Raw genomic sequence first — 144,179 nt, 5'->3', positions numbered from 1 at the left:
CTTCAAAACTAACAAAAGATTGATGTAAAAACGATCAAACTAACTTTTTTATATGTACCTAACACATTTTTGAGATATAGTTTATAAACTTCAAATTGAAATTATGGATTTAAGTGAAAACAAGTATAATCATAAATCAAAAAAAAATCATTTTTTAATAAAGTTCACCGGAAATTCATATTAACATATTTTTAAAAAAAATATTCTAATGTATGCAAGTTTATTTGCTTTGTATGAATCACTAGGAAAAGCAAGTCAATCCATGGTTTCCCGTCTAATATTCTGACTCCTTACATTTGTCGTCCTTGCAATTCTTGTCGTCGTCACACTGTATTAAGTTTCTCCTTAGAGAGTATATAATGACCATATACCCCTGACTCTGTGGTCTCCCACAACCAGTCGATAAACACGTCAATGACGACTCATGCACATTTTACGGCGTACTTTTCCTCTCGTCAATACGTATGTCCACAAGACCCTCTGTAAAGGTTTACATTTAAGATGTTTGTTTGGTCGTGCCTATTTTAGACTTCATTTTTTAAAGTATCTAGTGGATCTGTGGTTAATTTATTCGTCTTTTTACCCCGAGATACTCCAAGGATAGAAATTGAAAACTAATGATACCCAAGGGGTCTCATTAGAGTTCAAGGGCCACCTCTTGGTACCCCAAGTATAATAATAATAATAATTATAATAATAATGATAATAATTATAATAATAATAATGTCATTCATTTATACAGGGTAGCACAATTAGCTTTCAAACTAGTTTTTTTTTTCAATAAATCTTTACATAAGAAAAAAATGATAAATTCGCACTGTTAAGTTAGATATGTGTATGATCTACTATGATTATAATTATATTACTTCACTTTATTAACTTTACTTTGTAAAAATATAAATGTATAAGGTATCCTCATTTTTTTTTGCTACATAGTTACCGATCCAGGGGGCCCCTGGCACCCCAGGAAAGGTATACAAAGAGGGCCTTTGCGGAGGTATTACCTCAAGCAATTTGTATGTAATTTCTAATAAAATCATTTTAAAAAAAAAAAAAAAACTTTCAAACTAGTTAACATTGTGGTCCTGAAAACGAATTTACAGACAGCAATTGTATACAGAAACTGATAGAACATACAGCATGTATTACTGAGAAAGAAATAAATATACATTATATGTCATTTAAACAACCTGCAATTGCCTAAAATAGAGATTTAGATTATATAAACCTTCGATGAAAAAAAAATACAGGTTATCACTGCAACGCTAAATGAAAATAGTCTCGGAGGTAAGCATATTTAAAAGATTCAAAAGTTGGATGACTTGTTAAAAAAAAAAAAGATTATTCCATAAAAGCGCCACAAACTGTAAAAGATCTTCTAAAATATTGTCTTTGTCCTTGAAATGTACAATACATAACTTTGACTTAATCTGGTTGGTCTTGTATTTATTTCATTTACATATTTAAAAAGTCTAGATTATTTTGACTTAAATCATGTAAAACTCTAAAAACAAGAATAATTGTTCTCTACTCAAAGTAATCTGCCAGAGGCATCCAATTCAATTGTTGTAGCATTTCTGACGTAGATTAGTAAAAATGTTTGTTTAAAATCACAATAGTGGCTCGATTTTCAAGTATACATAGTTTGTTAAGACCATTTTTGTTCTTTATGTCTCCCCAGACAGTACAGCAGTAATTAAAACGAGGGATATAAATGTATTAAAAATTTTCAACAATAATTTAGATGACATAAATGAACGTAATCTTCTCAACACACCTATTTTACTTGCAAGTTTTTTTTCAAAAAACGTCAACATGTTTTGACGAAGTGAGTCATTTTATCAATGTAAGTGAGACATTAATCAATGTGAACTCGTAAAAGTTTTGCATTTTCAACAATAACACTCTCAACTTGTATAGACAAATTTCTACTATTTCTAAGTCTTTGTTCCGTACCAATGACCATGCATCGTGCTTTTAAGATTGATAGTAAGCTTATTTTTATTCAGTGATTCTAAAGTATTGATAAGATTTCTATGTAACTTCTTAGTAACTTGTGTAGTAGTACATGGTGATTAATCGTATCAAAAGCTTTGCTTAGATCCACAAATTAAACACTTGTTAACTTACCATTGTCAATGTTACGTAACCACTTTTCAATAATACTCTGGAGGGCAGTTTCGCATGAATGCTTAGGTCTAAACCCTGACGGTTTTTCATTGATGAGATTGCATTGTCTAAGATACTAGTATTCATAAAAAGAATTGTGAACATGCCTTTCAATAAGTTTGCTTATGATAGGTAAAACAGAAACTGGACGATAATTGTTTAGTAAAAACTTGCCTGCCTTATATAATGGAGTGACCCTTGCTTGTTTCCAATCATCAATGAACATACCTGACTTAATTTAACAATTCATAATATGCGTCTTAATGTCCCGTATCACAAGGATACTAAGTTTTAAAAGTTTAAACGAAATGTCATCTAAACTTGTAGATTTGGAATTAGACTTACCCCTAAGAGCCTTAAGAATACCCGTAAGAACCTCATTGAACGCCAATGATAAATATTAATAACCAGTGATTCCTCGGGGGCTTTAATTGGAATCCAAGGGTCACCCCAAGGTACAAATGTACCCAAAAGATAGAAAGTAACGATTGATACCCAACGGGTTTCATTGGAATCCAAAGGTCACCCCTTGCTACCCCAAGGATACTACAAGAAACACCAAGGATACCCGTAACAACCTAATGATAGAAATTCATAACCAGTGATACACCAGGAGTCACTCTGAATCAAAGGTCACAACAAGACCCTCTATGGTACCCCAAATGTTAGAAATTTATAACTATTGATACCAAAGGGGATTCATTGGAATCCAAGGGTCACCCATTGGTACCCCAAGGATACTCGTATGAACCCCAAATATACCCGTAGGAACCCCAAGGAACCTCACAGATACCACAATCATAGAAATAAATAACCAGTGATACCCCAGCCCCTGAGGGGTCATATTGAAACCCAAGGGTCAACCTTTGGTACCCCAAAGAACCCCCCCCCCCAAAACACCAAGGATACCAATAAGAACCCCAACGATACCCCCATGAATCCCATAGATACCTCAATGATGGAAGGTAAATTTGATAACCAAGGCCGTCTGGAACCAAGGCTGAAATCCTAGGGTCACCCCTGATACACCAATTATAAAAATGATTAACTTTAAATACCCCAGAATACTCATTGGAATCCAAAAGGTCAACTTTTGGTACCCCAAGTTATACCTGTAGGAACCATAGTACCCTATTGATAGAATTTGATAACCATTGGAACCCTCATTAGTTTAATAGGAATCGAAAGACCATTGTATGGAATCACTAAGTTCTCTTATTTCGATTTATCAATTAAAATAGTGTGGTTATGAACCTAAATACTAGAACTTAAAAATACCCATATGAATAAGTAAGAACAAGAAATTCTAATAATAAAAAGACAAAAAATATATTGAATTTCGATTTATTTATTTTTTTAATCTAGTGGATGCATCCAATTGATAACTTTCAATATTTTTTTATCTCATAATGACTAGAGCTTGAGTTTTACAGTACAATCATTGGGGTGAAAACCACCCAAATGGTTGTGTTGAAAAAACAGTTTACTAATCAATACCCAATGACTTAATGATATATCAAAAATATATCTGGGTACTCCAAGGAACACGTTACTACTCCAGTATATACCGATACCTGTATAATAAAAAGAATGTTTCTCTTGACTTAAAATATCTGTGTACTTTAGATGCATTTAACAAATAGTGTTGTCAAATCGTTTGAAAATCATAATCGATGATCGACAAAATCGGTTGTCTCTTACCAACTGATGATAGGCCAATAATCGAATCGTTAACAAATTATATTTAATTCATGAAAACTGGGCACTACAATTTATGCTATGGTTTAATTCAAAATATGTAAGTGCTATTTGCATTTATTTTTTAAAGCTTATAAGATGTTTGTTGTATTTTCATTAATTAAAATAGTTACACCATTGTTAAGATTGAAAAAAAAAAACAAGTTCACAACAGTTTACTTTCATTTCATTAAATACAGAATAATAAAAAAAACGATTATTCAATCTCAAATCAATTATCGCAAAATCAACAACCTTTCCAACTGATCGATTTAAAATTGTTCAATATGACAACTCTATTAACAATGCTCATGCAAGTTGCTCATACAGATCAGCCCCAAACCATCCAATACAGAGAATAAGTAAATTCATCTTCCTAAGTCAAGGATTTCCGGTCCTTTTAGTACTCGGAGCGTTCCAGAAGCACTAGACTTAGGGATATAAAAAGAACTAGAGCAAAGCTCGTTGCAAAGCAACGAGTGGGTCTTCCGTTAATGTCGGAAGTAAAGCTGGAAGTTCCTGTAAGAAGCAGAGCTCTTAAACCAATAACAAGAGTAACAAAAATAAAAAGATGAAAAATTCGAATTATTCCTGGTACGACTTAACAAAAATCGAATGATTTTAAGTACGACTTAACAAATACTTTTCTGATTTCAAGAACGACTTAACAAAAAAAATCCGAATGTGTTCAAGTAAGACTTAACAATTATTTTTGGTACGAGTTAATATTACTTTGAACATTACGCTATTTTTTAAACCAAGGACGCGGAATCAAAATTTCCGGAAAAATCAATTTTTAAACCCCGATATCTCTGTAATGCATCGTCCGATTTTAAAACGGATTTCAGTGTTTTTGAGAAACGATGCGGACAAAATGACTTTTTTAAATTTTTAAAAATGACGTCACGTCAAAACGGAAGAGACGTTCTCTTTAAAACTTTAAGATTTTTGAGGGACGCCAACTTGCAACAATCTCTGAAAATTTCATCAAAATTGGTTAAAAATCTTTTGAGTTATGAAGCAAAAAAAGGAGTCAGAAGAAAAGAAAAAGAATAATAATAATAATAATAATAAAAAGAAACCGAAGAATAACAAGAGGGTCTTTCGTTGGAAACGGAAGACCCTAATAAAAAGAAACCGAAGAATAACAAGAGCGTCTTCCGTTGAAAACGGAAGACCCTAATTAGGCAATGAAAGAAAAATACCGTGGATGATGCTAGTTTTAAGGTGGTTTTCCTATTTGGTAGAATTTACGGAAAAAGTATAGGCATTCATATAAAAAAAAATCATCAAAATAGTGTGTCTAGGATACCAATGACCCCCGAAAGGGGATACAGAGTTTCAAATTTGTATTATTAGGGTATCACTAGGGATTCTTGGGGTTCTATGGTGTATCAAAAGCTATTAATCTGTATTATTATGGTATCCTCGGAGTTCCCTGGGATATCCATGGGGTTCTTATTGGCGTGTCTGAGATACCAATGAGTCCCTAGGGGTATCAAGAGTTTAAATTTGTATTTTTAGAGTATCTCTTGGGTTCCAAGGGGTTCCTTGGGGTTCCATGTGGTTCCTTGGGATAAAAAGACGTACCGCTGGCAACTCTTTTTAAGTATTTAAGCTATTTGCCTTTGCTACTCTTATGCACGGTAAATATTATAGTATTCTTAATTGGTACATTTATACGCAGTATACAGAAACAAATAACTCCTTTAACAATTTTAAATGCATAGTTACAAAGTGACAAAAACAAAATATTCTTACCGACTAAGAAAAACGAACCTGCCACCAAAACAGCCAAACAAATCACTGCCCCACTGATTAGTTACCCGTTTTAATATATGGATATATAAACAATGTTTAAACAGGAATCCTCGGCTCACATTGTTATTAGACCAACAATATGACAACTGCTCTCAAACCGGTTACTAACTTACTCAGTACCATTATTATTAATAATCCGACACACATTTAAGCTGACACATGCATGACTGATTTCTTTTAACAAAATTATTAAATACTAATTTTTACATAACTGAATCATTTTATATTTCTCTATCTCTTTGATCAACAACTGTCTGGTTTAAAAATACAAAACATTAGTCAATTAGATGAAATCAGAAGGTTATCTTTAGCACTGATTCGAAATCTATTATTGATTTTACATGTAAACAAAAATTGATGTTATATATATAGTTTTCAATTTAGTGTATTTAGGTATATTATTTATGTTCTTAGTTTGTATGCCAATAACTTTTATATGTACAGCGCTGTAGAGTAATTTAAGGAGGTCGATTTGGGGGGGTTTTCCGGAAAAACTACAATAGGAACACTTTTTATTACCCATATGTAATTTAAACCAACTCTAGTTTATTTGCGAAGTTTCAAGAAACTCGACCGTTTGGTTCTTTTTAAGGGACCATCTCAAAGTAGAGGTACATTTACTGTAGGAATATTTAGGAAACTGTCATTTTCCGCATATCAAAGGAGATTTAAAAAATACTACAATAGCTTTTTTTCTCAAATTGTTATTTATGATTATTAAAATCATTTCCTACCTTATATATAAAAATAACTAAATTCTACCGTCTGGTTTTTAGTGGGGACAAATATTGAAATGCACCACATTTTTGCTATACATTTTGATTATTACGAATGAAGATTGGTAAAATGGATTCATTCAAAAAATAAGGAAAATGTCCTTGAGGATAGCATCATTCTGTATATAAAATTTCAATGGCGTACAATTTTTACTCCTTCTTTTATGTTATTACTTATAACGTTCTCCTATAAAGCTTCATTTTTTTCATAACGTCATAAAAGCACAATGACAACGCTCCCCTACCCCACAACGCAAAAATCGTTTAAAAAATAAAAATTTCCTTAAAGATATAAATATTTTTATCTGTGTTTTATTCATTGTGTTCAATTTTATAAATGATATCGAAAACATCCCATAAGAAGTATAAATCAACTGTATAATACTAGAATGCGCAAAAACATGCGCCTTGAAAATGAAAGTCGGCCTCCTTAATATAAATTATATATGGCACTTCATGAATTTTGTATAATAATAATAATACTTATGATAATAATTATAATCTGTAATATATAAAAAGGAAACTTTTAGATATCTATCTACGGCTGTTGTATCCTACTTTAAAGCTGTTTGGTCCGATTTTATATCAAATTTTATGCACGCTTTTAAACGATTGCTATGCATAGTATATGTATAATAATAGACATTGCAGTAGTTTTACCCGTCAATTATGCCAAATTTCAATGAAGAAAAATACGTACAAAATTTGCTAACAAAACAATCGACATTCAAAGGTACCGCGTTATTTCGCCTCATGTTAAATTTCACCCCTGACGACGAGAAGGGTATGGTTGTATTACGAATTTGACACCGCTTTAAATAAAAGTCGAAATGATCAGACAAATTACAAATACAAATAAACATGTGTACTTTTTGTTCGCTAATATTTCTAAGTCTGTTTTTTTTTTACAATCGATGCATAGCATGCGGGTTGAATACCCCAATCATTCGCGGGACGAAACCAAGCGGTTTCCTTTTCTAAACATTCCCGTGATGCATTTTGGTTTGTTTTTTCGTTTGCCCAAAGAGAAATTATTTTATTAATTTTCAATATTTCTAACTTTGAAAGGAGACTGATTCTGCTGGTGTAAACAGGAGAAAGTCAATAACTTTCCAAGATAAATGATTTGAATGAAAAAAAAAATTGATACTGTAATTACAAAAAAATCGGAACAAGCAGCTTTAATCAATGATTGCAAAATAGAAACCAAAAATAATAAAAATCGAACATCGTATTTGTAAACTCCAATTCTTAAAGAAAACATATTAAAATACTGTATTTATTTCATTTTGTTCTGCTTAATTATGACTCGGTTTATTCCAAAAAAGACAACTTTGCTTTAATATTGCGTGTATTTTATTTTTTTCGTGTGTAAGGTTATTTTATTTGATTTTGTCTGGTAAAATAATCGACATTTTGAAATATCAATGTTTTTCAATTTCAATCATAATCATTCCGACTTTTTTAAATGTAACGTGAATTTTTTTCATTGTGAATTATTTTGCACCTGGTGCAATTTACAATTAAAACTTTGAAGATGCAATATATAGGTTCATCTTTCATGTAAGAAGTCACTAAACCAAAAAGGGGTCGGGGCTGGTGAGTAGCCTCCATAATCTTTAAAATAGTCAATGCTAATGAAATAGCACCAGTAATGCATTACCCAAATGAACCAAATAAAAATTCGACGAAAAATAGCGCCAAATCTCCCACACCTTAACTTTGGCACCAGCTGTCCCTGACTTCAGAGGTAGTGTTGTGGTCAGGAGATTTGGCCCCTTTTGTCGCTGAATTAAGGGGTGGTGTTGGGGTCAAAAGATTTGGCGCCTTTTTCGCTGACCTCAGGGGAAGAGTTATGCACAATAGATTTGGTGTCTTTTCTCGCTGACTTCAGGGGAAATGTTGTGTTTAAGATATTTGACGCCATTTGTCGATGACATCGGGGAAGAGTGATGAAAAGGAGATTTGGCGCATATGGTCGCTGACTTCAGGGGTAGTGTTTTTGTGAAGAGATTTGGCGCCTTTTTTCGCTGTCCATAGGGGAAGAATTATGTACATTGGAGTTGGCGCTTTTTGTTGCTGTCTTTAGGGGTAGTGTTGTCACTGACTTTAGGGGAAGAGTTATGTACTGGAGAGTTGGCGCTTGTTGTTGCTGTCTTCAGGAAAAACGTTGTGGTCAAGAGATTTGACACCATTTGTTGCTGACATCATGGGAAGAGTTATGTCAGGGAGATTTGGCGGCTATTTTCGCTGACTTCAGGGGTAGTATAGTTGTCAAAGGATTTGGTGTTTTTTGTCACTGACTTCAGGGGTTGTGTTATTGTCAAGAGATTTGGTGCATTTTGTCGCTGACTTTAGGGAAGAGTTATGTACAGAAGATTTAGCGCCTTTAACGGCTGACTTTAGGAGTTGTGTTATGATCAAAAGATTCGGCAGTCTTTTGTCGTTGAATTCAAGGGAAAAGTGTTAGTCTTTATATTTTGTGTCCTCCAACATGAAAGATTAGCCAATATTTAAATGCGTAAGACGTCCGTCTCCTTAATCACCTTGAGGTGCAAACTTATGAAACACTAAGTCCAAAAGTAGTTTCAAAAGCAGTTTATTAAAAAGCGTGATTGTATAGGTTTGTCAAAGTTACAAAATTATATACAACAACCCAAGTTTTAAGCTGAATCAAATTCCAAAATCAAAATTGTAAGCCCAAAAATTAATAATTTGCCTTAACATCATTTTAAAGGAGATAATATAACATTTTACTTATGATTGACAGTTTCGACTAGTTCGGCCTATCTACGATGACCATGAGTGAACATTTAACGTTCAAATTCCAGAGTTATGTTATATTTCTAAATTCAGCAACAAAAATGTCAAAGCAGTCAATCAAGGAATATGAGATATAGTTTTTGAGCATCCGAGTCTCTGAGTCTCCAACATGATTATCATTCGCATAATATTAAAATCCCATAGTTATAGACATTCATTCATACATGGTTTTAAGGTTACAAAGGTTAAATAGATAGAACAAGCCTTAATGACTAGCTTGCAGCATCAGGGCTATCACGGCAGTCACAGGATCGCAAAATAGGACAATTTGTTGATAATTTGTTTGTGTATGATGTTTATTGTATATATATATAACTTTGATTTTACTGTTCCGGGATTCCGTATCTGATTAATTAACGTCATTTAGGACTAAGCTTATTGGGATGCATGTTTTTTTAAAAGTCTCCCGCCTGAGTATGATCCATCACTTTCGTACAATTTTAAAAGGGCCATGTATAAAAGTTTTCAAGACTTACTGGTTTAAAGGTTACAAAGGTTATATAAAACATGCAATATATGACTCAGTATAGAGTACAAGAGCTATCGATGCGGACACAGATTCGCCAATATGACAACTTATTTTTAAACTCCCAATTTGGATATCATTGTGCCCGCATCCTGCACCTGGTTGCATAACATCATTTAGGAATACTGCAAAGTGCTACAAGAAACACAAAGTTTATTCTGTTAGTTATCATTACAACTATTAATTGGACAGTTTCAAGATAAACATAAATATAACATTAACCAATATGAAATACTAACACTTCGAGGTCATGGCATGGCTATCTGGTTACCAATGTTTATCCATTATAAATTGTTTGTGTTAAAGGTATTAAGTTTTAAAAATACATTTATACTTTTTTTAATGAAACAGCTGACGACATTTTGCTTTTTAGCTCACCTGAGCTGAAAGCTCAAGTAGGCTTTTCTGATCACTTTTTGTCTGGTGTCCGTCTTTCTGTCCGTCTTTCTGTCCGTCTGTCTCTCTGTCTGTCAATAAACTTTAAACATTTTCGACTTTTTTTCCAGAACCACAGGGCCGATTTCAACTTTACACAAAGCATACATGTGTAAAGGGAATTCAAGTTTGTTAAAATAAAGGTCTACAATGAATGGGAGATAATAAAAAATCGTTGAAAATTTTTCAAAAATCCTCCTCTCAAAAAAAATTTTGCCAGAAAAACTAAAAATTGTGAGGAAGCATCCTCAGGTAGTGTAGATTCAAGTTTGTTTAAATCATAATCCCCGGGTGTAGGGTGGGACCACAATGAGGGTCGAATTTTACAAAGGAATAAAATTATAGAGTACATCTTGAAAAATCTTCTCAGAAACCGATTGGGCAGAAAACTTGTATTGAAGCATTCTCAGATAATGTAGATTTAATTTTGTTCAAATTATGATCCCCAGGTGTAGGATGGGGCCACAATGGGGTGTCAAATTTTTAATCATTAGTAATATATAAGGTAAATCTTCTTCTCCAAAACTTTTTGGTCAGAAACACTGACACTTATGTTGATGCATCCTCAGATAGTGTAGATTCAAATTTATTCAAAACATGATCCCCAGGGTAGAGTGGAACTGCAATGGGGAGGGGGTCGAATTTTAAATAGGAATATATAGAGAAAAATCTTTAAAGGTCTTTTTCCCAGAATTTGATTGAGCAGAAAAGCTGCAACTTGTGTGGTAGCATTCTCATACGGTGTAGATTCAAATTTGTTCAACTCATGATTTCCAAGGGTAGGGTGGGGCCACATTGGGGGATCAAATTTTTAAAATTAAGGAATATATAGTGTAAACCTTTAAAGATCTTCGTCTCTGAAACTGATCAGCCAGAAAAGCTGCAACTTGTGTGGAAGCATCTTCATGTAGGGAAGATTCAAGTATGCAAATCATGAGTCCCAGTGGTAGGGTGCGGCCAAAATTTGGGGAGGGGGTGTAAAATTTTTACATAGAAATATATAGGTAAACTTTTTCAATCACCTTCTAAAACATAATTTGTCTAGAAAAGCTGTAACTTAAGTCTGTTCTGATAGTGTAGATTCAAATTTGTCAAAATTATAAACTTCAGAAGTAGGATTGGGCCACCGAGAGGGGGCTCTATTTTTACAAAGGAAAAAAATTAATTATTCACTCAATACAAAAACTTCAATGTTTCATACTGTGTATGTATATGCTTTTTTTGGTAGAGGCATTTTGACATATTGTTTATTCTTTAAAATTGTTTAGACGTCGGCCTATTGACAATTCTTCAGCCTCATAAGGGATTCACAGTTTAATATAGGTTTATTATCCATTTATAAACAATTGTTTATGTTTGATTATTTTCTCGATAACTGCAATGCTCAATATGTGATATGACTGTAAAATCATTCTGTAATAAAGGCTAAATGATAAACATAAGAATATGCAGGGAATTTTTTTTATACAGGATCTATTATACGACATTGTTCAGATATTTTGTATATGACTCCGTAAAGTGATTTTATTATGTCTAAGGTTGCTCAGGTGATCGATGTGGCCCATGGGCTTCTTGTTTTATATATTGTATGTGTTGCTCGCAATATTTGATATTTAAACATATTAAGTATTGTAGATTATACAAGGCGATTAAACCAACAAAACACTTAGGTTTTGATTTAAAATATTACAACCTAATACAAAACATAGGTAATGACAGATTACAAAACTCACCGAAACAAAGCATCACCTTTATGAGGCATCACCGTTATAAGACCACCTTCATTATACTGAACGAAAATCATAGTTAATAATCTTGGATTTTCATTGATACTGTTTTAACACAATATCGTATATCATATGTTAAAAATTACATAATTACCATATGATCATTTCATTTGTGGTATTATCGGAAACAATATTTATTAATATAATAATACAAAATACAGTATTGCATTATATGTTATTTAAAATAATTCCCATATAATACAATATAATATTGTAATAATTAAGGATGAAATATGATATTGTAACATATGATATGACATCGTATCATGTAATACATTATTGTATATGATCACATAATACAACATCATGATAAAGTAAATATGATACAAAGTAGTATTATATGATACAATATCATATGACATAATAAATCACAATATTGTAATATATGATATTATATTGTATAATATATTATGAATTCTCATGTTGAATTCTCGTGTAGAATTCTTAAGAAAAATGTTTAATCGATTTGTTCGAAAATTTATCAAAACTTTAAATTATAACATTACCGTCGATAATGAGGTGTATTTGGAAAAAATCAGTAATTTCAATTGCTTGATGTCAATCGTATGTTTCTACTATATATATATAATCCAAAATGAGTGAAAGGTGATATAACACAGTATAAATAATCAAAAAAGAAAAGAAAATGAACGGTTTCAAAGTTTCTATTTACTAGCGCTTTCTGGATTTACATCCTTCTTCAGGTGAATGTACATAAGTTATGTACATTCTTATGTACATTCACCTGAAGAAGGATGTAAATCCAGAAAGCGCTAGTGAATAGAAACTTTGAAACTGTTCATTTTCTTTTCTTTTTTGATTATATATATATATATTTTTTGAGATGGTTAAAAGTTTGTTATTGTTATTTTTTAGCTTGGTATTTCCTATTCAGCATTTAAAATGTTAACAAAGAAAAACAAGAATGGCCTCAGCTCTGTGTACAAACATAGAATTGTTATCAAAGCCCTGTATCTTGCTTATAATTCGAAGCTTGGCACTCAAATATAGTTAATTAATAAAAATGAATTGTAAAACAAAATTAAACAGAAGAAACATGCATTAAAACAAACAAAGAGCACAATTTTTATCAAAATGAATCATATATATACCTACATATATTTGTCAGCGATATTATACTCTGTTTAAACTGAATAAATTCGAGAAAGAGCTGAGCATCTTAGCATTGCATTAATCAACCATTACGTAAAAGATCATACCAATTTACCAACAGAATGAATTAAATTTTAGTACTTTTTAATAAATCAGATTTTGCTTATTTTGCGCAGTTAAACAGTTAACTGTCTGGTCTATCAAAATCTATGTTTGATTTAATTATTAAAAACCACAAAATACAGGCGATAGTTCCCCACTCTTGTTACAAAGCATAAGTAATGAAAATGAAACGAAAATGAAAACAAGCTACCACCAATTAGGCGTTTTCATGAGTAATGTAAATATGCTTCATATTGCCTTAAAATCAATCAACAACTAACAGCATTAAATTTACCAATTATGGGAAAATTTCAAAAACTAAAAGGTTATTATATCTTACAATCTATTCAAAACTAGGATATTTTACACAGGTTAGTTTTCATTCAACTTATATGTATATTTGGTAATCTGTAATAAATATACATGCAAGCAAAAGTGTCAATGGTTATATCACTTACCGTATAAAATAATCTATAACCATAATATTACATTCAGTGTATATTCCCCTTATGTTTGCATTGGAAATCTGCGATGTTCAATTTCCTGCATTCACTTAGCCTTTTCATGCGCTATCATCTTGATGCGCTATTGGCACAAATATAGAAGTCATCACGCGTTTGACGGTAGTTATTGTTGCAAGATTAAATGAAACGTTCAACCCTACATAACCAATTTGATATATACTCATAAAAATAATCAAATCATATCTACTCGTGAATTTTTTTTTTCTCTACGAAGTTCTGGTACTATATTTTTAGTCGCGGAAACGAACTAAATATCATAAAAATATGACTGTTCCATGTATGTTTCATATCCCTGACTAAGAGCGTATATACAGGCTATGAAGAGACGATACACAATTACTTTATACAAACTAGACCTTGACCTGTGCGTGCACGAGTTGACATTGCAAATGATATCGGACATTTACGAAATAGATACATCGACACACCGCATTGTTGACATTTAAATAACCAAGCTTTAAGCCTGCAATAATGCTATTAATATTACTACACTCTGCTCATAGTTAGAATAATCTGTGACTCGGGACAGACCTTCACCACAGCTAAAATGCCTCCCATATCACCCCTGCGAATGTGTTCGGAATGTTTTTTTTATCGTTGCCAAGTATATAAAAAATCCAGAGGTGCTCGAATGAAAGTTCACGAGACTTCACCGAGATTTGTTCAGTTTCTGTGAAATTTCGAGCGGAAGCATATGTGTTCGGATAATATTCTCAAAATACGTAAGAACTGGTATCCTACTTTGATTTATGTTAAAACATTAAGATGTATGTTTTATTTCACCATCTAGCGGTTATTTAAATTCAACGATGACATTCAGAAAAGAGTTATCGTTCGTGTTTAACCACGTGTAGAGTGGTTGAAAATATAAACATTGGGTGGCTTAATACAATCAGAGCTATGTTTGATGCTTGTTGTGTGCAATACCATGTTTTTAAGAAAAATAATGGGTGGCTGTTTTGCATAAAGACTTAGTTTATCGAGCCATTTTCAAGGAACATTCTGCATAAAATAGTATAGACTGTTTCACTATTGATGCTATTACTAGGTCAGGCACGGATCGAAAATAAACGCTTAAGGGGATCAGTACTAAGCATGTTAATTGTTGCAACAGCAGGAAAAAAAATATTTTTTGTATCGTCACATTTATTTCTAGAACACATTTTATCCACTAATTAATGAAGAGAACGTTTAAAATCAATAAACCTCTAGATTTTACATTTGACTACAAGTACCTAGATTCTATGAAATAGACTATAAACACGAGGCACGACTTTTACTGCGAAACTGAAAGGGTCAAATAAAAACACGTGGTCTAAAATTTAAATGACAATAACATTCGCAGGGGTGCATGTAGCAAAAAATTGCAGAATCGCTCCGAAACGATTTTGGAGAAAATTAATGAAGCTGCATTGAAAATAACAGTCAAAATGTTCAAAACAAACCATTTTGAGACTGTAAATACTTAAATTTTCATCTCAAAAATAAAATTCATGTTAATGAAGAATTCAACACTTTTTCACCAACGTTTTTTACCATGTGTACTCGCTTCAAATTTACATATACCATATTGACAATCGGAACTCTCGGGATTTTTTATATTAAATGCAGTGAGTAAGAGTTACAGTACCGATCAGACCCAACCTAACAAAAAGTAAACCCCAACTAAACCCTGGGTTTACTTTCTGGGTTTACTAGAGAGGACCCAGAGTAAACCCAGAGTAAACCCCAAGTAAACCCAGAGTGGACACAGAGAGTAAACCCCGATCAGAAGTATACCCTGAAAGCAGACGCTACATTTGTATTCAGAATATACAAGGGGCGTGAATCACAGGCAGTAGGATGATAAGATAAAATACAGGTCTGCTTTACACTTCCGTTTGTATAGTTGACTCCAAAAGCAATTCTCGAGTAAACCCAAAGTAAACCCCGAGTTAACCCAAAGTAAACCCCGAATGGACCCACATTTTCAAAAAGTAATCCCAAAGTAAACCCAGAAAGTAAACCCTGGGTTTGGTTGGGGTTTACTCTGGTGTTAGGTTGGGTCTGATCGGTACTGTATCTCCCGTATTTCCTTTGATGAACAGAATATATAGCAAATTATCAATGAAAATTTACATGTACTTATACTATCATTTCTGAGTTACCGGTAATCCATGCAAATGTGATATTGTGGAAAAATAAAGAGCCTCTCGTGATCTAGCGTGAATGTAATGCGCATGCGCAAGATTGTAAAATCCAAAAATTCCAGATGATTTCCGGATTTTTTTAAAAACAATTCGTTGATTATTAATTAGCAAGGCTTGATTTTGGAAAAAAATATGGTAATCTTCAAGTACCAATGATGTTTAAAATATATAAAACTAAAGACAGTACTTTACTCTTCCCATTCCTCGGTATTAAATCCCAAAATATCGAGTCTATTATTTTAAAATAGTAGTATAGACGAACATCAATACGAATATAAATATAAACATTAAATGATTATGTTTGAATGTTGTAGATGTTGGATTTTCATCCCTTTGACAAACCAGGGCGATGTAAACAAATTATCATACCGCAATAACGCGCGGTATATTCAATTTGTTTGCATCGTCCTGGTGTGTTGTAGCACCGACGACACCCAAAATAGCATTCAATGAGTAAATAGACCATACTGCATATAATGCCATAATAATAACGATAAACAAAATACAATACACGTCTTACTCATATACATGTTTAAATATTTTGGGTGGTATAAATGCAATTGTCATAGAAAAATTCCTTCGACGACAACTTCTTCCAGAACGAGGGAGTTTTTCCCGCCCCGGGCTGCCGGGTCGTCTTTTATATAGTTGGGTTTGACTATTTTCGCTGTCACGACTGTACCAGCCAGGAGTGTCCCGCACTCAATGGTGTGCATCTGACCCGTTTTACTGGGGCCCACAAATGTCCCGCAGGTTGACATTTTTGACCAATCCGAGGAGTTTCCTACTCTTGTTTCAACGTCATGAAGCCAACGACCTATTGTAGTGCACGTATACATGTTACATATATATCATATTTTTCAAAAAATGAAAATGACGAATCAAATTTGAATATGGATTTCTAAGATTATACATATCAATTATTCAATAAATGAACTTTGATAAGCATAAATATTAATAATTATGTGTCTGAATTTATTTTGACATTGTGCATGTGAATCAAATTGATAAGCCTAATTCTTACGACATGGCTCAGCGAGTTTTCTTTTGACGTCTATTGTACAATAACTACGATACAGAACACTTTTGGTGTGTGTTTTGTAGCTAGCTACAATAATGTAGCCCCTTCCCGGGTTTGGTTTTTGTTTTTGTTTTGTTTTTTTTTTTGGGTTTTTTTTTTTTGGGGGGGGGGGGGGGGGGAGGGCTACAACTCCATAGGAGATCCGTAATTGTGCAAATGCGAGAGTAAATCACTCCCGCACCGATTACGGCTCTAATCGTGTATAAATGACAACAACTTTTGCATTTCTTACTTGAATTAAAACATTGTAACTGTGTATGGCATAAATTAATAAAAAAAAATATCAAGTATAGTCCATATATCAGTTAATTTTCGTGTATGTCAAAAACGAAGGCTCAATTTGTCCGTCATGTTTATTGACCTTGATCGGTTTTATTTGGGACAGCCAATGAGAATTCAGGAGCGGATCTGAATATAAAAGATCTCCTATTTTAAACATAATTAACGCGGTAAATATGAATTTTCCCATTATATACCATTTCCCTAAATGATGTTTCAGTGATAGAACGAGGTAAGATCTCTTATTTACACTGACATTTACGTTATCAATCCCATCAAAATTTCAAGCGTAAATCCCATAACATTACTCGAGAACTGTCATGGCTGCTGAAAAAGACGACTGGTTAAGTTTTAACATGCTGATATATTTTATTTGGTTCTGAATTACATCCGGTTAGTTTGTTCAACCTGAATTAAAAAAGTATTTTACCTAAAAGAAATCAAATATAAAAACGATCTTTTCAGACCGAATTCAGGCACATTAAAAAATCAATTTTGCATCATTACGGGGATCCTATGGAATTGTAGTCCTCTCCAATAAATATCAGATATATAAAAAAAAAACCGGAGAGGGCTACACTATTGCAGTTAGGTGTTTTGATGTGAGTGATGAAAAACTCTATTGTGCATTGATAGAAGATTTAGCGATATTGGATTAGTGTTTCAGTACCTTAATTAAAGAGACACTACGTGCACAAATTCCATGAAATTACAATTTTTGCGTAATTTAAAACAATAATACAATGTAACTAATAATTTTAGAGGGCCGTACAGTAAAAATTGCTAGTCCAGCCTTTTGTTCAACCAGCGCATGCTCACAAATTGTAAACATTACAGCGAGGCTTTCCGCAGGCGGTTGAAAGGAGCACCGACGTCAACAGATAAAGCTACAAAAGGATCATCAGAATTGTTTTGTCGTATGCACGGTCTTGTGCATGATTTGTTTTTTCTACAATTCCTTTGACAGCTGTTGTCATTCAAAATTATGTGATGTAAATAAAATTTCTATGTTCGAGTCGATATGATATAAATTTTGAATTCCGGGCAGTTTTAAACACGAAAACGCGACCTTAGTATTGCCTTGAAAAGATTCAAACTTTGAGTGCATGCACAATTTAACTTATATTCCTTTTATTAAAGTGTTTTTTGTTAAAAAGAGATAACCAAAATGAGGAAAGTTAGCTGTAGTGTCTCTTTAAATTAAGTGATGATATTACAACGTACATGTATTTCTATAAATAGCAATTACTGTACAATGAACGATTTTAGAAATTTTAGAATTTTTTCGGACCTCCAACCTTAACCAAATTTATTGCACATTTGTCTTGTTTGTTTTTAAATAACAAAGAAATTAGAGCTTTTATCTTGCTTTTAAGTTCACAACTGACATTGAAACTAACTCGGTTGAGCAGTGGATGTAACCTAGTGCAGCAATACATGCATTGCTATTTAAAAAAATAAAAAAAATTCAAATAAAATTGTAGCCATGCCGCTTTAACTTAGTTCTTGTCAGTCTGTTAAATGAAGATCCTTTATACTTAGCGTTTCGGCTACAATGAATAAAACTTGGTCAAAATTTCAACTTGCAGTACGATCTGATTGGTTGAGAAGAAATAATATGTATAATATGTACAACAGTTTAAGAAAGGTTATGTCACAAGTCATTATAATTTCTTATCAAGTTGTATTTGAAATACAGGGTTAGACTCGGCTCGAGCTATTGCTATTGCGTTTAAAGTCCCATCTTTTATCTCTCACTCTGTAGGAAACCCGTACTCAAAAAATGTAACGTATATGCACACATTTGCAATACTGCAACTATTAATGGAAAAACTGATTTCACAAAAGGAATAACGTTTGAAAAACAAAGAAATTGAGAAAATAGAAGAGAGTTACCGTAATTATCAATTCGATTATACAGGGTGATGTTCTTGACTAGACCCACTCCTCCCAAAGCAATGGATAACCAGGGGTAGAGCTCGAAACCTGTGTGGAAGATAAGATTGAAGTCTCGAACTCTGGTGCGTCCGTCCACCGCGTTTTCCCAGCCTTCGGTTGCCTTACGACCTGGCATGGTTGAGCTCCCAAACACTGCCTTTCCGAGGGCCAAGTTTAAAACTGTTAGGAGAAGACTGACAACATCTGTACACGCATTGTATTATTAGCGTACGTTGTACATAGATAATGATATTAAATGCAAATACAGAAGGTGAGACGTAACAATTTTATTTTTCCACTGTAATAATTAAACGAATATGTCAATTCTAATATGCGGAAATAATCTGAAAAACTAGAGATGACACGTTTTTCTAATGTATTCCTTTTTTAACAAATTTATGCAATTCCACAAACCTTTGTAGCATTTCCCACTGTGTGCAATGTACGTCAGATTACAGGAGCATTGTCCTGATTCACAAACCGAGTTCTCGGGGCAACTATCGTCTCCAGAACACGAGTCGCCCAACAAGGTCTCTGAAAATTACAATAACCTTAAATCTACACATATTTACCATAAGAGCAACATTTACTTTCATCCTGATTATAATTTTTAATCAAAGTACTGAAGAACTAACGGGAGTTGATTTTGTCGAAGTTTTTTTTTTTTTTAAATCAATGATATGTTATCTTGCATCACAACTACATGTAGTTTCTAATTTGAACTACGCACATTTTTATAATATGAATTTTTGGACTTTTTCGACAAGAATGTCGAGAAACCCACATATTAATAATGTTAAATAGTATTGAAAGATAAAATTAATTCAATCAAACTATGTATCAGTGATAGAAATATTTCTCGAAAATTTTATGGATCCAAGCAATATTGAACTCTTGTTTCGTTCAACCAAACGCTCGGCTGACACCGTAAATCTCCGACAAGGATTTACGGAGACAGCCAAACGTCGAGTTGAACGAGACATTGAACTTTGGCGTAGGAATACATACGACTACAAAAAATATTTAAATTGTTCGTACCATTTAAAATCTGACTATTTTCAAGGTATTTATAAATAAGTTTCCTTGAAAAACAATGCTTTTGCAAACATTACATCGAATTCATCAATTATTTTCAAGAACTAAGTCTTGTCAGCAGCAATGATTTGTGCTGAGGTCCAAACACTGTTTCACTTTCGGTTTGTCTGAGTAACTGCATAGGAGAGTTGATTAAAATCAACTCCCAAAAAATCAAATTAAGATTTTGCTGCTTTTGGTTTAATCGATCACTAAGCTAAACAGCTTTCTCCAATCTTTGTAATGAGGGTAGACGTCCTAGTTAACTGCGAATGTTACAAGCAACGGCACGATAAATAAGATTATTTTTAGAATGTGAGGTCTCAGCTAGTGTTTAACTAGTTCTTATACGTATAATCTAAAGACGTCAGGACTTACCGACATAGGCGGATGTCGTTGGGTTAGTCTCTAACTCTCCTTGGCTTGATTCTTGTAAGCTTTGTTTCCATGGACCGGCACATCTGTCGGGCAGGTCATTGTTCGGAGCATGGAGAAAAGTCACAGAAGATATCAATATCGCCAACCCTAACACCAGAAGTAGTCCGATCGTAACAATAAACACCCACTGCCTCCAAGATACCTGACTGTACAGTCTGTTTTCTAAAACTCCATGAAAGGACTCCATTACAAACAGTAGTGAGTGTTTTTGTAGTACTAGTCAAATGACACGACACGAAAAGCGGATGGCAATTAAAGACATTTGTAGATCAGCGTTTAAGGACACTTAACGTTCTTAAAAGTACATTAATTCATTCTTTGTGAAAAGTGAAAGTTGAAACATGGAATTAAACGACCTGATGCTATATTTTCCAAATCAATATATTCAAAACATCATTGAGTACCTTAACCAGTTGGTACAAAGTACTAAGTCTTGTAAACAAACTCCGTCTGCTTATAAAGATTATGTATACATGTATGTAGACCAGTTCAAATATAACGAATTCACAGATTTTTTTACTGGTATATTGAACCTGTGTAAACAAAACAAGGGCACAAACCTTGTTTACATGACAAGGAATCGTAAGTCCTGTATTTTGCTTATAAATCAACGACTGACTCCAAGATTCCAATGATCATCAGAAATGTATTCCTAAAGCATTGTAAATAATAACAGCAGAAAAACAGACTTTGACCAAAATTGTGACCATGCCCCTATAAGCTCTTCTTTAATAACCTTGCTCTGAATTAGGACTCTCGTATTTACTAATTCTGAGATTCGAGTGAACTTAAATTTAAGGATGATTGCAGTCAAAGACATTTTAGAATTGCGACAAAATTTTTTTTTAAAATGGCATATAGATTTACTGTCAATTGTAGTTATTGCCAATGTCTTACTGCAACGCTATGTATTGTATTAACATTATTTAAAAGTTCACATTTACAAAGTACGAAGTCGTTTTCAAAGGCAGGGATCATTACATTGTCCTGAATCTCCATGAATAATAAGAATGCCCATTTTTATAGTCTTAATACTTATCAGCGCCTGTTTTCCATTGCTCTTCATTGGATCGTAGTTGTATATTTATAAATATAAGCTTGTGTTAAAAGGAGATCAATAGGCAAACATGGTTAAACAGAGAAAAAAACTGTTTCTTCTTGCGTTTGCATTCTCAGTTGTAAACGACCTGTTGAATATTATAATTCTCCACGTTATTTCTTTCCCAAGGTAACTTTGTGAATACTAGACTTCCGTCAAATGGAAGTGATGTGTAAAGTAACACGCATCGGTAGGCGATAATGAGCATTACTTGTGATACATTTATTTGATCAATGTGTTTTTAAAGGTGAAGGAAACTTTAAATATGTTGTACAATAAATCAATTACTTATCATCTACTATAATTGTAAATTAGGGTCTTCCGTTTTCAACGGAAGACCCTCTTGTTATTCTTCGGTTTCTTTCTATTATTATTATTATTAGGGTCTTCCGTTTCCAACGGAAGACCCTCTTGTTATTCTATTGTTTCTTTTTAGGGTCTTCCGTTTTCAACGGAAGACCTTCTTGTTATTCTTCGGTTTCTTTCTATTATTATTAGGGTCTTCCGTTTTCAACGGAAGACCCTCTTGTTATTCTTCGGTTTCTTTTTATTATTATTATTATTATTCTTTTTCTTTTCTTCTGACTCCTTTTTTGCTTCATAACTCAAAAGGTTTTTAACCGATTTTGATGAAATTTTCAGAGATTGTTGCAAGTTGGCGTCCCTCAAAAATGTTAAAGTTTTAAAGAGAACGTCACTTCCGTTTTGACGTGACGTCATTTTTAAAAATTTTAAAAAGTAATTTTGTCCCGGACTTTACTCAAAAACGCTTTAAGATAGAGGCTTGAAATTTTCAATGGTTATGATTTAATCGATTTACCTCTGTAATAAGGCTCGAAATGAAAATCTGTCACTTCCGGTCGAAACCGGAAGTGAAACAAATTTTTCGAAAAAATGAATTTTCTGATCAAATCAAAAATGAATATGTGTTTTTCAGAGCTTATTAAGCTGAATCTAACACTGAAAGCCGTTTTAAAATCGGACGATGCATTACAGAGATATCGGGGTTTAAAAATTGATTTTTCCGGAAATTTTTATTCCGCGTCCTTGGTTTAAAAAATAGTTTAATGTTCAAAGTAAAATTAACTCGTACCAAAAATAATTGTTAAGTCGTACTTGAACACATTCGGATTTTTTTTGTTAAGTCGTTCTTGAAATCGGAAAGGTTTTTGTTAAGTCGTACTTAAAATCATTCGGATTTTGTTAAGTCGTACTAGGAATATTCGATTTTTCATTTTCTATTTTAGTTACTCTTGTTATTGGTTTAAGAGCTCTGCTTCTTACAGGAACTTCCAGCTTTACTTCCAACATTAACGGAAGACCCACTCGTTGCTTTGCAACGAGCTTTGCTCTAGTTATTATTCTTTTTATTTTTTTTTCTGACTCCTTTTCATCTTTATAACTCAAAAAGTTTACAACCGATTTTAATGAAACTTTCAGAGATTATGTGCAATTATAATACCTCAAAGTTTATGAAGTTTCTTTGAAAATGTCACTTCCGTTTTAACGTTACGTCATTTTTAAAATTTTAAAAAAGTAATTTTGTCCGCGGCGTTTCTCAAAAACGCTTTAAGATAGAGGCTTGAATTTTTCAATGCTTATGATTTGGTCGATTTACTTCTGTAATAAGGCTCGAAATGAAAATCGGTTACTTCCGGTCGAAACCGGAAGTGAAACAAATTTTTCGAAAAAATGAATTTTCTGATCAAATCAAAAATGAATATGTGTTTTATAGAGCTTATTTAGCTGAATCTAACACTGAAAGCCGTTTTAAAATCAGACGATGCATTACAGAGATATACGAGTTCAAAAAATGATTTTTCCGGAAATTTTGATTCCGCGTTTTTGGTTAAGAAATTAGTATCAAGTTCTTGGTTAAATTAGCTTGTACCTAAAAATTAATTGTTAAGTCGTACTGTAACACATTCGGATTTTTTTTTGTTAAGTCGTTCTTGAAATCGGAAAGGTTTTTGTTAAGTCGTACGTAAATTCATTCGGATTTTGTTAAGTCGTACCAGGAATAATTCGATTTTTTAATCTTTTTATTTAAGGTACTCTTGTTATTGGTTTAAGAGCTTTGCTTCTTACAGGAACTTCCAGCTTTACTTCCGACATTAACGGAAGACCCACTCGTTGCTTTGCAACGAGCTTTGCTCTAGTTATTATTCTTTTTCTTTTCTTCTGACTCCTTTTTTGCCTCATAACTCAAAAGATTTTTAACCGATTTTGATGAAATTTTCAGAGATTGTTGCAAATTGGCGTCCCTCAAAAATGTAAAAGTTTTAAAGAGAACGTCACCCCCGTTTTGACGTGACGTTATTTTTAAAAATTTCAAAAAGTCATATTGTCCCGGACTTTTCTCAAAAACGCTTTATGATAGAGGCTTGAAATTTTCAATGGTTATGATTTGATCGATTTACCTCTGTAATAAGGCTCGAAATGAAAATCTGTCACTTCCGGTCGAAACCGGAAGTGAAACAAATTTTTCGAAAAAATGAATTTTCTGATCAAATCAAAAATGAATATGTGTTTTATAGAGCTTATCAAGCTGAATCTAACACTGAAAGCCGTTTTAAAATCGGACGATGCATTACAGAGATATCGGGGTTTAAAAATTGATTTTTCCGGAAATTTTGATTCCGCGTCCTTGGTTTAAAAAATAGCGAAATGTTAAAAGTAAAATTAACTCGTACCAAAAATAATTGTTAAGTCGTACTTGAACAATTCGGATTTTTTTTGTTAAGTCGTTCTAGAAATCGGAAAGGTGTTTGTTAAGTCGTACTTAAAATCATTTGGATTTTGTTAAGTCGTACCAGGAATAATTCGATTTTTTCATCTTTTTATTTTAGTTACTCTTGTTAATGGTTTAAGAGCTCTGCTTCTTACAGAAACTTCCAGCTTTACTTCCGACATTAACGGAAGACCCATTCGTTGCTTTGCAACGAGCTTTGCTCTAGTTATTATTATTAGGGTCTTCCGTTTCCAACGGAAGACCCTCTTGTTATTCTATTGTTTCTTTTTATTATTATTATTATTATTCTTTTTCTTTTCTTCTGACTCCTTTTTTGCTTCATAACTCAAAAGGTTTTAAACCGATTTTGATGAAATTTTCAGAGATTTTTGCAAGTTGGCGTCCCTCAAAAATGTAAAAGTTTTAAAGAGAACATCACATCCGTTTTGACGTGACGTCATTTTTAAAAATTTCAAAAAGTCATTTTGTCCCGGACTTTTCTCAAAAACGCTTTAAGAATCAGGCTTGAAATTTTCAATGGTTATGATTTGGTCGATTTACCTCTGTAATAAGGCTCGAAATGAAAATCTGTCACTTCCGGTCGAAACCGGAAGTGAAACAAATTTTTCGAAAAAATGAATTTTCTGATCAAATCAAAAATGAATATGTGTTTTGTAGAACTTATTAAGCTGAATGTAACACTGAAAGCCGTTTTAAAATCGGACGATGCATTACAGAGATATCGGGGTTTAAAAATTGATTTTTCCGGAAATTTTGATTCCGCGTCCTTGGTTTAAAAAATAGCATAATGTTTATCGGAAAGTTAACTCGTACCAAAAATAATTGTTAAGTCGTACTTAAACACATTCGGATTTTTTTGTTAAGTCGTTCCTAAAATCGAAAAGGTTTTTGTTAAGTCGTACTTAAAATCATTCGGATTTTGTTAAGTCGTACCAGGAATAATTCGATTTTTTTCATCTTTTTATTTCTATTACTCTTGTTATTGGTTTAAGAGCTCTGCTTCTTACAGGAACTTCCAGCTTTACTTCTGACATTAACGGAAGACCCACTCGTTGCTTTGCAACGAGCTTTGCTCTAGTTATTATTCTTTTTCTTTTCTTCTGACTCCTTTTTTGCTTCATAACTCAAAAGGTTTTAAACCGATTTTGATGAAATTTTCAGAGATTTTTGCAAGTTGGCGTCCCTCAAAAATGTAAAAGTTTTAAAGAGAACGTCACCTCCGTTTTGACGTGACGTCATTTTTAAAAATTTCAAAAAGTCATTTTGTCCCGGACTTTTCTCAAAAACGCTTTAAGATAGAGGCTTGAAATTTTCAATGGTTATGATTTGGTCGATTTACCTCTGTAATAAGGCTCGAAATGAAAATCTGTCACTTCCGGTCGAAACCGGAAGTGAAACAAATTTTTCGAAAAAATGAATTTTCTGATCAAATCAAAAATGAATATGTGTTTTGTAGAGCTTATAAAGCTGAATCCAACACTGAAAGCCGTTTTAAAATCGGACGATGCATTACAGAAATATCGGGGTTTAAAAATTGATTTTTCCGGAAATTTTGATTCCGCGTCCTTGGTTTAAAAAATAGCATAATGTTAATCGTAGAGTTAACTCGTACCAAAAATAATTGTTAAGTCGTACTTAAACACATTCGGATTTTTTTTGTTAAGTCGTTCTTAAAATCAAAAAGGTTTTTGTTAATTCGTACTTAAAATCATTCGGATTTTGTTAAGTCGTACCAGGAATAATTCGATTTTTTTCATCTTTTTCTTTTTATTACTCTTGTTATTGGTTTAAGAGCTCTGCTTCTTACAGGAACTTCCAGCTTTACTTCTGACATTAACGGAAGACCCACTCGTTGCTTTGCAACGAGCTTTGCTCTAGTTCTTTTTATTTTTTTTTCTGACTCCTTTTCGGCTTTATAACTCAAAAAATTTACAACCGATTTTAATGAAACTTTCAGAGATTATGTGCAATTATAATACCTCGTGGTTTATAAAGTTTCATTGAAAATCTCACTTCCGTTTTAACGTTACGTCATTTTTAAAATTTTAAAAAAGTAATTTTGTCCGCGGCGTTTCTCAAAAACGCTTTAAGATAGAGGCTTGAATTCTTCAATGCTTATGATTTGGTCGATTTACTTCTGTAATAAGGCTCGAAATGAAAATCGGTTACTTCCGGTCGAAACCGGAAGTGAAACAAATTTTTCGAAAAAATGAATTTTCTGATCAAATCAAAAATGAATATGTGTTTTATAGAGCTTATTTAGCTGAATCTAACACTGAAAGCCGTTTTAAAATCAGACGATGCATTACAGAGATATACGAGTTCAAAAAATGATTTTTCCGGAAATTTTGATTCCGCGTTTTTGGTTAAGAAATTAGTATCAAGTTCTTGGTTAAATTAGCTTGTACCTAAAAATTAATTGTTAAGTCGTACTGTAACACATTCGGATTTTTTTTTGTTAAGTCGTTCTTGAAATCGGAAAGGTTTTTGTTAAGTCGTACGTAAATTCATTCGGATTTTGTTAAGTCGTACCAGGAATAATTCGATTTTTTAATCTTTTTATTTAAGGTACTCTTGTTATTGGTTTAAGAGCTTTGCTTCTTACAGGAACTTCCAGCTTTACTTCCGACATTAACGGAAGACCCACTCGTTGCTTTGCAACGAGCTTTGCTCTAGTTATTATTCTTTTTCTTTTCTTCTGACTCCTTTTTTGCCTCATAACTCAAAAGATTTTTAACCGATTTTGATGAAATTTTCAGAGATTGTTGCAAATTGGCGTCCCTCAAAAATGTAAAAGTTTTAAAGAGAACGTCACCCCCGTTTTGACGTGACGTTATTTTTAAAAATTTCAAAAAGTCATATTGTCCCGGACTTTTCTCAAAAACGCTTTATGATAGAGGCTTGAAATTTTCAATGGTTATGATTTGATCGATTTACCTCTGTAATAAGGCTCGAAATGAAAATCTGTCACTTCCGGTCGAAACCGGAAGTGAAACAAATTTTTCGAAAAAATGAATTTTCTGATCAAATCAAAAATGAATATGTGTTTTATAGAGCTTATCAAGCTGAATCTAACACTGAAAGCCGTTTTAAAATCGGACGATGCATTACAGAGATATCGGGGTTTAAAAATTGATTTTTCCGGAAATTTTGATTCCGCGTCCTTGGTTTAAAAAATAGCGAAATGTTAAAAGTAAAATTAACTCGTACCAAAAATAATTGTTAAGTCGTACTTGAACAATTCGGATTTTTTTTGTTAAGTCGTTCTAGAAATCGGAAAGGTGTTTGTTAAGTCGTACTTAAAATCATTTGGATTTTGTTAAGTCGTACCAGGAATAATTCGATTTTTTCATCTTTTTATTTTAGTTACTCTTGTTAATGGTTTAAGAGCTCTGCTTCTTACAGAAACTTCCAGCTTTACTTCCGACATTAACGGAAGACCCATTCGTTGCTTTGCAACGAGCTTTGCTCTAGTTATTATTATTAGGGTCTTCCGTTTCCAACGGAAGACCCTCTTGTTATTCTATTGTTTCTTTTTATTATTATTATTATTATTCTTTTTCTTTTCTTCTGACTCCTTTTTTGCTTCATAACTCAAAAGGTTTTAAACCGATTTTGATGAAATTTTCAGAGATTTTTGCAAGTTGGCGTCCCTCAAAAATGTAAAAGTTTTAAAGAGAACATCACATCCGTTTTGACGTGACGTCATTTTTAAAAATTTCAAAAAGTCATTTTGTCCCGGACTTTTCTCAAAAACGCTTTAAGAATCAGGCTTGAAATTTTCAATGGTTATGATTTGGTCGATTTACCTCTGTAATAAGGCTCGAAATGAAAATCTGTCACTTCCGGTCGAAACCGGAAGTGAAACAAATTTTTCGAAAAAATGAATTTTCTGATCAAATCAAAAATGAATATGTGTTTTGTAGAACTTATTAAGCTGAATGTAACACTGAAAGCCGTTTTAAAATCGGACGATGCATTACAGAGATATCGGGGTTTAAAAATTGATTTTTCCGGAAATTTTGATTCCGCGTCCTTGGTTTAAAAAATAGCATAATGTTTATCGGAAAGTTAACTCGTACCAAAAATAATTGTTAAGTCGTACTTAAACACATTCGGATTTTTTTGTTAAGTCGTTCCTAAAATCGAAAAGGTTTTTGTTAAGTCGTACTTAAAATCATTCGGATTTTGTTAAGTCGTACCAGGAATAATTCGATTTTTTTCATCTTTTTATTTCTATTACTCTTGTTATTGGTTTAAGAGCTCTGCTTCTTACAGGAACTTCCAGCTTTACTTCTGACATTAACGGAAGACCCACTCGTTGCTTTGCAACGAGCTTTGCTCTAGTTATTATTCTTTTTCTTTTCTTCTGACTCCTTTTTTGCTTCATAACTCAAAAGGTTTTAAACCGATTTTGATGAAATTTTCAGAGATTTTTGCAAGTTGGCGTCCCTCAAAAATGTAAAAGTTTTAAAGAGAACGTCACCTCCGTTTTGACGTGACGTCATTTTTAAAAATTTCAAAAAGTCATTTTGTCCCGGACTTTTCTCAAAAACGCTTTAAGATAGAGGCTTGAAATTTTCAATGGTTATGATTTGGTCGATTTACCTCTGTAATAAGGCTCGAAATGAAAATCTGTCACTTCCGGTCGAAACCGGAAGTGAAACAAATTTTTCGAAAAAATGAATTTTCTGATCAAATCAAAAATGAATATGTGTTTTGTAGAGCTTATAAAGCTGAATCCAACACTGAAAGCCGTTTTAAAATCGGACGATGCATTACAGAAATATCGGGGTTTAAAAATTGATTTTTCCGGAAATTTTGATTCCGCGTCCTTGGTTTAAAAAATAGCATAATGTTAATCGTAGAGTTAACTCGTACCAAAAATAATTGTTAAGTCGTACTTAAACACATTCGGATTTTTTTTGTTAAGTCGTTCTTAAAATCAAAAAGGTTTTTGTTAATTCGTACTTAAAATCATTCGGATTTTGTTAAGTCGTACCAGGAATAATTCGATTTTTTTCATCTTTTTCTTTTTATTACTCTTGTTATTGGTTTAAGAGCTCTGCTTCTTACAGGAACTTCCAGCTTTACTTCTGACATTAACGGAAGACCCACTCGTTGCTTTGCAACGAGCTTTGCTCTAGTTCTTTTTATTTTTTTTTCTGACTCCTTTTCGGCTTTATAACTCAAAAAATTTACAACCGATTTTAATGAAACTTTCAGAGATTATGTGCAATTATAATACCTCGTGGTTTATAAAGTTTCATTGAAAATCTCACTTCCGTTTTAACGTTACGTCATTTTTAAAATTTTCAAAAAGTCATTTTGTCCGCGGCGTTTCTCAAAAACGCTTTAAGATAGAGGCTTGAAATTTTCAATGCTTATGATTTGGTCGATTTACCTCTGTAATAAGGCTCGAAATGAAAATCTGTTACTTCCGGTCGAAACCGGAAGTGAAACAAATTTTTCGACAAAATGAATTTTCTGATCAAATCAAAAATGAATAAGTGTTTTGTAGAGCTTATTAAGCTGAATCTAACACTGAAAGCCGTTTTACAATCGGACGATGCATTAAAGAGATATCGGGGTTTAAAAATTGATTTTTCCGGAAATTTTGATTCCGCGTCCTTGGTTTAAAAAATAGCGTAATGTTAAAAGTAAAATTAACTTGTACCAAAAATAATTGTTAAGTCGTACTTGAACACATTCGGATTTTTTTTGTTAAGTCGTTCTTGAAATCGGAAAGGTTTTTGTTAAGTCGTACTTAAAATCATTCGTATTTTGTTAAGTCGTACCAGGAATATTCGATTTTTTTCATCTTTTTTTATTTTAGTTACTCTTGTTATTGGTTTAAGAGCTCTGCTTCTTACAGGAACTTCCAGCTTTACTTCCAACATTAACGGAAGACCCACTCGTTGCTTTGCAACGAGCTTTGCTCTAGTTGTATTTATTTTTATTTAAACTCTTTGAACAATGAATAAATCAAGAAAATCAATAGCTTAATTTAAATTTCCAGCCGCTATAGAAGCTGTCATTGAATTTTAATCTATGACATCACACCATCTATTCCGGTTTGTTTTATCAACATAGCATCACTTATTAGCAAAAAACGATATTCGCTCTAAAAGAAAATTTCTATAGAATTTGAAACAATATCTTTTTTTTACCTTGACTTTCTCCTTAATTACAAACGAACGTAAAACGGAGCATGTTCGTTGAAATCTAAAAATCTGGGGTTATAGTCTCTGTTTATACATATAGTTGTGAAAATTGTTAACAGATAACAAGTATCGTAAAAGATGTCTACCGTCGTTATTTCGACATGGTAATTCCGACTTTAGAGAATGTATTTTAAACATCTCGATTGCAATTATAACATACTTATTTATGTAGCGAAGAGCTTGACTTGGAATAAAAATTTAATCGACGTCATTTTCAACTTTGAAGTAACAGCTGTATTTTATTTAAAAAAAAAAATCATATATTTATGCATAAATGTATTTATTCTTTAGATTGACCTTAACATCATCAATTTTGTTCAGTCGACTACTTGAGTAACAGAAAGGAAGAATCCAGCGTTTTATTCAGAGCACGGTGTACATTGTATATGTAAACTAAACCGAAATAGATGGTGTGACGTCAAAATATTTTTTTAAATACAAAAGAGTTCTACATCATGTCAGCCTCCAGGAAATATGATTTCTCTAACTTCAAACGTGCATTAAAGCTTGATTATGTAGATTATTTTCAAAACAACATGACAACATGTGATAATTCAAACCACTTTTTTGATAAAAAAATGTTTTGACTTTCCTTCCCCTTTAATAAAATTTAAACACCGCTAACTCGAAAAAAAAGTTCCTACGTAATCGTTTGCTGGTATCACAATAACACCATTTTGTATATATAATTAACGAACAAAGCATGCGTTTTCATTCAAACAAGGAAATCAAAAGAAATTGTCATCATAAATCATTTTACATCTCCAAGCATATTTATATATTTATTTGTTTTATGTTTAGATGAAAAAATGACAATAACAAACCGTCAACCACCTCAAAACCATGTCATTATGATTTAATGCTCAAACAATCAATGTGACGTTTTATGTGAAAACATTCAAGAAGGAAACAGCTGATACTTATATAATAGTGTTGTGTTGTGCATGTCCTATGCCTAAATAGTAGTCAGGGTTTGATACATGGTGCACGAGCCGGAGGCGAGTGCACTATGTATCAAACCCTGACTACTATTTAGGCATAGTACATGCACAACACAACACTATTGTTATTATTATGCCGACTGTTAAATATACTGACGTGCTTTGCTATAAGTAGCTCTGACGTTCGAGTGTTGACAAGTCCCTTAAAATAATCACCGGAAAAGCAAGCGTTTGTTGTTGTTTTTCAAATTACGTGTAATCAATTGATTTGATTGTTTATTTAATCAACAAGTTGTTGTACAATAAAAAGTCAACAAAGGTTTATGATCTTTTCAAGAAATAGAGAGACGTTTGGTCTTACCGAGAAAACTCGAAATGTTTAGCAGACGAAATCTCAGTGAATTTTTTTTTTCTTGAACATTCTTTATCAAGCGTCATTTAAAAAAGCGTTTTTGTGATTCTCATGTAGAATTTCTTTGAAAAATGTTCAATCAATTTGTTCAAAAGTTTATAGGAAACTTTAACTTTAAAATTACCATCAATAATGAAGTTTTTTTTTTTTTGGGGAAAAATGAATAATTTTAATTGCTTGATGTCAGTCGTATATATCTACGTTTTATGTACCTAAATACCGGATGCATAATAACGGATACTTTAGAGTAGCGGTAACGAGTTGGGCTTTATGCTAGAAACAATGATTTTAGCGTCGTGAGTTCGAATCCCGCTGTCGGCGCTTGACAGATTTTCGTTGAAAATATTCGCCGTGCTCTATTTCGGCATAAAGCATACGTGTGATATTCGATGCTATTGCAGTTAACCTCTATTTGGTTGATGTTTTAAATATTTTTCACAGAGTCTCAAGTTTGATCGCAATCAACATGTTTGCCTTTTATAAAATTGAAACAACATGTAGATCTTTGTACAAACATGTACAAACCAGACACACATAAACAAAATAAAATACTTTTATCTGAAACACAGCACAGTAACATTTATTTTCATGTGTATTTCGATATACACTTCCATTTGAATCTGCGATGCTTTGTATCGCTTTATTTAAACAAATTTATAGATATTCATTCTAATTAACATTATGTCGAATATCTTTTTTTAATTTGTGTTTATTTCATCCAATGAAATTTAATATTTCAAATTTGCAAAATTAATGAGCATTCCAGTTGGTGACAATTGCACACTTTCAAATTTGAACACAAGACAACGCCCTTGGTATTTTTGATTCATTTAATACAGATTGGATTCCTCTTTGTAAACCATTCGACGTTTGACAGTTAAATGATCAGGAATTAGTATTTTCTGCCCCCTTCCCCTTCCCAAAAAATAAACCCAAATACATTGATGTCTCATTTAATATTAAAATATGAAACGTCATCAATTTGATACTGGCCAAAATAGCAACAGGCATTCTTACATCTTTTTTAAAGCAGACAGGTTGCTTTAATTTTTCGTGATGCGTTATGTTATTAGATTATTGCATTGAAACAACTTCTCTGGTGATTAAAGGGATAGTTGATAGAAGTATTATTAAATTTACCTTGAAATTGTCCCAAATTTGAACTAAAATAAATTAGAATTAAGGCGAGTCAAGGGATGCAATTATTATACATCGGAAAAGACAGTGGACAATTGACAACAAACATATTTAGAGTTGTGTTTCTTATTTCGAAATTTTATGCAGCACTTGCCTTCTATAACCAGCTTTTTGTTGTATACTTACATTACCGAAACAATACATGCAGTTATGGTAAGAATTGTTGCTTCTTGTTTAAACTCACAACAATATGTAAGTAAAACAGCGTTGTACAGGGTATGGCAAAGAAAACAACTTAAGAAAACAAATGATCTTCATTTTAGAGCGAGTAATGCAAACGCAATATAAAAATCCGAATAAGCAGATGTTTTAATACAGCTATCGAAAGTAGCAATAAACCGCGCCTTACTAATTATTTGAAAACCCCATTCGATATGTTTTAAGAAATTCCCATTCGATATGTTTTAAGAAATTCAAATGTGTAATATTCTTTAAATTATGATTATATACCCCGTGTTTTGTTCTGTTTTAGAATACTTACAGAAGATGTAAAATAAGTATGATGTTCTTTTATACTTTCTAATTAGAGTATAAAAGATAATAATTTGCATTTATTTCTCTGATTATAATTGAATCTCTTGTATAACAATGTCGAGATCAAAGGGATTCGTGTTTTGACAAATGTAGATCTTGAATAGTCAAAAAGCATCTTTAAAATTTTAGTATTATCACAGGTCATAATTATATCATTTCTTGTTAGAAGATTTTCAAAATCACTTTACCATATTTTCGTATTTGTTTTCATTTCCCACCTCTTGAATGGTTCAAACTTTAAATATGTTCCATGTAAAGAATCGTTTGCCGCTAAATTTCGACACAATCAGTTATAACGTACATTATAGCATTCATGAAGGTAGTTTTCAATTTGATATTGCAAACAGTCTCAGATCAATTATTGATTAAAAACACATATTTACCACAAAAGTTAACAAGTGAAAAGCTGTCAATGCGACAGCAAACCGGGTTTCCTTTTATGTAAACTGTAACATAATTCAAATATCAACCCCGAATTGATAAACAATATCTATCCAGAGAAATGGGATACCCTATATGCAATATTCCTCTGAGATAATGACTAAGTTCAACAGCTGGTATTTTTTTTTCATAAATTATCAAAAATCAAACTCCAAGTAATATCCACATTTCTGACGTGCGTCCAATTGATCTGCATAACATCCACTTCCTACCTTGAAAACTGTAGGTGGAGTTATCAGTTTAATAGTGGTACCCTTTTGGCAGATGCCCGCCCGACCGCACGCCATTTTCACCATTTCAATAACCGGATTTTTCTTTTGGAAAAATCGGTTAAAAATAATATAAAATTCTAGGATAAATTTTTGCAACACATTGATGATTTTGTTTATTTTATTTTCAGTTTAACGCTCGTACCTACGTCATTAATAATTATAATGAAAATGAAAAATGGCAATTACAAATTGTCATCTATACTCTAATCTAATCTAATCTAAACTATAATCTAACAACATTCAAATTACATTATAAGATTGAGTTAAAACAATATGAGTTGCATTTTTCATGTTTAATTTTTTTTTTTACTAAAATGTTCTTTTCTACTAAAATGACAAAAATATCATGGTTTTTAAATTTCTGTTAGCCATATTTTCATGGAAAAGGCCGTTAAAAGCCTTATTTGGAGCAAAATTGAATTATTGTCGTCCTGTACAAAAAATGATTTGCTATATACATGTATTCCTTAAAAGAGTAATATTTCCTTTGACAAAAATTAATGATTTTTTCAAATATGCAGACTTATCATACTAGCAGGTTTTTGCAGCAAAATAAAAGTCTAAAAAATACAGCTCATATTGCTTTAAAGCTGCATAAAAGTTCACAAAACGTTTTCGAAACTCATTTTGACTGAAATCATTCCAGACTGGCGTAATCTTTTACAGCATTCTGAAACATGTAATCATATATTGTTGTGCGGTCCTTAATGAAGCAGCTGAAAAACATCATAATATAGATTATGAAACTTTTTTCTAATTTTCCTACATGAGTAAGAGATCGATTTAAATAGTAGTCACTCAAAAAGAATTTAAATTCTTTTTTGAGACGAGAGAATTATAATACAGTATATAGTCCTTTTTTACATAAGCCAAAAAATTAAGAAATAAAATATAATCTTATATTCATTTAGGAATTCTTATTCGATATAAAGGCTCGAATAAAGAAAGGTACAATTGCTGTCTAAAGATCTAAGACTAACTAACATTCTATATCTTTAGAATATTTGACATTAATGCCATTATTATTACTAGGACTAACTACCATTCTATATTTTTAGAATATTTGACATTAATGCCATTATTATTACTAAAACATGTTTCAAATTCCTATTAATTATTTTAATTACATGGATTCTTAAAAAAAGGTAAAACATGCCATACTCACACAGTTACAAATATTAAAATATGCAGAGTTTCAATGATTTTGAATTTATGCATCAACATACTGCATTTAAGTGACATACAGCGCATCAGAATACGTTATTGTCAATAACTATTGATAAAACTAAAATACAAATCTCCGCTACATGTAATGGTGTTATTTTTTTTTAACAAATTGTTGTTGTAACGTTAAAATATATCAAACGTCAAAGACGCTGATCTTATATCTTCCGCATACTCTGTAATAAAAAAAGAATGAATTTTTTTTAGATAATTGTTGTTAAATTGCTTTTCAATTAAAATTTTCTAAGAATGTATTACTATACCTGTTTCCTTGAAGAACTAAATTTCATTTGTGACAAATAACAGCTTGTGCTTCAGAAGCTGAAACTAAAAGTTGCCAAACCCATTAAGATGTTTATTTTTCTAAATACTTCAGTAAAGGACAAATAACGTTGCCGCAAACTTACTGAAATCCATAGAATGCTTGAATTTGATTGGTCCAGAGATCGGTCCACAAATGCCGCACCATCCAGCACAAGTAAATGAAATCTGTCCATAAACGGAACGATGGAAATTTTTCATAGCCGCCTTATAACCATGTTTTAATCCAAAATCAACCTGAAATTATGATTAAGTAACAGATTAACATGGCTAAGAAATACGTATTCCATACATTATGTTTTGTGGTGTTGTGTAAATTATACTATGGTTTGGAGTACAGAACTCTTTGTTTAAGGAGGCTTGATGGTCAATATACCATCAGATATATAAAAAAATCTCTCAGATACAATTTGTTTACTTATACACTACTATTTAGTAAAGAAAAACCCATTAATTTTACATTTTTAAATTTTATTTTCCTATATTTTTATATACAGTAAAACACAGTGATAGAGAACACGCTTATTATGAACTGACGCCTACAGCGAAGTGATTTTCATTTTCTGTTACTTTATTACACGTTTTACTCTTGAAGGATATCTCGAATTACGCTTATAAATAAGTAATATCGCCCGTCCCCAGCACTTCGATATAAGCGTGTTTTACTGTAGAGCTCCTTTTCTAAAGGAGATCAATACAGTCTAAAAATGGCCACGACCATCGAGTCCTCTTAATGTCATGAGACGAACCAGTTAAGTTATGAATGGAATATCTGTTTTAACTTATGATTTAGCTGAAAATTGTTCGTTTAATGTGATGGTAATTTCAATTGATCTTGCGAAAAAATTGTTTAGATGCACAAAATAAATATCCTATCAAAGGCTCCAGTTTTGACGTAACCACCCAAGCATCATTTTCAGACAACACAGCAAAGTTTGTCTCGTGTACCGTCCACTCCTAATCATTAGATCATCTTAAGACATGCGGTCAGAGTAAGAGGATGGAATATCTAATGCTTGGAGATTTAGATTTACTGTAGGATATTGCGCCTTTAAAAGTGTTAGGCAATAAATAAAATAACATACAGCTTATTCAGATTGCAGACAAGATCAAAAAGATTACATTAAACAACGGTGGTTTTTTATTCTAGCGAACACAATTTTAGTTTTGATTTCGAACATTCAACTCTGCACTTGAATATATATGTTGGACAAACCTTAGCTTAATAACGTAAAACTGAATTGGTCAAAACCACTCTCAATTTGGAAAAACCGTTGATGACGGTATGAAGAACACTACATGCGACGAATGGCAGAAATCACAGAACACAAGCCACTAAGTTATCCTTAAGCTTGCAGTGTTCATTGTAGAAGTTGTGAACCATTGACTTTCACGATTCATCGTGGAATTCGGGAAGTTAAACGGGGGTTTACCTTCGAAATGTTTGTATTATTATAAGTATTCTACGTACGAGGCATGCGTGAGCAGGGAAACACTTTTATGAATGAGAAGGTCGACCATTTCCTTAGAGTCAGAAAGACGCTATGTACTCAGATGAAACAGATGCCATCAAAGGTTAGTGTTTGTTTTAGTCGATTTCATTATGCACGTGCAATGAATGAGGGGGAAAAACCTCTGTAAGAACAAATATATGTTTTGGCTTCCTCTTTTTAGATTTAGAAATGCATGAATCCAGCTTTTCTTTTTTGAATACCTTGTTCGACAGCTGTTTATTCCCCTATCATATTTTGAGAAAACCTATTCTTGTTGACTGTTTTTAAAGTTAATGACTGACTATGTAAAAAATCATCCATGTAAATATATTTGTACTATTATAATGCACACTCAATATTTTCCTTTCCTTCTAGACTACAGATCAGAATTCGTCAAGCAGATCACAATAATAAGAAAGAAATGTGCAGTTATACCATATTGGATAAATACACAATTCCATATAAGATAACAGCTCTTTGTCTGTTTAATGATTTGTCAACACATGCCTTTAACGTAACGGTAATGGAGGCATCATAGGTTAAACTAACAATACTGACTACAACAGTGAACATGTGTTTAAGAAATAATTCAATGAAGCAGAAAATAGCAATATTTCACCTCATCCCAATTCAAAATATAACAGAACCGAATCAATTGAATATTTTTTATTCGTTTTATCTACATTTTTATCAACTGTTTTTGGATTTTGATTTTAGTCAACTCTTCTATGCAGTTACTCTGGAAAAACGGAAGTGAAACAGTATATGGACCTAAGCACAAATCTTCATCGCAGGCAAGACTTAGTACGTGAAAATAATGGATACTCTCGATGTAATGTATTCAGAAGCATTGTTTTACAAGGTCATTTATTTTAAATACCTTGACAATGGTCAGATTTTAAATAGTACGAATAGTTTAGAATAGACATTTGTTTGTAGTCGTATGTATTCCTACGCCATAGTTCAATAAGACTGGTTAGCTGACATTGATTACCAAAGCGACATACGGTATTTGCAGCAGTAGCGTTTTGAATCAAGGCCAGACTAATAGTATCCAATCTAAATATAGAACCAGTACTTCCGTAGACTATACTTATTATTAGTCTGTTAAAAATGCATGGAAAAAAGTTTCCGTAAATATTTCGCTTACTGATACATAATGAGTTTGATGGCGTTAATTTTATCTTTATCGGAAACCTCGCTTGAAAGTATACATTTCGGCCAATATAGCGATGCGTTGAGTGACGACACTATTTGATGTAGCTGTAAAACAAGTCGAATCACGAGTCGAGTTTATGAAAGAAGCGTTTTATTTGGCTGATCTGGTACCCGCCCACTTTTACGAGGTATAGATATCTTATTCATCAACTGACGGCTGTGCCGTTTAACTCTGTCTGTATCAGGACTGCAAAAACTAAATTAAGTTAACCAGGAATTCTCTCAATTATCGCCTCTTGTTTTTTATGGTGTAAACAAAAACAAACTGTTGTCTGTAGATATTTGAAACAGGTTCCCAATTTCACTTTTCAGTATAGTACTTCATCGATAAATGCAAGCATTTTTAACGCATCATTCTAATTCGAGGTAGTATTTATTTCGTTTAGCTTACTCAATAGAATTCAGCACAGATATTGACAATAAATATTACAGATAATGCATTTAGTTGAACTTCAATCGATCAATGGCACACTTACTGTAGATTGACAAATAATCACGATGGTTTTAATTTCACTATGCTCGCGATTTATCATTTCCCCACGAAATTAAACCCATCAAGAATACTATCATTGGTTTTCAAAAATGTTTCAATGCTTATACTTTATTCATTGCGCCATTTCTTGCAGCGTGAAATTAAAACTATCGCGATTGGTACTTTTTAAAAAACGTGAAATTTTACATCGTGGAATTAAAACAACTTACAGAGCTTTTACAAGTGTGAATGTGCCTTTAAACGTACACAAAACTTGCAATTTACGGCGCAAACTTGTTCAATTTTGAGCTGCTCTGTGATATACTTTCTTTTTTAACTCATTCTGCCTGTAAGAACATTAATTTACCTCAATATTCACCAAACAATATTTACTACTGATGTTGACGCTTTACTTGCCGCTGACTTTCAAACACCCTAACCGACCTCGGATTGTAAAATTCTCGTGCAGATCGAATCGCAAATTTACACAGTTATACATGTACATGTATATATAACAAAGCACATTTTTTTATTTACGGTGGTGACGATATTTCAGAGATTTTCTTTTCAGATTTCTTGTAAGTAAATAAGTTAAAACATATGCTAAGAAACGTTTGATGGATTTCACGGCGTCTCAACCCTAATTTTACCGTTGATCGACATTTTGCAGTAAGTTTTTTGTGAGGAAAACATTAGCACTATTACAGTCTGCTCAACTAACGCGTTATTCCACATACCGTACATTGTGAACGGTAACGTAAAATATATTTGTTCACCAAACAGTTTCTGACGAATCTCTTTCACAATAAACTTAATAACGTTATTCGATAAGTGAATAACAATTAGAGTGATTTGAAACTATATGCACCCGTCCCTGCTTTTAGAGAATTTGTTCTTTCTTTGGAAAAAATACTCTCCAACTTACATACATTATTTCACCTCGTTTGGTAAAGCAAGTATAAAATAACACCATACAGATACCATCAATATAAGAACACATGACTGATATTCACCAATGGCCCAGAAAGTAATATCGTTTGAGATTGCAAAAGTTCAAATCGTCAATTTTAACACTCACAGCACAGTTTAAAAAAATCAATTATTACAACCTTTTTTTAGCATGTGTAAGCTATGCTAGCTTAATAGGCTTTAACGCATGGAAAACATATAGCCATAGCTAACGAAACTATACATTTGTCAAGAACTGTTTGACAACGTTACATGTAAAATAGTTTGTGTGGTATAGTCTTTTTGAAAATTTATATATTGATGCAGCTAAGAAAATATTACAAAAAGTATTTTTAACATTCAATCATACTGTAGGATCAACGATCAGTCCAGTCCCTCTGGTATCAATGGTTGCGGTCCCAAAGTGAGGACAAGGTTTCCTAAAGTGTTCCCCATTACAGTCACGAGCATGTCCATACTGGATTGGATTTGATCCGGTCAACAATGTGAACGTATAATCAGATCCATTTACCACCATGCTCTGTAAACAGAAATATTGCTTTTGTGAAGTACTTTCAGACAATACGAACTTATAATTTACAACCATAATTCAATCTGTGGTTATACATAAACTAAAGCATGTTATACACAACTATCACCTCTATATCTATTTTCACTTTTAAAAACTCGGTCGTTTTCAATGGAGGTTTAATAGATGATTGGCATTGTCGTCGATGTTTTATCCAATTTGATCCGTCATGGAAAATAAAGCTGTTAGGGTATTTTAAAGTTATAAAAGGTGAAGGTTCAGTCGCTAGGTTGTGACAGTAGATTTTCGTTCTCCTTCGATTTGTTACAGTTGGATAGACCCAGTATTCTCCGTCTGTTCTAATACCCGAACACGTTGAGAGGTTGAGGCACGACTCTGGAACTGCAAGGAAAAGAAATTGAATCCTTGAAGTTGAACTTTGTTTTTCAAAAACTTTATTTTAAAAAGAAATCATAATTGAACACCTTTTACATGTGAAACTGTACAAGAACAATGACATTTTTGTCAATGTGTTTTATACTTTGATTTATCATTATTACATAGCAATTTTGAACTTAATTTTAGTCGCCAAAACGATTTATAATGTTAACTTTTCCTTAGTTAGCTTACCCCATCGATTTCCTCTGTCCTCCAGTACCCAGTAATAGTCTATGTCACCCCTGGCATCACTGTCATAGATCACGTTGAAGAGGTCACATGACTCGTCAGCCATGTTGTACAATAATGACACACAGTCCGGTTCCTGGGTACACTTGGAGGTACAGTCACTACGACGGGGAAAATGCCCCGACCATATCACCAAAGACGGCTCTATAAGGTCTATTCGCGTTGTAGTCTGTCTCAAAAATATTTCATCTAGAAAAAAATGATAGTTTATTACTTGTTAATAAGCATTTCTAAGAACAATCCCTAAAAAACAATGTGACGAAGATTGACTTCTCTGTTGATACATATAACATTTATGTTTATCTTACTTTCATGTTAAAGACTGAAATCTGATTGGTTGAGACGCAGTTTTTAATTCGTTCTAATACATGTTTGTACCCTTAGCGTTGGCAAAACACTTGGCAACGTGTAACACAACGAATTGTTAAATGCGCGTCAATTGTGCGCGTACGGTTCGCCGTAGAAATCAAGTTTATTTGTTGATCAATTATTAAATAAATTTAAAAACAGAAAATAATATTTAAAAGTCAAAATGAAAAATACTAAACAGGAGCAGAGCAAACACGGGCCTCTACAAAAGTTAGAGGTAAAAATCAGACGCCATGAAGGAGTATCCATTGCAGATCGGTCACACCCGCCGTGTGCTCTTTGTCTTAATCGGAAAAATGTAATCGTTTTATCGACCATAGAACTTACGAAATGATGACTTTAATCGAGACTGTTGATAATCTTGATTTATCAACTTGTTTGTCAGTTGCTTGCCTCGTTTTATAAATCGTTCATGCGTGTACATAGCATGCACTTGCGTATCGATACAACAGAGAGACAAAAATTCCATATGCAGGGTATGAAGGTATATTGCTACATAAGGAAAGTTGCCGATCGAAAATTGAATTCATCACGTTTATCATAAAGTTTTGTAGTTATGTTACCATTAATTTCTTTTCTGGTAATATATCCAAATATAAAAAGAGATGACTCAGACTATGTGGTATCTTTTATTTCAAGTTCACTGGAATATATCGAGTTGAAGAAGGGAACTAAAAATTGTCAATTGATAATACGTCGTCGATATACATAAATGCCGAGTTGATGGCCCAGCTAGTAATATCTTCTGTTTTTATGTACAAGTTTTTTTTAACAAATTCTGCTTCCTCTGAATATAGAAATATGTCTGCTAACGATGGAGCGCAATTGGTACCAATAGGAACACCAACTAATTATTTGAAGACCTGTTTTTAAAAAAAACTTCATAGATGTTGTAAATCAGAAACGCAAGAATCTATTTAATACCATCTTCAGAGTACTGATGTACGCAATCCGAGTGTTATTTTAACAAAACAGTTTTGTAAATGACCGATGACAAAGTAAGTTTATTCACGAGAACCATTTTTATTGTAAAAGCAGCTACCAATTGTGTAAAAAAAAAAAAGCCTGGGGAATGGGTTGTAGATAGTTTAAAAACGTCGTAAAATGTTGCCACATATGTTAAAGAGCTATAATTCAAATTAATGTATTGGCGGGCATGTCGCTCTATTGTACCAAGGTCCATCCATTATTTTCATCTTTATTAAAAAAACAACAAATGTGTACAAATAAAGATGATTTTCCGTTGCAATAATTTTTTAAGAACAGCGATAATGCTTTTATCCTTTTAATAATAATGTGTCAGGGCTATGGAAACAGTTTAAAAGGCGTCATTTTCATTTACTTGTGTTCGACAAACTATCAAAATTTTGTGTAGATTTTATGCAATTCATCGTTGAAGAAGGGGCATCAGAAAGTAGTTACGGCATATCATCATTTTAGCAAGACATTTCTATTGATCAGCCAACATTGATTTCTAAGCAGAATGATCTATCATTTAGGAAGAATAACCATCCTTTAAACCAAATGTCACAAAATAAAGATTTTGATGATCAGATATACCAAAACACTGACAAATTATGTTACCCGGAGAGCGAATCAAGAATGATAACTCTGTAGTGAATTTCGAGCGCGATCTGAATAGGGTACATAATTATTTGAAAATTTAAAAAAAAATCAATATTCCGTGTTTGGAACAATTTATACAGAAAGAATTAAATAAATATGAGTTAATATTGCAAATTTCATAAGATCTATCTTAATTTCTCAGCAGTAAATAATGCTCTCTATATATTTAGAAAAATACAAAGATGTCTCCGATCCCGACCAAGACGAAATTTTGTAAAACTCCGCGCACGTTTCCGCAACTCAATTGGAACTCAACTTATGCTTGGAAAAATCATTAATAGTATTATTAACTACCAGGAAGTACCAACTTTTTCCAACTACTTATATATCAAAGAGAATCTATAAAAAATCGAGTTTACCATTCTTCCTACATTAAGTTCATTTTCATCAATATACTCTTATTTATCGAATTATTACTTATCTCACGGATGAAAATAAGTAACGGGAGTGTAATGTTACTTACTCATTTATAGACTTCTGGCTGTCATCACAAGGAATAAGGTCAATTAAAGTTTTTACCATTGTTTACATAACAGAAGAAATTCGAATCACAATGGCTGTCAGGTAACAAACACGAGTTATCTTTCTTGCCATAAAATGGCGTTAGCTGGACTAGCTATGACATACGTTCAAAATGGCCGCTTCAAAGAGGTTTTTGAGATATGGATTACCAAACCCGAAGTTATAAACTGATCCAAGCCCACCCCTTCCAGTTATTTTTTCGTAATAACTCAAATTCGGAAAAAGATTGGCCCTTAATTTTTGCAATTTATATTTTCCTTTCCATAAGGATTATTTATCTTATATTGCGTTGAATTTGATTCAGTGGTTCTTTAGAAGAAGATTTTTAAAAATGCACCCCCCTTTTTCTACAGTTTCGAGGCTTTTTCCGCTTTGAAAAAGATTGGTTTTTCATTTCTGCAATTTATATTTGCTTTACCATAAGGATGCTTTGTGTCAAATTTGGTTGAAATCGGCCAAGCGGTTTTAAAGAAGAAGTTCAAAATATAAAAAGTTTACAGACGGACAGACGGTCGGACGGACAGACGGACAACGGACAAAATGCGATCAGAATAGCTCACTTGAGCTTTCAGCTCTAAATGGGCCAAAATGAGTAAAATTTTGACATTGCATGGGGGGATTAGACATTTTATTTGACCAGAAAAAGACATTGGTGTCATTTTTGGGTAAATTTTTAACCTTTATGTCCTTCCTTAAGTCTAACAGGTAGTCACAAGTCATTTTGATCTAGGTGCAAGTTATATTTTTCTCGCAACACAGTGATAAATGGAGGTGCCCCAACCCACAATTTCATGAATCAAAAAAACTGTCCCCTGCTACCTAAAGAAGGAAAGTTTTATACAACTCGCTATGCAAAATAGACACGTGCTCTATTCGATCGTGTGAAATACATGTTTATGATTCTGAAAAGGTTTTAATTTCATGTAAAAGCGTCGTACACACGGCCACAATATGCTGTATACGACAAGGTTTATACAGCTTGCTTTACCTTGTAAACTGGCCATAACTTTACAGTGTAGAATTCAGTTTGTAAACTAATTTATTCCTTTCCTTGTTAATTAAATTCCACAAACCTTTGTAGCATTTCCCACTGTGTGCAAAATACGTCAGATTACAGGAGCATTGCCCTGATTCACACACCGAGTTTGCGGGGCAACTATCGACTCCAGAACACGAGACGCCCAACAATGATCCTGAAATGACAATAACTTAAAATCTTAACTGCATTTACCAATATAGCGATATTTACTCATGGGTTTCATCCTAATAAAACTTTTAAAAAAAAAAGGAATTACAAGTGCTTTTAATGAAATTGATGATAAAAGCTAAACATCTTCACCAAATTTTTGTTATGTAAGAAGCCCTAGTTACAACTGCAAATGTTACAAGCACAGGTCAACAATAAACTTAGGTGTTCTTAGAATGTGGGAGGATCCTAGACAGTCATTAAGACAAATGCGCGTGTTTAACTCCTAACTTTAAGTATACGTAAAGAAATGAAGACTTACTGCCGTTTATAGCGGGTTTTATGCGGTTGGCCTCTAAGCAAGGTAGTTTTGAGTTTGATTGCTATAACATATGTTTCCATGGACCGGCGCCTCTGTCAGACTCGCCATTCTTATAGAGAATTTTGTAAAAAGATAAGTACATGTATATCATTTCTTATAGATTTTTTTCACGAGAATATCTCAAAGGAGTTTTGCAAACAGTTTAAAGTTATGTTTAAAACGAGTGCTATTTTGAAACAATTAAATTGTCAGAGAGTTCCGAATGAAATCTGATGAACGTTTCACACGTTTCTCGCACGCTTTGCCCAATACGATTTACACGCTTTGCCCGAAACGCTGCACACTTTACCCGAAACGCTAAACGGTTTACACGAAACGCTTCACGATTCACACGAAACGCTAAACGGTTTACACGAAACGCTAAACGGTTTACACGAAACGTTTCTCGCACGAAAGTCGCACGCTTTTTTGGTGTAGTAGTATGTTTCAGGGTCTGTAACAATAAAAACCAATTGCCTTCCAGACATCTGACGGTAAAGTCTGTTCTCTAGAACTCAATGAAAGGACTCCATAACGAGCAGTAGAGATTGTTTTTGAAGTACTTATGGCACGGCACGTAAACCGGAAGACAATTAAAGACAATGGCAAATCAATGTTTTAGGACACTTAAAACTACCTTTATTTACATTTAGTGAAAAGTGAAAACATGCATTTAGTCGACCTGATTTTCACTCCAAATAGATCCAAGACCAGGCTCCTAGCCCCCACCCCACCCCCACCCCAAAGTTTTATTCCATTTAGTTAGTCAGCGCGATGGCATAATTTAGAACCGTACGAATTCAGTATCACAATTTACAAATTATAAACTAAAACAAAGATTGTTTTTGACCTGAGGATGTGTCATAAACTTGACCAAAGATTATTTGGGCAAAATCAAGGTCATTGGCAGGAAAAGTGCAAAAATCGTGTCCGGTCCACATCATTTTATTAAAAAAAAATTGATAAATCTTACTTCACACAAGATTGCTTATGTCCTAAATGTGTGTGATGATTTTGTTCCAAGGTTATTTTGTCAAGTTCAAGGTCATTGAAAGAAAAAGTTCATAATTTGTGTCTGCTTTATACTGCTTTTACGGAGAAACATTGGAAGTTGCTTTTTCATATAAAGAATGCTGATGACCCAAGGATATGTCATGAACTTGACCCAGGGTCAGTTGTGCAAGTTCACGATCATTTGAAAAAAAAATGCTTATTTCCTGTCTGTGTCATATCTTGTTTACATGAAAATGACTAGAAGCTAAACTTTGACACAAATATTGCTTGTGACATGTACGTAATTTCTTGATATATCTTTCTGATAAAACAGAGGAAAGCCAAAAAAAAAAAAAACAAATAAAACAAAAACATGGAACGTGCATCGAATTTACTTCATGTACATGTTACCCATAAAAATCCGACCAAATAACCCCCTTAGTCTCATTTAATTAAATTAACTGAAAATAAAAACCCTAACACCATGATTTTCCGCCTTATTTTACAGAAGTTTCTTTCCTGTTTTTTTTTTTCAAAATACATACGTAAACTTTCTCCGAGGGAATTACTTTTGATCTGACAAAGGAGAAAAAACTGACCTAAAGATAGGGATTTTCCATATTATTGTATCGTCGAGAGAAGTAATATATATTTTGTAAATAAGGTTATATATTTACATTTTCCAGTGTCTTTGCCTGTGATAACACTGCGTATCGATTTTGTACTATATAACCCATAATACAAATGACGCCAAATTGAGGCGCCAGCGGGGTTTGCTTTTTTATTTTTAAATATTTAATCGTATGATGGCTTAAAATTATATAAATATAAGTAATAAGGAATCATTCTTTGAATATTATGAGGTGATAATTTCGGTCGGGGCGTGATCAAATCTATCATAAAACCCTTCGGGCTTTATTGGATTTGATCACGCCCCGACCAAAACTATCACCTCATAATACTCTCAGAATTATTCCTTATTCCTTATTCCTGGACTCTCGTTATTACCAGCTCCGAGATTCCAGTATATGACTTTTATTTGTACATGTAGAAAACACATACCCTTCGGGCTTTATTGGATTTGATCACGCCCGACCAAAATTATCACCTCATAATACTCAAAGAATGATTCCTTATTCCTTATTTAATTTCACGTTACATATAGGTGTCTCTACGAAACAGCACCATCTGGTGTAAAATTTAGATGCTCACTTTTGCATAAATTCTCCTGCTGATTTTTGATAGCCGATTATCATTTTGAATGTCCAAGTCTACTCGTATCACTAAACAATATCAGACGACACACTTTCCTATAGAAATGTTCAGAGATGCCATCAATTTTGACTATTTTGTAAATTTTGGCAGCACGCAACAATTTCAAACTTGCACATAGTCTTCGAAAATATAGAAAGATTTAAATAAAGAAGTTATCTTAGAGAAAAGTTTACGTGTTTTGTAGGCAGATTCGTTTTTTTAAATACAATTCCTTATATGACATATGAAAACATGTATATAACAATGCTTGCTACCCTTCCAAAAATTTAACTCCCCATTAAACTTCTCATTGTTTAAAGAATTTTTGAAACGATTCTCAAACTGTGTTCGACAAATCGTTTTCCTAGAACATTTTTCCTTTCCTTTTTTAAACACATTTTTTATACAGACTTTCAATCAGAGCACGTTTTATAATAAAAGCAGAACTGAACGTTTAGTCATTATAATCGTTTGACACCAAATCATTTATATTTTTAACTTACAGCAACAACGGAAGACCTACTCGTGGCTTTGCCACGAGCTCTGCTCTTCTTAAGAGAACCTTTTGTTTCACCAACATGAATAAGGGTACGTTCTATTACGTAAACAACATAAGAAGACTTGCAGTTAAGATTTTCACAATTCAAGGTCCGATACAATTTATCATAGATTATAGAGAGTCAATTTCTTTAAAGCCGGTTTTTACGGTAATACTTGGTGTATACAATTTGTCGTATACAACTTTTGCAATCTGTTCCTTATATGTCCACACGATATAAACAGATTCAAATTCTCATTAATTGTTCATCAAACAAAACGAAACGCTCCTTAGAATAAATACAGTTTTTGTCGACATTGACGCACCAAAAGAGAAGAATGATGTATAATGTATATTTCAGGTACATTTTGATGACTTACAGAAACTTACAGAAAGGAATACGTCTAAATGTAGATAATTTAGATAAATAAATATAGATACTAAGACGTTTTTACTGACGTTACTTATAAACTTACAAAAGTACTAAGAAACTTAGAAAGTACTGATAAACTTGCTGGGGAAAAGTATGTACGTCCTTGACATTAGTTAATGAAGCACAAATCCCAGGCCTCTCATCAGCTAAAGAAGATAAGTTTCACTGGCTGCACAGAATAGACACATACTCTATTCGAACGCATGAAAGATACGATTCCAGAAAGGTTTTAATTTCATTCAAAGCGTTGTACAAACGGCAGCAGTTTGCTGTATACAACAAGGTTTATACAGCTTGCTTTACCTTGTAAACTGGCCATAACTTTTACAGTGTAGAATTCAGTTCGTAAACTAATTTATTCCTTTCACAAGTTAATAAAATTCCACAAACCTTTGTGGCATTTCCCACTGTTTGCAAAATACATGTACGTCAGATTACAGGAGCATTGTCCTGATTCACACACCGAGTTCTCGGGGCAACTATCATCTCCAGAACACGAGTCGCCCAACCATGATCCTGAAATGACAATAACTTAAAATCTTAACGCATTTACCAATACAGCAACATTTACTCTTGGGTTTTATCCTAATAAGACTTTTTAAAAAAGGAAATCCAGGTGCTTTTAATCAAATTGATGATAAAAGCCAAACATCTTCTCCAAAAGAAGCCCTAGTTACAACTGCAAATGTTACAAGCACAGGTCAACAATAATCTTAAGGATTTATAGAATGTGGGAGGATCTCAGCTAGTCATTAGACAAATGCGCGTGTTTAACTCATAACTTTTAAATACGTATACGTAAAGAAATGAAGACTTACTACCGTTTATAGCGGGTGTTATGTGGTTGGCCTCTAAGCAAGGTCGTTCTTGGTTTGATTGCTGTAACATATGTTTCCATGGACCGGCACCTCTGTCAGACTCGCCATTGTTAGAAGCATGGAGAAAAGTCACAGAAGATATCAATATCGCCAACCCTAACACCAGAAGGAGACCGATCGTAACAATAAACACCCATTGCCTCCCAGACATCTGACGATAAAGTCTGTTCTCTAGAACTCCATGAAAGGACTCCATTACGAACAGTAGAAAGTGTTTTTGAAGTACTAATTTACTGACACGGCACGTAAACCGGAAGGCAATTAAAGACAGTGGCAGATCAATGTTTAAGTACACTAAATGACTTGTCTTTCTAAAAACTACATTTATTTACATTTAGTGAAAAGTGAAAAATGCATTAAGTCCACCTGATTTTTACTCCAAATACATCCAAAACTAGGCATGTAGCACGTAGCCCCCTCCCCCTTCCCAACTTTTTCGGAGCATGTACCACGAATGAGAATTTTCAAGATTTTGGAAATATGGTGTTTTTGGGGGGTTTTTTGTTTGTCTTGTTTTGTTGCTTTTGGGGTTTTTTTTTTTTGGAACATGGTTATTTTTTAATGTGGTCTGTTTCTGCCTCCCATTCTCCCCCGGATTAGGATTTTCACGATTTTTGAAGATGATTTTTTTTTGTAATGCTTGTCAAGATGTTTTTTGTTTTTGGATGAGTAGCCCCCCCCCCTCCCCCCACTTTTCCAAAACGATGCTACATGCCTGAAAACATCATTAGAATACATACATGTAACTGAATTAGAAGGAACATAAACGAACTTCGTTTGGAAATAAAGAAATACCGCAAATTATACAATTAAAAAGCAAAGATATTTTCATTTTTTAGCAATATAATGTGCAATCTTGATGTGTAATTTATCTTTCAGGGATCAATGTTGGTGATATACTGCGCCGTATATTGATGAGACGCAACACTCGTGCACTGCGCATGCGGTCCACTTTATTTTGTCATAAGCCCTACTACTGTAACCTAACTCCGAATACAAAGTAAGAGGGCATTGTATAATATAAAATATATTTACATTGTCCAGTGTCTTTGGTTGTGATAACACTACATATCGATTTGGCACTATATAACCCATAACTTCAATGAAGCCAAATTGAGGCGCCAGCGGGATTTGCTTATTTATATTTAACTATAACTGTCCGTCCTAATGTGACTAATATCCCTCGCAAGGCTAATTTCAAATGGGACAAATAATTGAATTGAATAATAAAGGTTTGGAACACATACAAAAAAATATTCTAGAATTGTAAAAAAAAAAAAAACATTAGTTAACAAACAAAAATTAAAATCAAAATTGTCATAATTTACCTGTAAATACATATCTATAACAGTAATACATTCACAAATGTATGTATCTGATGATATATTTTTTTTTAATTTAATTGATTTAAAGAAAAACCATCAAAATGACAATAACCCCTCCCTTTGCAGTAAATGGAAATACCGGTAGCCAAGCAATGCTCTTCTGTTGATAAAACTTTCAATATCTTTCTAATAAGAGTCTTGACAGATGCAATTAGTTGTTTCAAATTTTCCTCACTTTCTCCTATGGCACAATGGAACTCCATATCAGAAAATTGATCCCATAGGACTATGATTTTCTTTGATGAGCTTGTTAAATTTAATAAACTCCCAAAACATTACCATAATTACCATACTATGTAATATGTAAAAAAGAAAATTTAATATTACAAACAATTTTAAATTTTCCAAAACACTACAATCATATCAGTAATTTTGAATTTCATTTAAATTAATGCCCAATAGGGTCACTTCATCAATTTACTTGACAAATAAATTTAATTCTACTACAGTTATTGCCGAGATCAAAGAGATGCCGCGGACATTATTCTCCAATATACCACGAACGTCATCAGTAAATTATCAGATCAGAAATACCTATTTGTCTCGCACTGATCATGAAAGTACAACTTCAAACCGTAATTTTTTTTTTAAATCATGTCAATTTCACGTGTTAGTTCCAGTCAAAACGATGTGTATTGCTTCAAATGTTTATTTTTAAGAGATCAATGCGGCTGTTCCTAGGACCTCCCTACCACATTTTCACTGCGTGTTTTTACATAAAATATATCACGTGTAGTAGTAATAATCGTATTAAATTGCCCTTAAAATATTAGGAACATGAGTCAAAGATATTTTATAAATAAATGAAGAGTATTAAAAATCCAAAGAAAAATTCTGTCGTCTGCATGTGATTCCTTTGATCGATACACATGTAAACATTACTTATGTCTAACAAAACCGTTGGGGTTACACGGAACAGCCGTCAAAATGACCTAGATCGTCTCTCTATAGGAGAAACGATCTGTAGAAATACTGGGCTGTTAGTAGAATAGAAATAAAGTTCTTGTTATCGTGAATGTTGCAGGATAACCTCCTCGGTCTCGAAATGTTGTTTGAAAAATAAAAGCCTCGGCTTACGCCTCGGCTTTTATATTTTAAAACAACATTTCTCGACCTCGGAGGTTATTCTGCAACATTCACGAAAACTCGTACTTTATTTCTTAAACAACCTCTAAAAATAGTTTAACTTCTTTATTACATTGTAATAATGATATTATTTATTTCCTTATAATGATAGAACTTTTGGTTTACATGAGACAGTTTTAAAATAGCGCCCCAAAACCATCACCCATTTTACAGATTATCAATTTCCCCTAAACACATGCTCCATCTAAACCATGACTCAGTTAATGGCTCCCTTGGGACAAATGAATTCAGCCACACTTGTCTTTGAAGTTCTTATTAGCTCCTAAAAATTTATCATTGACAAACAAAAACTTTGCATTGTCAGTTGATAGAATACTAATAAAAAATATCTTTTTTATTAATTAAGACATAAAGACAAAAAACCTCCATCTGGATGTATTTATATAAATATATTTTAGAGTTTTTTAATACTATTAATTAATTAATAAAATATGTAAGGATTAACTTCCTTACTTTTCAACATTAGTGTACAATATATAGAATAAGGAAAATGAAAACTGTCATAAAATCATTAAAAAAAATTGCAGGTGCACATCTTCAGATGGTGTTCAACATATGTACAAATTTTCAAACAGTTCCATGCAGTAATAAAAAATTCTATAGGGGGGACAAAGTTGCGTCTACAGACAGAAAGACAGACGGACAGACAGACAGACGGACAGGATAAAACCAATATACCCCTCTAAACTTCGTTTGCGGGGGTATAAATATTTAATCGTACGATGGCTTAGAATTATATAAATATAAGTAAAAAGGAATCATTCTTTGAATATTATGAGGTGATAATTTCGGTCGGGGCGTGATCAAATCTATCATAAAACCCTTCGGGCTTTATTGGATTTGATCACGCCCCGACCAAAACTATCACCTCATAATACTCAAAGAATTATTCCTTATTTCTTGACTCTCGTAATTACCAGCTCCGAGATTCCAGTATATGACTTTAATTTGTACATGTAGAACCTTCAACCAAAACAAAGTTTTCAAAAGTTTCCTTCATGTTTTTTATCTACATCAACTTCCGAAACACTGACAGATAATGCAATAGTATCACACACATTGCTATTCAAATAAGGGAAAATAATAAAGTAAGTCATCATGAATTTCAATAACATTGAGTATTTTCACATAAACAATGACCATCTCACAAGCTAGTCACTCGATCTATTCTCTTTTCCGAGTTTTTGCTTCCACCATTTTTCGCATGACATTTCGATAATCATAAATACCTTTGTACTCAATTTCTCAAACTACGCTCATTCACTAATATAAAAAATGTCCAGATTATCTGTTTTGAAACGCCCCCTTTACCGCTTCAGGTTTCAATACACAACCCAAAATCGTAAGTCTATGGGGATTTTGATATTGCATCAGCAATGAAATTGCTCGGATGATAACGTTGAAAAATTGTGCGCGGTATTCCGAGCGAGTTCTGAAAGGTTAAAGGATGTAAACATTTCCCAGGGAGAAAGCTAGGGACAAAATGTTTGTAAACAGGGAGTCTGGGGCAGCAGCCCTTCATAAGCGAAGCACGTACTTTTTGGCGGCAGTAATTTTAATCTTAGCCAAAATTAATTCTGAAATTCATACAGCTGACTGATTTTGGCTAGGTCAAGAACTTGGTACAGTTTCTGACGTATTTTGCCTTGTTTTGGAGTGATTTTTAAAAATTTCATAAAAAACTAAAATGTAACGTTAATTCACACAAGAATAGTCATAAATTAAGAATTAATAAATATTTATCTAATTATAGCTAGACTTTCACAAGGTTAATTGTGACGTCATAAACAATGCATTTTCCCGTATTTTCATACAACTGAGCAGAAGACATCGATTCCTTAGTGGGGTTTTTTTTTAATAGAAAAACTGTCTACAGCCGTCGCCCACGATGAAACTCTCATTATAACTTTATTATTTGATATCACATAAAATATATTAATTTCGTTGTGGGCGACGGCTGCGGACACATTTTCCTCTTCAAGAAACTATAATAAAACGTACCCTTTTCAGTCCCTAATTGTATAGTCATTCTTTCATTTTCAATTTCAAATAGAGAATTTCTGTTACACGTTTTATTGTGAATATCGTTTTGAGCATCTTTTATTAAACAATGCTTCCGAAATATTCATTCAATAATAGATAGATCAGTATGTGTTTGATACTAGTTCCCTACTAGTATGCCCAGTAACTAAATCCTTCATCATCATTTACTACTCTTTATTGTATATTTATTTGCAAAATAAAGGAAGACCATTACGAGCATATTGTATATTGTAGTGTTAAAATCGACACGCTAAAATTCTTCAGACAACTGCGAGAGCATATCATCACTCAGATCTGAAAAAGAGATCAACAATTATAGTTCTTATCAAATGATGAAATGAAATTGGCATGAAATGTGTTCAAATAGTGATAAAAAAGGAGCTTCTTTACTGACCTTCCCCCCAGTCCACTTCAAATTTGGGCTTCTCACATTGGTGTGTTTTGGAAGCACTGACATTAGAATTAACACTATCACTAGAATCTCTGAAAGATGTGGGCATAGATAATGCTGAAGAGGAGTCTGGTACAGGATTACTGCCTGACAGTTTCTGAATATCCTGAGTTTTTGTGGGTTTGAACTTGAAAGCTCTACGATTTGGAGTTTCTTGTTGATTACTTTTTAATTCATTTCTGTTCATCCCACTCCCTCCGCATGGAGTGTTGTATAAAATGTTTTGATCTGATGTCTTGTTCATAACTGTAGCACCTTGAGAACTCACATTTCTTGTATTTGAACACAATCTACTTGAATTTTGTTGAAATGAATAAGAAGAATTAACACTGACTGGGGCAGGTGTCCTAACACTTACTGGAGTGTTTGAGATATTGAAGGACATCCTGGTAGAAGCTTGCATTGATGAGAACCTAGCACCTAGGGTACCTGTTTGTACCACTGGGTTAGGTGCAGGTGTCCTCAGTCTGGGTGTATTCACAAAACTCTCTACACTGGATGGTGTCCTTACACTGGGCACTGAGAGTCCTCCACTGGTCGGTGGAGCTCTGTTAAATGCCTGTGGATTGTTTGGAGTGGATAGCCCTCCTCCATTATGTGGAAGTCTGTTATAAAATTGCGGATTGCCAGGTGTGAATGTCCTCACTCCACTACTCTGTGGAGTTCTAATAGGTGGATGGCCAGGAGTGGATGGTCTTAATCCACTTTGTGGAGTTCTGTTCTGCATAAGCTGACTGTTAGAACTGTTTCTGTTGGGAGTTTGACCAGCAATCAACTGACTGGTCTGAAGTCTCTGAATAGATTCCTCTCTCTGCACTTCCTCTAGGACAGACAACAGAGGGGTGTTTCTGGTGTTAATTTGTTTACAATCGTCCCCTGTCTTACTGTAGATCAACACAATGTTGGCGGGAGTAATGTTCAAGTAGTGACTTCTTGGATTGGGACTTATAACACTGACCTACAAGATGAAAGCTTCTAAATGGAACTTTGTAATTAAAGAATAAACATCTAGTAACAAATGTTTTCTTTTAATTTGGAATCCATACTTATTAAGAGTTCTTGAATTATTTTATAAAGTGAGACAATAGAGCCAGATTTCTGGTAAGTAACATGAAACAAGTATATACAACGACTTCTTTTTTTATGTAAAGTATACCTGTCTCAAAACTAGGGCGGATCCCACCTGAAGTTCTGACTCAAACTCCTTCATGATGTCACGGTGAACTGTTCCTTGGACATTACCTGTACAGACACATTGATACAAGGTGTAAAAACTAAGCTGACAAAAAAATTCATCATTTTGATACATGAAAAACTAATCAGACAAAATACTGGTGACTTGTTACATTCAACTGAGTATCTTAATTGGCAGTCTGGTAGAATGTAGCTTCTGCTAAGTTGAGTATATGAGTTATTGACTAAATATCTCCAGTATACTTGTACAGTATATCTATACTACTATATTAAAATAATAGACTCGATTTTTTGAGCTTTAATACTGAGAAATCCGATGAGTACTGTCTTTTGTTTTATATATTTTTAACAATATGGTACTTGAAGATTACCAATTTGTTTTTATTTTTTCTCAATTAAGCTTCGCCAATTAATAATCAAAGAAAATTCCTTTAAAAAATCCGGAAATCATCTGTATTTTTTGGTTTTTTACAATCTTGTGCATGCACATTACATTCACACTAAACCACGGGAGGCTCTTTAGTTTTTGTTTTCTTAATATGACATTTGTATGAATAAACTCAGAAACGATATTACAAATACGTGTAAATTTTCATTGAAAATTAGTCATAAATTCAGCAAAGGAAATACAGGAGATAACTCTAACTCAGTGCATGTAATATGAAAAATCCCGAGAGTTCCGAATGTCAACATGATGTGTAAATTCAAAGCGAGGAAAAAAGTTGGTGAAAAGTGTTGAATTCTTCTTTAGTATGAATTAAATTCTTAAATGAAAGATATTACAGCCTCAAAACGGTTTTTGTAATAATTTGACTGTTATTTACAATGCAGCTTCATTAATTTCCTCCAAAATCGTTCCGGAGCAATTCTATAATTCTGCAATTTTTTGCTACATTAGTACGGGTGTACACATCAGAGGCGTTTTAACTGTGGTGAAGGTCCGTCCCGCGATTTTTCAGTTAGATTTTTCTAACTAGGCAGAGTGTAGCGAAATTAATAACATTATTGTAGGCTTAAAGCTTGGTTATGTAAATGTCAACGATACGGCGTGCCGATGTATCTATTTCGTAAATGTCCGAATTAGCATGTCATATCTTATAATTATGCCAACCCGTGCACGCACGGGTCAAAGTCTAGTATAATATATAAATTCAGAAATCTGCTAAATCAGGTCTACTTTAACTTGAAAAATCACTTCCTGTCAATTAGTGAACACCCTAAATATGTTTAGTAGTTTACAGCATTTGATATTGGTATCTTAAACATTTGTACATTATAAAAATGTCAAAATTCCAATTTATAAACATTTTAATAATACATGTATAAACGAAAATCAATTCATCAGATATTTAAGAACACTTTCAAAACTGTATAAATCTTTGCAATATTGAATTTACATGTGATGATGTTGAATAAATCACTTACGGTAGGTGAAATAGCACATCATTACAAAATGGCTGACCATTGATCGAAATCACATTTAGTTTCAATAAAATAATTTAATCGACGGCCATTTATGCATGCAACTAACTCCATAGCCAAGTGGATAAAGTGTCGGTCTTGTGATCTGTACATCACGTGTTCAAATCCCACAGGGACTTTTGTTGTTACATGTACTGACTGATTGAATTTTATAGATATTCATATTTTGTCCCAAAACTGCAAAATTGTTTGCTTGTTTGACATCTGTGCAGTTTATTGATCATGATATCTTTCACAATCAAATAATTTACTGTTAATTTGACTTTTTCCAGGTGTGTTATTCCACCTTAAGCTGCATCAAAACTTATATAAATATCTGCAGAATGTGGACAGCTATAGGAGTTGTGTCCCTTACCTGAGCGGTCCTTCAGTGACACGCTGAGATCACTGCCGTGCCATTCTATGTGGTAGATGACACACATCAACAGCGGGATTTTACCGCGGTGTAGCTGTTTCTTCCTGGCCTAAAAAAAAATTACCTCCTTTGTAATAAAACATTAACTTCATCTTTACACACTATATGTACCATGAATTGCTGAACTTTGTGGAAATAATATTATAATGTGTACTGCAATTTTGATTCCTTGTTAGTTCATTGAGAAACCATGTATGGCTATACAGACCACCAGTTAATTAATTCTCTATGTGATTCAGGTTTAATCTAGAGTGTGTGGGAATTTAGCAGGGTTGTATTACATAGACTATTTCATAGACCCTAAGGCAATACAAGGAATGTACAAAACACAGTAACAGTCGGTGTAAACTCCTGTACACCCTACATTGGACCTTGATTACAAATTTCATTCTTATTTGTTTACTTTAAATTATATAGTCCCATTATATTCTCCCCTATAGATCTGAAATGAATAGACGTTGCAAAGCAATCTAAACACATTGCATTAGGATGTCACATAATGCCTACTGTAAATTCCTGATATTACGCGATACTTAATTCCGCGATCCCGCTGTTTTGTATCAAATGGCGAGAATAAAAAATTGCGAATGTGGAACATTTATCCATATTTACTATAGTTATCAACTCTCAGAAAATAATTGCAAGGTTTTAAAATCCGGGAGGGATGCTTCTCGCAATTTTACGCGAATATAATTTCCTCGAGTTTAATTAGGAATTCCTTGCTTTAGCAGAGAAGTACAGATATTTATACCAAGTTGTTAGCTACTGTAAATTCCTTATTTTACAATAGTACTTACTGGTTATTCCACTGTTTTGCATAAATTGCAAGAATATAACATCGCGGACACCAATTTTTGGTTTTAATTTCATATAGCTCAAATCTGTCTTAAAAATTATAGCAAGACTATAAAATTAGGGAGGACCATTTCTCGTGATTTGATGCGGACATTGATTACTCGCATTTAATAAGGAATTTATGGTAATCAGATCATGTCTCACAAGTCAAGTTGGAAAAAATAACCTATAATCAATTATTGAAAGCAGTGGTTATGAAATTGTTAATCTTGATTCTGCCAGCAGAGGAATCTTCACATTCTACTGAGTCGTTACCCTGTTGAGGTTGCTGGCAATGGAGAAATTATGTAGGAGCCTCTGTCCATCTGTTCCTAGTTCCTCCATCAGTGCCCTCCATGGCTCCTCATTAAACATGTCATCTGAGGACTGTGAGGACAGAATCACATCCTCCTTCTGAAAAAATCATAGCATGCATACAGCATATTGTTTATCTACATATCCTGTAAAAGCAGAAGTATTCATGGTGGAATAAATTTGTGTTATCAAATGAAGATAAATATTACATCCGTATAACTTGTTATCAAATTATCTCAAATTATGAACTGTCTGTCATAACCTCAATTTTCCCCAAAACTATTTTCCTACCTCTATCGTTAACTGCTCTGGAGAAGTTCTTGTTGTAAAAGAAACTGCTGTCTTTGGATTTTCTATGTTTCCAGGCTACATGAATAAATGATTCATTTTGTTAAACACAAAACACCTATATTTTTAACATTACAATTAACAATGAAATTAAATGTTGATATTCTGCAAGAATAATCATTACATGTATTTGTTTCTATTGATTAATAATTATGCTTTTGTGACACCGGTACTTCATCCTTTGAATTAATACCATAACACTCATCTCACCAGTTTAGGGAGAAGTCCGGCCGGCCCAGGGAATTTCCGGCGGGCTCTCTTTATGACTGGTGTGGTAGCTGGACTTCTTTCCCTTCCAGTACTGTGTCGTTTGGCTGTAGCCACAAACTGAGGGTTAACATGGTAACCACTTGTGTTGTTCTGATGATGGGCCTGAACTCCAGAAACAGGAATTCTCCCTCCATTGTTATCATGTCCAAAAACTTTACTTTCATCTGGCTCTGAAATAAAAAATAACTTTAACATAACATATGATATATCTTTAACAACATTTTGCATAAGTTTATCCATAGCAGCAAAATTATGCACATACATTTACCTGTTTTTATAAAAAAATTTCAACAATAGATTCGGTACAAGTAAAAAAGAGAAAAAATACTAATTTAATCTTTATTTTAAAAAATGTTATGTACAAACAGTTCATGTACATTGTCATAAATATGTAACTCCAGCAGCATAATCTAGTTGATACATTAACAATAATATACACCTGTACATATGCAAGTTCACCTACCTTCACATAACCGAATCTTCTTTGAAGCATCTTGAATTGATTCAGAGGACAGTCTCTTCCCTGATTTAACATCTCTTACAGTATAGCTGTGGCCTCTTTCTCCAGTCTGTTTAATACATAAAGATACAGTCTGATTATTGTTACAAACTTCGTTCTCTGAAGTGGTCACATGTGTTAAATTATTCAATGTGTTGCCTCTAATGTTTTGGCCACAGTAACTTTCAGACAGGACATTTTTTCCCGTCCCTTCATTACAAGAAGGTATTTCAAACCGGTTTCTGCTATTGAGACTTTCTCTGAAACTGTGTAAATCACTCGAGTTTCTCGCTGTATTATTAAAAATTACCCCAGAGTGATGTTCACTTGAGCTTGACCTGAGCTCTGTCGAGTCCACTTTGCTGACTGGCGTGGTCCCTCCCCTGAGTCTAGGGTCACACTGAGAAGTGGCATTCTGGTGAGAATTTTCTTTTGAGTTTGTTATGTCATCCAGAGGCAAATCCTAAAACAAGAAAAAAAAACTTTCACTCACTGAAATCTGATTAATGTTTATCTGTTGTAGTGAAATTCATGTGTGTGTGTGTGTGTTGTTTTAATTAATCCAGAACAATGCAACTCAATATGACATGGTTCATCTTATTCCAATCATCATATCTGTACACGAAATTGAATATACATGTAACCACAGGCTATTCTCTTTTGAGAGGTGGACAGGCATAGCCTACATCCATAGCCTATGGATGTAGGCTATGCCTGTCCACTTCTCAAAAGAGAATAAACTACAGGCCTTTGAATTTCTAGAATTTCTATCAATAAGCCACTAAATATACATGTATATGGGAAGAGAGAGAGAGAGAGAGAGACCCTATCTATAAATTAAAACACCTGGTATTTCATACAGCAATAGGGTATATATATATTTCTCTTCCCATACATTTAACGGCTTATTGATAGAAAATCAGAGGCCTGTGATATGTGATAGGCCAGGTCCATATCCGAGCCTTTATTTTCTTTGCACATAAAACGCAATTTCCTTTCCATAAATTAAGTTTTATCAATCATTCAAAAATCCCTAACCTCCCAGAAATTGTCGTCATCGTCTGGAAGTTCAAACATGGTGTGTGTGGCATTTAAATCATTGATACAGTCTTGTTTTCGCTTTCGTGTTCAGCGCCATTATTGTGCCTAAGATTTAAAACCCGTATCGAGAACCAAGAAGTTCAGGAAAAGAAAATCCGTACGATGCACGAATCTTGATATATCAACTGTCAGATTTTGTTCACTTCACATATTTAAATTATTTTATTTTGTTTTATAATTAAGATACAATCATGTAAAAGCACTAACAATCGTCCGCTGTATCATTTTATCGAACCCTTAATTAACCTATAAAGAGTAATTTAAGTTTCTCTATCTACTGAGCCATTTTCGTCAACTTTGGTCACAAGTAAAACGTTCGATCGATCTGACTTATATTATCCAAATAGTTTTGATAAAAAAAATGCAAGGTATTTTAGTGTACAGTAGGTCATCGATATCACTCCGTATTAAGGGTTTATTGATTGGTTTGCGCACAGTCCCACTCTGTAAAATAAGAGGCATTGAAGTTCTAAAAAAAAAAATGACAGCCTACATGTATTTGAAGATTTTGGTACGACTACACGTGTTTGAATCATTAAACATATTCAAAATTTTACAAATCAATGATATATTTTCATATCCATCGGTTTGAAACGGATTTTGAGGAATTGTCATATACTTTAATATTAATTTTGTATTTTTCAGTATTCTATTCATTCTGATATATAGGCATTATTCGTTCTTTGATAAAATGATGGAAAGTTGTATCTGCTCTCAATCCATGCAGTTTGAACATTTCAATTAATGTCGTCTACGAAGCGCAGCGAAAGGTGACCGTATCAAAAGGCACATTGCATCCAAAATTTATCATAAGCTTTCTGATGCATGAAATATTTAAGTTTGTTCAAATCATGACCATAATGGATCAAGAGTGGGTTTTCATAATAAAAAAAAATATAGAATTAAGGAAGCTAGTATATAGAATTTTTGATTTAGTCATGCCTATAGTCATGTGTGGGTCAGGTATGGGGGGGGGGATGCATTTTACGATTTGTTGAATTTATTTATGCTATAACACCAAGGTCTGAGAGTATCTTAATTATTCCGGGAGGGTAGTCATTCATATTTTAAATATAGTATACTATAAACTATATTAGAGAAAGTATTAATGGTTTAATTAGGAAAAGATTTTAAAGCGTTAGCCACATGTGAAGCACAAGCAGAATTTTTTAAATTCTTTTTTCCCCCACAAATAATGGCTACTTAAACCCCGTGGAGAGTGGGTGGTGTTTCCAATTCCAATCTTGCATTGAAATATAAGGCGAAAATATTTTTTGAAGCAAACGCATTTACAAGCTTTTGTGAAAGGACGCTTAAGTGGATGTTACATATTTTTTTAATACAATTACCACGCGATGCAGAAATAAATCTTTCTAAAGAAAATGAATGTTATAAACTGTAGAGATGATATAAAAGCTGGCTGCTACACAAGGTTGTTTTTTTTATGTTTAGTCATACAAGCACCACAGATATCTTATAGAACCATGGAACTCATTATTCGAAAGGATCCATTTTGATCTGAAAAGGATGGAGGCTATGTAACTTTGTTTTATTTCATAACTCCAACACATTATCACATACTTGATGTACATTATACATGTCTGTACATGCAACATTTTTTATTGCCATTGAGAAACGAGTGTGAATAAATCAAAATTATCATCTCGTAAATTTTATGAGACTTTTTCGCTTTGAGACATTTTTGTGAATTAGATATATTAGAGATTTGAAAGATAGAAAAAAGTTATGATGAAGACAGGCTCGTGTGTCCATTATACAGTTTTAAAAAGTAGAAAATAAAACAAATTGTTCACACATTAACGCATACATAAATCTCAAAAGTTATGGGGAACTGCTCAGTTAATCTGGTCCTTCTATGATTAAGTTGGTCGATCAATATCGATGCACACACTTTCATAAAATAATTGGTTATTTGATTTACTGAGAATCAAGCAATGCAAGTAGAAATACTAAAAATACTATATAAAAATAAAGCACGCTGTGACCCTTTCAGGCACGTAGCATCGGGGGGGGGGGGGGGGGGGGGCAGGGGGGGCCTGGCCCCCCACTTTTTCTCGCAGTAAGTAATTTTTTAAAATTTACATATAAAAAATTGAATTAACATAGAGTTGCCCCCCCCCCCTACTTTTTTGGAGGATGTAAAAAATTGATACGGAAATAAGGAAATTAGGATTGAAATTGAAGTTATATACGATGCTTCGTGCATGCCTTTGATTAACAGCTGTGTACACTCCCAGGGAAGTCGTTTGGTACCATAACCGGCTCAATAGAATATGTCCAGTATCTAGGCTATTGCAGATATGTTGACTCTTAACTGCGCGTAACAAGAATTGTTGATTAACAAGCCTGGTCTAGAGAAGGTAATACAGGAATTTCAATGCGTACGTGCTTTTTCTTTCCACACTGTGAATTGTTTACACAACATGTGTTCGGCAGTTTGTATAATCTGTAGAGCTAAATATTGACAAATGGTTGAACTCGTTCGGAAGTGAACAGGACATGGTCAAACATAAGTGCATGGATATTCTGCATGACAATACAACCTGCGAGTCGTTCCCGAAAACTGTGTGGAATAACATTTAGATGTTGTTGTTCAACATATGTGACCTTGATCTTCGCGTTAGGATTTTTAGCTATTACTGGCCAGGTGAGTGACTAGGGGGTCGATCATAATATAAAGCACATTGAAAGTTGAAAGGACCTACATGTCAATCTAGTAACTAAAATGAGATCTTTGATCCGTCCCAATTAGATCGCTAAAACATCGTGAAAACATCTAAGTCTGACTGTAAAAATGAGTGTTATTGAACCAGACTAATTAATAATTAGAATCCATTTTATAAGATTACACATCATTTTAAAAGATAATTGATAGATGTCGTCGGTCCTATGACACACAAGGTGCAGACAAATTGAATACCGGGCTAATTATGTGTCTGCACCGCTTGGTGTGTCATAGGACCAACGAAGACATTCAATGCTTAAGAGAATTCAAAAAAAGCAATAAGCGCTGAGTTTTGCCAGAAGGGTCATCGGTAAATCGTTTCATGAATATTGACGCTTTGTCTAGATGCTATACCTCATATCATTATTGTTTATAATTACATTCATTCATTATTGTGTACTCAGTGCAATGGATCGGAACTTCCGGGTTGCTGTGGTAGGCGCCGGGGCGACCGGACTCTCGACAGCGCTCTGTATACAGAACCGGATACGGAACTGTGACGTCACAATCATTGCCGACAAATTTTCTCCCAGCACCACATCTGACGGGTCCGCAGGTTTATGGACACCTTTCATTGTACCGGACAAACAGAAGGAAATCGTCACGCAAGTATTTAGCACATCTGTATGAAAAATTATATGAAAAGTTATACATCTTTGTGTCAGTTGTGCAAATTACTACCACGCAAAATGCAAAATAAAAGTGTCTGGTAAACACCTGTAAAAATTATCGAAAATGTACATTTTCGTGATATTTGTGAAAAGAAGCGAAGATGGTGAAAAGACGTCGCGCTTTTTTTTTCTTATAGTACTAAATTTAACATTGCTAGAGAGAAAACGTTTCTAACGTACGTGTGCCAACTGTGTTTGGATGACATTTTTTATATTTATCAAAATCGTATTTAACTATGAACTGTTTGTCAAACTTGAGGAATTGTTGTTCCTGTTATTTCAGTCGGTGGGCCCTGCAGACTTACAGGTATCTATGGGACATGTTTCACTCGGAAGCTGCTTACCAATATGGCGTCCAGCTAATTTCCGGTTTTAACTTTTGCCAAGAGATGAAGAACGTAAATGTTCAACACCATTCAGTTTTATAGCCATTTTAACAAGACCTTGGAATTTCAGTAGGATTAGTAACTATTTTTTAACTTTTAATTTGCATCAAAACAAGTTCATAATATTGCTGGTTTCAAGTGAAATATGCATAGATTGCGTAGTATAAGCTCAAAAGCAAGACAAATCCTGTTGATTTCAAAAATCCATAGCTCAGCACTGAAATAGACAGGTCTATGTCATATTGCTGTTTGATACAACAATCCAAAGTCCAAGCTCCTGTCAAAATGGTTCTAAAATCATTTCTTAGACCTTGAATCTTTTTGTTACGTTGTGAAATAGATAACTTTCAGATAAAATTAAAAGGTCTAGTTTAAACGGAAATGGTTTATAACGGATGCAAGAGGTTATCAACTGGTATTTCAGGGTTGTCTTATTAAAAAAAATCTTGCATTGTCACGGCCCACTTTCATACTGTGTTTTAGGAGCCTCCTTGGAGTAAAAATGTTGTAGGGTTCAGACGTCTGGGCAAAGAAGAACTGAAAGATTACCCCGGCAGAGAGTAGGTGAAGTCAATAGTATATATTTACATTATCCAGTGTCTTTGCCTGTGATAACACTACGTATCGATTTTGTACTATATAACCCATAATACAAATGACGCCAAATTGAGGCGCCAGCGGGGTTTGTTTATTTATATTTGAATATTTAATCGTACGATGGCCTAAAATTATATAAATATAAGTAATAAGGAATCTTTCTTTGAATATTATGAGGTGATAATTTCGGTCGGGGCGTGATCAAATCTATCATAAAGCCCTTCGGGCTTTATTGGATTTGATCACGCCCTGACCAAAATTATCACCTCATAATATTCAAATAATGATTCCTTATATTCCTTATATACTAACTGGCCCCGAATACGCAAGGCGTTTTGCGTAATGACCAACAAGAGATCTTTGTTTCAGTGCATGATTTTGTCATAATGTGAATTTTAACTGGTTGCGTGTAAACACAAAATGTACGACACGAGAACTTGTCATACTGTTACTTTTGTATTCAAATCATCTAAATTTAAAACTTACAATATGACAGTTTTCCAAAACTGGAAAGAATTTCAATTTGTGACCAATACCTACAGAGAATGCAATAGAGGGGGAAAATAAATGATTCCAAATATATTTAAACGTACATGTTTATAATTATTATTTAGATCAGTAGTAATCTGGTATAAAACTCGTCGGGAAAATTTTGAATATTGCAGTTAGTGGCCTTTTCACGTTCAGAATTGGTGTAATGTATAATATGATACCGTTTGATTGTAGATGTGCTGTAGGTCTTAACTCAATGGATTAAAATACTTTTTTTCTATATGCAAACACCTTAACTTGTAACGGTAAGTAAGTAGGAAATTGATACTATGCTCTTAGTCTATTCATTCCAATAGGTTCGGGGTATTCTACACAGCTTTCACTATTGACGTTCCTAGTCTGTTGTCATCATTTCTGAGGAAGTAAGTGTAATTTTATGCCTGAGTTTTATTACCAACAGCACACAATCTGTAGATGAGACAATGTCGTATTAATAAAAGAACTTTTTTGTAATTTCAGATTCAGAGAACAGGGAGGGTTTGTAATTGCCAAAAAATTAAAATCTCTGCAAGAGGTATAAATCTGTTATTCATTTTAAAAAAAGGGGGGTTGACTATCCCTCATGTACTTATCTAAAATAACAACTCTGTACCTGCCTTTGACCTTATTCTGTCTGTTTTTATCACTATTATATATACCCTCTGTAATTGTAGATTGATTCTTCTTATGACGTCATAGTTAACTGTTCCGGTCTTGGCGCTGCTGAATTACTCGATGACGCAACGATAAAACCAAAACGAGGCCAGGTTATAAGGGTAAGTACAGAATATGTTCCCTACCCAATAAGAAAAAAACCCAGATGAATCATCACTTTTTATCCTATAAATTACATCCCGATAATTATATTTTAAAACAAAAATAAGCCAGATTAATCATTTTGCTTTTTTTCCTAATTAAAATTACATCATGATGAAGAATAAATTTTTGTAGGGTGATATATAGATATGACATATCATCCTTTTGATTTCTTCTTTTTTATTTCTTTGATCATTGTTGATCTAATAGAATCACGTGATTTCAACAGCCAACTATTTTGTATAAAATCAATAATTTCAATTTCGATCACATTATATCATACAATAAAAGGAAAATATTAATCATATATTAATATAAATATATGGAAAGACTTTCTGGGTCTTTTTTGTTTTGCTTTTTGTTTTTTGTGGTTGTTACTTTTTTTTGATTTTTAAGTAAAACAAAACTAAGATATGAAACTGATATTAATAGGATATTTGCTGTATTATATCTGTGTAATATTTCGCTATATCATTCAACGTTGTCATAATTCTAAACATATTAGTTTAAATTCCAATTATGTATTATCTGTAACCTTGTAACTTGAATGATCGAATATTCAAAGCTTAGACCACATCCCCAAGCATGTTTTATTTACAATAACCACGAAGTCTAGACATGTTATTTATTTCCGTCAAATGCTACATGTAGCAAGCAAGTCTGTGTGAACGTAGATCATAAGGTTCCGGTATACAGAGGATAAATATGTATTATGTAATAGTAACTGTATTGTTAAATCAAAATAATTGCGCAATACACTAGACTAAGTGTCGGATATAGAGGCGCTCGCCATCCAAATCAGATTTGATTATACAAAAATTCTGTATCAAATCAGAGTACCCATTTGTTTTATTTACTGTTTAAAATGCCGAGTATGATTGTAGAGATTTAGCAATGAGCAATGCGACAAAGGTTACCAAAGTAAGAAACCAACGTCAGGTTTAATTATTTAATTGATTATATACCAAAACCCGTTAAATGCATGGGTTGGAATTATAGGACAGCGCATTCCATTTCATGACGGATTAGTACACAGGAAAGTAGCGAATACGGAGAATCTTGACAGAAATAAAAACATGGCATAAATATAACCATATACGAGACCCAAATAAGATAGATCGGAAAAGGGAAGTTGATCTTTAATGGGAAAGACAAAGACCTATGACACTTCCCATGGTAATGATAAAAAGGAAAAGGGCGGGAACAGGCTCTGACTTTTTAAAACATTACCATACTCGTACAGCTTCCTGGCTGTAAGTCAGAATCAGTTGATTATGATATTTATATCCAACACTCAGTTTAGTATACATGACTTTCTGTCACCATTTACCATTTCAGGTTAAGGCACCGTGGATTAAGCATTTCTACATAGACATAGATAAAAGCGATGACGTCACGTACATTTTACCAGGGTATGCTTAAAATAAAGTAACAAGGCTAAAAAAAAATACCAAGAAAAATAGAATAATAGCAAATTCCAATTTAACCCACTTTTTAGGGAACGTAAAACATCCGTCGTACATAAATATATTTCACTCCAAACGCAAATGTACAAAAATATTATGTGTAAACTTTTCTGACATTACTATGATAGTAACTGAATATTTCTGGAATTTTCTTTTTTTTTCACTCATTAATTTGATATCAACAATGATTTGTTATACAATGATTCATAGTTGCAGTGTCTGATAAATTTCGAGTTTTAGGGTGAATAGTGTCGTGTTGGGCGGAACCTCTCAGGACGGAAACAACAGCACCGAGGATAACCAAGCGGACATTGACGGAATTAGGGAAAGATGTTTGAAGTTAATGCCGAGTTTAAGGGTATAAATCAGCATAACTGCTGTATTACACTGTCTTTAAAACAATTGTTCGAGTTTAACGGTAGTTTAATATGTGTAAATTAAAACAAGTGAAGTTCGTATTTAAATCCAAATGGAAACTACCGTACGTATAGCTTTATTTTCGCCCCATGTAATTTCGCCCTTCTGCACTTGTAAAAAGTTTCTACCCGTTTTGAATTCGCCCAGACACAGTTAAAGAGAGATAATTTGAGACATTAGAATTTTCCTAGCCTTGCATTCGCCCGCTGACAACGATGGCGAAAAGGGGCTAAAATAAAACAGGGGTTAATATTTCCTTGCATACAGTATGTTGTTCGTACTGATCCGTCACCACTATTAAATGACAGCTTCAAATGAGTGGACGTTAATACAAATTTACAATACTTGTATGCTATTGTCTTTGTTTTAGCTCACAACTAGTAAATTAATTCAACATTTACGATATGACAGTTGCATACGTGTTTACTCTTTGAGTCCATATAATGAAAATTTCTAAATAGGATGTAAAACAACAAGAAAAGCGATCACTTCTATCATGCCGATTACTTATCTTTATGTCTATTTGATCAGGACAGTAAAGTACAGGGTACTTGGGCAGGACTCCGCCCCTATAGGGAGACGATACGGTTAGAGATTGACAAGGTCACGGCGGGGTTAAAAGCAAAGGTATGAGGTTTAAAGAGAACTATCTGTCTGTCTTTCTGCGTTTCTGTTAAATGGATCCAGCTGTCCGTTTTGTCTTTCAACCCGTTCTTTGTACGATTTATTGTGTGTTTGTGGAGTCGTTCCGTCAGTTTCTGTGTGCTTGGTTCCTTTATTCCATGAAATAATATTCTACCCTCAGATTGTCCATAACTACGGACATGGTGGGTCTGGTCTGACTCTTTTCTGGGGATGTGCCGAAGACGCCACAAATCTAGTACTGGATCTTCTCAAGTCACGCAAAGCAAGGTTGTAGTTTACCAGTACCAATTTTAGTGTACTGATTTACAGTTAATTATGATTAATGGTAGTGTACTGATTTACAGTTCATAACTAATGTTAGTGTACTGATTTACAGTTCATTATTATAAATGTTAGTGTACTGATTTATAGTTCATGAGTACTAATGTTTGTGTACCGATTTACAGTTCATGAGTACCAATGTTAGTGTACTGATTTACAGTTCATTATTTTTAATGTTAGTGTACTGATTTACAGTTCATTACTAACAATGTTAGTGTACTGATTTACATTTCATTAGTACTAAGGTTTGTGTACTGATTTACAGTTCATGAGTACCAATGTTAGTGTACTCATTTACACTTCATTAATATTAATGTTAATGTACTGATTTACTGTTCATTAGTACCAATGTTAGTGTACTGTTTTACAGTTCATTCATACTAATGTTAGTGTGCTGATTTACAGTTTATTATTATTGATGTTAGTGTACTGATTTACAGTTCATTATTATTATTGTTAATATACTGATTTACATTTCATTATCATCAATGTTAGTGTACTTATTTACAGTTCATTACTAACAATATTAGTGTACTGATTTATATTCATTATCATTAATATTAGTGTACTGATTTATAATTCATTATCATTAATATTAGTGTACTGATTTAAATCATCAATGTTAGTGTACTGATTTACAGTTCATTACTAACAATGTAAGTGTACTGATTTATAATTCATTATCATTAATATTAGTGTACTGATTTATAATTCATTATCATTAATATTAGTGTACTGATTTACAGTTTATCATTATCAATGTTAGTGTACTGATTTACAGTTCGTTATTATTAATGTTGGTGTACTGATTTACATTTTATTATCATCAATGTTAGTGTACTGATTTACAGTTCATTACTAACAATGTTAGAGTACTGATTTACAGTTCATGAGTACTTATGTAAGTGTACTTATTTATAGTTCATTAGTACCAATATTAGTGTACTGATTTACAGTTCATTATGTTCAATGTTAGTGTACTGATTTACAGTTCATTAGTTCCAATGTTAGTGTACTGATTTACATTTTATTACATGTAGTACCAATTTTAGTGTACTGATTGTCTGATTTACAGTTCACTATCATTAATGTTAGTGTACTGATTTACAGTTCATTAGTACTAATGTTAGTGTACTGATTTACAGTTCATTTATAGTACCAATTTTAGTGTACTGATTTACAGTTCATTATTATCACTTTTAGTGTACTGATTTACATTTCATTAGTACCAATTTTAGTGTACTGATTTACATTTCATTAGTAGCAATGTTAGTGCACTAATTTACAATTATTATGGGAGATAGAATAACTGCTGCATATTTGTTAAATACAAATGTGTGTGTTAGTATTATTTTGAAAGACCGACACAGAATGTTATGTTTGATATAAGTCAGATTTTTACTTGTTTATGCATTATTACTGATTGTTATACATCATGTCATCATGCAATTTGTTAAGTTGTATTTACTAGTTATATTTATATGATAAATAAAGATATTTATATTGAAGTCAATTTATTGATTATTCATAAGAAGGCCAAAAAACTTGCCCTGTGCCCTTTCAGACATGAGCTCGTTGATTTTATCTGCTTTTCTCGGTCAAATATGGGTCAACATACCAGGATGTGATTCACAATGTGAGAATATTAAATGTGGATCAAATTTGTTTGGAGGTCTTGACGTTGATGGCAAATCAAGTTCAGAAATAATCCCAATTATATATTATTGGTTGTTAAATTAAACTTGAAAACTATTTTAACACAACTCGTGTTATTTTCTTTAATCCTCTTATAGGGACATAGTCACGATTTTGGTCGAAAATTATTTTTCTTGTTTTAATGTTTACAGTTCTTCAGGAAGCCTTTCTAATATGCAGCCACAGATCGAGTGTCATTTGTTGTGTTTTAAGCAAGATACTGGCCTAAAATGAATGTAACAGACGCTAGGGAACAGTTACTGTTTATGAATGCTAAAATACGTTAAATAGATAGAAAAATCAGCTGGAAAAAGTACATTTAAATTAATTGGCATATTGAATCAATTCAAACATTAACAGGGTACGAGCCTTGTTTACATGACGAAGAATTGTGAGCTCTGTATCTTGCTTATTACTCTACGTCTGACACTGAATTTTAGTTGATTACTAGAAATACATTCCTAAAGCATTGTAAACAATAAAAATATAAAAATGAATGAAATTTGACCGAAAAAGTGACCACGCCCCTTTAAATTAGTTATGATTATAAAGATAGAGAGTATCAGCACACGAATAACCAAACCATAATGCCAAAAAGTGTTATACTATTTAAAAAAAATAACCAAATTATACCAAGAAATGCTTCTTCAAATGGAATGAACACGTCATAATATGAAAACCACCGTCATCTCATGTAACAAACTCAATGAGGCAATTGTGACGTTTTTTAGCAAATAGTAAACGTCACATTTATATTTTGTGATTATTTGTTTTTTAATTTTACACAACATCTACATTTTTGGTTTAATCGAACTTATTAATTTAATTTTATAAACGTGTTACTATTTTTGTTAAATCAATGTTATAACTCGGAAGAACAGCTTCCACGTGATCGATTGCTGGTTTTTACAAAAACATCCTTTTCTAAAAATAACTAATAGAGCATGCGTTTCCATTCAAACAAGGAAATTAAAAGACATAATATTAATGACTGACAATGAAGTATCCTCTAGTGAAGACTCCTTATAAGAGGGATAAACAAGGAAAATATAGCTAGAAATGGATTTTGAACCGCATGATGAAACGTCTGGCGCAAAAAGGGGTAATATTTAAGTCTGTATTCGTTGTTGCTTTCCCATATAGATTTAGCGTATCATTTTATTCAGAACTGAAAGTTGTTTTCAGATGACGAACATACAGAAGAATATCGGATCGTTCTTTTGGGGAAAACGGGATCTGGGAAAAGTTCTACGGGAAACACTCTTTGTGGAAGAGAGGTGTTTGGTTCTCATGTTTCGGAGTCTTCTGTTACCAAAACCTGTCAGTTCGTCGAAACGTGTCAGTTTGGCCGTCACTTGAGTATTGTGGACACCCCTGGCTCCTTTGATACGTCGACATCCAATGACGTCATCATGACAGAAGTGACGCGTTGTTTGGCCCTCTCTGCTCCGGGTCCTCACGTATTTATCTATGTCTTTAACGCACTCTCGAGATTCACTGCTGAGGAAGAAGATTCGATCAAGCAGTTTGTCGAGCATTTCGGGGAGCGGGTATTTGATTACATGATAGTGGTGTTCACACGATACGATGATCTGAAACGCCACACCACGCCATCGAAGTACCTCTCGAACGTGTCGCCAAATTTTCGAACGTTTTTAAACAAGTGCCGATGGAGAGTGTGTTGGATTGATAACACTGCAGATGGCTTGAACTCGTCAAAACAAGTCGAAACTTTGCTTTTTGAAGTGGGAAAGATTATTGAGCAAAACGGAAACATTAGTTTCTATTCGAACACCTTATACACAGAGGCTGAAAAAATAATGAAGACGAGAGAAGAAGAAATAAAAAATGATCAAAGAAAGAATGAGAATGAACTAAGCGTTTTAAGAATCCGAGAGGAACATCTGGAAAAAGAACTTAAATCTAAAACTTGGCGATTGAAGGATATTGAAAGACGTCTTCGGGAACTCGAAACAACGTCAAGGAAAAGCGTAGAGGTTCAACGCACATCTACGCGTTCATCCAAATCTAATTTTTCTACAGCTGCCTTACAAAAAGAGCAGGAAATAAGCTATCTTAACAAAGAGGTTGAAAAAATAAAATCATCCGACCTACGTTTGATTGAAAAACAGCGAGAGGAAATTGCTAAACTGAAAGAGCGATTGACAAGAAGACATGTTAAAGGAAATCCAAGATCAATGGCGCGAAAAGAGGTTTCAAGGAGGAACAGCTGTCTGAGTTCCAAGGTTTCTCGGGGAATTCTTGCTCTAGGTAAACATTTGCTAACAGGAATTATTGGGTTGCTGTTGCTGTAATTTCCGTAGCATCTCCAGCCTTGGGTGTTAGAATGTACGAAATGCCTTGACATTTGATATTGTTTATAACTTTTGTTTTTAATTAAAGATTTGCAAATCTTCATTAATTGTATAAATTTTTTCATTTGCTTTTCGGACTTACTGAATCAGTCGAACACGATCCATGATCAAAGAGTAATTCGATCAGCACTTATATAGATATTACACATTTCAAGACTCTCCTATCTTTGCTAGGCACGGGTGCTCCTCACGAACCCTTGACATATCGCGCCATAAAAAGTCGGTATTATTTTTTCTTCACGTGATCTCCCAGCATTTATAAATCAGCCAAATGATGAAAGATGGCGTTTTTTAACCACTGGTGCAAAATGGTAATCTCTATAGCCATTGATATCAACAAGTTGAAAAAAGAAACTCCCTTCCTTTCCTGGGTCTAGAAACCTCCAGGTGGCAATTCAAAACATTTTAATGGTGTACATCGAAATCATTCGAAGGATGTAAGACCGGTAAATTTCTAATATATGAGTGCATGCCTCTGTTGATATATACTCAATCAGGTGTACTAAGTCTTGCTAACTGAACCATTGCATGTTACATGTATCATGAAGGCTCAAACAGAAAGACTAGAAAAATTAGGGTTTTGAGCTATGCGTGTTAGAGACACTCGTATTTAAACAGTACGAATTAACAGTCGATTAAATCAAATATGTTTTGCATTTATTGGATTGGTCGGATAGTTTAAGTAAACCACAATCACAATCCAGGAAAAAATTCCCAACTTTTGATTAGTCAACCACATGTCGTTGGCCACAGTATTGCATTTTCATTCCATAGCTTTTGAAAATTGCTACCAATACTTAAGTGTCTTATATTAATGAAATGGACATGACCTCCTTTCTCCACAAACTGAATGCAGTAAATATTCCAGCAATATATACCCATCAAATAATCATTCAAACCCCAGATTCTCCCAAATTCATGCGAAACTATGCCACCTCAAAAACCTTGGCTATCGATGGTGAGATCGTAGCAAGATAAGTTAATAAAGATGTAAATTATAATATATATCATTTTAACTTATTAGATTTGAAAGAATTATATCGCGTTTGTGTATATTGGATTTATTTTTTTTTTTAAATGGCAGGCTGCAATTTCGAAAAATATTTGGAACGAAGAAATTAAATTTAAATTTTTCGACCAGTTTCTTGGCAATCTTATTACATGTATAGGTTTCATAACTGCGAGATAAGTAACTAATTATCTCATAATCAAGCTTCTTGTGGTTATTGTTTTCATTCAAGAGGCATGGGGGGTTAATCGCAATGCACGTCCTTCGAAAATCAGAACAAAACTGTTTGGATCTTAAAAGTTAAGAAAACTGGTTGCCCATTAGCACTTGTAATAGCAGTTATTCTCCAATATTGTTGCATGTTTGAAAGATACTTACACAAAAAACAAGAAATAAAATGTCCATAACAATTAATTTGAACGTAAACAATTGACATTCGCAGTACAATTTTGACCTATGACCTACTACCTCCACTTACAGGCAATCTCTGAAATGCAACTAATCGTTAGAGTACTATCGTCACGCATGGAAAACTATGTACAATACGTGAATTAAAAGCAGGTTTTTCTTTTATTTTAGCCTATATTCGTTTACCTCGCATGATGAATCACTCAAATAAAGAAGAAATCGCTTCCGAAATGTTTAGTGTTGCTAACACAACATGTGCCGCATATGTATCAAATAGGTTAAACATGTTTGTGTGTGTTAACATGTGTTGAGAAATCACGAATAATTCACATTTGATGCACATGTTGATACAAATGTTTGATCTCAACATATGTGAAGCATATGTGGCACATTTTGCTGTGAATATGGTACATATTGAGTGGATGCTGTTCTTAGCTGTAGCTTTAGAGTAGAATGTTCTTCAAATTAATATGTATCTACTTCACAGGAAACAAGTCCAACTATATAAGGAAAATCTACACTACATAATTATAACTTGGAGGAAGACCTAATCCGTCTTTCAAAGGGGCATGGTCACGATTTTGGTTAAAATTATTTTTAAGAATTTAATAATAGGCAACAAATTTTTTATTGTTTTTCGTTGAGTTATAAGCGAGTTACAGAGCTTACAATACTTTGGTATCTAAACAAAGCGTTTGTTTACATTTTGAATTTTTCATGAGGTGAAAATTCCAGTTCAAGACCTAAATGAATGTGTTTAACATTAGGAACTGTTTTATATATGCTTAAGATAAAAAAAAAATAGACAAATCGGCCCGACAAAGATTTTTACTGGTATATTGAGCTTATGTTAAAAAAAAAACCAGGGCACTTTGTTTTCATGACAAAAATTGTGGGATCTGTATTTTCTTATAACTCCACGAGTTACTCTCAAATTTCATTTGATCATTAGAAGTGCATCCATAAAGCATTGTAATTAATATAAAAACAGAAAATTAAAATTTGACCAAGATCGTGACTATGCGCCTTTATATATCTATAGTGTACTATTCCCTGGAGAATCGATTCATCAATCGCTAAGTACTTATCGGCGAGTTTTTATCCGTGTTCTGCCGAAAACTTCAAGGACCGTCTTGAATATAAAATAAATCTTAACACTCCTGAAAAACTGTCCAACTGTCAATGTTGTCCTTTTGATAGATTAGTTTGCTTTCTACACTATTCAACTCTTTAACGTATAAATGCGAACCCTTGAGAAATACTTTTGACGTTAATATTGTATTCTTTCTTGTATGTATAAATAGGGGACAATTTTAAATCTTCTTAAACAGAGTGCATACGAAACATTTTTATTATGTATGAGAGCTATATATTAATCATTATATTATTCCTTGTTGAATATTTGCCAAAAACAGACATTTTAAACGAGCATGGCAACGATTTAAGCTGAAAACTTTCAAATTCTTTTTTTTTTTCATTTTGATTGCTTTTTAAAATAATTTTTAAAATAACAAAGCTATTTTAAGGTTTTTCTACCAAGATGAACATATTTATTCAGTTTCTAGAAAAAGTAACATCTCAATTTGTTTCTTTTTTCGAAACATTTTTAACACCATCTTTATATTGCATCAAGAGTCTTTCTTACATATACTAGAAAAACAAAGTTCAATTCAAGGTTTAAAAGGCTATTTATCCATTGAAACAGAAAAGAGAGAATTTGAACATTTTAGCTCAGATATCTAGAATTTATAAAATTGCAATTAATATGAACATTGAAGTTTTAGACGGCATAATGAAACATACGGAAATAAATAACTTTAAATCCGCGACTGCTCTCGACGAATACTAGAATATAGACCAGCGCAACACAATCTGTAAGGTCAATTGTTCATATAAATATATATACTATTGTACCTATCTGTTATATGGCTATATATTTTAGCATATGCGCTCCATTTGAAACTTTAAAGCAATTAGATTTACAATGTAAATACTATTTTAAATTTGTTATTAGCATGGTTATGTCAACTTTATACAGGTTTTATCAATTAGGCAGAAATGTTGTAAATAGTTTAGCCACTACAATAAATAACGCTAACACAAAATATATGCACATAAAAAATCTCCCTGGTGTATTTTTGTAGAATTTTTCTATTCTTTTCCTGTTTGAATATGTATATATAGACGATTTGTAATGATGTTTAATCTGTAATCATGTATATGTTCCTCTTGTACCAAAATATTTGATTTGAGGGAATAAACTTAACTTGACTTGTATCCTGTTTTCTGTATATTTTATAAGTATGTGATATTTTTAGATTAACAAATGATGTCATTTACCTTAGATTATAGTTTATACTGTTTTAGATTCTTATTAACAACCATCCTGTTGGGGTTCGCGCAAATGGTACTGTCTAATATTTTTGTTTATATTGTAAGTACGAGTATTCATCACTCTGATAACAACATAACAAAATATAGATAGTGTAGAGAAAAACACAACTTCATTGTTATATTCTTTATTAGTTTAAAATATTTTATCGAATAAATTTAATAAAGATTAGGAAACAGACAAAGCCCATATATATATATATATATAATTAGGTTATGTAACAAATAATATGCACATAAAAACATTTCAATGTATGTAGTTACATATCAAAATAATAATAGTATTTTTGTAAATTGCATATATTTTTCAGGGATATAACTGATGTGCTATCAAAAACAAACCAGGCACAGGAATTGAAAAATATATAATTAAATATATATATATATATATATATATATATATATATATATATATATATATATATATATATATATATATATATACAGAGTTACAATCTTTCTATTTATATGAAGAAATTATACACATCAAAATATGAAATATTGGTATTTTGCAGCTCGTTTTTGCCTGTAATAGTAAGACAACCAAAATATGTTAATATGTCACGTACATGTATTATCATATAAACAAATGACGTTATATCAATATCAAAACATATATTCATTTAATTAAACTAGATGAATAAAATTACCGAATACATAGCCGATGATAGATTTACAATGTAAATATTATTAACATTAATTCTTATTATTATATGATATTATGTAACATGTAATTGCAGTTTTTTTTAGAATAATAATAAAATACAACACAACGTGGAAAAGTCCAATGCCACCTTAAGTATTTTGGCATAAAATAAAGATAAATAGACACAGAGTAAAACACATTGACTAGATTTCCAACAATTAAGGCATCATTGACTGCTTTAAAGTAGAATGTTCTCCAGATTCTAAATACGTATCTTCCTCAAAGGAAATAACTCTAAGATTATACTGAAAATCACCACAGTGACTACAGTATCCATAACTTGGAGAAAGACTAAATCTGTCTTTTAATTATCTATAGTGTGATTCACTCGAAAGTCAATTCTCCAATCGCTTGTACCCATCTGCAAGTTTTTCTTTGCTCTGTCAAAAAACTTCTTGAAAACTACATCTTGAATATAAACAAATCTTAAAGCTGCTTGGTCCGATTTTATACCAAATTTTATGCACGCTTTTAAACGATGGCTATGCTTAGTATATGTATAATAATAGACATTGCAGTTGTTTACCCAGTCAATTAAGCCAAATTTCAATGAAGAAAAATACGTACAAAATCTGCTAACAAAACATACGACATTAAAAGGTACCGCGTTATTTCGCCTCATGTTAAATTTCACCCCTGACGACGATACGGGTTTGGTTGTATTACGAATTTGACATCGCTTTAAATAAAGGTCGAAATGGTCAGACAAATGATCAGACAAATTACAAATAAACATGTGTACGTTTTGATCGCCAATATTTCTAGAGCCTGCTTTCTTTACAATCGATGCATAGCATGCGGGTTGAATAACCCCAATCATTCGGGGGACGAAACCATGCGGTTTCCTTTTCTAAACATTCCCGTGATGCATTTTGGTTTGTTTTTTCGTTTGCCCAAAGAGAAATTATTTTTATTTACTTTGAATATTTCTAACTTAGAAAGGAGATTGATTCTGCTGGTGTAAATAGGAGAAAGTCCATAACTTTGTAAGATAAATGATTTGTATGAACAAAATTTTGATACTGTAATTGCGAAAAAAATCGGACCAAGCAGCTTTAATAATCCTGGAAAACTGCTTAATTGGTAATGGTGTCATTTTAAAAGACATGTTTGTTTTTTACACCATTCATCTCTTTAACATAAAATTATAATTTCGAACCCTTGAAGAAGACTGTTGTTGTTACTTTTGTATTTTTTAATGTATGAAAATATAGAAGTGACAATTTTCAAATATGATTAATGATAGAGTGCATACTTTTTTTTTTATAAAATATGCTATAAGTCTTGCTTACATATGCTAGTTAAAAAGTTCAATTTGAAATTTGGTTGGCCATTGAAAATACCCTAGGTAATCGTTAAACCATAAAATAGAAAAAGAGAATTCAAAATGTTTTGCTCCGATATAACCACAATTTCAATTATTATGAACATTGTATTTTCAGACGGCATAATGACAGAATACGGAAATGAATACGGAAATGAAATACTCTAAAATACAGTTTATACATATAATTGGCTGCCATCATTAAAATGTTTAAGTTAAACACATTAACTAGACTTTCAAACATTCATTCGAGCCAAAACATTTGAACAATTAAGTAATATTTTTTTACATATGTTGGCATAAAATCAAGATCTGACATATTGTAGATTTACATTACATGCATATATGCATAGAGTCATCTGTTGAACATGTACACACAATTTGGCCCTTTTTAATGAGCAGTATTTATACACACATTGATCGGTACAGTCTATTCCAAAAGTACATGTAAATACAATTTGTTGGAATTCATAAAGCTATATGTGGGCTTTGTTTATTTACATACAGTGCTTAGAGTACTGCACTAGTAAGTCTACTAGTATTCTATAACTAAATGTAAATACAATTTATTGGAATTGAAGAATCTATAATTATTTAGGCTTAATTTAATTGAACAAAAATAATAATTTAGTTACATTGATATCACAATATATATTGTTTTTAGCAATAAATTTGAATGTTAAACAATCATGATATTCGAAGTACAATTTTGAGATTATGATGGCTGCTTAACAGATTAACAGACAATCTTTGAAAAGCAACTAAAATGAGAAAAGTAATTTGTATCTTGCATAAAATCTACACTAGTTTTAAAGTGATTAATAAAAGCATAAATGTGGACAACTGTACAATACGTGGATTCATTTCTGGTTTTACCATTATTTTTGCCTTTTCCCATTACCACACAAGATGACTCACAAACCTACAAATCTGCACACAAGGTCAGTGTTGCTAAATATGGTGCACAATTGAGCGGATGCTTTTCTTGGCTGTAGGCATCAAAAGCAGTTCGAGAATAGAATTTTCTCTAGATTCTAAATACGTATCTACTTCACAGGAAATAACTCTAAGATTATACGGAAAACCCACACTAAAGTACTTTAACTTGGAGAAGAACTAATCTGTCTTTTAAATATCTATACTGGAGTGCGATTCCCTTGAAAGCCTTTTCTCCCATTGTCTGTACATATCGGCAAGTTTCGTTCCATGCTCTGTTGAAAACTTCCAAGACCATCTTGAATATTCGGTACCATCCTGGAAAACCGTTTAACCGTCAATGGTGTCTTTTTGAAATTAATTTTGCTTTTTACAATATTCATCTGTTTAACGTGTGATTTTGAACCCTGAAAAATATTGTTGATGTTATTTTTGTATTTGTATATGTATATGTACATATAGAAGTGACAGTTGTTTAAATCTATTTAATGAGTTCATACGTTATATTGTATATACGATTTTTAAAGCAAAGACAATATCATTCATCGTTGAAACAAAAAGCAGATATTACATCATTACAAACGAATATGATCACGATTTAAGCAAAACAATTTTAGATTTTATTTTATCATTTATATTGCTTTTAAAATCTTTAAAAAGCTATTTCAAAGATGTTCTACTACCAAGTTAAAGATAACCATATTATTAATATTCTAGTAAATGTCAAATCTCATTTTTTTAAACATTGTATTTGTATAAAGCAATCTATGTATTGCAGCATCTTGCTTACGTATACATGCTTTAGTATAACAAAGTTCAATTAAACGTTTAAAATACCATAGGTAATCATCTATTAAAACAGACCAAAAAAGTGAATTTGAACATTTAAGCTCAGAAATCCACATTTAAATACATTGCATTTATCATAAACATTGAATTTTTAGACGGCATAATGACAGCATACGGAAAGGAATTAATCTAATTCCGCGAATGATCTTGACGAAAACAAAAATTCAGACCAGCACAATATATGCACATGTAATCTGCAAGGTCAAAATGGATTATATAACTGTATATATTTCCATCTGTTATATGGTCATATAATTGTATATATTCCCATCTGTTATATGGTCATATATTTGACCATATGTTCTCCACTTGAACCTCTCTAGTTGTTACATGTAATGCTGGTATATTCACAATGTAACTATTATTAACTAGGTCAAGGTACTAAATAGTATGTACATTGTAACATTTAGTTGTAGTTGCAGTTTATTAAAATATCATTCATATTTCTAGTGAATATAACACCCAAAACCATTTTTCATTTACATAATTATACAAAGAGAGATAACTTGTACTTGTAACATTTCTAATTTAGTATTTTGGCATAAAAAGGGTAATTAGTAAATATAGATTCTGCTTCTATGTTGATTATATATCAACGTAAATAATTTAGTTTCTGTGGTGATTCCGTTAAAAGAAACCGCATTACTTTATCTAAATGTTTTATGAAAAAATTTCATGACAACCGGAAGTGTGTTGGATTGGGTATGCCGACAGTGTACGCATATATTTACTTTTCTGTTATAACATTATAGCGGTTACATCGGGTATACAAGTATTCTAAATAGGTATGGAGTCACCGCGAACGTCATGTTACCCGGTTCTTATAAATATTAGGATCCAGGTACCATAACCTATAGATTCCGGAATACCGACAAACAAAGCTTGCTAAGTTAACATTTACAGCCACCTGTTTGTCCTTTTGGCTTCAGCACATGCCTCAGTCGCCAGCCGTACTTACTCGTTGAACAGCTCATCCACATGGGGTCTCAAAACATTCCATTTTAAAGTGTGCGTTCATTTTTGACAGACACGTTCATTACCATGTATTTACTACACCAAGTATCATTCTCTATTTCTTACGGAAATTAATTGTAATTCATTAAATGACAGGACTCAAATCTACACGCCACTTTAATTGATTGGTTGAAACCTTTATAGACCTCAGAATCATCACGGACTGCACGAAATAATCATGATGATGTCAGATTCAAATTCCTAAAGGAGACGATTTAGAGGTTTCTTTTATCTACCGTACTGATATACAATAACAATGATTTAGTTAATTCAACTTATTTTTTACAATTGATAAGATATAAACAATAAAATGCTTTATTTGATGATTCATGTGGGTTTTGAAGGTAGCGATTATTTCAGAAAAACATTTATATAACCCGAGTTAGCGGGTTATGTACCTTTTTCTGCAATGTAGCCACATCTATATCCCGCATGAATCAACAAAGAAAGCATTTTATTGTTTAAGTAACTAAAGTATAGTTATTCATATTTACATTCTATTGTGTTTTTCCATTAAAATCTGTAATCTTTAAATGCCTCTAAATGCAACAACCTAATCACTGCGTATGAATTTACATGTTATTTACATTAGTAATTCCAAAAACAGTGATTTCTATTGTCGGTTAAAGATATAGTTCACACATGCTGTCAAAACACCATGTTTTACAAATATTGAACATAAAGTTGACTTAATTGTTAAAAAATCAAAATTTTAAGAGTTATTTTTCATGGATTCTATTTTCATGCCCATCATCTCAATTCAACAGTCGATGTGTTAACCAGTTGAAACCGGCTTTATAATACAGCTGTTCTTCCTGTTAATAATTTACTCCCGCCGTGATCTGCAATTTGCATCGATTTATTTAGGGTAAAAAAAATTATTTCATCAGTATGTGAATGTAAATATAAGCATTAAATGATTTATTTTTTGACGTCGTCGGGTCAATAACTGCCGTCAGGTGAGCGGTACAATAAACGATACATTTTTTCATATGATAAAATCTTATACACATCAGCGACGCTTAAAAGTAATTAGTAATATAACAAAACTGAAACCTTTCCCTTAATCTCAGGTGAGCTTTAAGTGATGGCAGATTGTGTTTGGGCGTTTTGACTTTATTGTTAAGCTTCCAAATATATAATAACATGCAACAATACAACGAATTATGTTTAACACATAATAAAAATCAAGAATCTCTTTACAATGATCAGAACAAAAAACAATAACTTATAGTTGCACTAAAACCTTAAAATCGGTACATATATTTCGCTGGCATTGCACTGTACAAAAATCAGTATTTTCACCAGCACAAATGCGCACTTTAGTGGTGTCCGCCATGATGACCCCCATGGTGGCCACCAAATCCATGGTGACCACCGAAACCATGGTGACCTCCGAAACCATGGTGACCAAAATCGTGGTGACCGAATCCATGATGGCCGCCAAACAAATGTCCGCTATGATGCCCAAACCCGTGGTGACCGTGGTGTCCATCTACTAGAACGACTGTTGGGGGTAGGGGTGCCACCGGCTGTGAGGGTGCGGGCGGTGGCGGTCCGTATGGACCGTACGGCTGGACAGGTGGTGCCTGAGGGTAAGGATTGGTTCCGTACGCTGGAGGAGGAGGGGGTCCGTAGGGATTGGAGCTGTATGGCTGTGGCTGCATGCCGTATGGGGGCGGGGCATTCGGTGGAGGACCCGCTGCCTGGGGGTACGGCTGGTTGGGTGGAGGCGGGTGAACGGTCTGGGGGGTCTGCATTGGTCTAGAGTTGTCCATACCCATTGGCTTAATCTGAATCAGAAAAGATGATGTCAATGAAATATTAATTGTATTGCCTTAAATTGTGTAAGACGTTATTCATATAACGAATGAGGAAAGGTATTTCAAGTAATTTACACACACCCTGAACAGTACTAATCATTTCATGTTAATGCACCTGAGATGGAATATCCCAATCAGAGTTAACTCTGACCGACTTTATTTCTGACCTCAGGGATCTAGGGAGGTGAAATAAGAAAGTTGTATTTTAAACAAAAATATTTAAATTTTTTCTGGCTCTTTAGTTCTCCGTTTTTTTGTTTTGTTTTGTTTGTTTGGTTTTTTTTTTTTTTTTTTGCTTTTGTTTTAAATTTGTTTTTTGGGTTCTTTTAATCTCCTTTTATCATCGTCTCAAGCCACGGTCCGGAGTCCGCAGAGCTATCTCCAGGTGGTAGAAGATTGTACATATTGGCAGTGATTGGCGTCGATGTCCATTTATATGCATGCTCGTTACCATTATTGATAAAAATTGATAGAGTCGCAAATCTAAATCTTTTACAGACGGACGGACGACGTCAAAAAGTATCAGAAATTACTTTAGTTAATTTCAGGTGAGCTAATAATGAACTGCATTGCATTGTATTGTCTATTCTTATTAATCTGTATTCTTAAAAATACTACTAGCATATTAATTGACGCATGATTCTATAAAACGAAAATGCAAATTGTTTTCGCATCCTTGGAAACCCACGCTTCCGTTTTCAACGATAAAGTTTTGTATCCCCCCCCCCCCCCAAACTGGTTGTCTCTCTATCTCTTCTTCATATTGTGCATGAGAAGTACTAGGGCCTGTAATTTTTTATCAGATCATCAACATTACATATCCGGCAATTATTTCTTTATCCCAATAGCTTCATATTTCTGGCACTGGCGAATCTTGCAGGTACGAGTTAAATGTAATATCAATAGCTCAAAATGTTTGATCGGTTCTCAAAATAATAACAATTTAAAGTAGTAGTAAATTTGTACATGTAGGCAATCACATTGTACATTTACGTTGATCATGTACTTGTTTAGATAGAGATCTAGATACTTGTATAGATCTATAATTCTATAATAAACACAAACATTGAAATAACTCTCAAATTGACATATACCTGCCCATAGTGAAGGATATACACACAATGTCATGTTGCAGATTAATAATCTATTAAGGAAGTGTTGACTTTTGTTTACAAAAAAAAGGCAGGATTTCCGGGAAATATAGGGAGCGCTGTTTATATTTCTCAACCTTAACTATTCATTTCTCTGTTGTTCAATTTACAATACCGAGAGCACAGACACGGCCGGTATTACTCAACAAAATAAAAATATACTACACACGTGCAACATGTGCCAGTTATGTGTGTGTGTGTGTGTGTGTGTGTGTCGGATAAGCGTGGTGATTCCCGTCCTGCCTAGTCAGTCACCCGCCAATGACCCCGACATACATGCGGTTCTGACCACTGATCCCCGGGGTTTTATTTTTCTGTCGTCTGCACTAGTTTAGTCTTCTTCCGAATAACACAAATCCTATCTCCATGTTTGTTTACTTTCAGTACACATACACACAGTTAGAAAAAATGATGAACCTTTCTGGCCTAACTGCTTTGACCGATATTTGTGATAACTGGTATACTTTCTAGAGTCGGTACTTTTTAGCTTTATACATAGAAAACTATTCACCTATTGTACTTACCTCTTGTAAGTGTATTATTTACTGGTTCAGTGAGAGCGATCTGATCTATTCAACGCAGTGAGACACTCGTATACAAAACATTGATCAGGTGGGATAAAAGTGTGTAGATGTGCTGATCGTCATCAGAAATTGCGTACACAAGGGTGCGGATATTCGATGAATTGATGATGCTGCACTTCTCCTAGCTTAAGGTAGTCCATCCATAACTATCATATCTCATATCTAACAGATTGGAGGTTTGATCACTAAAATCTTAGTGTGAATTTAAGGAGTTTATTAAATAATAAAGATTCACCTTTAAAGTTGTTGTGTATTAATAAGAAATACAAACACGTCCGTTTACTACTGCTACATTTTAACTGAGAATCCATTAAGGTACATCACAAAAAGTTCACAGACTATCAAATATCAACTTTAGCAGAGCCAGTGCTCATAATATAAATAAACTACGGAGTTTCCCATTAATAAATGTCCGAATCAATTACTGCCCTAAACATTGTTTTATTTATATATGCGAGAGATGCTAGAACTTTCAAAAAAATTCAATATTAATAAATTTATTATATGTTGAAGTTAGCATTAGAGTCTATGGGGAAAATGCATTTTTAAATATATTTCTTTATTACAATTAATTTTCTAACATTTCTCTTCGTAAAAAGTTGCAAAAACTTTCCCTTTCTTCGAATATGCTAAAATAATTCATAGTTTACCACACATATTTTCAGAAAATGATTTTTTAAAATTTTCCTAAAGGGCAGACAACTCTTCAAAAAAAAAACCACTGCAAAAAGTTCATTTAATTGACTACAAACATACAACCAAGTTTGATTTATGTCGGCCTCATAATAGCTTTGAAATATGTATTTGATGTAGTATAGATCAATCAAAATTGTTAAATTCACCTTAGTTATGGATGGACAACCTTAATTGCGAAAATGGGGCATGGTGTAGTGATGGGTGTATTATTGTTTAGAACTCCAAATTACTGAAGTCAAAGTAAGCCATCATTTTAATCTTTTCAGGCACGTAGCATCGGGGGGGGGGGGGGGGCTGACACCCCCCCCCCCCCCCCCCACTTTTTCTCGCACCAAATAAATTTCGTAAAAAAAATTTATAAAGTAAAAATTGACTTATCATGGAGTTGGCCCCGCCACTTTTTTGGGAGTATGTAAAAAAATGGAATAGAGAGAAGTCGAAGTTATAGATCTACGCCCCCCCCCCCCCCCGATTAGGATTTTGAAGATTTTTGGAAACAGCCTTTTCCCTTTTTCCCTTTCTTTTTTGCTTGTCAAGATTTTTGGGATGAGTCTGCCCCCCCCCCCCCCACTTTCAAAATCGATGCTTCGTGCCTGCTTTTAAAGTGCATTACTCAGAATAAAATTAATTGTGGCTAATTATGATTAATACGCTGTTTTTCATTGTAAAAACTCTGTCTGAAATGAACTCAACATCTCGCAATGCCATATGAACTTGCATAAAATTTTTGCTTCAATATGCATGTATGCACTTGCTGTAGATCAAAATATTTAAAAGTTGCATATAGTAGCTATATATAGTACAGAGAATCTCATTTCTAATCTAAATGTAATATCTAGCTGTATCTATCTGGGGTTATTTACTTATCTTAAAATTAATCGTTCTGATTAGATATACATGTATTATTTCTTAGATGAAACCCGAAATAAAAAAGATTCAAAAGCATTTATTTTACAATCGTTTTATTAAAACAATGTAGAATAACGAACAACATAATGTATAAAAGAAGTAAAAACATACAAATCTTTGGTTAAAAACAGAAAAGACACTATTAGTGGTGACCACCATGGTGACCTCCAAACCCGTGATGACCACCGAATCCATGGTGTCCGAACCCGAAACCGTGACCAAAACCATGGTGACCGAGGTCAATATGGCCGATGCCATGGTGACGGTATCCATGGTGACCATCCACATACACGGCTGTAGGAGGCACCACTACAGTCTGTGGTGGTGGTGGTGGTCCGTACCCATACGGCGCCGCATAGTAAGGTGGGGGTCCATAGGCGGGCTGAGGCGCCGGTGGGGGTACCATCTGTGGTGTTTGGTTGGGCGCCATCTGGCTGGGGGGTGGGGCCGATGGGGATGGGTAGGTACTGGAACCCGATGGATTTTTCTGCATCTTGGTTTTGAGGGTTGAGGTGGAGAATAGGTTATTGGATTTTTTTATTCCGTCTCTGAAACAGATAATATATTATATAAAACCAATGTAATTATACTGCATTCTAAAAACATTGTAGAGCACTTTGATATAATGAATAGTATTATACTTACATCTACTAATGGTTATCAAGACAATGTCTAAAGTTCCTCCACGTATGTATAGGTATCTCTTATCCGTTCAGCAATGGAGGTTTTTAATAATCCAAATAGAGCCTCTCAAACAATAGTATCTATTGCAATCCTTCAAATGTCACAATTAAGTAAATATTTAGTACAGATTTCGCATTATTATTATTATATATAGGGAGAAATTAATTGCGTACTTCCCATGACGCTTAGTCCCGAGTTTTACCTTTGCACACGCCTGTACATATAGAACAAACTCAAGAGTCGTGTGTAAACTGAATCATACACTTATAGGTCTGGTAAAAACAGCACGGCTGCTTATATTTTACCTATATTTCTTTCACTATATTAATCGTACAACGCATACAGAGTGAAACTGAGCATTATATACTTTGGCCAAGAAAACGAACAAAAAAAAGATTTTGTAGATTTAACGCTTATATTAGAGAAATAATTGTGATCTAAAATTTTCATCGCGCGGGAATTTTTATTGTGAAATTGTAAATGACTACTGAAATTACTTAAAAGATTATGGTTAATGGATATTCATTCATTAATTATAGTAACCTCTGTATCGTTTAAAAAATAAGTATGCGGGAAAAGATATTGAGAGACATAGTTTGAGGCAGAATTACACAGTCCATATTGTTTAAACATTTTGTTTTTGCTGTAAAACTGTTAATCTTGTTGTATTTGCCAGATCTGGTGTGTCATTCAGTGGGAAAGTTTGTTTTTAATGATTATATACGATTGGTCACAACATACAATACTTTACTATCATACTAGTACATGTAATACATATATGAGGATAGGACTCAACTCTAAACAGACACAAAATCACTTCCTCTTTACCAGAGTGTTGACAATCAAGAACAATGCGTCTCTGTGGTCTTGGTCCATTTTATTTAGTACAAACACAGTTGTACAGGGTAAACTGCATGAAATCTATCAATTTCATACGTTGTTGGAAACACAATTCACTTCATTTATTTTCTCAGTACAAGAAGTGCAAGACATAATGATATAAACATATTTACACAGATATAAGCAGTCTTGATGAGCAAAGCTGGATCACTATGCTTGTGGAGAACAGAAAATAGTTATGAAAATACAATGTTTGGTTTTATGGGTTTTTTAAATATCTGTTAGAGTAGGTATTCGACAATTGTTCCATAGTATATAAAGATAAAGGACATGCCCTTAGCAAGGTTCGATAACCCGTACATCCGGGAACAATTTATTCCTCAGAATATTAAGCTTCTAAAAAGTGTTTTCATGTTTTATAATTCTATAAACTGTCCGTAACTTAAATATTATCTTTTAGAACATTTTTGATTTCCTACTGCAATAACTTCCAAAAAAGAAACCATGCCGCCCCGTGCACCGTGATCTGTGACCGGCCCATATACCACGAATGAATCAAATTTCTAATCAATTATTTTAATTATCTAGATCTACTATGAAGAATGAAACATATTCCGAAGCATTTATTCATTCATTATTTTGAAATATATACATGTACATGAAACGCTTTGAAATTAATTAAACTAACACAACTTTAAGGGAGTCGAACAAAACGTCAAACTAATGACAGTTTAACCATTGAAATCATTCATTTATTTTGACTCCAGTAATTAACTCATAAGCACTCCGGAAGTTAAAACCCTGGCAAATGGTACCAGACCAGGTTACGAAAGTCAAAGGTTTGCAGGAGTGACTATTATTTTGCCAAAACTGAAGAATTTCTAGAAGACATGTGTGGTTGGAATACAGTGGGGTTTCAAACAAATACACTTCAAAACCCCGAACAAAAAACAAATAATCAAAATTTCTGAAAAATTGTTTTGCAATTCATATAGTGTAAGGTCAATCTATTCTTGACTTTTGAATATTGCGAAGAAAGGATATGTGCATCAGTTATAAAACGTTCTGTTTTAGTTTTAGTGTATTGAAATTGCATCCCGATGAAAGATAAAAAGTCCCATCAACAACTTCAAAAATTGCCAAAATTATTAATGACATACTCGGGCGGTAATTTCAGCTGCCACAGGCATCTGTCGGACATTGTGTACCACGTGTTGATGACGTGAATTAATGGTGTCCCCCGTGGTGACCCCCATAATGCCCCCCATGGTGCCCTCCGTGATGTTCTCCGATGATCGGTGGATAACTCATGTGATGCCTTGGGAACATATGTCGACAAATCGCGGCGAAACAGCAGCCAATCAGAAGCACTCCGAGGACCGAGCCAATCACAATTCCTGCGATTATTCCTGCGGACCTGATTAGTAAAAAAGTAAAAATGTATATACCGTACTTATGTCTTACTAAATATAATGTCATAATGATTGTGCTTCATTTTTATGTAGACTCACAAAAGCTACTTGACAAAAACAAAAGATATTAAACACTTACATTGACATATTAAAACAAACCAGTCAGCTGGAAACCACTTCAAAATGAATGAGGTCTGAAACAGAGAGGGGAAGTCAATTTTTCTGAGAAGTTGCGTTTGTGTGTACTTAACTAAATGCTTTTCGGTTATATTTATATTATTTGACTTATGTTTATATCTACGTGTATCTTTATCTGGTACCGGTTTTCTATCAATCTGTACTATGTGCAGTTAGTATTAGAATAACTGTCTCAATGAACACAGCTGCATTTACAAGAAGTTAGAAAAAAACTCTTATATGTTTATATTAAAAAAATCATACTCACAGGCAAAATTTACTTTAAGCAAATTTCTCCATAGTTTAACCTTCCTTTTTGAAAACCCAAACTGGAAGTGATGATTTGCTCGATCTTCTTAAACTTCTTCAGTGAAATTTTTCAATTATTATCACAAAGGCGGTGATCAGTCACCACATAAATACACACGTAGACGGTGGTCACAGAAGCCTCTGTAACACGTGTAGATCACGGGACACACCAGTAGATGTCAGCACGTGCACCTACTGCATGGACGTGCGCAGAAAATCCGCCCGGTTGGTCTCTGTACAATAACTTAATGGCAGGCTACAAGTAAATAAGTAGCCTCGATTGTCCATCATTAGTAAGAAATTTACGGTCAGTAATTCGCCTCTAATTTCGATAATTTCACCCAATATCTCTCGATTGGTATATATATCTGCTCTGACTTTATATGGAACCTTAACACTTTTGTACATACTAGTAAATGTATACTAGAAATTGAATTTGAAATCCGTACCATGAAAAACCAATAAATATTGAGATCGTTATAGCTACACGTGCATGTATAGGTCCATGACCAAAGTTGAGTTCCTTTGTGTGGGCATAAAATAAACCTAATAATTGTGGTAATGTCAAAGGCAATTCACAATTTAAGCGAAATAATTTAATATTTGCAAAAAGTGAAAGAATCGTTATGATAATTCTTCTTGGATATTATAGAAATACATGCATTTGACAAAAATTTTAAAAATGTGATACGTTTTCTGTTGTGGTTCATGTGGGTATGAAAGTAGTGAGCATTTCAGAAAAAAAGAATACATAACCCTCGTTAGCGTAAGGGAGTTATTCAAAGAATTATACGTGTCTCTTTCAATATCAAACATTGTTGGATATTATCTCAAACATTTGTAGATCTACAATGTCAGTAATGTATAACAGATAAACATATTTATGAGTAGTATGAAGCAAATTCAGAAGTTTCATGCGGCAAATCGCAAGTATTCTTAATTATGTCTCATAATCGCTTATCTCAAACGTATACCTCTTGGAAATATTTTACACACTGCAATTTCAAGTTATAATACTTATAACATTGTTTCCTTTTCTACAATCCATCTGATTTTGTAAATGTTTATCTTCCTATGAGGGCAAAGAGCGACAACAAGAACAACCCACTTGAGTTGTAATAATGTGATCTCCGTGAGGATATTATGGTGGACTGGTCTCATTAAGAAGGGTGGGTGGTCGTGACTATTTTTATACTGTTTTATTCTGCTTTAGAAGGAGGGTTTGTATAAAGGTATAAGAAAATTTTCAAATTTTGGTGATATGATATGAGATTTTTCCTTACTATACAATAGTCTCAAAAGAATTATACTACATGTAGTATCTAAAGTTCTAAAGTACGTAGATTTGTTTGGTGATAGTTTGATCAACATGTAGAAACTGAAAAATTTAAGGTGAAAATGAATATTATGTGTACTATTATACAAAAAATAGAAGAATAAGGAAACAATAGCAATTCAAGTTAAAGGGCATGAGCTAAAAAATGAGGCGCATAGATCTTACGTAATGTCCTTTTTCGATATTATGTCAACATCCGTACAACATTTAAAATCATTTAATGCATATAGTATTTTCTTTGGAATTTTAAAAATCAACACTTTCAAACATGCTTAAAAAATATTGATATTAATTTTTAAAATATGTATTTCTTGTTTTTTGTGAATTGTATATTCTCTAAATGAACAATCGGTACATGCGTTGTTTCTAAAAAAAAAAAAAAAAAAACATTTAACTGAGCAAGCCTCAAAAGCTTTGCATGGAGTATTTAGAAAAAAAAAGATATTTTGATTTACCAATCGGCTGTCAATTTGATCTGTTTAATAGTGTTATTAGCCCAATCTTATTTTATGGTTGTGAAGTGTGGGGCTACGAAAACACAGATATTTTAGAGAAAGTTCAATTAAATTTTTGAAATTTGTTCTGCATATTAAGTCCAGTACCCCAAAGTGTATGGTTTATGGGGAAACTGGACGATACCCTTTGATTTTTTTTTATCAAGGTACGAATAATAACTTATTGGGCTAAACTTTTACTGGCTTACGCATATAATGTATCGCTTTTTTATAAATGTTTTTCTGAGGGTTCGTTTATGTACCCATGGTTGAAATATGTTAGAGATATTCTTAACTCATGTGGTCTTTCCTATGTCTGGACTAATCAAAGTTTTTCTAGTATCAACTGGCTAAAATCTATTGTTAAAGAGACGCTCATAGATCAGTTTTTACAAGACTGGTTCAGGAATGTAGAAAATGCACCCAAATGTTTGAATAACAGAATATTTAAGAAAAGCTTTGGACAGGAAACTTATCTTAAAAAACTTCCAAATGACTTAAGATTCATTTTTACAAAATTTAGAACCTGTAATCATAAATTACCAATTGAAACTGGAAGATGGAATACCATAGAAAGATGTCATAGAATTTGTTCGTTAATCTTTATTCCGCAACAAATTAATTGAAGAAAAATATTCAACAAATGTTAACACTTATAAATTTGGGAACCTTATGAATATCAGTGACATTGATTCGTTAAAAAAATTGTCCATATTTATTAAAAAAATATTAGCTCGATTTATTTAACTCTGTACTCTTCCTAACTTCACCCTGCATTTGTACATTTGTAAATATTTTTGTTTTTTGTACCTCATGTACCATTGATATGGTTTGAGCGAAATAAACATTCATAACATTTAATTATTGTTTCTTTGTTTCCATAAACGAAGAAGTATGTTAATGATGATTCATCAACGCATTTATTTTCATTAAAAGTAAGGGGTGAAAATGTTCGCAATGTTTACCAATTCTATGACAACTAATATTGTTTAGTTTGTTAAGAAATCAACAATTCTTCACTTCCTCCTCTCTCTGGGATCTTAGACACTTGTGCCTTTATTAAAATTTTACTCTCGTAGTATATAATTTCCATAAACTAACATCATAACATACGAGTTTATATGCATATTGATACACTGGTAAAATCATTCTCTTGTAAAGTACTGTATCATTGTTCGTGTATAATCTAACTGGTGCGTTCAATATGGGAAAAAATTGCTTCGTGTGCAAATATTGCTACTTTTACACTCAGGAGTCTGCTATTAAAACGATTCTTCGTTGACGCTACAGAAATTTGACAAAAGGTGTAACATTAAGCCTTGAGGTGAAATTTTTGTCAATCGTATGACATTCAACCAAGGTCATTCATAATTCGTCTCAGTCAGGCCAGGAGAAGAGCGACAGTCGATGACATCACAAACTAGTCCTCTATAGGCCCGTCTGTCACAATATCGTCAAGGGCCTCTCAGGACGGGAAACGGGGCTTCCAATCCGGAATTGTGTTTCGATCTATCGGGAGTTATTTAATGAATTATACGTGTCTCTTTCAGTTTTATTTTGGAATAACAGCTGATCCTGTTGAAATCGGCGTGGTCAGGTCCCCGAGTTAATGAGTCACACAGGTGTGAAGGCGTGTGTTTATATGGGATTTTATCGATTGATTTGACTCAATGAAATATTTGTTTTACGCATGTCGTAAACATTTGAGGTCATGGATTTTTAAATTTACATGACCACAGCGTGTGTTTATAGTATTCCCGATTCCATTTGTTGGACAAGTGAACGGTCCTCAAGAACCCAATTAGTCCATAATTAACAGTACAGTTGATTAGTGTCTGAATTTGGATTAACTCATAATGACACTCAATCTCTCGCGATAGCTCAGTGGATTATAACGGATCGGATTATTGAAAACGAAAGGAACTTTAAATAGCAGAAGTATGGCGGTTTGAGGAGGAATTCGATGGTAGTGAGGGAAATATGGCGAGTTTCAATATAAACAGGATCTGCTGTCTCCTGCTTCTTGTGCTGGTAGAATGGACCGTTCCACAAAATGGTAAGTTTTATTATTTTTTTTTAAATTCTGTATGTTGCGCAACCCCTTTGTCTAGGAATTTGCCCGGGGGACAGTCAGAACAGTTATACGAGACATGCTCTGACAGATGTGTACACATTGTTTATGTTATGAAACACAGCGATATGTTTGTGTTTTGTAATATCTGTTACTTTGTTATGAAAAGACAGCAATGCATTAGTCCTCGAGTTCTCTCTCTCTCTCAACCCGGACATCCTACCCAGTAAACCCCTATATCCCTCTCCCTCCTCCAAAAACTGAAGAATAAAACTACACGTTTTGTAATATATTCTCTTATGTTATTTAAAAGCGCGTCTTTTAAACTACAAAAAAAAAAAAAAAATTTGGGAGAAACTATTAAAATTCTATCGATTTTTAAAGTATCCAGTTGGTTGAACTTCAACACCTCGTATTGATGTCTTTATCGTCAGTAAAAGTACAGGTATGTCGATGGAAAATAAGAATTAGAGATAAGCGGGTACAATTTATAATACCCTCGTGTAAAACTGAAAACAAATCAAAGTAAACAACTAGTCGATGAAAGAAGTTGTCGATCACATCCTGTTTGCCGGGCAGGATCAATGATTCAGGTGTGTGCTGCTTCCGGAATACACGGGGATTTACCTGCATCTACCTGTGAAAAGGTAAGTGTGTGTTTTGTGTAGTTGTATTGTATTGGATGGACTGTGGGTCATTGTATTATTGTACATGTAACCTCGTGTACACCTGTGATGATGTAATCCTATCTACCTGGACACAGTTAACTGTAGACCTGTACATGGGTATCATGTACCCGTTCACTGACTCTTTAGAACAATACACAAGTATACGCGGTACCCAGTATATGTGCTTATAATTATACGTGTAAATGTTTCGAAAGAAATTCAATAACTAAACGTTAAGGAGGATATATTGACTATTTTCTGTCGATATGATTCACTCTTTAACTACAAATGTAATCATTTTTGTATGAATTATTGATTAGGGGAGTGCACACCGATGTAATAGTGTGGAATGTACCTGGACTATCAATTACAAAATACCTACAGATACACGTGTACCAGGTAGATGTCTAGATAATAAGGACACAGACATGAGCTGGGATTTGATGACTAAGGTGTGATAAACTGCACTATCATTTGAACTCACATCCACATCTTGTGTAACAGTCTGGAGTTGAAACAATTTATAGTATTAGGGAGACTACCTTTCAGCCATAGCATACATCTGCCTGAGTAACTCAGGTAAACTCCTATATGAGGTCAGCGACCCGGGGTTACACATACGGGGATTTAAAAATAGACATGATCACCGCGTAATACCGTGCACACACGAAACAAGTTTGAATGTCGCTGACCTATATATTTTGTACGGGTGGCTGCCTTTGAAAATGATTCTTCGAAACTTTCATGGACCGTGCTGTCTTTTTCCAATTTCTCTTCTATCGTGATTTAGTCCTGGAAATTTGAATAAATATGATATATTATTTTTTTCAAATACTTTCTACTGCAAGCACACGATGACTAAAAAATGATTCTAAAATATAAAAAAAAACCATGCGTTCTTCTGCTTTAAATGCAATTTTGAATGAATCTGATTAAAAACTATTAAGGTCTTATAAGAAGGAAAAACGAAAGGACTTCATGAGTTATCTTCCTTTGGCTCTAATAGACTATACACAATATGAAAAAATAGTTCTCGCTAGTTGGCGCCACTTGATGTTTATTACCTGTGTCCACCAGGTGTATCAATTTTTCCAACATGGCGATTTCCATAGTTAGAGTCATTACGGAAGTATGACTATCAATGGAGAGCTTTCTAAATCAAGACATGTTAGATAGTTACTATATCTGTTGGATAATCCGTTAGTTGGACGAATAACTGTTGTGATACGTGTGCGGATTAATGATTTTCCTGTCCGATTACCTGTGCTGTGTTAATGACCGTCCTGTGCAATCTGTAGCGTTATTTTGGTGTTTCGGATTATCAGATTAGAGCATATCTCCACTTGTTATTTGATTATCGGGCGTTCCCTTTCGTTTGAAGACAAATATGATGTGACTTCAAAAATGGCTCTTCATATGTACATGTACATTTGGAACAAAAAATACAATGAACATTTTCCCTCCCTCGGTTTAAAAAATAGGTCAACGCATGCGGTTATGAATTTATTCTTTGTGCCATAAACTAACATATAAAAACAATAAACACATAACTGCATAAAAATATGCGCGAATTGAAGAAGATTCCCCTGTTCCTATTTCTGCTGGCCGTCATAACACCTGAGAACATGGGTATAGACATTCGAGGTAAGTGTTGAGGAATCAGTATGTCATTCAAATGAAATGTACAACAGATAATTATTATGTAACACATGTCCTCCAGGTAAATGCACACTTATTTACCTTGTATGCATTGGAATAAAAAGGCAAAACACGTGTTAAATAATACTAGGAAAATATCACTCGTTTTCATAACATGTTGATTACCACTGATTACATAACCATTACATGAAATTGTCTAGAAATTATTTGTGGTACATTTTTCGTTTGTATGTTGTAGAAACGAAATCACACGCTAAAAATCATAGGTGTTTACATAAAATATTTTTATGTGATACAACCCACCTACACACCTAAGTACACACGTAATTTTATGCAGTACAAACTTGTATATTTCGAGACCAAAAAAAACAACAACAAAAAACAACACAATTATGTAGGCTATCGGGTAGTTTTTGTAGGGTGCGAACACACAATTTTACATATTATAAGAGAAGTAGAGTGGGGGAGGGTGTAGGAGGGGGTCAGATTTTGGGCACCACCCTCTGACTAACCAATCAATGCCAGTCATTCATGACGAAGCAGTCCGTCTGCTCGGCTTACACGGGCGATATGTGATGCGTGACTCCTAGGTAACCGTTCTGAACTTAAGTAGTGTCCCATGTCTCATTGCTGGGCTCATGTCCATCAGACACGAAAATGCACACAGGCGCCGTGATTATGACATTCTAAATCTTTTTAGATAATAATTCTTATTATAAACACTTATTCATTGGTTACATATTAAAAGTCTCCTGTAGGACAAAATTGCAAGCAATTATATTCGGATAATTATTGTAGAGCAATATTCGGATTATTGCTAGGCAATAGTAGAATTAGACAACTATGAGGCAATATTAGACAACTGCAATACAACAACAGACAACTGCAATACAATATTTGACATCTGCAATATAATAATAGACAACTGGAAGACAATATTTGACAATTTGAAGGCAATATTTGGACTCTATCGCAAGACAATATTTGAACCATTGTAAGACAATACATATTTAGACATTTTGACTATTTCAAGACAAAATTAGACAACTGCAAAACGATAATTGGAATATTGCAATGCATTGTGTAGACTCCTGTAAGGTAATGTTTTACAACTGCAAGACAATATTTAACAAATGTAAATCAATATATCTAAAAAACTACGAGGCTATATTTGGACTGTTTGAAGACTATGCATATTTGGACTATTGTAGAGGAATATATGAACTATTGCAAGATAATATTCGACAACTGCAAGGCAAAATTCGACAACTGCAAGACAATATTTGGACTACTGCAAGAGAATTTAGACAACTGCATGCCAAAATTTAGAAGTAATATACGGACAAATGTAAAAGTAAATGCAAAACAAAATCTTACAACAAAAAATGTGTGATTTGAACGTATTTTTATCTTAATCAATTTTTAAAATTGGGATTGGGCACAAGTTCAGAAACTTAAATCGCCCTTTCCCTTAACATTGCCAATCTCCTTCTAATAATTTCAATAATGTGTATTTGGATAACACTAGGAAGATGAGAAGATGCACGTTACATAGAAAACAAAATTTTTATGTCTGTTCGTAAAAATGTTCCAAACGTACTACATACTAGTAACATGCCTGGAACAAAGGGATATAGAGACAGGCTATGAGGCGGACCAGTTTCCCCGGGGCAGTTGTTGTTTTGGGGGCCGTTGTCACCTTTGTTTCGCCATTCATTACCTTTGCAACCTTGAACACACAGCTGTCTTCTCTTTAACATGACATATAGCATTAACCAGGAGGTCGCAACTTCACAGTGATTGTTCCAGCTCAACAGTACATAACAGGGGGTTTTATGCATCCATGGGCACTAAAAGACGAAAAATTTTAACGGAAATAGATTTCGTATAAAGTAATATATATTATTGATATGTGAAAGACACTATAGAGGATTGCCCACTGCGAAACGTTGACATCACAGTCTAGTAACAAACCAGTCACTTCTTCCCATCTGAACTAGTTAGGGGACAATACAGGTCACATATTTTTTTTTGTAAACAATGAACGAGAGAGGTTTTTTTGCGAACCTTAATTCCTCCAATGATAAATTACCCCCAATTTGTATAAATTAAGTAGATTAATTGACTTTATGACTATTTGCCTTCACTCTCCAGTGTTCTACATTTTACTGTATCGACAAGCCTGCCGTGAGGAAGAAGTTATTAATCTCTTTTCTAATATAAAATTCCCTTAGGCTCTGCGTGCGTAAAAGAGAGAATCTTAATTTCATTTCTGTTCAAAACAAAAGATATTCTACTACGACTTCTTTATCTAAATACATGGGAACGAATTTTGGAAGGGATTAACTTTATAGGCAAGTAAAATCTACATAGATAATAATTCAATTATGTTCACATTCACTTGACATACATGTATACTGTTTACAACATTAGTATATGTACAGTGGTGTATGTCTTAATTTCTAATAATATACAGGTGTACACGGTTTTTAATATATGTATTATTTATTTTGTCAGTTATTGAGTATCTTTAGTGACTGCCTTACAGCAAGCTCAGCCTCTTTGCTATGTTAGGATAAATGTTGTTGTTTACAGTTGATTTTGACGGCGGGGACTGTGGGAGAGAGTTCACCGTGTCCCAGTTCGACATCTTCCACCTGAAGGCCGATCCCAACCCCGTGACATCGGGAGGGGCAGCGTCCTGTATCGTCAAGTTCCGGACCGACTCCTCTTTTAGTGTGTACGTCCAGCATCTGTCTGTACAGGACTGTACGGCCAAACTGTTCTTCTATGACAACGACAACACACAGAAATACCCAGTGGTAGGAATCGCTTATAATGCTCATTTTACGAATACATGCATATACTATTTAATGTCTGATAGGCCTTTATATGGTACATGTAATGTACGTCTGTAATAGCTAGGCCTTTAGGTGTATATATGCATGACACACGTAATAATCATATCATCCATAGGTATAATTTTATTAATGTTTATAGACCTTGCTCTATGTGATACATTCGTGTATTAATATACCATCCCATTTATGAGTTAGTGTAGACTTTTAATGCCTGAAATACTCTAACTTGAAATGCTTTGCTATGTATAATTATCTCATTAAAGATATCCTCATTTAAATGCACGATACAGGACCTTAACAAATGAGGAAAACACATGAATGCATAATTAGCCTTGTTTTGTTTATTACTCACAGCAAACGCTGACCTGCCTGCCTACCACTCCCGCCGGGGGGACCTTCACGACTCGAACCGGTAACCTGATAGTGCGCCTGGACAAGGGGTCTGGCAGTACTAAGGCCTACAGCTTCAACCTCATCCTCACTACCATTGAAGGTAAATCAACACGCTTCGATACTCTGACCCCGGGGAGATCTTGGCAAGTGTTGTCAAGAAAACTTCCATCTATGTTAGACGAGTCCCTGTCAGAGAAGTGTATCCTGGAAATTAATAAAAGAAAACAAACCCTTGTTGCCTTATTTCTTTGCTGAATGATAACCGCAAACTTTCGTAACGTTAACACTCGTGTGTATAACGTCCAATCAGCACTGGCGTTATCTGGCCCTGTGTAAACTTAGTCCCTATACCTGCCCACAGACCCCAATCTACCTGTAGCCATTCCAGGTGTTCCTTGCTCGGGACATACCTGTGTATCCAAGGTATATCGATATGTCCCGTACAGTCGCATAAACGGAGCAAACTGAATGGAGTGACTAATGCATTGCTGTCGGGGTGTTGTTTCTGTGTCTTTTTTCTGTTTCATTATGACTTGATTATATTTATTATGGCGATTTATTAAAAGTAAGTATCCGTTTTATGTTATCTTGTGTAGCGTCCCTTACATGTTGATATCTTTTAACGTAAATTGGGATAATTTTTGGCTTGTTTACATTTCACCGACGCTTTGGGGAATTTTCAATTGCAAACCAAATTAAAAACTTTAGAGTTAACGAAATTAAAATTAACTATTTTCAACTAAATTTATGAATTTTTACTTGATTACGGTAAGTAGCAAGTACCCCAACCTTTGCATGGATTTGCGTTATTATTTATTTGTTGAATTGGCCTTGTTTGAATAGTTGTGTCATGGGGAGAATTATAAACAGGTCAACTAACGCGCCATTGACCTGTGATATGTCATCCAAACAAACATTTGTTTCAGAGATCATTTCTTCAACAAAAATGATAATTCCCTCCCATTTTTAAGGTTATGTTTGCATATCGTTGAATAAACCTCATAGCCAACAATTAGTTTCATAATGCTATGAAAGAAAATGCTTTTAGTAAATGTTTAAAACATCAAAATGAAAGAAATAATTGTAAACATCATTTTTCGTGAAATTTGGCATTATGAACGGCACATATTTAACTGTCATATTCACCATGATCATAGGATGTTTCAGTAGTTTATAACCCCATGTTTTCCCCTCAAAAATGCTTTGATGCACAAATCTGAAATAGTGCAGCAACTAGTGATACGCAAATTCAAATTCTTGGTTCTAATCTATCGGTAGCTCCAATTTATGTTCACAAATACAGGCAGTTTTCAGCAAGTGCGATGTGATTTACTGCCACTGTGTCCGTTTTAATGACCTCTTGTCCCTGTTTGCTCTTCAGGTCAAGTGCCCAACCAAGTTACCGACACGGCGGGAGGGGGTGTCGGCACGGGTGCCATTATTGGCATCGCGGTGGGCGTGGTGGCCTTCCTCATCATCATCATCGCTGTCGTCTGCTTCTTCGTCTGTCGGCAGATGGCACAGCAGAAGGAGGAAAAAATGCGCCAGCTACAGCCCAGCGTCTTTACTACAGGTAACTATAAATAGTAACATTGTCACGTGGTCGGTGGTAGAGCAAATTAAAATATATCTCTTGCACAGAAAATGATTAAAAAGAAAAACCACAGCAGTATATGGTTTTAAACCATTAGCAAATATAATTTAAGACAATTTAAACATCTGTTCAAATATGTTGACAATTACATATAGTCCTCAATTTCGAGAATCTAACTTGAGATTGCTTTTCGATGTTTTTCCTGTAAATTTAATCTACCACCGACCTTCAATTCACAACAATGATAAAATAAGTTTAATCTATTGATATAAGATAATGTAATATGAAATTTTACTGGATTATCATATCTCTTAATGATTGTGCTTTTATGATTGTACTTTTATGCTCTTTAGTATGCATGTATAATATTGGCTGTCCCAAGATATTTTTGCCGTATTTTCCATATCATATTTAAAATACCTCTCGGTTCAGACGATGTTCATACAATAGTAAAAAAAAATTCCCAAGTTTCCCCTTTGAAATGCTCCCTCTAGCTTGTCAGGTTACAATACACGACTAAAAATAAAAAAATTACGGGGATTTTCCATTGCTAAAGAGATGAAGGTGCCCGGATGATAGCGATGAAAAATTGTGCGAGGTATTCCGAGTGACTTTCGAAAGGAGAAAAGATGTCATCATTCCCCATTATAAATCTCCGTAGGAAATCTGTTTTCGTTCCTGTGAATTTTTAGGAGGGAAAAATGATAATGTGTGAATGAAGTTATCTTGATAACTTTCCCTTTCATCGACTTCAATCGCACTTCTTTCAGAGGTATGTGTATTTTCATTAAAAATCGTCTAAATGTGCAACATAAATATCTTGGGACAGACTTTTATAGTATGCTTTACCTTAAACTATTTTTAGATTGGATAAAACAATATCAAACTGGTCAAATTGTCAATATCCTTTTAATATCCTTAAAGAAATAGACAATAACTAATCAAGCCTGAACCGTATAACTTGTCGCAGTGGACAATATACATGTAACCATTCATCTTTTATACCTTCACGTTTGAAGAGTTCTTGCGGTCCACGAAATTCGGTACATGTATTGGTGTCAGTGAAATTTGAGGCCTTTAAATGTTTCTCTCCTTATACATGTAATTATTACACAAAACCTTTACTAGTATTTTTAATCATTTGATAAAAGTTAATCATATGCAAGCTTCATTTGGAATAGAATTGTCCAGATGTCAGTCTTTGAAAGAGGAGGAGACACCTACATGCCGACATTTCGGTCAATGTTGTCTGATTTTGTTTATTCGGTATCTTTTAACACATTTTTGCATGTGTCAGATCTTAAAAATTAGTATCAACGCGGAAAATCCATTCAAAATGACACAATGTACTTACGATGTGCACTCATTTTTTATCTAAAAAATTAACATTAAAGATGCGTTAAAGAACAATTTTAAAATATACGCGGATTTATTTTTTTCCCGGTTTCTTAACCATCGTCTGAGCCATACAAACATACCAGATGTATCCTAAAATGGATTATGTAGAATATCCTTGTTCAAGAAGTGCAGTTACCGAAAGATGTCTTTATATATTGTAAAACAAAATCCCAACGGCAACAAAATGGCGTTAGAATGTTATTATAGAGGTACATTGTAACTCTTGATGGCTCGAGCACTTCGATATCTCCAAGTTCTTGGCAGCTCGAAGCGAGTCTCTGTAGATGGCATGTGTGTAACCTGTAGTTAGTCTGATGGTTGAATACTTTGGGTAGTTAAGTACTGGTTCTCGGTAGTTATTGCAGTGTAATAATCTGATTTTGTTTCAGCGGCATCAGACCCATCGGTTGTCATAGAACGTGAAGGAGACAGACAGAGGAATCGGGAGACCATTCCGAACCTCAGCGGCTCGTACTCCAGGAGGCACCGACCTTATGACCCCCCGGAGAACGATTACCAACAAATCAAACTACCGGAACCCAAAACAAACGGAATCCTAAAGGGTTCCCAAAGAAGAAGTCGCCGGCGCAACAACAAAGAAGAGGACAGCGGCCATGACAACCCCGGCTACAGCGCCTCGGTCAGTAGCACGGACGATAGCTGTGATTTCGATTTTGCGTCATATCAACAAAGTAAAGGAGAACTTCCGGGTGCGCAGAGAATTAAAAACTTTAGCATGAACCCTGATCCCATTAAAGCGAGACAGGAAAGGTCGGACAGGGGTCGTCGGAATAGACCCAATAGTCAAACTAGTGATTCCAGTGTGGAGGACGGGCCGGGGTTCACTAACAAGGCGTTCACGGACGAGAGTGGTCGGTCTCAGTCCCTGGGGAGAGCCGCCGGCCGTCGTCGATTTTCTGACGACGATGAAACTGCAACAAATTATACTCGGAGCACGAGAACTGACAGGAGTTATTCCCCTTCTAGGACTGAGAATAGTTCGGACACGGGCATGACGTATGGAAGTCGATTTGAGAGGAATCCTAACGCAGCTAGTATACGTAGAAGTCGGAGCCGCAGTCAGAGCAGGTCGTCTACCCGCTCAGCGCGGAAGCAGCGTCATCATCATCATCACGATCATTCTGACCAATCATCTCAGGGGTCTCACGGTCACCATGGACACCACGGGCATCATGGCGGATCCCATCGCTCCCGATCCCGAGAAAAGAAAAAATCTGCAAATTTACCAATTTTTGACGAAGTAAAGAAAATGCAAAAATTAAAGAAATAGACAAATTTTATAGCGTTTAATTAGTAAAATTTACGCAATTTGTATAAGATATACTTAATCTATTTTAAATTGAAGGACTATGCATATGGAATTTTGACGAACCATTGGTATTCGTCGCTTTTATACTTTTTTAGTGTGTATGTGAGAAAAAATATGAACACTAACATATCACTATGTATCCACATTTAGCCAAAGATGTAGATGTCAACGATATGCCTGTACATATATGTAACACACATATCATATTGATATATAGGATGCCGCGTATGACGCAATATAAACATTTGACTCGATTCATATATAATATAATGACTGATTTATACACTGTAGCTGGTTGTATGGTATGATTGAAGCACTGGACTTCAAACTCCAAAATTCATATATGCGAATGATTTTTATTTAAAAGTGCTACTTTTTATACAATTTGTATATAAGAGATATATTCGAACGAGACTGTTACTATATACATGTGTATACATGTTCATTGGTCACGTGATCGAGACTGTTACTTTAAATAGATGTGTCCATTGAATACTACTCACCATTTCGGATTTTCAAAGTTGTACCTTTTTCTTCTAGCTGTAACTTTTTGTACAAGAATGGTCATTACTGGTATTCATTATGTGTACGTTTGTCCGTTCAAGTGTTATTCAAGACTATCGGATTTTTTCTTGTCATAAGAACAACACAATGAATTTCTTCAAAACTTTATCAAAGTTGTTATCCATATCATACTGTGAATTATAAATCAGATTTTCACTTGGTCGTTCAAATGTTTCTTCTTTTCAAATTTATTCATACATGTTTACCTCCTAGATTTTATGTTATTTTTGAGAATTTTACCTTTTCACATATCATGTATATTGAGTGTACCGTGCCGAGCTGGGGGATTGTTATCAATAAGGCTGCAACAAAATTTGAATAAAAGTTAATCATGCTGATTGATGCGTTGTTTTCTTTTTCGTGACGAACGTTCGTCTTTGTATTGAGTACATTCACATATTGTCTAGGCCAGTCAGTAGCAGCTAGTATTCTTGTCCTCCGCCACATTTTGTTTTTTATTGACATACCCAACTTTTGTTTACAGCGTCGTCAAGACAACCAGCCCCACCCAGTACGACCCATCCAAACACTTCTGGATCGCATCTAACCGGTCGACAAGCCAGTATCCGGCGAAGCCCTCGTACCAAACACTTCATTTCGCAAGGATTCGAAAACCGGGCGTTTAGTGAAACGAGCAATTCTACAGACATGGTTGAGAGCAAAGTTTCTTACGCCATAATGTCAGATACTACCGTTGGGGGTAAAAGTTCAATTAGAATGCATAATCTTCAGAGAGGTGAGCTAAATGGGAGTGTTCGGAGAGATAGGTCTGCCCCCGACAAAGGTCTCTCCGACGATGCGCGATCTAGTGTGAAATTTGATCTCCGCTCTGATTCCAAAATGGGGAAAATTAATGCTCCAAAGTCGGGAAAAGCTAGAAATGTTCATAGTACTGCTTCATTTCCTTCGAAGACAACATCGGTACAAAGCAGTCAGAACAAAGAAAATAAACCGCAAACTGTTTCAAAACCTTCAGAAAACACAGTGCCTAAACCAAAGAAGTCAACAACAGAAGGGAAGAACTACTTCCGGGAATATGTAAACAAGGGGTATGACGACGATTTCAATCGCTCTGCGAGTTTACGTAAGTCAAAGAATCGAGAAACAAGTTCCTCTAGTCATAACTCTTCTAACAGTTATCGTCATATGAATGAGCGCCATAGAGACACCCGAGACGTTCCGGACAAAGCAGGCAGATCTCGGAGCAGATCAGAATCTCGTCGGGAGAACGAGAGGTACCGTGAATCCGAAAGCGATGATTATTACAGGGAACAGCAACGTCGAAGCCAAAGCGTCGACCGGTCTCGTCGTAGATCTGAAAGCAGGTCCCGGAGACGCGATGATTACTACGACGACTGGGAATCTGATAGCGATTATCATAGCCGAGACGAAAGGGGTCGTAGCAGGAGTGTGGAGCGTCGAAGTAGTCGTGGTCCAGATCGTAGACCTAGCAGTAGACATCGTACTCGTGACGATTATCGCAACCACTATCGCAGTGACTATTCTTTTATAAGAGGAAGCCGGCGTAGTGACAACAGAAGCGGCTATAAAAGTGACAACAGATACGACACCAGAGGAAGTTATCGTAGAGACAAACGAGACGGGTATCGGAGCGATAATCGATATGATCACCGCGAGGGATATAGGAGCGATAATCGACACGATCATCGCGATAGAATGGGATCCGTAAGGGACAGGGACAGAAGAACTCGAACTGCATCACGTGACCGTAGCGACAGTTACCGATCACGAGCGACTTCCAGTAGTCGATACGACAGATATTAGGAGAAACCGTCCGTATTTCCCTCACTGCCATCGAAAGTTTTTACTTAACAATATCATCATCAATCATTCGCTACTGTAGTGCTTGTAAAGTGTAATTTGTTTATATATCTATATGTTCCGACATCTTTTTGTACACGTCTGTGTAATAAATCATAAGACAATATTTCTACAATACGATATTTTTAAGGTACATGTGTACATGCAATTTGTGTATAATTTCAAACATGATGTTGTGTCTTCCCAAACCATTTCATTACCCCTGTGTTCATAAGGAACCTTGACTCTTGTCTCCTACATACCAGATGCATACGACATTGCACTTGCAGGGCACATAAGAGTCGGCATTTAAGCACAAGCAAGATAGGCCTATGTTTTTCTCATTAATTTCTGAAGGCAGCAAGCATACGACTTGAATCGTGTCAACTTAATGTTTAGGATCCTGTTTATACATGTACCTTACAAATAGCTTTACTTGTTTGTCACAGCGACTGAATATATTTTTATTAAAAATACTGTGTATTTTTATCAAATAAACAAAAATTGTACGCTTTCGAGTTTCCTCTGTCAATTTACATAGTGAATTTTTACAACATTAGTAAACGATGAAATTTGGTCGCTATTTCAATATAATACAAAGTACAAGTTTTCAGTAAAAGATGATTTTTATTTTCAACAAAAAAACGACAAGGTCTCATTGAAACAAATCATATATACAACACTGCTAACATCTTCTTTTTATTTACAATAAGTATTAAAATGAAACAAGTCTGTAAAAAATGTTTACATATAATTTAACACAGAGAAAAGCAGAGCTTTATGGTTCCTGTTATCGTAGGAATAAAACAAAACTCGGTGGACGATGTCGGTTTATACGGGCACTCTCCTTGTCAATGTATGATCAATCTATGTCTCTCAGAATAGAAATGTCCATTTACTTTTGTAGTTTTTACTGCATCTTGTCTTTAATGATCCATGTTATATTTTTTCTTCTATTTACTCTAACCCAACAAAGAGCGTAAAACACACGACCGTGAAACTACCACTTTTTCTTCCATGTTGAAGGAAGGGGCGTGTCTGCAGTGTTCACACGTGTCCTCGGCAGTGAAGCAAAAGTAAGAAGGAAAAAAACAAAACAAAACAAAAAACATCAAAGGAAAACGACGTGTTCTGTTTTTTAGAGCTTTAAATTACAAAAAAATGTTTGGCAGATTAATATTTTAACCATTTTTACCATAGAAAATAATGTTCTCAGACTTTGAGGTACTGAAGAAAAAAAATCACCTTTGCCTACATGTTTTGAGGAAATGCATGTTAATTAAGTTTTCAAAAACTTAAAATTTGGCTTAACATATTGTTAAGGATACTTGAATTTATTACAAGTAATGCTACACCAATACATTGCAGATTTTTATTCACTGAATTGTTGATGACTGTAAAACTAAGTACATATACCCTGAGGTTACCAGTAGTGTGCAGTGCTGACGAGCAAGATGTCCAATGAGACACACGTATTAAGCATACTACAGATTCATCTTAAAGTTTAGATTCCGGATTCTATCCCACTGTTTTCTCTAAGAAAGAATACTAACACTATGATTTTTAAGCAATAACTGTAAAAAACTATAATATCCATTGCTTTCATGAAATCAAAGTCATGGTGAACAAATTCCTACATGTTAGCAAAGATCAAAATTCTTCATACAGTTTTATATAACCAAATCCATCAACATCAATGCTGACAGCATTAGAGCAGGGCAAAAGACAACTCATGACCATGGATCAAAAATAATTATCCTTGTAATTTGTACACAATGACTACTTTTGCCTGAGACAGAATCCATTTTGTTGGCATCGTCTATACCAAGCAAAAAATATTAAAACCTGTAGAATCCTAACACTTCAGACACAATACATTAACAATATCAGGCCAGAAACAGGACAAAGATATTTACAAATACATGTAATGCCCAAAACATATAAAAACTAATCAAAAATATTCACACAAATCACAGAAGTTTGACTTCATAAATATATATTTTATCATTCTGTACAAGTTTTCCGATTACACTAATAACTACATTTCCATGGTCAACATGGAGAACTAAACTCATTCATTTGGTATTATTAAACACAGTTCTGAATATATTAAACAGTCAGTCCACTTGACTGAACATGAATCACATAATAAAAAGCTCAAATCATCTCTACCACACAGTTCACAGTACAACTCAACATCATCTCTACCACACAGTTCACAGAACAACTCAACATCATCTCTACCACACAGTTCACAGAACAACTCAACATCATCTCTACCACACAGTTCACAGAACAACTAAACATCCACGTCAAATCAGAACCAGACACTGGCCTACATTTAAGGTCTGTGGATTTTAGTCATATAATAATCAAAAGATAAATGCATCTATTTACATATTTTTGAAGATGAAATCTTTAAGGTCACTGTGAGTGTTGAAAAAGTCAAGCCAGAATACAATATCAATGCACTGAAGAGTTTCAAGCAATGAGTGTGCAACCAGAATTTCTGTCAAATAAATGATATCAAGCATTACTTTTTTACCAGGTTATCTAAAATAGCCTGTTTGAATAGTGGCATGCTACTCTACATTAATATTGTTTAAAATTTACACCATCACATCATTAATCAAATTTCATCTGCAATCTCCAATAATCAAAGTTGTTCACATTCAAAAAATCTTTTACCAAGCAATAACACACAAAACTCAGCACACTGATCATCCAGTAAAAAAATTCATTTGATTCTAATCTCCAATAAATTAGGTCAATCTACATAACTAGGTCAGTCTACCGCCTCCATGTCTGTATAACCTGGATCCTCGGCTGGACTGGATCTACTCTGGCTGTATCCAGAGTCCTTATCCACCTCATCCTCCCCAGACACTCCGTACATACTCGGATAATGGTGGTCAACAAGCAAGGGGAGGTTATCCAGTCCGGAGGCGTCTCCGAAGTCGTCCGGTTCCGTGTTGTCCAAGCTGGATGCCACATCTTCATCTTCTATCAGATTCTCGTCCTTCATGTAACACGGCTCTTTCTCCGCCTCGCTTTCCTCGGCTTTTGTCCTTAGCGACATGAAGCTGGCGTTGACATTTTGATCACCGATGTCTAAATCTGGGGTAGGGGAGATGAGCATGGGGGTCACCAGAGATTCCCTCTTTCTGTAGAACAGGAGATAGGCCCCTCTGGACACCACATTCCTCTCTCCACTGATGTTATTTACTCGACTGTCATCACACAATCTCCAGTCTTCAAAAAACAAAGAGCATTGGGATAAGGATGATCAATCCTATCAGATGAGTATATAATAAAAGTTCCATAAAGTTTGTAAAGTAACTAAAAAAATGTACTACAATTCATGTTATATCAATAAATGTTAAGCCTTATTGAAATCAACACATTTCTTTTAAAATATAAATGACATAGGATGCATAAAAAACTCTTATGGTTATTAACACCAGTACATTTATTATTTCTAGAATTGCATCACTACAAAATATTAAATTCTATTCAAAACAAACACGTCAAGTAGTTTAGTTCTGTTATGGCACATGTACTAAAAGATAATTTATGATAATGAAGTTGTAACCATATTCTGTTCTTTGTCCAGTGACAACAACCTCTAGATTCCTACTTACCAAGCTCATTCTTGGTTGGGTCTCTTGCATCAGGCGTCCGTACAAAGGAGGTGTAGTGTCCCCCCAGGATTCCCCCGTAGTGGTTGACCACAGCGTACAGGTCATACACAGGTGGGGACTTGTCTGCCCCTATCTTTGTGTATGGAGAAAGGTCCAACCCTCTGGGGGACAAAAGACACAATAGATATTAAGCTACTGCTATGTAAAAATAACATGATTTTTTTGACAGTTGATAGGAAGGAAAAAAAAATTAAAAATAAATGTATGTATTTTTGGGGGGCTTGGAAAGATAACAATAGTCTTCTTTCCAAAAATTAAAAAAGAGTTCATACCATTATCAGTACAGGTGCAATTTTAGATTCAATGAAACGGTTGTAGGTGATCCTATGACTCTATGACACGCCACTAACCAATCACCTAATGAATCGATAGCACAGAATACTAACCTTACAGGGAACTCCACCATTTTGTCAATCTTGTCTCTCCAGATGAAGTTTCTGAAGGAGAATCTCTTGAGCTGGATGATGAGGGTGTGGGGGAGCCGCCAGATGGACATCTGTTTGGTGGCCTCACGGTGCTCTTTACAGGATGGACAGTACCTACATGTAACATAAACACATGTATATATATTAGTAGTTATTATCGGGAGGGGCAGTATCTTCAAGTAGAAGATGGGGGGGGGGCCTTATGCATAGAATCTACCAGCTAATATGCTTAGTTATTTACAACAGAGGCTGTACCTACCAGTAGCAGCAGATACTTGTGTTACAGTAGTACATGTATGTGTCAATGTATAAATGTATGCAAGTGACAGATATCAGCTTCAAAATTCCTTATTTACGTTGCTATATTGAATAACTGAGGTTAAGAAATTCTTTACAATATCCTTGGACAATATGCTATAAAGAAAATTTCACATTATAATTCAAATACTAGTACCGGTATATAATGTCTTATAGAGATTTTCAAAATTTGTATTTGACAGTGGTACTTTTCACAACGATCTAATTTTTGCTCTTTTGCGATCACTTTTACATCGCTATTTATTGAACATGCAGAAATTATATTCTGCATAATTTTCTATAAGAAACTTTTTAAATCGCACAAAATGACTAATGCAAAATTCAAAATGTTACCCGTATGACCAATTTTCGCGAACTTTGTGACATGCGAAAAAAAAACCCCGAACATAAAGTACTGTGGTTTCATCAATATTTGTTGAATACCAATTTTCGAGGATTTCGGTATTCATTTGATCCACGAAATTAAGTGTTCATTGAAGTGCAATTTCTATTAACATTTTGTATTGATAAGGTCATTGGCCACGAATTAACATATCCTTGAAACTGTGATTTTCACTTTATCTACGAAAAATGATACCCTTGAATATTAATGAAACCACAGTATAATATTGTAAGTTCCTGCATCCACAGTATTTTGTTCTTATCTCAAGTGTGTGCCTGCTCTGTATTCTGTACCACACAACATGTACCACACACATCCCACTTTGTTTGAGAATGAGAGCAGACAGAGCCTATAATTACCACGCCTCCTCGGGACTCAGAATCTCCGGCTCTGTGAACAGGTCCATGCACTGCTGGATGTTAACATTTCCTGTCTCTGAAAGTACAAAGGCTCAGTTCTCAACACAATCATAACATCAATGCCTTCAAACAAACATCTCCAATAGTTCCCCGATATCTTTTCTGGGGATTTTACATAGTGATGGCGTACCTTCAGTATACTGCGCTGTAAGTGTTGGGTCCTCAGTATATTCCTAGAACAGAAAAACAGAGCCATTTTTGATATTTATTGAGGCTAAATTGAATAGACTACCTATTACAAATAGGTCCACTTTATCCCAGTGCAGTGGTCATCAGACCACACTCACCAGTTCCTTGGTCTGCACCAGTACGTAGGAGTCGTATTTCTCATGGTTCTTCCAGTCAATAGACAGAAACTGTTTGTTTGCTAGATCTAATGGCTCATCTCCTGAATAAACCAAACCATTTTAACATTAGAAAGATTTTTCATAATTGATGAAGTTATATCACTGATGCTTCTGTTGAAACCAAATGCTGGTAGAGTACATGTGCATGTATATGTAATATATAAAGTACACACCATTTACTTGGTAGTCATACTGATGTATGCATTGCACAGTGTAATTTGATTGGTAGTCATACAGATTAAACCACAACTAGAACATGTGATGTGTACTGCCTTGATTTACAGCACTCAGTGTTGCATCACACTTTTCCCAACATGTACCAACTAGGTACATTTAATTTAAATTACCAAGAGCCTGCATTATACATGTATTTAGAATCTAATCAAACTTAGAAGTAGTATCTGTTAAAGTCTTGTTTCTCACATTTCTGCCATGAACCTTCGAAGCCAAGTTCTTAGTCACTCTTACAGAGTCCTGTCACTATCATTATTAATTCTGTCCTTCACATCCCTATAGTTCCATCACACCCTTATTTTACCTAAGTCCTCTAATCTCTCCCCCTCCGGACCCCTGATCCCTAGCCCGTCCTGGTTGACCGGCTTCATGTAGAACGGAGGCTTGGGTCTCTCCACTTCGTCTGACTTGATCCCCAGCACTGGTTTAGTGGGCACAGCTCGACTCTTCTCCGATTCACTTTCATTGTCAAATGTTGACTTCCCAAACTGATCTGAATCATTTCTACAAAATACAAAAAGCTTATCTTAAAAATTTGTCCATCTGATTCCAATATATGTACACTTTTAAATAATGAGACACTGTACTAGCATTTTTATATTACTTCCTATCATAATCGGTCCTTTGCAATGCTCTTTGGGAAATACTATTATAAGACTAAACAATCCACAACTGAATAATAAAACATTGTTATCCTACGTTTTGGGCATCTTGAATGAGGAGAACTCTGGTAGATTAGGTGTCTTAAATGACACAGACTCTGGTAAGTTTCCTGGGTCTCCTTCCTCCCTCTCATCTGGACTTTCCCGATGATCTGAAACAAAGTCCACATCTCCGGACGTTGGAGACGACATGGAACCACTTCCGGTCGAGTCGAGGGAGGACAGACTGCCGGCCTTGGCCCCGATACTGGTCGACGAGCCGTCGCTGACATTACCCATGTGTAGACTGGAAAAGCTGTTGTCTCCACTCATGTTACCCTCGCTCAGGTCCAGAGACTACAATCAAACACACACCAGTAAGTGTAATTCGCTATTATAGAATCATGTATTAATGGGCGAATTTTTAAAAAAATTATTTAAATTCATCGACAAGAAAATGCATCATATTATTGATTTCATTTCAAACTAGTGACTGATAACAATGAACATGCATAATAATGATTCACAACATCACTCAAAATGTCACACAAACTAGAAGATCAGCTAATTTGTTTATAAACAATAGCTCAATTCTTTGTTGTTCAAACCCATTAGAACTATGGATTGTTGATTTAAAAATTCAAAATTCCAGCAGCATTAAATTCTTTTATAGTTAGTAGACAATTTGTCTAGCATGATTTCATAAGTTTCTAAGTTTTGTAAACAATGGCTGTCAATATATCTATAAAAGCAAAATTCCAGCATCACAAAATTTCAATCAATTTAAGGCAGCCAATTTACATGCATCCAGCATGATCTATAAGGTACTTAATACATGTATTGCAAACAGGATAATTTGAAATTTCAGCAGCCAAAAATTTTCCCAGTAAGCAACCACTTTATCTAGCATAATTCTTAAGTATTGCATACAATGGCTGTGAATAGACTACAGAGAAACAGGATACAACTGGAGCTATGTCTATCTGCTGTGGATAGATAACAGAGAAACAGGACACAACTAGAGCTACGTCTATCTGCTGTGGATAGACTACAGGGAAACAGGACACAACTAGAGCTACGTCTATCTGCTGTGGATAGACTTCAGAGAAACAGCACACAACTAGAGCTATGTCTATCTGCATCATTGACATCTCACTATGTTTGTGTCACCGATGAAAAAGTCCACCTTATCCTCCACTGAGCCCTGCTCCGCCGTGATGGTACAGGAACTGCTACAAGATGATTGGCTGTCCAGGCTGTTGATGCTTCCACTCGATTGGCTGCTGCTACTGCTCATGCCTGAGGAATGAATCTTGTGCTCTGTTTTCACTGGAGGCTGGAAAACATCTACTGAGTACCTAGAAAATGTAATTATAGATTATTGAGGTATCAGTGTCACCACTTGTAAACAAAACCTCATTTTCCTGGAGAGAACAATTTGTTTTCTATCTTTAAAAAATCCAAAGAGGGTAACAATGTAACATTGACAATTATAAGTACCCTATCCATTACAATCAACTGGCATAAGCCTCAGAGATCTATTCATACCTTTGTTAATGGTGTCTATTCTTTTAAATGTTATCTTTAAATAATTTACACACTATATTACCCCTGTCTGTTACAAATACCTCCCCTTGTTTGTTGCAAGTACCTGGCATAGGCCTCCATCAGAGTGCTGAGTCTTGAGAAGGTGGCGCGGGACTCAGGAATGCTGACGATGAATGGCGACCCCACAGGCTCCGGGGTCATGTTGCAGTGGTTCTTGTGCATGATCCAGTGGTTCTTCTGACAAGAGCTACAATGGAATAATAAAAGTCACCACCTACAAATTCACAGCTACCACAAAGGATAGTACAAATCAAGCACATGATTGTACAATTTCATGAGCACACATATACTTTAATGAATTATCAATTTCTATTTTTTTAATTTTTTATTTATATTTTTATAGCAAATACATTTTTATATATAAATTGCAGTACATGTATCTAAATACTCACAGATGCTGTTACATGTATACAGTCAGTAAACATCATCCTCAACATGTTTATCTTTTTATAAACACTTTTTGTAACTAACTTAAATATTTATCATACATGTTAACCTCCAGTGGTTAATAAAAGTCTTTTTTACATATATTTTAAAGTACATATATACGGAAGACTTAGTAAAGCAGTAAAGTAAACATAATGTATTTAACAAGGTAGACGTGATAGTAGGTACAAGGTACTTACTGGTCACAGTATCCCACTTTGAAACACCTGGTACACCGCTTGAGTTTACAGTTGTCTGGGCAAAGACGCCGGCAAGACGCACAGCGAGTCGGTACCTGGTTTGGCATTATTGTTCTCTGTATAAAATAACTTTTTTTTCAGTACATCTAATTTTCGGATTGTAAAAGTCATAAGAAAATGTCACGGAAAATATTCATTTCAGATTGTCTGATAAGCATATGTGGAAAATAAAGATAGAAAAATCAAGTCTATGTTCAGATTTAGTTCCATATTACCAGTACATATGAATACAGATTTCTTCTCATCTGTAGGATGTTTTATTCATTTTATATGTTCATATACCTACATATGTAACACAAATTACAGTTCCTACCTGAATAACATAGATTTCATGAACAGGTTCCCCTGCTATGTCTTCTGTCAAAACTTCTGATCTGTAAACAAAATTATTTATTACACTTTCATGTTAAATACTGAAATCTGATTGGTTTAGATGCAGTTGATAATCCGTTCAATTACCCTCAGCATTAGCAACACACTTAGCAACGGGTAACACAACGAATTGTTACATGCGCGTAAATTATGCGCGTACGGTTCGCCGTAGAATTCATGTCATTTCTAAATAATAGCAATATAAAAATTCTCTAAAATTAAGACTTTCAGTATAATAAAATAAATAGTGCCTGTTTGGGAGGATAACAGTTGAAATTGACACCCCTCGAAAACCATTGTCAACCTCCGCTTCGTGTCGGTTGAAAATGGTTTCCTCAGGTTGTCAATTTCAACTGTTACCCTCCCAAACAGGCACTATTTATATAATGGGAATATCAACATAAGCATATCTAAAGGTATACATGTAGGTTGTTGAATATACAGTTAAGTCAAGTGTAATACAATGTAGTATGGATAGATTAGTAAAATATCAATTTCAATTTTTGACAGATTTTGATTGAACTATAAAAATTGCATCACATCTAACATTATATACTGCCAGTAAGTGCAAATAAATCAAATAAATAGATGAAAAATATATTTTATAACAACTCTTCTAAAAAATAGCATAAAAATTTATTGTACTCATTTGGACTGATAATTTCTAACACTAGATACAATCTGCAAAACGAACAATTTTTCAAAAAATGTTTCAAAGAAGCGATTTTAAAAAAAATTGCAAATATATAAAGCTATTCACATTACTATGAACTGTTATCTGAAGCAGTCATGTATATAAAGTACATAAAAAACTTACATTATGATAGTGTCCCCGGACTGGACTGCACTCAGATCGGATCCTTTCCCGTAAAATTTGTAGATTTTTCCTTTGTACGTTTCAAAAACCCTCATCTGCATAAGATAAATTCCCTCATCAACAACTGTATGTGTATGACAAGAAAGCAACACTCACTTAGAGTATCAGTCAAAAGATTATGAGGTGACTTACTGCCGATGGTTTGACTCCTGTTTTTTTGGCGGCCTCTTCTTTCAGTGCCTCTGTCGTACACTCTTTGGGAAGTCTCAGGACCAACTGCAGTAAAGAATGCAGAATTTAAGATATTCATGGATAACATTCAGTGCAGGGAAAAGTTGAGAAAAATTTTTCTACAGGCTTATTATCGGTTACTGTAGATTAATGTTCTTTTTTGCCAAAGGACTAAGTGCGGTTTTATGCAATTTTTGCCCCCCAAAATCAAAGTTTTAGAAAGAGCTTTAAAATAAGGTGAAAGATAGTTAAAATCATATTGGAAATTAAGGTGTAAAAGGTTATCACCACAGTGACGTCAAAATGTAGAAATGACGTCATGAAGATTGCATTATTTTGATAAATTGATGTTTTATAGCAAAATATGGGTGTTTTCCAATGGTTATTCGACTGGGAAACATCGAGCGCAGGCTTGCTCAAGTACCATTTTTTAGTATAATATGTATAACTATCTGAAGAAAAACATATGTTAAAATCGCACTTGAGCAGACCTGCGCTCTTTACTTCCGAATGCAAAATATAGAGCTAAAATGAGAATATCTTCATTTGTTTGCAAATTTGCGGGAATTAGGTCATTTAGGTGACGTCATAGATAAACAGGGAGTGAGCAATGATGAGTAAAATCATTATTAAAGTTATAGGCATTCTCTTTACAATGATTTGTGAAGATTTCATTTTTATACGATACTATTTAAAAATTGGTTGAAATCGGGGGCAGATATTTGACCATACCGCACATATTCCTTTGTCCATATAACCTTTATATTGAATAGTAAATTATATATTATGAATTAACTAAAAATGGGGGGAAAATATCGTCTTCTTGTTTGAATAAATCTTATATTATTTTCCAATTTCATTAGGTTATTGTATCATAAGACAAAATACACCATATATACAGCAAATACAACACTGATCAGTGATCTGCCTGCATACATGTATAGCCCCAATCTCAAATTGTTCACCATCGAAGCTAAATGAAATCACCTGTAGTGGTTTTTTATATGGTTCTTTCCACATGAATATCACAGGCAGCATACGTTTCTTCTTTGGAAGCGGGAGTGACAGATACAGGAAGGGGTCAAAGGTTATAGAGATCTGAAATCAATACATTACTAGTATATAGATGACTCAATCACACAAAGACTGCCCACTTTACAATACATATATATGTTCACTTATGCCTTGATTAAAAAAACAGAAATCTGGCAGATTGTTTTACAATTATTTTGCTTTCACTGAACACCAATGAACAAAGTGGGGAATTCCTAAAGAGAGTAAGGAATCTCTAAAGAGGGTAGGGAATCCCTAAAATGGGTAGGGAATTCCCATACGAGAGGGCAATCCCAAGAGAGGGTAGATAATCCCCAGGGAGAGTGAGGTCCCCTGGTCTCACCTTGCCACAGACGGGACAAGTGAGCTTAGACTTGTACTGTCCCTGGAAGAGGTCCACAATGAACGAGTCATTCCTCTTCTTGTACATCTCCCACGCCTCATCAGCCACAACCTACAATCAATCCCCAAAGTTAAACATGGAGACATCAACAAATAGAACTTGAGCAGAAAAACTATTCTAACTTACAACATAAGATCAAAAATCAACTCATCAGCAACAAATCAAACTTAGCAGTAAAATATGGAAAGATCTTGCGTGAAAGAAAAGTTATTAATCTAGAATACACATGTATCACAAATGGAGAAGAGAAAAAAAATAATGAAGTCTTTACTTACTTCATCAGACCTTCCATCTGAGTCCACAGTTTCTGTGTAGGGTTTCTTTTTTATCCGATTCAGATCCTGTTTGATAAGCAAAGTAAACCAAACATTCATTCAACATTTTCAACTGTTTCGTACATTAATACATGTATTATGGAACACTAAAGTCCATTACATACTTCAGTTTAAATTGTGACAAAGCATTGACTACAGCAGCAGCTGTGAGAGACAAACCTCGTGTAGACCATCCAGGAAAAAGGCCATGAACTCCTGGGCATCATGCTGAGCGAACCCATTGAACTGACTCGCTTTCTGTCCCACCAAACTCTAGAAGGAGGAAAGACCATGGGTAAAAATGGCCCTACATACATGTGTATATAATATGAAATAGATGCATATCAATAAGCAAAAATTTGAGGTGGTATGGGACACATCCAATTTCACAAATTGCTACCTATCAGCATGGCGCAATGGGTTAGAGCATTATCTAGGAATCTGTAAGTCATGAGATAGGGCTTTCCAAAAATTTTTGAAACATTTTTTTTGGCCAAATAATATAATTAAATCTAAAAATTCCAATCTGGTGAAAGTACTTTGTTACATCCACATTAATATCGACAGGTGTCCCTAACCAAAATAAGTTCAATTTTTTTTTTAATTACTGAATAGAGTGTTCATAACACTCTTCTATACTTATAAAGTCATGTCTGGTGCGTCAAATATTGACCAGGCCCCATATAGTCAGAGGATAAACTTGCTTACACATGGATAGTGCTAGATCAAAACATGTTGTAAGTGTTAGATAAAGCCAGAGAATGGAACATTATGAATTTTCTATGAAGGTACCTTAAGCTTTGAAGGAGCATAGGAGTAATGCTTTCCAGACCAAAGCGTACGAAGCAGGACAGCATAGGAAACAGCCAGCTTGCCCCCCATACCCAGGGGGTTGTCTGTGTTTATATCATTTTGAAACCTGGATTCTGAAAACAGAGGCAATGCAGCTGTTGAATCATAGTAATAACTAATTAACAATTATTCTTTGATGATATTAATCAACAGAAATCAATTGCAAATCTACATATATACATGTACATGTAATGCATAAAAATTCTCTTAGTATGACTACCAGTATTTGTTGACATGAGTTGTAGGGAATATCCTACTCAGGAAGTGGTTTCTTTACTGAGTGGTGTTGGACTTGTGTGTAATGCGGTGGTAGTAGACCACTAAACCTTTCTTAAGAACTTGTCCATGAACTCAGTGGTGTTGGAGATGTATATAATATTATGTGATACAGGTGGTGCAACATGTGTATATATGTATAAGTAATGCAGTGGTAGTAGATCTTACCTAGGAAGTAGTCCCTGAACTCTGTGGTGTTGGACAGTGCCTGTAACACGCTATTCATGAAGCAGGTGTTTCCAAGGTTGTCCAGCCCCGTCATTCCTGGCCGCACACACAGGCTGCTCAGGTTCTTGTTCATTGGCGACACCTTACAGGTGGGCTTCTGTATAGACACACAAATCATACTTCTAAACCATTTATTTTATCTATTTTATAATGTGCAAACTTTTTCTTAATAATTATTAAATGTCATCATGAAATGTGAATTTGAAAATTTTCTGAAATTTGGGGACTCATTTCATTATCAGGGGTACTCTTAAAAAAAAACGAAGTTTGTCGTGATGAAAAATACTGTCTGTCCTTTTAGTTCAACAACTCTTGAATAAAATAAGAACTTTAAAAAGTGATCACCTTATACCATTCATTTACTGCCCTGTGTTAGTAATAATTAAACTGCATGGCCAATAGTACTGTCAGATAATTGCACAGTTAAGTTCCACTACCTGAATGAAGGTTTCCCGGCTGACCCCGGTGGCTCCCATCTCCGACGAGGCTCTATTGTCCTCCTCGAGGTCCAACTTCCCGGACACCCCAACCTCCGCCATCTCATCAAACGCCACTCCCCCCTTGGTGGGGGACCCTGGCTTGTGGCTGGGAGTGGGGGTAGCGGAGGGTGTACTTTTACCTGTAGAAATCCACTCGCTGGATTTAGTGGCTGTCGCCTCTGAAATCAATACAAGAGTGCAGGGCATTCAGCAAAGTTAATCTTTCAGCAAATTTAAGATCACAAACAAACATATCATTATGCCTTAAATGTGGCAAAATGATAATCAATTAGTCTGCAAATCATATTAACCAAGAAAATGGCTCAAATGACATGAAAGTTCTATGGCAGAAACTGATCTTATTTGATTTTATCAATGACTTTCATCCTTGAATCTCTGATTGAAGAGGGCACAGTACATATCCAATCTGCAATATTCATAAATACATGTAGATAACTGCTACTGGACACTTATTAGCTTTAAAAGACTGTGGCTTCTGGACACCTTCAGCGGTGGGGTGGCCTATATAATCTACGCTTCCAGTATCAACAACCCGATCACAAACCTTTATGATGGCTGGCCTCCAGTGAGCTCCACCTATCTGGCTTAGTCTTCCACAACTTGATCTCCAACATTGTCCCCAGGACCCGGTGTACACTCTTGTCAGGATTGATTTCTCCCCTAAAAACACACAGAACAAATCATTTAAATAATTCAGATACTCTCAGTGTAGTATTCAATGGTAGGAATGTTTCATTTAATATTGAATGCAATCTTTTTGTTTCATTCTAATATAAACATTAGGTAAAACCGTAAAAGAAATTAACATAATGATTGTACATCTGATCCTGAACGTGCATGGTCACTCTACACTTTTGTACTGACTGGTAACCGTTTAACTTTATATACATCCTCTGCTATTTAAAACATAAATAATTCAAAGCTACAGTATGCTATCAACCCCATAAGAATTAATAAATATTATTATCAGATAATAGCATTTCATGGCCAAGTTATTCAATAATAAAATTTTCTTTTTGAAACAAATTGTCAAAATGCTTCTGAGGTTAAATGAAAAATCTGAATATTCAGTAACTTGTAAATGAATGTGATTTACATATACATACTTTAAATTGACCTTCCACAGAAATGACGTTTCATCAGATGTGCCTGAGTGTAGTTGCAGAAATTTCTGATCCCTAAAAATGTAAAACAATAAACACACTTTACTCGTACATGTTTCTTTAACTGTGCGAGTTACTCAGAGTAAGCATTCTATGCAGTTTGCGATATCTGAATTTCATAAGTAGCTGTGAAAATTCTTGAATATAGTATTGTGCAGTAAAGTACAGACAAGCTTGAAAACTACATGCTGATTACTTGTAGTTAAAGGCTTCTATTGCTTACTAAAGACCTACATGTAAGTAGCTCTTTTTATAAAGCATAAATAGACATGTGAAATTTCACACACAAGAACTATCACACTACAGACACCACTCACAGTGTTTGGAACTGAATGGTTAGGCTCCTGGGTTCATAATGCACTTTAACATAGTCTTTCTTAATTTCCTTCACATACACATGTACAGTGAAAACATTTTCCTGAAAGAAAAGAAAGACTTCATTATACATGTGTCCTGAAACCTATTAACTTTTTGTACCTTTAAGTTATTACATTAATTTACCATATAACAAACTTAAATATTCAATTATGAACATGATGAATTGAATCTTGCTTGATCTATTTACCTTCTCAATGTAATCATGTTTGATGTGGTTGATTTCATACACAGGTTCTGAAAAAAGTAAAACATGCATGCATAGGTTAAAAGCACACAGAAAGATTTGATGTGAAAATACCAATTTTGAACATGATTGTTATTTCATACATTATTGTGGAATAAGAAGAGCTAAAAACTTCACATTAGCTATAATACATGAGAATATATTGAGAGAGAGATAGAGAGATGTAATGTTTACCATCCTTCTCTCCTTCCTGCTCGATGACATGAACCCCGCTGTCTGTATCGCCCGACTGAGAATTCACAGACATGGATGTCACACTCTGTAAAGGGTCAAACATTTCAGAGGATCCAGAGGGGGAACTTAGTGAGGAGTTTGGGGAATCACAGGTGAAGTCAGATTGAGAGGCCATCACAGGGGGACCCTGAAAGCAAACAAAGGTTTATTTATTTTTTTTTACATAATGGCTTCACACAAAATGTATAAAGTATCATCAAAGTTATTTTTAGAACTTTAACTTTCAAAACAAAAACTGTTGAGAAACTTGTAAAGTCTTGTTACTGAGGTATTAAACCTCAGAAACAGTAAGGTATTAAAATCAATAAATAGTCATCGTTGCATCTTGAACACCCCAAGCAGTTCCAAATTGAATGTGAAGCTGCTTAATTCTATATATCACAACAGATTTGTTGTGTGCATTTGTGTGGCATTCTTAATCATCCTATCTTTTCTGCAATGGGCTTCAATTTTGCTCTATTTAATATTTGTAATGATTAATCAAAATTGATCAATGATGGAAAGAATTAAATAATTTTTCAAATGAATAAAATGGAGGATTAGGTGTCTTAAATAATCAGCATCTTCTCTTTGTGTCTGTTATACCTACCATGAGATCTTTCCAGACACCTGAATCTTTCTTCTTGACTTTTAAAATGATCTTGTGTTTCTTTATTTGAACTTTGCACTTTTCTCCCACGACGGGATGACTGAAATCACAAGTCCACTTCTTCCCGCCTGGTCAATACAAATCATTGCATGTTATGTAATTGTAGTAGAGTGTATTAAACAACTGGATTGGATTGGAACTATGTTTCTACACAAGAGATCACAATACTTTGAGCTGTTTGCATACTTATTGCATCTGTGCTGCATATTCTTACAATCACCAGTTGCATTCATAACTCTATCAACACAATTGCTCCCATTAAAATATTAGAAAGATTTTATTGTTGAAGTTCAATAAAAATGCAAAGTTAACATAATTTCTCCCATCCAAATTATCCGGTGACAATGGTATTGTGAACTGCCTTTATTTGTTTAGCATATTAACTATGATGTAGATCACAGATCATGGAATATGCCAGCAGACCAATGAAGTTTACAATACGATGTTAGAACCATTTTAACAAGAACTTAGACTTTCGTTAGGATGTAACTATCTTTTTCTTGCATCAAAACAAGTTAAAATGACACTGGTTTTAAAGTGAAATTTGCACAGATTGCCTCGTCTTGTCTCAAAAGCCAGACAAATCTTGTTGATTTCAAAGAACCTCGAATGAGTGGCTGGCAATGAAATAGACAGTCCTGCGTCACATTGCTGTTTGACACAAAACCCTAAGTCCAAGCTCTTGTTTAAATGGTTATAAATCATTGAAAAACATTGTTTATTTCTAAAGTGCAGATATAAAACTCTTACTTGGGAATCCAATGACTACATCAGAGTCGCTGAAGGTCACATCAATATCATTGGGGTCCTTCACCCCCACAGTGAGGAAGTCCACTTTAATGTTAATCTCTATGTCATCATTGGACTGCTTCCAGTCAGTTTGAAATTCTTCAAGAGAAAAGAGGACAAATTTTTCTCACTCTAATTTGGAACTGGATTAATTTTATCAATACATATACCATACCATACAACAGAAATGTATTGAACTAACTGAAATTTAGCAATGCTATTAATGTGGTATAAATACTGTAGAAATATGGTTATCAAAATGTCTGCCAGAAGGGAACTATAATTAATACAAAATAATCTTTAAATCATCATTTATGGATGCTTTATTAATCTAGACAATAAAAGTATGAATGAATCAGACTATACTTTACATACGTTCTTGTATTTCATTGTTGATCTTAAATTGTACCCCATAGAAATTATTTTGCCCCCACAGAAATTTCCTGAATCAAGCACTTAATTACAATCACAAGAATGCTGTATTGTGTAGTCAAATGGCATGGACAATAAAGCAGCTATACCATTGAAGACAAAAACGACAAAAGGAATATTGATACATCATGATGTATTAGTGTCCCTTTTATCATTGATAAAACCTACATGTAATTTTAACCCCCCCCTCCCCAATTCTACAAAGAATGTTGAGCATATGTTGAGTATGACTTAACAGCACATTAATAGGCAGCAGTGCAGAGCACAGCAAACTTGCATGAAAACTTCAATACAACAGACAGACAATCTAATAGCATTAATTATGACAGTCCATAATATGACATGCATGGACACAGTGAAACACATGAATGGAAGCATTTCAGTAAGACCATACACATTTATAATCACTTTGTTTCATTCGTCGAGTACATTCATGTGATATTAAAAAAGTATGAAATAAATATTCGTATACCGTTTTCTGAATCTTTTTTCCTCTTTGGAGAGAGGGCAAAATTGGTCTGCAATGTAGAGAAGTCTTTGTTAGTCGGTATATTGGAAACGTCGTCCGCCATTCCTGCAGCAATGATCGGGGTCAACACACCGTCCGTGTGCTGTCGTTTTCTGGGTGTCTGCTCTATTTTTCCCGTTGTCTACCAAACGACAGGGAAACTAAGAACAGAAACGTGCGAATCAGCTGAACAAACCGTTAGCAATTTCAGTCTCTGATGGGCAGTCTAAAAACCCCAATGTGCAGTAAAATATTCTTCGACATTATAAATTTTTGAACGCTTTTCTGATAAATGATTAGACCTATATGGATTTTATGGTATATTGTGTAAGTAAATGTTTACTTAAAATATATATAATTTATCTTTCACATTATAAACAAATTGTTTGCTTTGAAATATTTTACGTCAATTAGTCAAGTTCAGAATTCCATTTTCTTCAACCAATCAAATTATACGTTACAAGTCTTTTTCAACATGGCCGACGATCAAGGTAAATTTGCCGACGGGAAAACGTGCATTTTGTTTTAATAGTTTTGATCTTTGTCACCGTTATGGGCTGGGTTTTGTTATTTTATTTATTAACCAAGGTTGATACTCTTTGTATGCAAATTTTGAATTATTCGATTAAATGCAAGACTGAAATGCTAAGCCGATCAAAGTGAAAGTACACACCAATTTGCCTCAGGTTGAGGGAGAGGGCTTAAATTTAATGGCATGTTACAATTTATGATGATTATTTTGTCAATACAAAATATGTCGGATACTTATCACATTTGAAAATGAGAGATGGCTCAGATGGGACCGGCTTAGTTTGAAAAAGGTACTTGTAAGTTGCAAAACCAAAGGCTTTTTATTTGGTTCTATTCCAACTATGACTTGGTTAGTCAGATGCTCATATAGTTCCCCATAATATGTAAACTGTGTGACCGTTGGACCAATCGTTGAATTTTTTGGTTTGAAATGTCTCCTCAAAACATGTACTTGTTTCCTATCGTATCGCAGGTTCTATGGTATCGCAGTATTTCTGTTTGCGTATAGTAGCATGTATTGAAATTGACATTTGGCTTCGGGATATTTTTAGACATAGTAAACAGAGGCACGCTGAACATCACAGGTATATAATGGAGGAAACTCACAATAACATTAGTTTTTGGAAATACATGTATTTCCATGTGCAATTGATAGATTTTTCGACAAAATGATTTAACTACCAAGATATCATAGGACCGTTTTAAGTCAAAGTTAAACTAAATGCTGTGTGCAAAGTCTACATTTTGACGTTGTGTTTGATGTTTCATTCGTAAAAAGTAAAAATAAGTTGTGTCTTCGGAAATAGCCAAAGGAAAGTATGTGATTCCAAGAATTTTTAATTTTTTCTTTCAGTGCTTATCCATATCACAAGTTGATAAATTTTCTATTCATACTTTATTCAGTATCTAAAAGATTGGTTCTTTGGTGTTAATGTTTTTATGTTCCCTCTAATAATTTGATAAGACATGCGTGAAACTAGTCTTATCTCCTGATTAAAGCGCTTTTGAAATTTATCTAGTTTTCATAGTCAATTATTCTCATTTAAATTACTTTCCAATGAAAACTTGGAAAGTTTTTAATGGATGGAGTCAATGGACAATAAACATAGAAAAGTGCCACTCATTTAATAAATGAGTTAACTTTTTTAAACAAAATGCATGGTGGCTAATATGGTGGCGTGGCTGCGCCTAAGAACTTGAAGAAAATTGTTAAGCCCTTTATCATGTTTATGTACCCCTGATTCAACTTCCATTTTTAAATATTCGTTGAGGATTTAATTTTGTTATTTTTGTTGGCAGTTAAAATCAATGAAATAAAATTCATGACGAATTTTTAACATTATGACATCATTTTAGTAAAATAAAATCACTGACAAAATTATGTTGTATCAAAGCTCCAAGCAATGTTGCAGATCTGAAGGAAAAACAAATTTCAGCAAAATAAAAAAAATTATTTACTGTTTAAAAATAATTTTTATGAAGATTTTGAATATTTAGAAATGCTTTAGTTATTTTTACCAAATAAGAAAACTTCTAAGTCAAGAATTTGGTGCAAGATTAAGATTCGATATTTGAGTATGGATTGCCATCTTAAAACCACAATTTTCAAGATCAATAGATATAGTTTGTAATCTCTGAAAAACATGGCTTTCCGTATCTTGTGAGTTTACCAAAAAGAAAAAAAGATCGGTTTGTAGGAAATTTGTATTTACTCTGTATATATGAATACTTGGGTTAAAAATTCCTCATGGATTTGATTTTGTTGCTTAATTATTTAATGCCGCAAATGAAAATAATGAAATTAAATCCTCAACGAATAGTTCAGCTTCTACGCTAGTTATATGTAAGGATATTTACTGATACTTCATTTCTAGCTATTAAGGATATTTACTGATACTTCATTTCTAGCTATGGAATTGGAATCAGAGGCTGGAGGGACAGTCAATACAGGAAATGTCAAAAAGAACATTCCCATTAAACTAAAAACCCAGCCAAAGGCAGCTAAAGGAAGACCAAGGAAAGCTGCTAAACCAAAGAAGGAAGCAACACTACCGGAAATCCCTCAACCAGGTAACATTTATTGAAATCCCTCAACCAGGTAACATTTATTGAAATCCCTCAACCAGGCAACATTTATTGAAATCCTTCCACCAGGCAACATTTATTGAAATCCCTCAGCCAGGTAACATTTATTGAAATCCCTCAACCAGGTAACATTTATTGAAATCCCTCAACCAGGTAACATTTAATGAAATCTTTCAACCAGGTAACATTTATTGAAATCGCTCAACCAGGTAACATTTAAAGAAAATGTTTCACAGACATAAATTGATCCATCTGCAAAACTTATTAATGTATCCCTAAATATCAGCCAATTTTGAAGTCAGTAAAAATAATCAATATCTTGTAAAAGATATTACATCAAACTGGCCATCCTGAAAAACTAGACATCTGCCAATCTGTTAAAATATTTTAACATATTGAATGGGAACACTTTTTGAGGATATAAATTTTGAAATGCAATGATTATCAGTATTCAATAATCAGTGTGATTTCTTGGCATACGTCAAATATTATGATTACAAATATTTTGCATTCAATTTTAAAGAATTACAAGACTGTACGTTTATCAAATAATAAAGTTCAAGTGTACTTTTTTTGTTCATTAAATAATTCTTTCCTTTCATCAGATAGCATGGGCATCATCCTTCCTTTTTTATAAGGTTTCAAGCTATCTGTTGATTATATGTTTTTTACTTAATATATTAGTAGTGGATGAGAACAGTGGTGTTGCCGACCCTGAGTTTATTGATGCCCCCATCTTCAAACAACCTGGCGAGCCACTGCATCAGAGTCAGCCTCTACGCTGGAATCACAAGGTTAGGACTTACGGCACGCTTCTTGTATTCACCGGTACCTAGGGTTCATGTAACAGCTCCTTGTCAATGTCAGGATGGTCTTATGTAAATCCATATCCATATTCAGCAAACCCCAGCATACAGTCAAACTTCGTTATCTGGAACTAGATGGGACTGTTTAAAAACCCAGATATCTGAATTTTCGTGATATTGAGCATGTTGAGGGTAAAATACTTAAAAAATAAGTGTTTGGGACTTACAAATCACTTTGACATATCCATTGTATTAGAAATATCAGTGTTCGAGATATCGAAGTTCAACTGTATCTATTCATTAAATCATTTGGAAAAATTTGAATTTGTTTTTAGAAATCATCTGACAAAATTTTCACTGTATCAAAATCTGTGTCAATATGTCTGTGATGAAGAACCTCCCTTTCTTTGTATACTTTTAAAAGCTTTAATAACTAGCAAAACAAGAGGTTTGATGTGAAGATTTGTTTTGTTTTTCATTGATATAAACATAATATAATATCAATGTCCAAAGTAACTTGAAATCCTCAGTAAAGTAAATTGCCTGTGTAAGCATAAGTTCGCCTTACACTTTTTAAGTACATGTCCTTCTGTTCTATAAACTTGTAATGTAAATACTTTATCTTCATTTTAAGGGTGTATTCGTTTGGTCGATTGGAGAGCTGTAAGAGTAATCTTAATATGCTCGTTTGCAGTATGGAGATCACCGGTATATATCCATTGTCTACTTTCCAAATAGCAGGTAGACAATGGAGATCTGCTGGAGATATTCAGTTCCAGTTCTGAAGGTAGCAAACGAATACACCCCTTGATGATATGAGAAAGTGAAGCAAACATTTTATGTAATGTTATTGTCATCTTTGAAGGTGAACTTGATCGGAGAGAAGGTAGTGGATCCTCTGATACATTGCTGTGACAAGTGTAAACTGCCCATCCTCATCTATGGCCGGATGGTAAGTCTAGGATGTGCAAAATATGTCTAAGGAATTTTTCTACTTTTTTTCATTCAATTGTGCTATGTTTTCAGGCCGCACTAATATAATTTCTTGTTCGTCGGACCCAATGCACTCATATTTCACTAAAACTATACATATAATATCATAATTAATTTTCCACATCCAGGAAATTTTGTGCTGTTTTTGTTTTATTTCCACTATATTTTTCACATTTTAAATACTTTTAATTTTTAAATCAGAAACAAGTAGAAAAAATATAACTGTCCTCTCAAATTTATATCTGTACCACCTAATAATTTTGACTGCAAAAAATAATAATTTTAATATGTTTTTTTAAAATCACTAACCCGCTCGTACCCTTTTTCACTGAATGTACGACAAACAAGAAATTATGTTGGTGTGGTCTCACCATTTGTTTAAAACAATTCTTTAAACAAGCTTAAGTTGATCTTATTTTGCAGATTCCTTGCAAGCATGTGTTCTGTTATGATTGTGCAAGAAAGACAGACAAAGTATGTGCAAGGTGAGCCCATATAGATCTGTAATTATTTATTAAGCTATTCTTTGTTTACTTTTAAGAGAAAAAAAAAACAAGTAAAAAAGCGAAATACATTACATTTATTAATCATTTGATGAATTGTTCTTAAACTTCAGGTGTGAAGAGAATGTTCAGCGGATAGAGCAGTCAGCTCTGGGTACGGTTTTTGTCTGTAGCTACGGGGGCCCCAAGCATGGGGACGGGGGGTGCAGGCGCACTTACCTGTCTCACAGGGACCTACAGGCCCACATCTACCACAGGCACATGAGAACAGACTCGGCTAAATCTTCCTCCAGCTCAAACACCGGATCTGGAGGAAGTAAATCTGTAGTGGAACAATACACTACATCTAAAGGGAGCTCCAAGTCACAGCATTCCACACCAGTCATAGAGCAGTATACAACTGCAGCAGGAAGACATGCCACCGGGGACAGCCATTTAAACTTACCACACTCCTCCCGCCCGAGTGATGCCATGTTTCAGCAGTCTATGATGAGTCAGATGCCTCCCCCTAGTCAGGCCCTGCCCACTCAGACCATGCTCCAGGGCCCCCCACCCAGACTACCATTATCTCAGGGCCAGGCACCCACCCAGACCATCATACCGGGACAACAAGCTGACAGCTACCAGCTCTCTTCTATGTCAGGAATGGCGCCTGGGAGAAAGACGAACCTCATCACTGTTCCCCTGCAAGAGGAGCCTGATTACCGGAGGAGAGACCTGGCTGGTGGATACAGCTCGCTTACTCCCTCTACATTCTCAACACCAATGCCCATGCCTGGAAACATCGCCCCACAGCAAGGATTCCCATCCATGCATCAAGGTCCCTCTCTGACGTCCATTGGGGTTTTCCCCCCATCAGGGCCCCCTCCCTTCAATTCCCCTCCATTAAGGTCACAACTGGCAGTCTCCTCTGGTGTAAGTGTTCCCATTTCCCACCCGCCCCCGATTAGTGTACCTGGCCCTAACCTTTCCACACCACCCCCTCCCCTCCTATCTGGCCCTAGAATGCCAATACAAGGCAGCCAGCCGCCCAGATTCGGGAGCCCCCAGGGACATTTTAATGACAGTTACGGACAGAGTGGGTCAGGGGGTCAGAACCCCCATGGACCGTGGAATGCTCCCCCTCCCCAGAGGAGTAGTGGGGGTCAGAGTCAGAGAGCCCAGTCAGACAGCTACCAGTATTATCAGTGAACTACAGAGCTAGTGTTAGACCTGATTTGGGAGATATCTATTTTTAGGCACAAAGACGTGTTCTTGATGTTGTATGTAATGTTACATTATGATAGTATGTTATTATGTGTAAGAGAGTGTTTCATTGTAACATTGTGAAAATCTTGTACATTTATATAAAACATATTTTTTAAATGTGTTTCAACAAATAATGACATAGCTACAATAAAAAGCCTAGAATTGAGATCTAATGTGCTATTATTGCATTCAAATGTTTGTCTAAAGTGCACAGATCTAGTCTAGAGTATTTTGAAGTACCTGTTTCTAAAGTAAACATACTAATCTCAAAAATATGAATTTTAAGCCTGATTCCTGGGTATTTAGTAATCTTTTTTAAATTCCTCTCATCTAAAATCTAATAATTTGCTGTGTTGGTAACTTTCCTTGTAGTTTTGATTTCACAGAGTCTGACATACATTGTATAATCAAATTTCCTGTAAGTAGATAATTATAATTCCATCATTAATGTTTTTAGTAACAAAATCAAGGTGTTGCAGTTCCATTGCATTTTCCCTATAGCTAAAGCAGATAAAATAAAGACAGAAAAGTAAATGAAAATGTTTATTTTATAAAATGAAATCCTATGTATGCAAGGCAATAATGTATTGAAAACTTCAAAACAATACTTATAATACAATTACCAGTGTATAGATTGTAACACTATCACAGAAAAATGGGACAGATTTTTTTCATGACGTCACACGCAATGATTAGCGTACGTTTATCGCTTGACGGTTGCATTATTGTAAACACTAAAAACATGGTTATTTTAATAATTCTGAAAGGTTTGACTTTTTCAAACGTAAATTTAAGTAATAAACAGCTAGTTAGAAAGTTCACCGGGGTGGGAACTTGGTTGGTAGCTTTATTTAAGAATTCTTTTTATTCCAATTGTTCTTTTTCATATAGTAATTTCTTCCTTCCTTTCTTGCTTTACTTTTATCAACATGAATTTTATGTAATACACTGCAAGCTTTTATTTAACTTCCTGAGACCATGTCCTCTAAGAATATTACGGTACATTTCATTTCCATAATTACAGCTGATTCATCTGGCCTGTAGTTTGGCTTTTATAAGGAAATCTTTTTTCTACAAATGCAAAATTTGATAAACTCTCGGATATTTATATGTAATCAAGGCGAGACATCTTCAAAAGTTTTTTCTTCCAAGTGGAAACTTTATTCTCTGGATACAAGATTCAGTAGTAATGAACTTTTTGTAAATCTTTCATAATTTCGAGTAATTTATTTATGATGATTTACATGTGAATAATTATATAAATATCAATTGCGGCATTGAGTGTAATGTTCAAAATCCAAGAGAAAAAAATAGTCAATATCAAACTCAAGTCATAAAAAACTAGGAGTTTAGTATTTTGACCATAAATATAAACGAGAGGTATTTTATTTTCTTCAATAACAAAATATAGAGCTAGTATGTTTCCATCGTAATCATTTTCTTTCTAATAATCTAAAATTAAAGATTATTGTTAACAAGAGACTCAAGGATCGCATTGCTCACCTTACGTACATGTAACAAAAGCCATAATTTAATCAGTTTTATGGAGTCATATACAAACAATCTGGACAATGTAGTAGAATAACTGCTTGTATAAAAGAGTTTTCCAATTTGTCTTCAGTTATTCTTATGTTAACCATATTGTCCCTTTTGTAACGGGAAGCTTTTAAAGGGGCATGGTCACGATTTTGGTCAAAAATTATATTTTCGATTTTAATGTTTACAATGCTTCAGTAAGGCATTTTTAATAAGCAGCCAAAATTTGAGTGTCATTTGATGAGTCATTTTTATTAAGCGAGTTACAGAGCTTACAATTCTTTGCTATATATAAACATTTTGAATGTTGAAGTTAAAATTTCAGTTTTAGACCTAAAATGCATGTGTTAATCGTTAGGAACTGTTTATTAATGTATAAAATGAATAATAAGATAGACAAACCAGCTTTAAAAAGATTTTTACTGGTATATTGAACCTATGTAAACAAAAACAGGGCACGAGCCTTGTTTACATGGAGAAGAGTTGTAAGCCCTGTATCTTGCTTAACTCAACGACTGGCACCCAAATTTCATTTGATCAATAGAAATGCATTCCTAAAGCATTGCAAATAATAAAAAGAGACAAATAAAATTTGACCAAAATCGTGACCATGCCCCTTTAAAGTCTTATCCACACTACATGTAAATGATTCCACCTAAGTTTCAGCTTTTCTAGCCCAATAGTTTTTGAGTTAAAAAAGAAACAAATTTTCAATGATGCTTAATTATCTTCCCCTTGATAAATTACATGTTTAACGACTGTTCCATCTATTATTCATATCACTGTCAAAGAGCATATCAACAATGGCGTTATAGCGACAATGCACAAATACGGCAAATGCGTACAAATAAACATCAATATACATATAGATACAAGTGAAAAGCTGCCAATGTGACAGCAAACTGGGTTTTCTTTGATGTTAACAGTGCTATCCACAATCCATTTGTCAACCCTGAACACTACCTATCCAGAGAAATGGAGTATCCCATGTGCAACGTTCTGCAACAATAACTAAGTTCAACAGCTGGTATATTTTTCATAAATTATCAAAAATCAAAATTCAGGTAACATTCACATCTCTGATATGTGCAATTGATCTGCAAAACATCAACTCTGTTCGTAAAACTGTAGGAGGAGTTATCCGTACAATGATAGGGGTACACTATATGGAATATTCTGCAAAAGAATGAAAAAGTTCAGCAGCTGGTATTTTATTTCATTAACTCTCAAAAATCAACATCCAAGTAACATGCACATCTCTGATCTATTTATGTGCATATGCATTATTGATCTGCGAAACATCAATTTTGTTCTTATCTTGAAAACTATAGGAGGACTTATCCGTACAATTCCCTATGGAAAACCAGGTCAACAAGCATAGAATGTTTCAAAAAATATTACAGTTGACGACGACACAAACAATCTCAGAGATATCAGAAAGTATAAGTATCTTATTCATTATTTCATTTTTTATTTAAAAATCTCAACAGATTATGACCAGTATGATAATCATCTGCATTCAAGATTAGATTAACAAACGTCTGTTGAGTCCCACAATATCGGTGTTAGCATGTTAATGCTTTACACATCTCCTTGCAGAATTCCCTTTTGGTGAGACAATTAACTTTGGAATCATTGGACAAACAAACTATATAATTTGTCTGGCAAGTAGCATTGCAGACTTTACATTTAACCCATCTTCCAAATAAACCCTCTGAGATATCCACTTCCACCAGGAAAACGGAGAGAAGAAGAAATACTGCAACCTAAAAAAAAAATAACAGAGTTTTCACTTAGGATCGTGTTCTCCATTATGTGTGATTTCTTAAAAATATGATCAGCTTAATTTGTTCGAACACGTTTGTTTTCTCTGATGTTAAAAGTAGTCATCAAATTTATTTTTAACTGAATACTCTTGAAACGTAATTACACAGCATTTATACCAAAATGGAAATCAATTCGCTATTATCACAAATCCCGCTTGAAAGTATACACAACGACCGAAATGTTAATGTATAGAAGTGTTTACACTTCCATAGCGAATTGGATTACAATTGCGATTTGGAACGAATATTTTATCGGAACGCCAATTTACCAAAATCATGTTGATAACATGATGCCAAACACGTGGAAACAAACGTCGGTAAAAGAAAATTGTACTTTTAAAAGTGCCAGATAAAAGTTACTGGGCGATATGATTGTAAAATTGTAAACGGTGTTAAGGAAGGAGTCTTTTCTGGTTTTTGACTTGTCAAACGTAAATTTGATTAATTTTTCAGTAAATCAAGATGAAAGGAAATTGAAATAGTATATTTTTGTTTCTTTTTTATTGTCATACAACTTGGCATAGAAGAAGTAATCAATGTTTAGAATCTAACAAGGACTATATTTTTGACGTAATATTGGCGTAGGAAAATATCACGTTTCGCAATTCAGAATTGCTGCAGATTAATGAGTCTGTTTTAGCATTTTAAAAACAATAACATTAATGTTGGATTTGTTTTTACTAATGTGAACTAACGATATGATACTTGGGTTTCAGAATATGATTTAAAATATGACTTGCCTATCAAATTACATTTTTACAAGCTTTTTAAAGCGCCCATTCTATACATTGATTTTTGTGAAAAATCACTAAAATAAGTTTTTCTCTCTTATTAAATGATCAATATATTTAAGTAATAAACACATTATTTAGTGAACATGGCGTTATGAATAGCAATTGCTCTATTGGCATATTCCATGATGCGCGCTCACTAAATAATCGTTGTTTATTACATATTTGCATTTTACCACTCGCAAATACCCTGTATTAGCCTATAAAATAGACCTTGACATTTAGCTATTGCATCAAAAATAAACATTCAGACTGTAATGTATTTTTTTAATTCACATAGATTTGTTAACAGAATAAATGAAATGTTATAACAGTAATTCCTTTAAAATGTTATTATAAGACATGATTTAATTAAATACATCAATTTTATGGAGTTGGAGAAAAACACGATGTATCGTATACAGTAGTGGTTTAAATCTATAACGTCATGGAAAAGTATATGACGTCACACCTTTATGGCGTCATAGTATACAGACAGAGCAATTGCGATTATAGAAACATAACTGCAGTTCATCTGTATGGACTAACAGTGGGAAAGAACAATGGATATGCAAATATAAGCTTTTCTGTCAATTTATACTTTTAATATATAAAGTGTTCATAATAAATAAAAATCAGAAATATTTTATTAATGGAAGCATAAGAAAAAAATCAAAATTTCTTCAACATTTAAGAAAATTAGAGGAAATGCGGGCTAAGCAATATCAATTTTAGTATAAATATTTATTCCAATTTAGTAGTATAAGCTGATAGACATTTTGATATTCTATCATTTTATTGAAGAATAGAATCTTCAAATCTTAAACAAATGTCTACAGAAGTTCAAAGAGCTACACTTATTTTTATCATTCTTTACGTTGAGGAAAAAGGTAGTGACCTTGACCTGATCTTTATGCGAAAACAAAAAGGTCAAGTTTGATTAAACTGAAAAAATCATTTGGTAATATGATCCGTTTGACTGTGTCAAAATTTCATTAATTTCTTATTATAAGAACTATGTTTGATAACGAGAAGACTACTTCCTTAAAGACTACGTTTTCTACGTCACCCTAAAAAGCAGGGACGCATGTTTGGAAGTCACATAGATTGATGTTCGTTTATCGAATGACGTTTATTCATTTTATTGTCAGATAATGGGTAGTTAACACTGCACAAATATGTAACGTTATTTTTCACATATTAGCAGATGTAGAAAGATAAATCGAATGCGTTGAAGAGCTAGACTTTATGCAAATATGTAGATCCACGGGAATGTTCGGGATGACATGCCTTAGAACTCATGGACAATTACTACATATTTTATCAATTAATTACTTACAATTCTGTAACTCAAAAAATCTTAAAAGCATCATCACCAGCTCCGTAAAATAAAAATAATGTAAATTGGTAACATATAAAATGGCGACTCCTCCTTTTTTAAACAGTAAAAACTAATGACATACTTATTGCAGAAAGATATGATCTGTACCTAGAATCCATCTACACTATACAACAATGATTCTGATATTTAAATAGAGGCCCATGGGCCACATTGCCCAGCCGAGCAACAATAGCTCAATTCATCCCTATGTTAAAATTTGACCCCCCCCCCCCCTCATTGTGGCCACACCTTACCGCCGGGGAATATGGTTTGAATAAAGTTGAATTTACAACCTGAGGGTGGTTTCACATCTTGTCTGGCAAATTGGTTTTTTTAAAGTAGATTTTTATAGATTTTGCCATATAAAGTCCTGTGTAAAATATCACACCAACCTTCGGGCCCACCATAACCCCAGGGTCATGGTTTGAACAAACTTGAATCTACACTACCGAAGGATTCCACACAAGTTACGACTCTTCTGGCCAATAAGTTTTTGAAAAGAAATTTTTTACCAATTTTGCTCTATATATTCCTACGTAAATTCCCCCCACTGTGGCACCACCCTAGGGATCATGATGTGAACAAACTCAAAACTAAACTACCTGTGGATACTTCCACACAAGCTACAGCTTTTCTTGCCAATTAGTTTTTGAAAAGAAGATTTTAAAAGATTTTTCTCCATTGATAATTACTCTTTGTTAAAACTTTATATACTTTGCTTATAAAACATACCCCACCCCCGAAAATGACTAGATTTTACTATATTGATCAAAAACTTAAAACATTATAATGCTTTTTAACTAAATAAAAGTACTTACAGTCTTTTGCATGTTGTCTTTATCTCTAAAATGAAAATCATAGCATATATACTGAAAAGGCAATTTGTGCAAGAGAGATAGATAGACAAATATACAAATAGAGAGAGAGAGAGAGAGAGAGAGAGAGAGAGAGAGAGAGAGAGAGAGAGAGAGAGAGAGAGAGAGAGAGAGAACTCTTACAATAAGAGAGAATGTATATGTTCTTCTGATCTCTGTCACTGTTATTTTTGTACCTATTATTACTTCCAGATTTTTACGTATTTATACGAAATATAGACGTACATATTTGTTATTCAAAAGTCACGACCAACACATGTGCTAAACAATGGAAATTCGTTTACTTTGATGAACGATTGCATTATTATTGATGTACATACATGTCATTTCAAACTATTGGCCTCGAGTAATTATGTAATTTGTCAAGATCATCTCTTACATGTATTCTCTCTCTCTCTCTCTCTCTCTCTCTCTCTCTCTCTCTCTCTCTCTCTCTCTCTCTCTTCTCTCCCCCCTCTCTTTCTTCTCTCTCATTAACAATAAAATAATTCATGATATACATACAAGTAATAATACACTGTTTTGTCTTATGGTTTATATTTTCTCTGCTTTGTTTTTGCAATACAAATGTTACAGTAGTTTTAACAATAACACGGGGGGGGGGGGGGGGGGGGGGGAGTCTCCCGGACATTTATGCAATAAAAGATTTATCATAACGAACAACATATGATTATACAAAATACGTCGAATTCTAATAATTTTCGACTTGTTGGAGCAATAACATCGTGATTGTTTGGGTTTTTCTTTAAATTTAATTGTCTCTCTTTTCTTTTATAAATTCAAATCAAATGTAGTAAAATTGGTTTTTGTGGCAAAAATAGCATATAATACTTGGAAGCGACCCACAATAAACTAAAGTATTGATATGAAAAGATCACTTATAAGTCAATTTGTCAAAGACAGAACATTTTTGGGACCCACTCTCTTTGCTTTCATAGTCTTTTCTATTGATACAAAACAAACCGTTCCCAATTATTAAATGGATTTACATATTTTTAATCAAATATCTAAAAAGTGATTCGATAGGAATACCTCAAATGAGTGTACAGTATAATAAATAAATTGTTGTTAAAGGCTACTTCCATTATTTAATCAGGCTATTGGTACACCCCCCCCCCCCCCCGAAAATGAGATAGATAATAAAGGATATTTAAAGAAAACAATGTAATTAAAAGCTTTTATTGGTTGACATATATGAAAGATACTGAAAACAACAACATAGACGATGGATCAGTTTATCAATTATCACTATTCAACAATTAGCAGAATATCCAACAGTATATGATAAGACTATTTTCGATTATTATTACGGGCCGCCAGAAGGCGGTCCGTTATCCGATAAATACATTTAGATATTGTAACTGCGTTTCTACGGAATAGCTTTTTGTTTACAGAATTAATACTAAGCTTATTTTTATGAATTAAAAGAAAATTTGCATGAAGAAATATGTTTTATGCCTTTTAAAAAATATTACATATTTTATGTTTTGCTCGTAAATGTAAATTAGGTCTAACGACTGTCGTGTTAGGTCAATCGCAACTTCTCGGGCCTTTCCGGAAAGGCCCGAGAAGTTGCGATTGGTGTTAGGTGCGTTTTTATCGAGACTATAATCTATTCGGGAAATTTCGGATTTTTTTATTCTTTTCAAAACAATGTATCGGGATCGGTATACGGGACGTAGACCAGAATGACATAAATTTTATATTAATGATATTACTTCATACTATGGCAATAATCATACAATTACCGTTAGAAATGCTTACAGTAACGAACTTGGTTCTTATTAATAGTAGTAAAATGTTAAACTTCAAAACGTTTTACTGAAAATATATTAAAATTTACCATAAAAATTAGTACAACCAACTCGTTTTTGATGTAAACAACCAATGATGATTCTTACAACAATTATATTTTTTGCGGCCCATTTGACGCTTGCGTCAATATTTCTTGTTAATGGTGATACACAGAGAATTACTGTATAAATTATAATGTGATAAAGATGATGGATATGGTCCTGATAAATCAAGTCTTACCTTTGCCATTGAAAAAGGTGGTATACTAGTATCTGTCTCTTGAAGTAGAGGTTTATTCTTCCTATTGCTCCATGTTTGGCATAATACACATCCTTCTACATAGAAATTTAACCTTTTGTATAGATTTGGTATGAAGTACTTTTATCTGATTACGTCAAACGTTTTGTCTTCTCCTATATGTCCAAGTCCATCATGATTTTGCTGCACTACCAAACGTTCTAACTTACGTGGTATATACAGGCGGAGTCCTCGGCCTTTTGAGTTTCCATCTGAAAGATAGTACATTAAACCATCAGTTTACAAGAACTTCTTTTCTTCTGTTGCCGTTGCGGTTCCTTTATTTAGCCGATTTAGCTTTATTCAGTTTCTTGATCTGCTCATCGTTTTGTTGACTTTCTTTCATGATGATTTTTTTTGGTAGATCGATAAAAGGTTCGTTTCATCAATTCGTCGGTTTGCTTAACTACACATTTGGTCAATCTCTTAGGTGAAATGCATTTAAGTTTAGTGCGTTCACTTAAAAAAAAATTGTCCTTAACATCTGGTTCATCATGCTCTGACTGCTCTTCCTCTTCACACTCGAGGTTGACTGTTGGTAATCTGGATAAGAGATCTGCACAGCAGTTGAATCTTCCTTCTATATACTCCACCTTACAGTTATATACAGCGATACTTAATGCCCATAGTTGAAATTTCTTATTTTGCATTGGAGAGTCTATATATTTCAGCGGCTTATGATCCGTTCTTATAGTAATCTGAGCACCATGTCAGTTATTGTGTAACTCTTAGAGGGTGAAGTGGATTGCAAATGCCTCTTTTTCTATGGTTGACCATTTTTCTTGAGTTTTACTCAGCTTGTGGGATAAGTAATGCAGTTGCTTATCTTCTCCTTCATCTGTTCTTTGGGTGAGGTAAGCTCCAGTTCAATTGCTGATATCGGTGTACAAGATGTACGGATTACTAGTATCTGAATATGCTAGCAAAGGAACTACTGTTAAACTGTCTTTAATAAAGTCCCACGCTTTTTGGCAAAATGATGTCCATTTAAACCTTGCATACTTTCTGGTTAGGTCAATCAATGGTTGTGCAATCTTAGAGAAGTTCGGTATGAATCTCCTGTAATAACTACACATACCTATAAAGCCACTAACTTCTCGGACTGTAATGGGCGCAGGTAACTTTCTTATAGCTTCGACCTTCTTCGGATCAGGGGTAACGCCATGTTCATTGATGATTAAACAAAGATATTCAGTCTGTAACCTGAAGAAATTACACTTTTAAAACGTCTTGAATAGGAAGAAGATGAATTTCCGGTGTCTCTAAGAGTATAAGAATGTCATCCAGATATGCTATGGCAAACTCCTCCTTTTCTTGAAGGACTATGTTTATCAGCTCTTGAAAGACTGCTGGTGCATTACTCAACCCAAATGGCATCCGGTTGAATTGGAATAGTCCTTTGTGACATGCAAAGGCCGTTTTTTCTTTACTTGAATCATTTAATTTCACTTACTAATATCGACTCTTTAAAGCTAATGCAGTGAAATATTTAGCCTTACCGTGTAAACATAGGATGCCATCAATCAACGGTAGCGGGAATGATACTAGTTTCACTATCCTATTAAAACTTCTAATTAAAGTCGACGCACATCCTGGTCTGGTCCGTCTTTTTTCTTCACCACTACTAAGGGAAATGACCAAGGCGATTGTAACCTTTCAATAATCTTTGTGTTCATCATTTCCGGTATGACCATGTCAATTATCTGTCTTTTAATTAGGGGTACACGGTACGGTCTATTCTGTGTTGGGTGATGGTCTCCAGTTTCTATCTTCATCTTAACTGTATCAGTCACTCCAAGACCACCGTCTTTCTTTGCAAATTAATCATTCTTTTTTTTTTTGCTCACAAGTCTTTTAATTAAGTGTTCGAATCTTTTAGGTTGATCAATTTCTTCTTTTGTGTCTCGAGTAGTCTGTATTTCTTGGATTTCCTTTTGTTTTAATGCGGTTACACGTCCTACGATGTAGACCCTTGGAGTTTTATAGTTTTTGTTAGTTTGGTTAACGAAGATCATTGGAACTTTCTCGTCTTTTCGAACTTTACAAACGGCATTTTTTTAGATAAAGTCCTGGATCTTCCAAAATGCAGTTATTGTCTATGCTGTTCACTTCAACAAAGTCACTTTCTTCCAGAGTAAATTTGTTTTTTTATTATTCCATAGAATACAGTCACCGTACTTGGTCTCATAATAAGTTTCGTGGGTGTTACAATAGTTGAGATGTTTAAATCTTTTAGTTCCGCATATACTTTGCCATCAATACGCATGAGTCCAAGATCAGAGTATAAACGAACGTTATTTTTCTTAAGCCAATCACGACCGAGAATCAGGTTTCGATTGAGTCCCTTTGTCACATAAAGTTTGTGGTCTAATTAAGGTTAATCCTGAGCTCTTAAAAGAAATATTTACATACCCTATCGCAAATAAAGAATACCATTTGCTGCTGCTGGGATGTCGTTATTAAGAAACTTGGGGCGGGAAAATAAATTATCATACATTTTCTTACTAATTAGAAATACGGCTGCACCTGTATCTAACAAAGCCCTAAATTTGGTTTAACCTATGTTTAATTAACAGCTACTGGGGTTGTTAATAAAATTAGTTTCATATGTAGGTCTTTGTCTTAAGTTACTTTACCGAAATTCCGACATTCCACAGGTGCTCTATACTATGTAAGGGCTTGATTTGACTGAGTCGTTAATTCATTTGAGAACGGGACCTGACTTGGGGTTTGAGGACAAATCGAGCCCTATGACCCGTCTGTTTGCACTAAAGACACGTACTACAGTAAAACTCGTTTAGTTCGATCACGGATATAGCGAATTCTCGGATTAAGCAAAGTGTTTTTGAATCCACGGTAAAATTCATAACAAATCTTAGAAAAATTTCACGGTTATAACGAATTCAGATAAAACGAATTTACGGATACAGCGAACTCATTTTGAGTCCCGTAAAAAGTGAATAATAACGAATTTTAACACTTTTATAACGAATTCCTTAATTTACAGTTAAAAAGTTTGCACTACCATTTAATATAATACCGGTGGTTGAATGAATTTATTTTCATAAATATTTTTCAATTCATCAAAAGTATCAAAGTAATGTATTTTTATTTTAAGTCTCAATTTACAAAAAATATAGTTTGGTGAAAGAAAACATGAGTATAGTGAATTCGCTAAAGTTATTATTACGAATTCGTTATACGGATATAACGAATTACGAATATAACTAAGTAAATTTATTGGCCCCTAGGACTTTGCTATAACCGAGTTTTACTGTATTTCGCGCATGTTCAATTTCGATTGGTTCTACATGCCTTGTTTCTATTGAGGTAAGATTTTCTGCTCTATCTTTTAAAAAGGGAAGAGTAGTATCAAAATTTGAAAGAATTCGTCCGTTAATGTTATCATTACCTTGTACAATTTCCATCATATTTGACCCTTTTATAGCTAGCCTCTTTCTCAGGTTTTGTTCTTTTCATTTTCATTTTGAGGCAGTCGAATGTCAACCCGTCACAAAAGATATCTACATATGTACTGTTGTTGTACCAAAGGGTCTTTTAGTCTGTCTTTACTGTAGGTGTCTTCCGCGATTTGTAATATTAGTCGCTCATTGAACAACTGAAGACTTTCATTTTAATCTTGTCGAGTCCTTTGGGATCTGTTATTTCTGCAAATCTATTTTTAAGGGGTTCCTTAAGATTGTTTGAAAATGGATTTTTTTTCAGAAGCATCATTTTCATCTCAAAACTAATCTGTTAGTTAATTTTCAGCGCAGACCATACTTTACTTCTAGATGGTTTGTGTATCATGATATATTCATGATATTCTGAAAAACATATTGAAACAATATTTTGATATTTCTATCGATATATTATGGCATATTTAGCTTATATTTCATAGAACATAAAAATGAACTCCAACTTTGGCTTAAAATTAGCGTATTTCATGCTTTATCTCAATCTTTTGAGATGTGACGCCTACTTGTTTTACTTTTAAATGAAAAATTAAATGTATGTCTATTTCTTCGCAAAGT

General features: G+C 34.0%; 10 protein-coding genes and 1 long non-coding RNA gene across 19 annotated transcripts; 4 read left to right on the top strand and 7 right to left on the bottom strand.

The window, feature by feature from the left end:
* Positions 1–16,402: 16,402 nt before the first annotated feature.
* On the bottom strand, positions 16,403–21,049 carry LOC128161361 (uncharacterized). The gene is made up of 4 exons (XM_052824638.1): positions 20,753–21,049; positions 19,715–19,834; positions 19,259–19,480; positions 16,403–16,819 (listed from the first exon to the last, which is right to left on the bottom strand). The coding sequence occupies exons 1-4, from the start codon at positions 20,997–20,999 to the stop codon at positions 16,566–16,568; spliced, it is 843 nt and encodes a 280-aa protein (XP_052680598.1). The 5' UTR covers positions 21,000–21,049; the 3' UTR covers positions 16,403–16,565.
* A 13,735-nt stretch (positions 21,050–34,784) lies between these two features.
* On the bottom strand, positions 34,785–50,059 carry LOC128161359 (uncharacterized). 4 transcript variants are annotated; one of them, XM_052824635.1, is made up of 9 exons: positions 49,677–50,059; positions 49,249–49,374; positions 45,167–45,286; positions 41,520–41,765; positions 41,020–41,291; positions 40,731–40,901; positions 36,316–36,466; positions 36,172–36,235; positions 34,785–35,400 (listed from the first exon to the last, which is right to left on the bottom strand). In XM_052824635.1, exons 1-8 carry the CDS (start codon positions 49,930–49,932, stop codon positions 36,195–36,197), a joined length of 1,383 nt encoding a protein of 460 aa, XP_052680595.1. In that variant the 5' UTR covers positions 49,933–50,059; the 3' UTR covers positions 34,785–35,400; positions 36,172–36,194. The 4 variants fall into 4 exon arrangements, with proteins under 4 accessions (XP_052680595.1, XP_052680594.1, XP_052680596.1 ...); XM_052824634.1 differs by having other exon boundaries at positions 34,785–36,084; positions 49,677–50,058; XM_052824636.1 differs by having other exon boundaries at positions 34,785–36,084; positions 49,680–50,058.
* Positions 50,060–54,270: 4,211 nt separating this feature from the next.
* Positions 54,271–61,283, bottom strand: LOC128161706 (uncharacterized). Its single transcript, XM_052825070.1, has 10 exons — positions 61,157–61,283; positions 60,429–60,581; positions 60,083–60,188; positions 59,560–59,789; positions 59,293–59,367; positions 58,963–59,100; positions 57,793–57,901; positions 55,918–56,003; positions 54,705–55,719; positions 54,271–54,604 (listed from the first exon to the last, which is right to left on the bottom strand). Exons 1-10 carry the CDS (start codon positions 61,193–61,195, stop codon positions 54,561–54,563), a joined length of 1,995 nt encoding a protein of 664 aa, XP_052681030.1. The 5' UTR covers positions 61,196–61,283; the 3' UTR covers positions 54,271–54,560.
* Positions 61,284–63,656: 2,373 nt separating this feature from the next.
* Positions 63,657–71,323, top strand: LOC128160681 (D-amino-acid oxidase-like). The gene is made up of 11 exons (XM_052824044.1): positions 63,657–63,887; positions 64,370–64,570; positions 64,920–65,034; positions 65,506–65,582; positions 66,468–66,533; positions 66,631–66,685; positions 66,825–66,926; positions 68,305–68,378; positions 68,673–68,790; positions 69,381–69,476; positions 69,655–71,323. The coding sequence occupies exons 2-11, from the start codon at positions 64,374–64,376 to the stop codon at positions 69,766–69,768; spliced, it is 1,014 nt and encodes a 337-aa protein (XP_052680004.1). The 5' UTR covers positions 63,657–63,887; positions 64,370–64,373; the 3' UTR covers positions 69,769–71,323.
* A 1,148-nt stretch (positions 71,324–72,471) lies between these two features.
* LOC128161603 (GTPase IMAP family member 7-like) lies at positions 72,472–73,928 on the top strand. Its single transcript, XM_052824918.1, has 2 exons — positions 72,472–72,612; positions 72,696–73,928. The coding sequence occupies exons 1-2, from the start codon at positions 72,570–72,572 to the stop codon at positions 73,823–73,825; spliced, it is 1,173 nt and encodes a 390-aa protein (XP_052680878.1). The 5' UTR covers positions 72,472–72,569; the 3' UTR covers positions 73,826–73,928.
* Positions 73,929–83,617: 9,689 nt separating this feature from the next.
* Positions 83,618–86,161, bottom strand: LOC128159697 (protein kreg-1-like). The gene is made up of 2 exons (XM_052822874.1): positions 86,021–86,161; positions 83,618–84,315 (listed from the first exon to the last, which is right to left on the bottom strand). Exon 2 carries the CDS (start codon positions 84,304–84,306, stop codon positions 83,845–83,847), a length of 462 nt encoding a protein of 153 aa, XP_052678834.1. The 5' UTR covers positions 84,307–84,315; positions 86,021–86,161; the 3' UTR covers positions 83,618–83,844.
* Positions 86,162–87,735: 1,574 nt separating this feature from the next.
* LOC128161525 (protein kreg-1-like) lies at positions 87,736–88,594 on the bottom strand. The gene is made up of 2 exons (XM_052824822.1): positions 88,331–88,594; positions 87,736–88,233 (listed from the first exon to the last, which is right to left on the bottom strand). The coding sequence occupies exon 2, from the start codon at positions 88,176–88,178 to the stop codon at positions 87,828–87,830; it is 351 nt and encodes a 116-aa protein (XP_052680782.1). The 5' UTR covers positions 88,179–88,233; positions 88,331–88,594; the 3' UTR covers positions 87,736–87,827.
* Positions 88,595–94,033: 5,439 nt separating this feature from the next.
* On the top strand, positions 94,034–107,425 carry LOC128157736 (uncharacterized). Of its 3 annotated transcripts, none has more exons than XM_052820342.1 (5): positions 94,120–94,993; positions 99,931–100,157; positions 100,551–100,689; positions 101,971–102,162; positions 105,960–107,425. In XM_052820342.1, the coding sequence occupies exons 1-5, from the start codon at positions 94,918–94,920 to the stop codon at positions 107,258–107,260; spliced, it is 1,935 nt and encodes a 644-aa protein (XP_052676302.1). In that variant the 5' UTR covers positions 94,120–94,917; the 3' UTR covers positions 107,261–107,425. The 3 variants fall into 3 exon arrangements, with proteins under 3 accessions (XP_052676303.1, XP_052676302.1, XP_052676300.1); XM_052820340.1 differs by lacking the exon at positions 94,120–94,993 and adding an exon at positions 95,678–97,320; XM_052820343.1 differs by lacking the exons at positions 99,931–100,157; positions 100,551–100,689 and having other exon boundaries at positions 94,034–94,993.
* A 490-nt stretch (positions 107,426–107,915) lies between these two features.
* On the bottom strand, positions 107,916–125,739 carry LOC128157735 (ubiquitin carboxyl-terminal hydrolase 19-like). Of its 2 annotated transcripts, none has more exons than XM_052820338.1 (29): positions 125,465–125,739; positions 124,522–124,659; positions 123,712–123,839; positions 123,063–123,249; positions 122,832–122,878; positions 122,584–122,684; positions 122,210–122,281; positions 121,648–121,763; positions 121,041–121,261; positions 120,544–120,700; positions 120,040–120,173; positions 119,428–119,520; positions 119,209–119,274; positions 118,874–118,984; positions 118,465–118,575; positions 117,439–117,522; positions 117,247–117,341; positions 116,371–116,431; positions 115,998–116,113; positions 115,415–115,558; positions 114,920–115,121; positions 113,822–114,120; positions 113,427–113,626; positions 112,829–112,929; positions 112,672–112,714; positions 112,482–112,557; positions 111,384–111,536; positions 110,938–111,098; positions 107,916–110,548 (listed from the first exon to the last, which is right to left on the bottom strand). In XM_052820338.1, the coding sequence occupies exons 1-29, from the start codon at positions 125,562–125,564 to the stop codon at positions 110,082–110,084; spliced, it is 3,984 nt and encodes a 1,327-aa protein (XP_052676298.1). In that variant the 5' UTR covers positions 125,565–125,739; the 3' UTR covers positions 107,916–110,081. The 2 variants fall into 2 exon arrangements, with proteins under 2 accessions (XP_052676298.1, XP_052676299.1); XM_052820339.1 differs by having other exon boundaries at positions 107,917–110,548; positions 114,950–115,121.
* A 216-nt stretch (positions 125,740–125,955) lies between these two features.
* LOC128160594 (E3 ubiquitin-protein ligase Hakai-like) lies at positions 125,956–131,834 on the top strand. Of its 3 annotated transcripts, none has more exons than XM_052823927.1 (6): positions 125,956–125,991; positions 127,940–128,101; positions 128,804–128,910; positions 129,788–129,874; positions 130,339–130,400; positions 130,532–131,834. In XM_052823927.1, the coding sequence occupies exons 1-6, from the start codon at positions 125,976–125,978 to the stop codon at positions 131,607–131,609; spliced, it is 1,512 nt and encodes a 503-aa protein (XP_052679887.1). In that variant the 5' UTR covers positions 125,956–125,975; the 3' UTR covers positions 131,610–131,834. The 3 variants fall into 3 exon arrangements, with proteins under 3 accessions (XP_052679887.1, XP_052679885.1, XP_052679888.1); XM_052823925.1 differs by having other exon boundaries at positions 128,801–128,910; XM_052823928.1 differs by lacking the exon at positions 125,956–125,991 and adding an exon at positions 126,039–126,321 and having other exon boundaries at positions 128,801–128,910.
* A 1,545-nt stretch (positions 131,835–133,379) lies between these two features.
* On the bottom strand, positions 133,380–140,970 carry LOC128160595 (uncharacterized). The gene is made up of 3 exons (XR_008240306.1): positions 140,089–140,970; positions 137,998–138,022; positions 133,380–134,968 (listed from the first exon to the last, which is right to left on the bottom strand). It is a non-coding gene; the product is annotated as an uncharacterized LOC128160595 (long non-coding RNA).
* Positions 140,971–144,179: the final 3,209 nt, after the last annotated feature.

The sequence above is a fragment of the Crassostrea angulata genome, chromosome 8 (assembly GCF_025612915.1).
Source record: "Crassostrea angulata isolate pt1a10 chromosome 8, ASM2561291v2, whole genome shotgun sequence".
Classification (NCBI taxonomy): domain Eukaryota; kingdom Metazoa; phylum Mollusca; class Bivalvia; order Ostreida; family Ostreidae; genus Magallana; species Magallana angulata.
Note: the sequence above shows the minus strand (reverse complement) of the source record. Positions and strands in the feature narration are given on the sequence as shown.

Coding starts and splice junctions, on each gene's coding strand:
- LOC128161359 (XM_052824635.1), bottom strand. CDS start 49,932: ATGGAGTCCTTTCATGGAGTTCTAGAGAACAGACTTTATCGTCAGATG. Junction 49,375..49,676: donor AACACCCGCTATAAACGGTA/GTAAGTCTTCAT, acceptor TTGTCATTTCAG/GATCATGGTTGGGCGACTCG. Junction 41,292..41,519: donor GGACAGAGGAAATCGATGGG/GTAAGCTAACTA, acceptor TTTTCCTTGCAG/TTCCAGAGTCGTGCCTCAAC.
- LOC128160594 (XM_052823925.1), top strand. Junction 128,102..128,800: donor ACCGGAAATCCCTCAACCAG/GTAACATTTATT, acceptor TTAATATATTAG/TAGTGGATGAGAACAGTGGT. Junction 128,911..129,787: donor CTCTACGCTGGAATCACAAG/GTTAGGACTTAC, acceptor TCATCTTTGAAG/GTGAACTTGATCGGAGAGAA.
- LOC128157735 (XM_052820338.1), bottom strand. CDS start 125,564: ATGGCGGACGACGTTTCCAATATACCGACTAACAAAGACTTCTCTACA. Junction 117,523..118,464: donor CATATAAAAAACCACTACAG/GTGATTTCATTT, acceptor TCTTTACTGCAG/TTGGTCCTGAGACTTCCCAA. Junction 115,559..115,997: donor AAAGTGGGATACTGTGACCA/GTAAGTACCTTG, acceptor ATTCCATTGTAG/CTCTTGTCAGAAGAACCACT.
- LOC128160681 (XM_052824044.1), top strand. CDS start 64,374: ATGGATCGGAACTTCCGGGTTGCTGTGGTAGGCGCCGGGGCGACCGGA. Junction 66,686..66,824: donor AATTAAAATCTCTGCAAGAG/GTATAAATCTGT, acceptor CTGTAATTGTAG/ATTGATTCTTCTTATGACGT. Junction 66,927..68,304: donor AACGAGGCCAGGTTATAAGG/GTAAGTACAGAA, acceptor TTACCATTTCAG/GTTAAGGCACCGTGGATTAA.
- LOC128161603 (XM_052824918.1), top strand. CDS start 72,570: ATGGATTTTGAACCGCATGATGAAACGTCTGGCGCAAAAAGGG. Junction 72,613..72,695: donor AACGTCTGGCGCAAAAAGGG/GTAATATTTAAG, acceptor AGTTGTTTTCAG/ATGACGAACATACAGAAGAA.
- LOC128161361 (XM_052824638.1), bottom strand. CDS start 20,999: ATGGAGTCCTTTCATGGAGTTTTAGAAAACAGACTGTACAGTCAGGTA. Junction 19,481..19,714: donor CAGTGGGAAATGCTACAAAG/GTTTGTGGAATT, acceptor TTCTCCTAACAG/TTTTAAACTTGGCCCTCGGA. Junction 16,820..19,258: donor TAATCGAATTGATAATTACG/GTAACTCTCTTC, acceptor GCACTACAATAG/GTCGTTGGCTTCATGACGTT.
- LOC128159697 (XM_052822874.1), bottom strand. CDS start 84,306: ATGGGTATGGACAACTCTAGACCAATGCAGACCCCCCAGACCGTTCAC.
- LOC128157736 (XM_052820340.1), top strand. CDS start 97,239: ATGCGCGAATTGAAGAAGATTCCCCTGTTCCTATTTCTGCTGGCCGTC. Junction 100,690..101,970: donor CATCCTCACTACCATTGAAG/GTAAATCAACAC, acceptor TTTGCTCTTCAG/GTCAAGTGCCCAACCAAGTT. Junction 102,163..105,959: donor GCCCAGCGTCTTTACTACAG/GTAACTATAAAT, acceptor TTTTGTTTACAG/CGTCGTCAAGACAACCAGCC.
- LOC128161525 (XM_052824822.1), bottom strand. CDS start 88,178: ATGCAGAAAAATCCATCGGGTTCCAGTACCTACCCATCCCCATCGGCC.
- LOC128161706 (XM_052825070.1), bottom strand. CDS start 61,195: ATGTTTGAACTTCCAGACGATGACGACAATTTCTGGGAG. Junction 59,368..59,559: donor CCGGACTTCTCCCTAAACTG/GTGAGATGAGTG, acceptor TTATTCATGTAG/CCTGGAAACATAGAAAATCC. Junction 54,605..54,704: donor TGAAGTGGACTGGGGGGAAG/GTCAGTAAAGAA, acceptor TCTCTTTTTCAG/ATCTGAGTGATGATATGCTC.